The sequence below is a fragment of the Malania oleifera genome, chromosome 9 (assembly GCF_029873635.1).
Source record: "Malania oleifera isolate guangnan ecotype guangnan chromosome 9, ASM2987363v1, whole genome shotgun sequence".
Lineage (NCBI taxonomy): Eukaryota > Viridiplantae > Streptophyta > Magnoliopsida > Santalales > Ximeniaceae > Malania > Malania oleifera.
The window spans coordinates 51,723,817-51,867,995 of NC_080425.1; the positions used below are offsets into that span (position 1 = coordinate 51,723,817).

The 144,179-nt window shown below is 37.2% G+C and overlaps 1 protein-coding gene across 3 annotated transcripts; it reads right to left on the reverse strand.

The window, feature by feature from the left end:
• Nucleotides 1-15,821: 15,821 nt before the first annotated feature.
• LOC131164468 (uncharacterized protein At5g08430-like) lies at nt 15,822-118,947 on the reverse strand. 3 transcript variants are annotated; one of them, XM_058121676.1, is made up of 10 exons: nt 118,545-118,947; nt 115,003-115,082; nt 112,375-112,562; nt 110,167-111,034; nt 88,949-89,061; nt 68,070-68,129; nt 66,569-66,619; nt 39,170-39,240; nt 37,224-37,477; nt 15,822-16,805 (listed from the first exon to the last, which is right to left on the reverse strand). In XM_058121676.1, exons 1-10 carry the CDS (start codon nt 118,634-118,636, stop codon nt 16,315-16,317), a joined length of 2,268 nt encoding a protein of 755 aa, XP_057977659.1. In that variant the 5' UTR covers nt 118,637-118,947; the 3' UTR covers nt 15,822-16,314. The 3 variants fall into 3 exon arrangements, with proteins under 3 accessions (XP_057977659.1, XP_057977660.1, XP_057977661.1); XM_058121677.1 differs by having other exon boundaries at nt 15,822-16,799; nt 118,545-118,888; XM_058121678.1 differs by lacking the exons at nt 115,003-115,082; nt 118,545-118,947 and adding an exon at nt 112,692-113,051.
• Between the last annotated feature and the right edge of the window lie 25,232 nt (nt 118,948-144,179).

Sequence of the window (144,179 nt, forward strand, 5' to 3'; positions counted from 1 at the left end):
TCTTATCTTTTACCCTGGTCAAGGCTAATTTTTTAGTCATGGTTTTATGACCCGTCACTAATACGAAACTATTGGTGACTGTTTTCCTGAACCGTCACTAATAATGGCCTAGTAGTGACGGTTTTGTGAATCATGACTAATAATTTACTATTAGTGACCGGTTGAGAAACCGTGACTAATAATTCACTATTAGTGATGCCCTAAAATCATCACTAATAGTATAGAAACCATCGCTAATATTTTTCTGGGAAATTTTAGCGCCAAAAGTGGCTTCTTGCAATAGTTTAGTGACAGAATTATTAGTGACGGTTTGGAAACGGTCACTAATACCTGCATTATTAGTGACAGTTTTTTGAAATCATCACTAATAAGCGCTTTTAGTGACGGATTTCAAACAGTCACTAATAATTTTGTCACTAAAAATCAGTTTTTTTTTTTTTTTGTAGTGATACCTATGTAATAATGGTGATGGTTTTAGTACTTAGGTATGGTATTTGAGGTTTATTGTGTTTTCGCTATTTGTATTAAATTTTGATATGGAAAGGTGTACCTTGGACCCCATTGGGTTTCAGGTAGTTATAATTGTGGTATCAGAGATACGTGATAGTTGTGGTATTAGAGGTGTGTATGTTTCGATTCGTTACAATATATATATAAAATGGATGGATGGTCATCCATCCTTATTAAAAGGAATTGAATTTCATATTCAATTCAATCTGACAAATCCTCCCCTTACGTCCTGACAGGCCATCCCAGTTCAAAATTCAATTTCAATTTGAATTCTTCCTCTCCCCCCCTCCCAAGTACGTGCAAGAGCCATGCACGTCTTCTCTCCCTTAATTAATTTTGAAGGTTGAGAAATCCAATTTCTCTTCCTGCTCCTAAACTACAAAATTATTCCTCCAACTATCTATAAATAGGAATATTTGGGATCATTCATCATCCATCAACATTAGCCCCGTGTGATTGCATGAACAAATTTGGATAATGCAGTATAATTTGCATGAATAGGTTATGGAAAAATTTTATAATTTGCAGATGAAAATATACTTGAAAATTGTTAAAGACATGCTATGAATTGATTATAGACAAGTTGTAGGCTTGTTTCTCTTGCTTAACCGTAAAAACCATATATAAAAGTAATCATTTTTAGAAGTCACTGACATTAGTTTCCTTAATTTAAAATATTCTTCTAGTGCATACTGATATGGTATGCATCACTAGTGCATTGTTCTATAATTATTGCACTGCCTTTGGATTGGTATTCAATAGATATATTTTCAATCTGAGTATTTTCTTTGTTAAGTTAAAGAGAGGAATTCATATAAGATTTATTGTTTAGAGTGATTTCATGGCTCGGGGGACCTGATGAGAGACCATGTTGATCCTTTGGAAAGATATAATTTTAGCTTATTTTAATTTATTATATATATATTACAAGAGGGAGAGATAAGTTGTACACTCTAAGAGAGTATACATGTAATGACCTGCTTCCTACTTTATTTTTTAATATACTGAAATTTACATTGCTTTGATACCATTTAATTCAAACGAAATTATCAATCTAAGTAGCGAGAAACTGAATTCATACGACCAAAACCATATATATATATACTACCAGAGTGCCAGAATATTCGCAAAATACACATATAAACTATTCTAAAAAATATCCTCAACTGAAACTGGGGCTATACAAAATAATCTCCCAAAAAAATACTCACCCTAATGATAGGGCAGTATAGTAGCCCCTCTACCTACGAGGCTGATCCACTCGCCTAATTGCTCACCTGAAAAATGTTAAAATAATGGGGTGAGTCAACACTTAGTAAGACGAAATATGCTATCGCTAATGTGTGGCAAGTGAGCTACATGCTTGTAAATTCTGACTAGGAAAATACCATATCTAACAAAGCTGAGTCAAACCTATATACTTGTTGCAATATAAATCATACCTATGTTGCTTAAAATAAATTGATTTTCTCGAATATTTATTCATAATACTGCTAATATCTATAGGTATGAATACTTTTTGTAAATCTAATCATACATTTATGTAATAACTAAAAATATTCCCTAGATGGAGAACTGAAAGTCATGATTTAACCCTTTATGACAGGGTTGTGCAACCCAAAGACGGGACCGAACCTGACTGGCTGACCAGGGTAAGTCAACTGAAACTCTGACAGTCAGATCGGCCCCCTGATCCCATATCTAATGGGGAGCCTGTCCACAACATAGGTATGATCGACTTCTGAATACCACTATTATCTGAGTAGTGGTTGCACTCTGAACTGAATATAGCTATGGTACCGAACTCTGCTGACTGAATTTGGTCCATTAGGGTTTGATACTATATAGGTAACTAATATATCTAAAATACTGTTTTTACCATGATTTTCTATTAACTCTATTAACCATGATATTGAAATAAACTGTATCTATATCGTCTGTATTTTCTGAAATCAACTGTAAATCTGTATGTCATGGTACTAAAAAACTATATAATCATGGTATCATGTAAACTGAAATTACATTTCCCTGTCTGTATATTCTGAAAATATGTTCCTGAAAATATTGTAAAACATGTCTTTATACTATATTCATATTCTCATGCCACACAATAGTTTTAAACATCTTAAACATAATTTATAATCTGTATAAATACATGCTCTGAATAATCAACTGGTAAAAACATATAATTTATACGGAAATCATACTAAGGTTGTCTAGCATAACATATTTCCCTTACCTGATTCTTTCTAAAATTCTCTACTGAAACGGGTCCTACACCTGCAAAGATCCCCACTCAACACCCTGAAAATAACATTTTCCAGAATAAAATATCATTATCTTTACGTCTACTACATTTCCTACAACTGCTGAAAAGCCTAATTTTGTATAAAAGGCCCTACCCTAAATCTGGGATGAAATTCAACTCAGCCCCACCGACAATCCGCTCCGACAGACTTGGAGAGAACTTTCCCAGGGGCTTCGTGGTGACCTCAGATCATCGATCCAGCGAACGATGGAGCCGAAATCGAAGAGAGAGGAGGGAGGAATCGTAGAAGAGAGAGAGGAAAGGTTTTCGCTGAAATTTTTGCATAAAAATCCGAGTTAAGTACTATTTATATTATGGGATTCGTCGATGAGTCACGTGACCTCGTCGACAAGGTCAAGAGGCAGTCCATCAACGAACTCTCCCCTTCGTTGACGAAATTCAGAGTTGCCCAAAACATCATCCCGGTATCTTCTCGTTGACGAGGCACACCTTCGTTAACGAGCCTAGTATGCAACGTCGTCGACGAACGCGTGCCTCCTTCTGCTACTGTTTCCCATTTACCCTTTTTTTCTTTATTATTTAAATATCATTAATCTTCGGATTGTTACAATACATATTTCTTTTTTAACCATAAATGGTTGAGGACACAAAAGAGCAAATTAGTTAATTATTTTTCTTCTTTGATATATAAAAAAACGGTAAGATTATCACTGTGTGATCTACAGGTCGGGTTCAAAGCATGGAAACATTCTCTTACAAAAATATAAGGTAAGACTGCCTTTTTTTTTTTTTTTTTTAATATATAAGAAACATGGGAAGTCATTGTACTAAAGAATTAAGTATAAGAAAAATTTTAAAATTTTTTGAAATATCATGAAAAGTCTTTATACTTAGTTGCTTGATGGTGAACTGAAGGAGCCACTATAATTGTCCTCAAGATTAAACGTAAAAAATTGTTGTCCTTTTTAGTACTTAAGAACAGATGATATCTAATGATCATCTGCATACAATTCCTGTTCAAGGAAAGAAATAGTTTTTACTGTAAAGTTTTAGCAATTCAATTATTTTTTTATAATTTTTTTTAAATAATATATTTTTTCTTAAATGTAATTGGGAGATATTTGTGGTCACTTATAATAGGTTGAATGGAAAATGCTTATGTTTTGTTTTGAAAAATGTACGTGCATATATTATAATATCACCAAAAATATATATTAATTTCATATTGTAGCAATATACTACAATATAATATATTATGTTAGTGTAATATAACATTACTATAACATATATGTTATAATATACTTTGTAATTGTTATATTTATTGAATAATTTAAATATAGCATTACAAATTATTACAGCATCTATGATAATTTAATTACAACCATATTTTTATCTAAAAAAAATGGTTGAACACCTCTTTTCTTCCCTTTTAGAAAAAAAAATTTTTCTTGCATTGAGATTTTTTATTCCTAATTTATGATTTTATTTTTTAAAACTACTAAGGCTCTATTTGGTTGGTCATGGACTAAAATCAAAGGAAACAACCTCAGGTAAGGCTGTATGCGTCGTGATGACACTACCTCTACCATTACAAAACAAGGAGCTTTGTGGCCCGAGAACGCCTTTACTTGATTAACATTTAATTTTTCTAATCATATTAAAACAAAATTTTATTTTCAATACTATTTGATCTCCTTCCTATTTTTTCTTTTTCCCATTTCTCTACTCAAAAAAAATTCTTGATCCAAGTGCAGCCTTAGTGGTACTAACAAGTAATAACTAAATGTGTTTCGACTTACTTGAACGGTTGCTATTTTTAGAGGAAAACATCAATTGTGTTGTCAAAGAAAACTTTGGTGGGCATTAAATAAAATTTGTTGAGATTGATATTATTGATTGATTTTCCTTGATTGTAGGTAATTGATTAGGCAAAATTTTTGTAATTTGTCCGTAGAGAATGTGCATAAATAGGAGTCTCTGTATAGTATAATCTTTACATCGAGAAATATACAAATCTCAATTCTCCTTCTCTCTTTGTCTTCCCTTTATGAATTTCTAGACTCTGAATTTCTTCATGTTTGAGCATAATTCAAGCTTCCAATTGCAAATGCATATGACATATTTTTCATTTTATTTCGCTTAATTTTTTTTTTCAAGGACTTTGATTTTCACTTAACTAGTCACACTTCATAATGGGGGGTGGACTTTGTGAGCAACCTTACGTATTAAACCTTTCAAGAACTTTTTAACGTATATCTTACAAGATAAACAAAGTATTCTTTTGCACCTATCATGAAAAATTTGATTGCCTAACACAAATGAGACATCTTCCATAAAGTTGGTCTCATATAATAGAATAAGATTATTAATATAAACCTGCTCCCCACCGATGTTTATATATATATATACATTCATCCTCATTATTTCCTTTGAAGTCAAAGAAAGTAACAGTGTGAAACTTAAGATACCTTTGGAGGGAAGCTTGTTTAAGTTCATATATGGATTTCTTCAATCTACACACTAGTTGCTCCCTGCTCTTCAAAACCCTTTAGTTGTTCCATATAAATTTGTTTTTTTAAATATCCATTTAAAAAGGTGGTTTTTACATTCACTTGATGTGGTTTTGAATTATAATGAGCCACTAATTCTTTAAAATTATAAATGAATCTTTGTTCTAAATAGGAGAAAAAGTTTCATCATAATCAATTCCTTCATTTTGTGTGAATTATTTTGCAACCTATCTAGCTTTATATAGGTTGATTCCACCATTAGAGTTACCTATAGTTGTAAATATCCATTTGCATTGAACAAGAGTAACTCCATTGGGCAATTCTACCAAATCTCGAACTTGATTTTTATGCATAGATACCATTCATCTTTCATTACATCTATCCACTTTTCAAACTCGTTGCGTCTTATGTCTTATAAAACGTAATAGGAACATTTGAAATATCAATGCCTTATTTTTGCAAGTGAGCAATATAGTAATCCAAAATTGTAGATTTTATATTTCTTGGAATTTTTGGGTTCCATTGATTGATTAGATGTACTTTCTTTTATAGAATTAATAGTAGAAATGTCATGCAATGACATGCTCTCATTATATTGACCTCTCATTTGATCAATTATAGGAGAATCAAAGAGTAATACCAATATATCTTATTCTAAAAATTTACTCATACCTATTTCCATTAGTCTAGTGTAATGATTAGGACAATAAGATTTGTATCCCTTGGACCTTTCTGAATACCAATAAAGAAACAACTTATGGTCTTAAGATCTAATGAGTTGTAAAGTCTTGCTTCTACTCTGCAACCCTAAACATGTAAATGATTTAAACTAGGTTTCTTTTCTACCCATAATTTAGGAGCAATGGTAGGTAAAACTTTACTAGGAACCTTATTTAAAACGAGCATGCAATTCCAACAGTTTCAACACATAAAAATTTATGTAAAATAGAGTCACTAGTCGTGCACCTTATCATTTCTATTATGGTAGAATTATGCCTTTTAGCCACACCATTTTTCTAAGGTGTTCCTGACATTGTATATGGTGTTATCACATCATTTTCTTGTAGAAATTTAGTGAAGGGACAAAAAATACAACCAATTTCAATCGTACTTCCTTAATACTCACCATCTTTATCAAATCTCACTAATTTAATTTTTTTGATTTAGTTGGTTTTCAACTTCTACTTTAAATATCTTAAGAACATTTAAAGCTTCGAATATTTCTTTCAGTAAGTATATATACCTATGATGAGAGAAATCATAAATAAAGGTGATAAAACATTTTTCACCACTTATGCAAGGGGCAGTTATTGGTCCGCATTCCGAACTTTACCTGATTAGCGAGACCTAGGAGGAAGACGCTGATCCATAGGTTTGGTGCCGCACTAGGGGGTCTAAAGGGTTTGTTGGTGGCTGGAGTGTCTATGTAATCAAAAAAAAAAAAATCTGTAAAATCAAGATTTTGTAATACATTAGTTTTTACTAGCCTTTTAAGTCTTTCTTTAGAAATATAACCAAACTATACCCCAACATAGAAGAGGCTTCATTATTATGGGAACGTTTAGTGCCAATCTCATTATTCACATGCAGTGTAAGTAAGGACTAAGAAAAAGGAAGGTCAAGATTTAACCTACCCAACCAATCATATAAAACACAAGAACCAACACAAAAGCCGTTCTTTTGTAAATTAATAGTTTGATTTGCATAATAGAGAAAATAACCTTCAACATCAAGATGAGAAACATGAATTAAATTATGAGAAAAAGTAGGTACATAGAATGTGTGAGGCAAGTCTATTGTGAATTTAGAATCAAGAACAAGGTAAAAGGTTTCAACGACTATGACATTGGAAAAGGTCTCGTTCCCTATACTTATTCAGGTTTCAAGTTGTAAAAAATCCCTATATGAAATTGGAAACGCGAATTTTAGCACTAGTGTCTAACTACCAAGTATTATAAGGAACATTAGTTAAATTTCTTATTTACATAAATGAAAAGAAATTACATTTCTTTTCAAACCAATCTCTTCTTTTATGAAAATCCTTCTTAATGTGACTTTTTTTCACAAAAGTACCACAAAGTTGATGTAGCCAAGTCCTTTCCTTTAGCTAGTGGTTGCCATTTATCCCTTTTAACTTTAATAGACTTCTTTTGATTATGTCCTTGGAATACTATGTGGACCGATTTCAGTCCTTCTCTCTTTAACCTCTCTTCCTCTTGAACACAGAATGCTATAAGTTCATTAATGGTCCATTTACCTTTGCATGTGTTGTAACTTATTTTTAATGCACAATAAAGAATTTTGATATGGTCACACATAATAATAATAATAATAATAATAATAATAATAATAATAATAATAATAATAATAATAATAATAATATATAGTAACCCCTTTATTATATTTGGCTTGGGTAAAAATAGGGTGTCTATAGAGGTATTTATAGACTTCTTAAAGAAAAATTTCCTCATTTAACATGGAGTATTTAAGCAACTTTTCAAAAGATATTAAATCATAGAATTAATTTTGAAAAACTTTCCGTATAATTTGAAATTCAAGATCTCCGTAAAGTTAGTCGACTGACTCACTCGACTGGGTCAACATTTGTATTGGTTAGTCGGCTGGACAGACGACTGAGGACATTCTGTCTGCCAAAAATTTATTTCAAGAAAATGTCAATTACCTGACTGAACCACGTTCAAAATGGTCAGTCGACTGGGCAGGCAAGGATGTTAGTCGGTTGACTGATTTTAGTTCAGAAAGGTCAGTCGGTTGGATAGGTTTTCAAAATATAAATTGGGTCAGTCGGCTGACTGAACCGCATTCAAAATGGTCAGTCGGCTGGGCAGTCCTCTCTTTTCAAATATTTTTTTATTTCTGATTTTTAAAATCTAGTTTACTTGAAAAACTCAAATACAACTTTTCAAAAATATTTTCAAGGGTTTTTCAAGTACTGGTCTCTAAGTCTTTGTATCTTAACGACCTTTACACATCTAAATAGTAATAACTTAAAGTATTTACAAATATCCTTCTAAACATGATCTCCTTAATCACTAAGTCTTGCAGCCTCTTGAGGTTTAGTCTTTACTTCAAGTCCTGCTTAGCCTTTAAGCTCTTCATTTTTCGTTCATTGCTTCAATATACTGAGAAGCTTTCACTTGATTGACTTTGATTTTTAGCTTACTTCCATGATTAACCATGAGTGTCCTTTTTCTTAGACCTAAAATAAAGCCACTCAACAACACATGTTAAACCATCCTTCATTTGTTATCATTAAAATAAGATTGAAAAACCCAATTAGGCCAACAAGACACACTATTGATTCATTCCTACAAATTTAAGACTTTAATGCCACATTTTTTTTTCTTTTTCAAAATATAAAATCAACCAAAAGTAAGAAATAAATTAAATATGGGAAAAGACAATTAGATGAAAGAAAAACTGTTGGCTACATCAGTCACGATCATAACTCTACTAAACCAGAGGTTAATTATGGGTATCCACTGTAAAATTGAAGTCTTTAATCCCCTTTTATCTTGTTGAATATTATTTGAACAGTCACTTTGGTGACCACCAATTTAATAAAAAACATAATGGTTGATTATATGTGAAGATATCCTTATATGTGAAAACAACACTAAGTTTATAAAACAAACTTTAACCCTATGTCTTTGATACTACTTGTTAGAAAATTTTCATAAGAAGGATCTTTATCTAATTTTATGAATTATAACTATTGAGTTGTGGTTCATATTCAGAGGGTATCCACTTGAAGGTTATTACAAGGGAGTGAAGCCTCCGCAGTATATGGTACAGTACATTTGAGTCGGGGCAAAATGTAAATGTATCATCATATGAGTATATTTTAATGTTTTCATATAGGACTATATATACACATTGTAACTGACGAGTGAAACCCAAAGATAGTTTTTTATTTGATAGTAAAAATTAGCAGAGACTCCATGGATATAGGCACACTGCTGAACCACGTAAATCCATGTTCTTTTTTCCCCTTTTGATTTTATCTATATATTTTATATATTTTTTGTGTGTATATGCACATAATATTAGGGCACAATATAACAATAACAAAGTAAAGATATACAAATAAACCATAAGATACTATGTGTCATTTTCACCAAGATAATAATATTTGGATCTTAGTGTTTTTTTTTTTTTTTTTATCCTTTTTGATCAAATCTCAATAATGGAAATTAGTTGATTTTCTCTCCCCTTACTTTTATATTTGGTTTAATGATGAAAATTCTACTAAACTTGATTGAGCAATGGGAAGATCAAGAGCCCTTTATGTGCTATAAGTGAATCAATCCATCAAAGAGTTATAAATGTATAGATGTGTTTGCATCATCTTTTTGTGCTCCTTTGTAGAAATGGTGAGAGTTGCCCTATTAGAAAAATTTCTCAAAGACTCAAATGGAAAAATTGTTTTGACAAGGCGAGTTACTTGTTGCCTAGGTGACCCAAGAATATCAAGTAGTCACTCAAACGACAAATGTTGCCCAGTCATCTGGGATCACTTGGTAATCAAGTGACTATCCACGTAGATAAGGATGGGGCAAACATGAATTTTAACTATTATAATGAAATATATAATGTTTAAAAATGATCCTAATCTATGACTAGGTTTTTAATGATTGAAATGGACCGAATTTATGATTAGGATTTATGAATTGAATTTATGATTGATGCAGGTTTGACCCCAAAGAAATAGTTTAATTCTCCTTCGTTTTTGAGGACATCTTTTTTCATAATGCCCCTTTTGATTGAAGATGTAGCATTGATGATCTTTTAATTATTTCTCATGCTTTCTCTTTCTCAAATATTTCCAACACCTTTTCTTGTGCTTTGACCTTCTGGATTTTCTGCGGGGAGAGATATCTTCACATTCTTCTATTGGGCAGGAACATTGCTTGTTTCCTTTGCACTTGATGAGGAGGTCCTTCCTTTTGCATTCCTTGGTGATTTTCATGTCTGCTTTCTAGACTCTTCTGTACATGTCGTACTTTCTACAAAGCGCATCCAGATTCATAAGAGCACTCTGATAGAGTTTACCAAGGGAGGTGCTTTCAAGTCTTTTTCCACTCATTTGGAGTTCATGGAGGACGCACGAAGCACTTTTAGAAGATCAAAGATCCACTTGTTGTCAACCCAGATAGATCCACCAAGCAGGTATCCCCATCTGATGCAACTCTCAATTGGTAGTCAGAAAATGTCATAACTTAGAACAAAATGCTCCGGCAAATTATGGATAACTAGAGAGAGCTAACTAACAATGTCTGACCACATTGCTGGAAAACAAGGATAAAATCCTCATTCTGTTGATTATCCATGGAGAATATAGACTCGATGTCATCATCTGAATCCCAATCCGAGACCTTGTGCAACATCTGGATTAGTTTAATTCTCCTTCGTTTTTGGGGATGATGAATCCCAATCCGAGACCTTGTGCAACATCTGGATTAGTTTAATTCTCCTTCGTTTTTTGGGACATCTTTTTGCATAATGCCCCTTTTGATTGTAGATGTAGATCGATGATCTTTTAATTATTTATTGTTCTTTCTCTTTCTCAAATATTTCCAACGCCTTTCCTTGTGCTTTGACCTTTTGGATTTACTGTGGGGAGAATTATCTTCATGTTCTCCTGCTAGGTAGGAACATTACTTGTTTCCCTAGCCCTTGATGAGGAGGTCCTTCCTTTTGCATTCCTTGGTGATTTTCATGCCCGCTGTCTGGACTCTTCTGTACATGTCTTACTTTCTGCAAAGCGCATTCAGATTCATAAGAGTACTCTAATAGGGTTTACCAAGGGAGGTGCTTTCAAGTCTTTTTTCCACTTATTTGGAGTTCGCAGAGGACTTCTTCTCCTAGTGGATCGGGCAAGCTATTAAGATAAGCTTGCTTGAGGTTGATGTCATCTGGTCCGCAGAGAGTGTAATACCTTTCAGAGATGAGATTATAATGCTTCTCCAGATCCTTTCTTTTGAGTGAGCAGCATTTGATCTTCATGTACTCTTCTCTGACCTAAGTGACGTGGTCTTCCCAAGCACCACTGAATTTTTCAATGATTGTGGAGATGAAGACATCAAGGTTTGGAACCTATGCTATCTGCAGCTGTCTATAATCTCAAAGGTTGATCCACCAGATTCTTAATCTTCCAATAAATTTAGACACAACCCTTCCAATGACCTCTTTGAGTGTAATTCCCTTTTTCATTAATTCAACAGTGCACCATGCATAGAGCTCAAGGATCTTATTCCTCCATTGGCTTGGAGGTATTCCTTCTAATGAAATGGTTGGCTCATTTCCATTGTTTCTTGAACTATGCGTGGGAATGGCTGATGCAGTATTCTTTGAGAGGTTGATATTGTCATCTACTCCTTCATCGTTTGTAGGACTGTAGTATTCAGTTCTGTGGGTGGATGGCTGGATCATCATTGTAGGCTTTGGAAGTTGGATCTCTTTGTCAGAAGAATCATCATCTGTCATGATGGCAAGTGATGATTTTGGTGCTTCTTCTGGATGTAATGGATTAGCCATCTCAGTAAGGAGTTTGGAGATAGGATTATACTTTTCTAGAACCCCAATTTGTGGCTCTCAATCAGGATCACTTGATTCTCCAAATTTTAACTTGTCTTTCTTCTTCTGAGTAGTGGAAATAGTCGTTGACTCGATCCTCTGGGTTTGGACTGGCTTTTGAGTATACTGCCTATTTTTGAGATGAAGGAAAGAGTCACTTCATCTGAAAGATGCTTGCCTATCTATGTTGTTGCTGTTGGCTTTGCTTGAGAGAATAATAGGGGTACAAACTATCTTGTAAGAGATCTTTTCAATCAATTCAACATATAATGCAATAGTTTGATGCTAGAACAGGCCCAGTGCCTTTTATCTCCTTATCCTTTTATTCTTTGTCTCCTCCTATCTTTAATCTGTCCCTTCTTATCTACTTTTTCTCTCCTCTTCTAATCTAAAACCTTTCACCTACCTATTATTCTTCCTCCTATGATTTTTACGAATTCTATGATTCTATCCTTATCTTGACACCTCTGATGTTGATTAGCATAATGAGTCTACCATCTACCATCTAAATCTTATCATCCCCATCCCTTGAAAGGTACCTAATTTTTTTTATCAAACAACATGACCTTCCCTTTCTCCATCAAAAGCAAATGCACTTGTCTATGACTTTGGTCAATATATCTAATTATTTTATATTATTTTTAATGTATTTTGAGAAACCTTTATTTATCATTAAGGATACATGACTTTGATCATACACCTATATTCATGAATTATAACATATTTAATTTTAATTAGTTATCTACATACAGACACCCAACCCTTTATGTTACCATAGAAAGATCACACAGAAATTAAATTTCACGGGCTACAGCTTTGATGTCCCAGCTGAACCATTGGATTTGTAGGGCTTCTATGTTTAACCATTGGGCATAGTTTTCTTCGGTCCTTGCTACTGAGAAACTATGCCCTAACAAGCACAAATAATTTACACTCAAATAATTTCTAAAAAACACTAAGAAAGCTCAAATATCAAGGTTCCTTTAAAACTTTACATTCTTTTTTAAGAAAGTAATTTTTTTAAAAATTATTATTTTTTATGTTTAGTTATAAAAAAAGTAATAAAATAAAGAATGTATTAAAATAAAAAATTAATTTTACATATCATCAACATTTGGCTAGAAATGATTTTTATTTTATTTTATTTTATTTTATTTTTATCAAACAAAATCTTTCATTACCTAAAACAATGATAAAATACTTGAGTATCTTTGAAAAATTATTCTAATATAAGTAAAAAAAATTAAAAAATCAAATGTTACCATGTATAAAATCAAATGTTTGTTATATATTTTAAATTTTTTCATGAGTTAGGATTTCCATTTTTGTTTTGTTTTACCTTTTCAATTAATGGTCGAGTCCAACTTTTGATCTCACGGTTTGATGGTAAATCGAATTTTGAATATTGGCGGATTCAGATGCAGGTGTTCCTCGAGTTCCAGAATATCTAGGACATTGTGGATCAAGGTTACGAAGAACTGGAAGATGAAGCAGCTTTACCGATAACAAAGAAAGCGAAGTTAGTTACTTCTAGACAGAAGAATGTCAAGACCCAATCCTATATTTTTAAGGTCATCGATCTAGTGATTTTTGAGAAGGTTGCTCACGTCAAAACGACAAAGCAAGCATGAGATGCTTTGTTGAGATCATATTAGGGTGTTGAAAGAACAAAGAAGGTGTATCTACAAATCTTGCGGAGACAGTTTGAGCTTCTTCAGATGGAGAAATCATCAACAATTTCTAATTATTTTTCGTGAATATTAGCTATCGTAAATCAGATGAAAGCTAATGACAAAGAGATAAAGGATGTGCAAATTATGGAGAAAATTCTTCGGACTTGACGATTAGGTACAAGTACATATTTACCTAAATTGAGGAGTTCAAGGATTTGATCATGATGACACTAAAAGAATTGTTGGCTAACTTACTGGCACGTGTATCAATTAAATGAGAAATCACATATTAGTGTTGAAGAAGCCCTGCAGAGTCAGTTGAATATTAGCGATAAAATGGATGAACCTCGAAAGCAAGCCGAATCAAATCAAAGAAGTCAAAATTGATGTAATAGGGGTAAGAAAAATTTTGAACCAAGTTTCGGAAAAGGACAATGGAAGCGAGATAAATCCAAGGTCTAGTGCTTCAATTGTCAAAAATTAGGGCATTGTAGAAGTGAGTGTCAATTCTTGCAACATAATAATAAGATTGATTATTGAGTCAAAATTTTTGAAAATTACGAAGAACAATTAGAGACTACTTTAGTGGCATGTTTAGGGACCAAGTATGATCATATGGATAATTGGCATCTTGATATAGGCTGCAATAAGCACATGTGTGGTAATTTTTGAAAAATCATGAAATTAAGCATCAATTAACTGCTAGATACACTCCCCAACAGAAAGGTGTCGAAGAAGAAAAATAGGACTATTATGGATATGGTTTGATGCATATTGAGATCTAAAAATTTGCCTAAAATTTTTTAGGCGAAAGTAGTTTCTTGTGCTGTTTATATTTTGAACAGGAGTACGACAAGATGTGTTTATGGAAAGACCTTGCAAGAAGTCTAGGGTTGATACAAACCAAATATTCATCATTTATGAGTATTTGGTTTTGTAGGATGCTATTTGAAAGAAGCTGGATGATAGAGGTGAAAAATATATTTTTGTTAGTTATAGTACAACAAAGAAAGGTTACAAGTTGTATAATCCTGGGATGAGGAAGACATTTATGAGCCGGAATGTCACTTTTGATGAGCAGGCTACATGGGATTGGTCTCAGAAGAAGGCGAAACCACTAGTAAATATTCCTAAGGAACCGGCAGATCAATCTAAGCAGCCTTTTATTGATTCATCTTCATTAGTTAGGCCTCCTATACATACAGAGTCATTTCAACGACCTCAAAGATAGTACGTTCTGTCAGTGCGTTTGCAAGATTATGTTGTTAATGATGATATTAATTTATCTGATGAAGTTATTGTTAATTTTGCCTTATTTGCATATTTTGACCCTATTTCATATGGTGAGGCATTCCAAGAGGATCACTGGATTCAAGCAATGGATGAAGAAATTAATGCTATTAATAAAAAGCAAACTTGAAAACTTACCACACTTCCCGGAGAAAAACCCATTGGATTCAAGTGGGGTTTTAAGACATAAATACAAGTTGAATGGTGAGGTGGACTGCTAAAAAGCCGAGATTGGTAGCGAATGGATATTAGTAAAAATCAAGCATTCATTACTTTGAGGTTTTTGCACCTGTTGCTCGACTTGATACTACTCGTATGACTATTTCATTGGCTGCACAAAATTTATGGAATATTTTTCAAATGGATGTTAAATATGCTTTTCTGAATGGTTATTTGGAAGAAGAGATTTATGTTGATTAGCTTGAAGGTTATGTTTAAAAGGGCGAGGAAAATAAAATTTATAAATTGAAAAGAGCATTGTATGGATTAAAATAAGCTCCTAAAGTTTGATATACTCAAATTGATTTTTAATTTTCTTTCACATAGATTTCAGAGGTGTTCATGTGAACACACTTTATATGTGAAAATTAATTCCTAGGGTGGTGTGATCATAGTGTGTTTATATGTGGGTGATTTTATTTTTACTGGGAACTGCTCTAAGCTAATTTCAAGCTTCAGGGAGGCTATAATAAAAGATTTTGAAATAACTTATATGGGTTTAATGTTTTATTTTTTAGGTATTGAAGTTACTCAGACAAATGATGGGATATTTTTTCCTATATATATAAATATGAAGGTGATATTTAAAAAAAAAAAATCAAGATGGATAATTGCAAGTCATTATTAACTCCGGTTGAAGAAAAATTGAAGGAAAAATTGGGAGTGGTAACTGTGTGAACTAAACATATTTTAAGCAGATTGTTGGCAGTATAATATATTTAACTACAGCTAGACTAGACATTGAGTTTAATATTGGAGCGACAATGAAAAATTCCATCCAATTTTGTAATATGTTGTCATAGTCTGCAACAATATTCAAATTTCATGCTCCTAAATGTGAAAAAATCTAGAAAAACAATTAAAAAAAGTGTCCACCAACTTTTACATATAAACTTAGAAAATAGAACACAAGATGAGAAAAGCAATAGGCAAGAAGCAACAGGCAAGAAGCAATTGCAAACATAAATTATGTAATACCAGAGCTGTGCATGTTGATAAATAACCATGAGGTATATTTTGACCATGCCAATAGATGCTGTCTGAAAAAACACTGTTTTTTCCTGTGAGGAATGCTCAAGTTGAGGCTAAGATAATGACAAACACGGGACACTGGACACTGGGGCACCAAAAGTCCCTCCCCACAACCATTATGTATTTCACTTATTCTTTGTTCCAACCTGCCTGACAAACCTTAAAAAGCACGCTTATTTACTTGCATTTGCAATTCAACAAAAATATTTTGCTTCTAGCTTCTTTCTGCGAAGATCTGGCTCATAATTTTGGTCAATGAGATCGCTTTTTCTTGGCTTTCACCCATCTTCCAAACCTTAAATTTGGAGGCATAAGAACTGCAGTCAACCCAACGCTTAAGCAAGGACAATGAATAGGGGCCCTTTGTTTTACCATAGGGACCTATGCAGTACCAGATAGAGCTATGCAGGTCCTCAATTATCTGTTCTTGAATTCCAGCCTTTGGACCTTCTTTTTCATCATCACTCAATTCAATTAATGGAACGATCAATGCCTTTTCGTCCTTCACCATGAATTGTTCTGGATTAGTCGATTGCTCCTGCATCTGTTCCTCAGGAACAGAATCCTTTTCATGCTGAATCTGTTCTTCAGGAAAAGATTCAGATTGGTGCCGATTCTCCTCTAGAATTGACATGGCATAATGATGACTCTTTTCTTCTGGAATTAACACAGCATACGATTGTTGCTTTTCTTCTGCAACTGAAACTAGGCCATTGAAAACAACAAACAGCATATTGGGTTACACTTTCTATTTAGGCGAAAAAAAGAATCTTATTAACAATAAAGGCAACAATATTATTGAGAAGAATCCTCTCAAACTGAACCTGAGTTTATGGGAGAGTTATCTTTTTTGAGAATGGGGGCTTGTTTGACAATTGGCATTTTGGGTGATGGGGGTTTGGGCCACTCAAGTAAAGGAAAAAAGGGAGGGTGGATGCTTACAAAAAACAGCAACTTTTGGTATAATTGGGTCCCTGAATCCCAAAATAACTAGCATTCTTCGTTAAATTGCAAAAGGAATTATTTCAGGCTCCATTTCTCCTTATCATTTACTGACAATGCTTTATTCCAGTTTCCTTTCTTTTATTATCGTCCATGATCTATCTATAGTCCAGTTCTTAGCAAGTAGACATCTGCAGGGATGTGAATGTGTGTAGAATGGAACATAAGTATGAGTTGGCTTTTAAGTTAAGTTATTATGAGCTGGAGGGCAGATTCACACACAACATGAGTCTCTTCTAATTTAATCCAGCCAATAAAAGCAATCTAAGAGCTGAAACACTAAATCTGGGTTTATCAAATGTCCTGAAGGAACAAAACATGGAGAATTAAAACCAATCAAACTCATTTCACTAACTCAAAATAAAAAAAGAATATAATTTAGAAAAAGCTTTAACTATATCCCAAACAATGGACTACTCAACTGTCCACCATGGAAAAAATATAAGCATGTAAAACTGTACGTGACGAATGGAATATAAGAGACTTGGTATCATCAAAAAGGGGGAAGTAACGCTATAATTTGTCTTGCCTAAGGATTTTTTATTGCCAAAAATACACTTTGTCCTGGCAATAAGAAAAGATGATACAATAGTGTGTTATTCCTCTCACAGATGAACTCATGAAGGGTTTAAGGAGACAATCTTAGGATCAGATTGCCAAAAGCATTATTTTATCCAGCTGATTGTTGGCCATAAATTACACTAGGTGTAGTAAACTGTTCAGTGTCTGCCCTCTGGTAGGCAAGATATGTGATGGTGTGTGTTCAATGTCTGCCCTTTGATAAGCAACATATGTTATGGTGTGAGACTTTCGTGCCTGCAGACATAATTAGGGTCTTTATGATTATCTAGGTATTATGAATTAAATATTTTAGATTGCACTGGCTTAATTTTTAGGGATTTAATATTATTTCTTGGAGATTGTTACTTTATCAGTATTTGCAGAAGGCCTATATAAAGGCTTGAGCCTTGAGGTGAAACAATGAGAGGCAGATTTGAATTATGAGAATTAAAAGCCCTAAACTTTGAGTTTTCTTTCTTCTTGTTTTTCCCATCTATTTTCTGTTACATTCTTTTGGCTTTCTCTTAATTTGCTATCACTTTCTAGCTGATTCTCTGCTGCCAATCGGTCATGCATCAATTAAGTATTTGAGTCTCATTTCAATCCTCCATTGTTACTATCATCAAACCACCAAGTACCACTACCAGCCTAGCCATAAGAGAACCATTAGCCCAGTCTTACCAGCCACAGCTGAAACCCCAGCCTATCATATTCGTCAAACCCACAGCACCCAAACCCTAAAATAACCTAACATTGTTTTCCCTTTTTGCTGCTAGATCATCACTGCCAGGGGCCCCCAACCCTTCATATCAATCTCAAAGCTGAAAAATTTTATTAAACCAAGGAGAAGAAGCAGCAAAATGCAGAAGTAATGAACCACAGACAGAGAAAATGGAAGTGCTGCTGTGGAGTCAAAAGCAACAGTGTTACCCCTGTAAGAGGAAGCTTTGAATCTTTTATTAAAGCATAAGCATGTTCATATGTACATTCCAATATATAATACTATTACCTATCCTGAACAAGGAAACAATCCCCTTACTGAATAAAATCAAATCCCCTATATTTACCCACTTTCCTAATTTGTGTATTATTTACAATGATACTTGGGATTGGGATTTTAACACTCCCCCTCAAGTTGGATCATAAATATTAATCATTTCCAACTTGCTGATGAGATCCTGAAAGTTCTGTCGTCCCAACCCTTTGGTGAAAATATCTGCAGTTTGTTCCTTGGTAGGTACATATGTTATACAGATAATCCCATCTTCAATTTTCTCTTTGATGAAGTGTTTGTCTACTTCCACATGTTTAGTCCTGTCATGTTGAACTAGATTGAGAGAGATGCTGATAGCTGCCTTATTGTCACTATAGAGTTTGATAGGAAAGTTCACCGGAACCTGTAATTCCTCCAAGAGTTTTCGTAACCATAGTCCTTCACATATCCCTTGAGCGACTACCCTGAATTCAGCTTCAGCACTATTACGAGCCACCACGTTCTGTTTTTTGCTTCTCCAAGTTACCAGATTTCCCCAGATGAATGTACAATAACCTGTGGTGGACCTTCTATCTTCCACTGATCCTGCCCAATCTGCATCCGTAAAGATCTCTACTTTCTTGCTCTCTCATTTCTTAAAGAAAAGTCCTCTTCCCAGAGATCCCTTGAGATATCTAAGGATCTTGTACACGGCATCTAAGTGGGCTTCTTTTGGTGAATGCATGAATTGACTTACTACACTGACTGTAAATGCAATATCTGGTCTAGTATGTGATAGGTAGATTAGCTTACCAACCAATCTAGCGGAAGCTTTGAATCTTTTATTCAAGCATAAGCATGTTCATATGTACATCCCAATATATAATACTATTACCTATCTTGAACAAGGAAACAATCCCCTTACTGAATAAAATCAAATCCCCTATATTTACCCACTTTCCTAATTTGTGTATTATTTACAATGATACTTGGTATTGGGATTTTAACAACCCCCATCTTTGTCATCAAGAGAGAAGCCCAACCAAAGCACCATCATTCTTGAAGCCTTGCCAGCAATATTCGCAGCACTGCAAGCTACCAGCTGTGCATCTCAACCATCACAGTTTCGTGCACAATGCCATCTTTCATCTATGTGCTATTGAATGTGAGATCTTCCAAATCTGAAATCCATGCAAGGCCTCATCCACTCATTTCTCTTCTTTTATCCTTATTCCCTTACATAGACCAAAAAACCCAGACCATGCGCACATAAGCCCAACGCATTTTGCTATAACCAGATCACAGAGAGAGAAAATGGGAGTGCTGCTGTGGAGTCAAAAGCAACAGTGTTACCCCCATCTTTGTCATCAAGAGAGAAGCCCAACCAAAGCGCCATCATCCTTGAAGCCTTGCCAGCAATACTCACAGCACTGCAAGCTACCTGCTGTGCATCTCAACCATCACAGTTTCATGCACAGTGCCATCTTTCATCTGTGTGCTATTGAATGTGAGATCTTTCCAAATCTGAAATCCATGTAAGGCCTCATCCTCTCATTTCTCTTCTTTTATCCTTATTCCCTTACATAGACCAAAAAACCCAGACCATGCGCACATAAGCCCAACGCATTTTACCATAACCAGATCACAGAGAGAGAAAATGGGAGTGCTGCTGTGGAGTCAAAAGCAACAGTGTTACCCCCATCTTTGTCATCAAGAGAGAAGCCCAACCAAAGTGCCATCATCTTTGAAGCCTTGCCAGCAATACTCACAGCACTGCAAGCTACCTGCTGTGCATCTCCACCATCACAGTTTTGTGCACAGTGCCATCTTTCATATGTGTGCTATTGAATGTGAGATCTTTCCAAATCTGAAATCCATGTAAGGCCTCATCCTCTCATTTCTCTTCTTTTATCCTTATTCCCTTACATAGACCAAAAAACCCAGACCATGCGCACATAAGCCCAGCGCATTTTACTAATACCAGATCCATCCATATCAAACCCGAACCTAACCAGTTGACAAGCCCAACTTAGGCCACACCCAGAGAAAGGAAAAAAAAATAGAACTGTTGACTTTTTGAGTCCAATCCCTGTTTTTGATAATGACAAAGCGTAAGTCACTTATGAGTGTATTCAGTGCTTGAGCAGGTTTATATTTCTACACACACATAAGGGATAGCATAATGAAAGCTAGAAGAAACTAAAAGATTATATCGTCTGGCGGATTCCATAAGAGCAAAAGAAAAGGAAGAAGAAGACATTTATCATTTGATTTGTAATTGCATTTGAGTTGGGTCTGTAATAACTATATGGTCTGTAATATTTGCATCTCATGCATGATAAGGATTAAATGCTCAAGCTCATAGACCAGACTAACCATTAGGATACAAAACCCTTTAAAATAAAATGCAATAACTCATAGACTAAAGCGTTGACAATAAAATAAAATACATGTTGATACGCACATGATTTTTGGACTTTAATGAACTGAATTGCTTGCCTGCTTATATAAATGTTGATTGAAATGTTGTAGGTTCAACATGAAAATTGATTTTACAAGATAGCTATATCTTTCGAAAGGGGGAGAGATAAATTTTTTAATAAAGAGGAGAGATATTTAAATTCGTATTTTTTATACCTTTTTGATTGATGTCAAAAGGGGGAGAGAATATTTATTAGAGCAAAAAAAAAAAAATTTCAAGCTCAAAAGGGAGAGGATAGATATTTTCTAGAGCAAATATACTTCTAGAACATATATATTTTCTAGATTACATAGCTATATTATAAATCATGCATTATTTTAGGGAGAGCCTTGTTAGGCTTACCCCATTTTTGCTCGTGTATTTGTCATCATCAAAGGGAAAAATTGTTGACTCTATGAGTCCAATCCTGTTTTGATAATGACAAATCACCTAGTATTTTACTTGTGCATTGAGTTTTTGAACAGATTCATGACTTATCATGCACGGAGGGTAAGTATGCTATGGAAGCCACAAGGAACACAAAGTACATATTACTTGGCTCAACCCATGGAAGCCGAAGAGTAGAAGGATAAAGGCAATCTAGTTTTTCAGTTGTAAACCGCATTAGGTGTGATTGTACTTGCATATCTCATATGATATAGTTGGAAGCTCAAAATGTCATATAGATTGACCTTAGGATGCATGCTTTTCATGACATAATCATATGCATTGACCTAGGTTGGATCAAGTTGATTAACAGGCAGCTCGTCGACGATTCCCCTACTCTCGTCGACGAATGACTGAATGCCACTCGTCGTCAAACGCTTTGCTCTCATCGACGAGAAAATACCGAGAGCTCAAAAATCTCAGACAGTCCACCCGTCAATGAATCCCCGTGTTTGCATCTTTCTTTCCCTTAACTCTTTTAATTTCCACCTGCACTTAATTATCTGTTTGTTATATATGTTAAGTGATTGGGTAATTCAATTTGCTTGATAAAGTCACACATTAAATTAATAAGTTGAGAAATATTGAACTATTTGTCATCTAATTTGTGCGTGTGCGGTTGTAAGGTTTTCAAAATTAGGACTTAAGAGACCTAGATTTTTAAAATACCCAATTCACCCCCCCCCCCCTCTTGGGATTACACATAAATTCACACCAAGCAACTCGCCACTCTAGTTTGATCCCTCTGACTACGGCTATGCAGTATTCAATGAAAACCGAATTAAAGACTGAACATATATATTATAAATAAATAAATATATATACACACACACATATATGTAAATTTGAAGTGCATCACAATTTCAGTTAACCAAAATAAAATTTGGTCCGGTGAGAGTTTGGGTTTGAGTATACCCTTTAATTCATTTTAGTTCAGTTTAGTGAAAGGATATGGTTAACCAAAATTTTCCGGTGAACTCAGTTAATTCACTGAATTCACCATACTGACTGATTGCACAATCCTACACTCCTACCTTTGACCTTAGATCTAGTGTAATCTCTCCAATTCCTCCACAAATGCACCACATGCATAAGCCTTCACTAGGCAACCATCTTCACAATGTCATGGAACATGGGCAACGTTCAGTTGGTCCTTCACCTTCGTTATTACACAAAGAGTTTCTCCTAAGGATATGTGATGTAGGACAAGATACAAGACCTTAGCAAGATTCCCTCTGGAGAATAATTGGTTCAAAGGATTATTGGGTTTTTAGTTAATAGTTTATTATATGTTTAGTTTAATAAGTATATGCTGAAGTATTGAGTAAAATGGAAGACCTCATCCCAGTGATAGGTCTCTCCCTCTATCATAATATATGCCAAGCACATACTAATGAACAAAATACCCTTACTAACTCACACTTATTAAAATAAGACTAACACATAGTAATAATGCTAAATGACAAAAATGACCATTGACACTCCCCTTTAAGCTGACACAGATATCATATGCTCCTAGCTCGTTACAAGTGTTTAACACAGGCACCCCACAAGGCTTTTGTGAATAAATCAGCTAGCTGCAAATCAAATTTCACATGAGTAGTTGTAATTCTACACAAGTTCCTCCCGAACAAGGGGAAATCACCTTCAATGTGTTTTTTTCACTCATGGAAGTTCGGGTTGGAGGCAATATAAATAGTAGCTTGGTTATCACATATCAAATCCATAGGTCGAGAATGTGGAAAACCCAATTCTTCCAACATGTTTTTCAATCAAACAAGTTCATATGCGGTGTGAGCTATGGCCTTATACTCTGATTAGGACTTGACCTAGCCACCATAATTTGTTTCTTACTCTTCCAAGAAACCAAATTAACCCCAACAAAGATACAATATCCAGCTATAGATCTTTTATAGGAAGGTGACCCAGCCAGATCTACATTCGTATATCCTTGAATATAAGTGTAACCCTGATCTTGATATAAGAAACCTCTCCCCAAGTGTACCTTTAAGATATCTCAAGATGCGAATCACTGCGTCCCAATGTCTGAGAATCAAGAAACTGACTCACAACACTTGTTGCAAAAGATATACCCGGTTGAGCGATTGTGAGATAATTCAACTTTCCAACAAGTCTCCGATACCATCCTGGTTCAACCGACAAATCACCTATATTTGGCACTAACTTAACGTTAGGATCCATGGGTGTCGCATTAGAATTGGATCCTAATAGTCCAATCTTATCTAGAAGATCAAGAGTATACTTCCTCTATGATGAGATTGTTCCTATACAAGATCTCGATACTTCTATAATAAAGTACATTAATGGTCCCAAATGTTTGGTCTAAGGTTTAGTCTATAGGACATGATTTAGGCCTTGAATACTTTGATCATCATTGTCGGTAATGATAATATCATCCACATACACACTAAGGAGAATCCTATTGGATGGAGTATGACGATAAAATACAAAGTGATCTATTGCAAATTGTCAGAGTCCAAACTCAAGTACTACAGTACTAAAGTGACCAAATCTTGCTTTAGGAGATTGTTTGAAACCATATAATGATTTCTTAAGTCGACATATTAAGCATGACTCCCCTTGAGCAACAAATCCAAGTGGTTGCTCCATATAGACCTCTTGAAGATCACCATATAGGAAAGCATTCTTCACATATAATTGAGGTAGAGGCCAGTGAAAAATGGTGGTTGAGGAGGTGAAAAACGTACCAAGGCAAGTTTGGCAATCGAAGAGAATGTGTTTTAATAATCCAAACCATACACCTAAGTATATCTCTTAGCAACAAGGCGGACCTCCAAATGAGTCACCTGGATTGACTTTGACATTGTACACCCAACGACATCCAATTGCAAACTTATCAGGAGGAAGAGGTACCAAATCCCATGTATCATTAATATGTAGCTTATGCATCTGTTTAACCATTGGAATCCTCCACCCGAAATGGAAAAGAGCTTCAGAAATAGATTTTAGAAGAGCAACAAAAAACAAAGTACTAACAAATAGTAATACTAGGGTGACAAGAAATCATACCGAACAAAACTAGAGATTGGAAGTTGGGTACAAATGTGTTTACCTTTCCGAACAACTATACGAGGATCAAAATCTTGAGCAATAGGATCATTTGTTAAGGGAGCTTGAGGTGCAAAAGCAAGAGGCTTTCCTCCCATGAGTCTGTGTACACCTGCAAATTGGTATGATCCAAGTGATAAGATGAACTCAAACTAGATGAAGATGTAGGAGGATTGGACACGTATAATAGGTTAGGATATGGAAGACTAGGCAGATGAAGAGACTCATTAAGGTCAACAAAACTCTAGGACTTAGAATAATGAGGTGTAGACTCAAAAAGGGTGACATCAACAAAAACAAAAATAATTGATGTAAGGTAGGGCTATAACATCGATATCCCTTCTGAGTATATGAAGGTCCCAAAAATATGCATTTGATAGCCTGAGGATTCAACTTGTTCATTCCTAGACTTAGCTTATGGACAAAGGACACACAATTATATATATGAGGAGGAAGTGGGAACAAGCATTAGCAAAGATAACTAAAAATGGAATTTTATCACCAAGAATAAAGGATGGAATTTTATTGATGAGAGAGTTAGTAAGCATGGCATCACTCCACAAAACTTTGGAGACATTCATTTGATACAAAAGGGTACAAGTGACTTTGGAATCTATCTATTTTTTTTGCTTTACAACTCCATTTTGTTGTCAAGCGTGGGAACAAGATAACTGAAGAATCATACCAGAATTAGTCATATACATCGTGAATTGTGTATTGAAGTACTCCTTAGCATTATTACTACAAAGTATCCTAGTTGGCATATCAAATTGAGTCCTTATTTGAGAACAGAAGGCAGAAGAGATACTAAACAACTCAGAATAATATTTCATTAAAAACAATCAAGTCATCCTGAAGTAGTCATCAACAAATATAATAAAGTATCAAAACCCTAACTTTGATGTGACAAAAGTAGCGCCCCAAACATTAGAATAGACTAACATGAAAGGATTAACCACCCATTTATATAATCAGAGAGCAAAGGGAACAAGATGATGTTTTCCCAACTGACAAGACTCACTCACGATTAGACATAGAGCTCAAAGTAGGAACTAATTGTGTCAACTTGTCCAAGGATGGATGACCAACGCAACAATGACCTTGGAGTGGTGTAGCAGTGACTGTGTAAGAAAAATGAGGAGAGAGAAACTCAAAGTTGTAAACAGCCTCACATATTGTGCAAGTTGTTTTCCTTGTCTTCAAATCCAAAATAACCATATAATTAAGAAAGAAGGTCAAAGAACAATTTAGCTTACCAACAAACATGAGAATGAAAGGAGATTTAGGAATATATAAAACAAAAGAGAGATAGTGGGAGTAGGATTCACTAATCCTATCCCATTAACTATAGCAATGGACCCGTCAACAAGGGTAACTTGAGGTAGATTTTTAGAATATTGGATTTAGAGAGTAGAAAATAATTTGGATACACCTGACATATGGTCAGTGGCAACAGAGTTAATGACCCAAGGACTAGTAGGAAAGACATTGGATGACATACAAACTGTAAGGTGACTTTTCCAAGCAAACGATGCAATGTAATGAGATGCTTGTTCGGGTGCCTGATAATGCAAAAGCCTTGAATACTCATCCTTTGAGACTGTTATTGCACATTGTTGATTCAAACAAGTGACTAATGAGGGAAAATACTTCTGGGATTTGGGAACTCCAACCCAAAACACACATGGCCTCAATATAGTAGCAAATCATAAATACACAGTGAACAATATCCTCCTGGAATTCATAGACTCCATCTTAACAAACAACATTCGACAACCAAAGCAAACCACAAGCACACGATGAACAAGACAAAAACAAATCACAAACACAGAAATACCACTGTTTCAAGGCTCAATGAACTCAATAAACATTGATAAACAGCTTCGGGCATTAAAAGCAATCATTCCCGAAATGCCGCACTTGAGCAACTAAAAATGGTGATATATTTGGACAAACAAAGATGGCAAAAAACTTGGTATTATGGTGTAGGAAGAAAGACATTTGGGAGGAAATCAAAGCAAAAAGGCTGCTCAAAACACTCTCATGCACCAGTGTGGGGTCGGCACTTCCGGGTTTTGGCCGGTGTGTGAAGGCTCCTCTAGCTGTGAAATTTTGTAGGCTGGCAGACCAGCAGGTTTGGTGGCTCGCTATGTGGCTGGTTTTGCAAAATATGAAGTATTTCTAGAGTTTTGAAGAGGACAACAGTGTCTAGGAATTTTCCAGTGACTGCAGCTTTTTACAGCAAAACCTGAACCTGCTCGTGGATTTTGCTGACACTGATGATCTTTCTAGTCAGCAGGCTTGTGGGGGATTATGATGATTAGGGTTTAGTTTAGTGATGGTTATGCAATCAGGGTTTAGGTCAGATCCTGCTCTGATACCATGTTGAAATATTGAGTAAAACGAAAGACTTCATCTCAGTGATAGGTCTTTCCCTCTATTATAATATATGACAGTACATCCCAATTCTTCAAACACCACTTTTCACGAACTATCCTGCAACAACATCCATCCCATTGAAAACAGAAATCGAAATTTCATCACCATCCAAACAGCTGTGGCCCCACGATTTTGGCCTTCCAAAATCCCAGGTTTCCTATGCTTTTTGCATCACATTGCCACCATCATTACAATACTCACCCCCTTCTCTTACCTAACCTAGAGTTCATTACCAAAGGTGCCTTGCACACCCTACATTCTAGAAACCTGTGAAGAGTCTACTACAATCATCCTAGTTCTAGATTCATGAGAAATTGCTCCAACCACTATATTTGGGTTTTCTCCACAATATTTTCATCTGTAACGAAGTATTTTGATTGCGGACAAGATAATTTGTGAGCAAGCATGATAATTGATTTGAAAGGCTAGAAATTTTCTTGCTAACAAGTAACATAAAGAATCAGACCAAATTGATGCCATTTGTAAGTTGTTTATGAGGATTTGTTTTATTTGAAGATTGCTCTTAAGAATTTGATGGTGGAGCTTGTGGCTTGCAAAAATAATTTGAGGATCATTAGCAAATCATGTCAAGGGATTTTGGTGAATAGCTTACTAGAAAAATGAATGGTTTTTGTCATACTCAGGGCATAATATCAAGTCATTCCATATCTTTCTTAAGAGTGGAGAAAATGTGTGCAAAGTCATCATTGATGGAAGATGTCCTACGAACTTGGTTTCTAGAAATGGAATCACTCGTATGCAACTTTATCCAAAACCTCAGCTAGAGCTTTATTACGATATTTTGGGTTGATAACTCTACTATTAATGTTTGTGAAAGATGTTCAGTTCCTATCCAGATGGTTGATCATTTTGATAATGTTTGGTGTGGTATCATACCATAGATATTGGCCAGGTACTCCTTGGTTCTCCTAGGTTGGCTGATTAGGGTGTGACTCAAGGACATGAGAACACATATGTCTTCCACTATATTGATAAGGAGATCATCTTGAAAAGCCTGCACTACCAACCAACCAAGACAAAGAATCTGTTAGGGTTGCTCAACTTGGAGACACGACAAGCAAGGAAATGACTGTGTTTGAAGACATCCAAAGTCTTTTAGACATTCCTATAGTTGAGTTTCTCATTCTTGATGTGTTTATTGACTTTAATTCTCAATTGAAGTCTATGGTTTCTTGTAACTTGTAAATAGCAGTTGTCGAATTTGAATTTGAAGTGAATGTGAGAATTCCCCTTTCTATCTCCTCTCCTCTCTTCCCCTTCTTCTCTTCAATGGCTGCAAATTCTTGATTTTGCTCCTGCATCAAAAGTCCATATTGGATGAGCTTACTTATGATGATGTCGTAGATACAGGTCCTCACCCTTTTGATCCACAACATGAGCATCCAAATTCTTTTACTAGGAATGTTGATGGACATCACAAGCCCAGCTTGTTCAATGCATTATGCTTGCGTATGACCGTTTGTCTTATGCACATGGGATCGGTAACCATCGTGTAAATACTGGTGTAAGTTTTATTCTTTTAGTAGGATAATGCCTAAGTGAAAACGAAGAGTAGGACTCCTCAGTCATATTGATGTTTCCTTTTGCTACAGTTAGAATAGCATAGAAACCTTTCTAGGGGAGGGTGTGTGTTCATCAATCATTGAGTAATTCACTAGCTTTTGTAATTGTGTTTAGTATATTGGCCTCCCTCGCAAGACACACGTTGCCTATGAAGGAGTGATGACAAGAATTGTGTTGCTTTACATGTTTACCACCTAACTCATGTTTACATTCACGTTTGCTTACTACTTTCTATTTGAGGGATAAGACAATTACTAGCAAGGTCTTACTAATTGTTGGAAGATCTTTGTGCTATGGTAGAAGCACTATAACACAGCATGGGTGAGCTCAATGCCAAGGGGAACTTGATTGTTTATGTTCTTGGGAATTATAATTCTACAAGGGTAGAATGTAGCAAAACAAGGGTGCCAAAATATGGCAGATGCTAAGCAATTGGAGAACTTATTTAACATGGACCAATGCAGTTAGACTGATTGGAAGGATGTGAAGGTATACATGACAACTATTTACTTGATTGGAGACACGAAGTCATGGCAGCAAATCAAGTACGATGAGGTTGAGAGCTCAGTGTGCAGTCGATACTTGGATAGACTTGAAGATGGAGTTCAAGGCCCACACAAATTGTGAGATCTCAAGCACACCAACACAATAAGGGAGCATGTGAAAAAATTCTTTGCTTTGATGTTGGATATCTAGGACATGTCAAGGAAGGGCAAAATATTTTATTTACTTGAAGAATTGAAACCCTAGACAAGGGTTGAGCTTTATCAACAAAGATTCAAGACTTGCCTGTTGCACAAGATATCACAGAACATTTGATTAAGAGAGAGTTCCCTGTGCCTAAGCTAGTGGTTCGTTCGGTGAAATGGCAATTTCAAAAAGGACAAACCCAAAGTGGGGTAGCTGATACCAAGGCATCAACATAAAAGAAGCATCTTTATCTCAGGCTTTCACCACATCCAATGATAAGGGTAAGAATATGTGTTTCTTATGTTGGAGCCCTTATAGAGTCGTTGATTGACTTTACAAGTCATTACTCAATGCCTTGCAAGCTTCTATTGCAAAGAGGACACAAGGACAAGATGAGGATGAGGAGGAAATTTCAAGGATGGGTGCAATTTGGTTACTCAATGTGTTGGAGAGGCAAGCAAAAGAACCCAAGGTTGCCCAAATTAAAGGGTTAATGTTTGTGGATCTGCATATCAATGGGAATAGCACCCATGCTATGGTGGATACAAGGCTTACTTTTAACTTTGCTCACAAAGGGAAGCACATGAATCAACTTGAAGTTGAAAAAGGACCCAAGACGCATGAAATTGATTAATTCCATAGTCCAATCTACAATGTAGGTATCAAAGCAAGTGATTGAGGTCAGCGGGTAGGACATGCAACTTTCACTGTCATTCCGATGAATTATTTCCAAGTGATGGTTGTAATGGAATTCTTACAAGAGGCTAAGGCAGTCTCAATGTCTTTTTTTTCTTTTTTTTTTTGGGGTTCCCTGGCCTGTTAGGTGATATCACCCTTGCATGGTGCAAAGTTGTGGCAAAGAAAGGAGACGATGAAAGTGTGATAACAAGAATTCAATAAACATATATTGCCTATGAAAGTTTGATAATAAGAATTCAATTGCTTTATAGGTTTATCTCCTAACTCTTGCTTACTTTTTCTAACTGCTTTGGCTTACTTTGCGTTTGATGGTTGTGAATTTGCTCTTGTGGTGAACTTGTGGTTTACTTTCAATAGACTAGTTAAGCTTGTGTGCTACTGGTGCGGTACAACCTATCACACAGTGTGAAGTGTTTTGTTACTGGTAGTAACAACTTGGAAGGATTGTTAGATATCAACCATTCTCGTATAGTTTCGACCTAGGCATAGGTGTAATGATGACATTACAAAGATGGTAAAAGTCAATGTACCTTCGTACTGTAGGTTAACCCCGCCACGTTCTTAGATTAGCTACAAGAGTTGGAGTATTACTTCGAGAGGTATGGCATGACTGAGAGAGCTTCCCATAAACTTTCCTTATTTGTTAGAGGAGGCCGATCACAAAGACGTGCAATTAAAGAGGTATCATAGGACTTAGGAGAGTCATTCCCCAATATGGAATCACAGGGAACCTTTAATGGGGTTGTAGGCTCACAGCCTCCATTTGCTCCTATGGCCCCAAAGAACTATTAGAACCCTAATCCTTCAACTCCACAGGCTAATCAAAGTATCGACCAACACCCCTCCACTACTAAGGATAAAAGGTCAACTCCTATCACATCCCAACCACTTAACTTGTACATTGAGGCCTTGAGGGCCATAGCAGCCAAGCATCCTCAACTGTGCCCAAGCCCTAGAGGAAGAAGATGAGGAACTCCGCGAAAACAACAACAATTACTTTAAGACCCACATGACTTTGAGGAGGAGTGTGAGGATGAGATACTAATGCCTCTCTTAATGTAACAAGGTGCGTAGTGGCCACCCAAGCAGACTCAAATCATGGAAACGACCAAGCCAACATCTTCTATGCTAATGTTAAATTTGAAGAACAAAGTTTGTAAGCTTGTCACGAATGGGGGTACCATGGATGTAGTGCCAAAGTTGTCCTTGAAGAGATTGAAACTTAGGCCCTAGCCTCACCCTTATCCATATAGAGTTGCTTGGGTAGATAATACTTCGTTGCCATTTTCTTTTATAGTTATAATATACCTATCCAATAGGCGCATACTTTGCCGGATTTTGTGATTTCTTGCCCATGGAGGTAGCAAGTATCTCACTCAATCATCCTTGGATCTATGGGGTTAATGCCCACTTTGGGTGGGAGACACTTTCATGTTCAAACATTGCTATGGGATAGTAATCTTGCGACTTATTAAGCCTATTGATAAAACCATTGACTCTAGCAGTGGGTTTGGGAGCATGGATTTCGGACCTTATATTAGGATTTGTGTGAATTTGAACAAAACATAGTATAAAACTATATTGTGTTTTGTCCAAATCCACCCAAATCCAAATCCATGCTCCCAAACACTACCTAAAGGCACCTTCTTAGAAAAGTGTTAGATTTCAACTCATAAGAAATTTGAAAAAAAAAAAAAAGGGGGAAAGAGTCAATAGTTTTGTTAGCATTAACACCAAACAGAGAGTCTAAATTCGAGTTTAAAAGCCTCAACCTCTTGAAATTACCCAATTGTTAATTGAATTCGGACCTGTCTCGAATGTCATGTCAATCTCAGGAGAAGTCGTCGGAAGAGTTTCAAATGAAAGGTCAGTCTCAGGAAGAGGCAAAGTTGGTCGACCTCGAGTATACACAAGTCTGGGTTTGAACCAGCCAGGAAGAGATGGTGATTCATCAAAACAAGGTAGAATACTAATCTCAAGCAACGACTCAACATATGTAGGAAAGAAACATTGATTCTCAAAGAAAACAACATTACGAGATATACGAAATTTGTTAGCACAAGAATTATAGCAAACATAACCTTTGTGGGAAATACTATAACCCATAAAGGCACATTTAAAAGATTGAGCAGAGAGTTTATGACGTTCATGATGAGGTAAATGAACAAAGCAAACACATCCAAAAGTATGCAGATTAAGATTTCTAGGATGCTGATGGTACAAACAGTAATAAGGAGAATCAAAATTCAAGACCTGAGAGGGCAGTCTATTAATTAAGTAAATTGCAGTAGACAATGCCTCAACCCATAATTTATACGGGACAGAAGATTCAAGTAATAAGGTGCGGACAACATCCAATAGGTGTCGGTTCTTTTGTTCCGCCACCCCATTTTGCTGAGTATGAGGACAAGAACGCCGAGAGACAATTCCTTTGTGATGTAAGAAATCATGAAACTCGTGGGACATGTACTCTCCACCAGAATCAAACCTCAACATCTTAATACAGGTAGAAAATTGGTTCTCAATATATGTGACAAAGTTCTGAAAAACAGATAGGACCTCAGATTTGGCCCGAAGAAAATAGACCCAAGTATATCGACTGAAATCATCTATGAATGTCACAAAATATTTATATCGAGCATGAGAAATTATAGGGGAAATGCCCCACACATCACTATGCACAATATGAAAGCATTTTGCAGCACAACTACCATGAGAAGGAAACAACAGAGTCTTACTCTTACCAAGTTTGCATACAGAACAATCAAATGACAAGTGTTTAGATATATGTTCTTTATTGCCTAACAAACCAAAATTTAACATACGAGACAACACAATAGAGTTTGGATGGCCCAAACGTTTATGCCATACTTCACTCGGAGTATTAACTGTCATATAAGGCAAAGATAAACTACTAGGAATAGAAAAACGCAGTGGAAAGAGTCTGCAAAATTTAGGCCCCTTCGCGACTATCTACCCCGACACCTGATCCTACACAAGACAACCATCACAAGAAAAATGGAGGGACATCACAATTTTTCTCAACTAACTGCCCAACCTTAATAAGATTACTAGATAGTCCATGGGATGCATAAACATATTTGAATGAAAGATTGATATCTCCTATTCCATTAATAGCTAAATGACTCCCATTAGCTATATGAATTTGCAACGAACCATGATATGGACGAACATTGCACAATGCATCAGATGATTTGGTCATATGATTGGATGCTGTAGAATCAATAAGCCAAGACTTATGTGAAGTATTACCTTGAAGCTCCAAGGCAGAAAAAGCTGACATAATCATTTGCTAGACCATTTCAGAGGTAAGAATAGAGGATCCAACGGCAGACGAAGAAGCTGAGGACATCCCTAGAGCAGAAGAAGTGTTTACTGTAGCCTGATAAGTAGTAGCGTGACGATTTGGAGGCCGAGTGGGACATTCTCTGATAAAGTGGCCTTGTGTCTTACAATAGTTGCACACTTTTTTTGCACACATGATGGCAATATGACCATACACCTTGCAGCCGAAACACTGGACCTTGCGCATATCCTTACCCTTCCCTCTCCCATAGGCTGCATAGGCAACGGGATTTAGGTTAGCATCCTGCTGGAACTTACCCTGTGTGAGAAGGCGCTACTCCTTGCGAAGTAATTCTCCAAAACAAGCATCCAAAGATGGTGAAGGATCCCGGTTCATTAAATTTGAGCAGGTAGCCTCAAATTCAGGACGCAATTTCATCAAAAATTGATCTCTCTTGCTCTGCTCATGAACAGCTTGAACAACAGAGATAGATGCAACAGGTACCTTCGCATAAACCACATCAGAAAAATCTTCCTATAAATTCTAAAAACCAATATTATCCTAGTGATAAACATTCGAAAAGTACTCCCATATAGCCTTCGTAGTCTTATAAGCCCTTAAATTGAGAACAATAATAGGATCAACCGACCCTACAATCCAGGACATCACACGTGCATCTTTGACCTTCTACTTGGCCAACTCCTTAGGATCCGTAGGAGCTGGATCACTACCATCAATCTGGTCCCACAATTTATTTCCCATAACAAATAAATGAAACTGGAATTCCCAGAAGAGTAATTTTTTCCAGTAAAACGCGCCCCAAAGGAATCACTAGAAGACATGATGAAACCCAACAAAAAAATTGAATCACAAAAAAACAAAACCTGATTCATGTGTCAACAACCTTTGATGGAACCTCCAGAAACTTGAATCGGCAAAGATATGCACCAGACACTCTCCTCCATGCTCACCGCACCAACACAAAAACGCACCACAGATCAACACCACCAAAGTTTTGAAACAAACAGAATTAACCGCGCAATCCCAACCCAATAGAAACTGTCGAATAGCAGTTTAACACCCACTGAAAACCCAACAAAAATTGTTGATGGTCAGAAACTGCCGACGACCCAAAAATTTCCGCTACCCATAGAAAAGAACCGAAAAAATTAGAACAACCCTAATTGAGATAAAGATCTGATATCATGTCAATTGGATTGAATGCCTCTCTTTGTGAGGGTTCTCGTATTATATAGCAAATAGAAACATCAGTTACAAGGCTAAAAATCAGCAATTATAGCCATCTAGGAGACTAAATAAGGCAATTACAATCAGCATATTAATTACAGAATATCAACTACAATCAGCCTACCAATCATAGAATATCTACAACAATAATATAAAATCATGCCATAATTAGAGAGACTAACTATGGCACTGTATCTGACCGACAGGAAAGGGGTGAAATGAGTTTTCCTTTCTCTTTATTTTTTCCCATTTATTTTGGTTACCTTCTTCTGGTTCTCTTAGGCTCTATTTGGTGTCATTTCTATTTTTGGTCTTGTACAATAAAGAAACATATGAAAATGTGGTGTTTGTGTACATTGTCAATTTTCTATTTTTGTTGTTAGTTTTTGACTCTTTTTAAGAAAAACTACTATCTAGACTTAATGGTTTTCAGTTGTTTTGACAACCTACTGCTAAAATACTTCAATATCCACAATCAACTTTTGTGAATGAAATCATTCATTTTATGCATAATTTCTAATTAAAATTAAAATTAAAAGACTATATGAGTTTAAATATAATTAGAATAAAAAAATCCATAAATTTTAAAATAATAATAATAATAATAATAATAAATGCCATTTAAATAGTATTCTTTTACTATTTTTCAGTTTTCTTGTACAATAAGATGTTGTTCATGTAAAGTGAGTTCTGAAATATAATAAGTAAAATAACATGTAACAATTTTTTACTTTTATTATAATATTTTTTATCTGTATTCTTTTGTACCTTTTTATCATTGTAATCATATTTTTTAAGTGGAATGGGATTCAAGGAAAAAAAAAAAAAAGGCAATTCTTCACTCAAGTTTTTAACTTGTTTTAAATTTAAAAAAAAATTAACCAAATAGGTTGCTAGTTTTCGGTTTTCAATTTCTAGTTCTAGTTTTTAGTTTTTGTTTCTAGTTTCTATTTTTATAATTTTAGACTATGATACCAAATGGCCTTGGTGCAATGGCAAGTGCCTCCGCCTCGATACGAGTGGTCTCAGGTTCGAGACTTGGGGGTGGCCTCTCCAAAAATGGGGGTAAGGCTTGCCGACATCCACCTATCGCAGACCCCACTCAATGTGGGAGCCTTGTGCACTGGGTACGGCCTTTGATACCAAATGGCCTCTTAATTTTCCATCAGCTAGAACTAGCAATTGCTACTGCATCAATATGTCTAATCACTCAGCTTCAAAAATGGAGATTTTATCTTTGGAGATTCAAACATGATGTTCATTGATTAATATTTGGGAATATATAAATATTTAACCTTTTAAATCCCTTTCGACAGAACAACAACTGATGGCATGTTCATCACCATCTCTATTGCAATTTGAGCTGGCATTTCCAGAGGAAGAGTTTTCATTGGTGACGGCTCCATCCCCCATGAAAGAAAATAAATCATATAAATGAAGAGATTTGCTTTTTTATTTCAAAAATTCAAAGCGATTACTTCCACATTTTCACCTAAGCTCAATAAAAATCAAAGCATCATGGCCCATTTTAAATTATTTCACTCCTAGTTGAACAATAGGGCGATGCACAATAATTTTACTTCTAATTTAAAGCTTCAAGTTCCATGTAGTATCATCCCATTGCACTCTACATACTGTTTTAAGGCCTGTTTGGTTTTTATCTAGCTATCAATTATTAATTTTGCAGAAAGATAACCGCATAATTTCATGATAAGGTGTTTGTGGCAGTGATTACAGGTGCAGTAAATTGTTCCCATGTGAAAGCTATAAGCCTTCACTAGAAGTGGCACACATGATGCATCCATGAGTATTCACTAGAGGTTTTCCCATGATAAAAGTTTAAAAGAGAATTGGAGCTGTAGATGTGATATTATGAGTGGTAAGATATTTTAGGATAAATTATTTAAGTTTTAAAATTAAAATTATAACTCTAAAAGTAATTAAAAACAAAATTTTGAGATTGTTTCTACAGATATATTGGGCAATCAACTCTGAATTTAAGGGTTTCACACCAAAATATCTTCAAGCTTAATTGCACGGACAAAGTCAGGTAAAACATCTAAAATTATTTCAATATCGGACCTTGAACATATAATAGTTAATCCCCAAAACAGACTACGTAATGTACTTTACCTGCTTGGTTTTCCAGAGGCCTCTATTGTGTCAATCTACCTGTATGATTCCTTTTGAAACGTATACTTAGGGGGTCGGTGCAGGGCGTACTATTTCAAAGCGGACTTCCCTAGTATTTAAATATGATTTCTATATCTAATGCAATAATTAAATCGATGACAAGAACAACTGAATATTGCATAAGTTCAAAATTTAAGTCTCAAGCGAAAAACAGCCATGGCCAAAAATGTTGTTTGGGCGTAACAAGAAAAGTTCATGTGATAAAATTTTCATCTATGGACCAAGATTTGAAATTCCAGGTTCAGTATCAATCCAGGCATTTTATCAGCATGAAGATTCATTATTTTAAGAAGTTTCCAAGAAAACAGGAAGTAGCAGAATCAACCATATATTTGAAAACTTGTCAGTATGTCTCCTAATTTACAATTAACCAGCATCTTTAGAGTGATACTTGACAGATTAAAAATATAAAGAAGCAATGTAGGAAACCTGTGTTATCTTTTGAACCAATCACGAAGGTAGAACTTTCTTTGTCGTCTGAATTATTGATGGAGTTTTTTGGAATCCTCGCAAGAGCTGATTTTGTCAGGTCATCACATCCTTGTTCATCATTTTTTGGGTAGTCCTCAGAAGCAAGTTCAAGCTCTGTTACTTCTGCAATCACTTTTGGAACATCTCGTAATAATCTTAACTGTTCTGATGATGTCTGAAGCAGTTGTCTTCTTTCCATGTATTCAAATAGCGTACAACACCACGCATGTCAAGGATCACAATGCCTTTCATTGAAGTAAAATTAGCACTATTGAGGCTGCTAAATACACACACATGTAGTGCCAACAATTAGTATGCAAACAAGGTGGATGAATGCTTAAAAAAAATTATTCTTCCTCCTTTTTTTCTTCATTTTGGGCCCAGGGGAGAGTTCTTCAAAATCCTCAAATGTTATAACTTGTAAGGAGACAAGTTCAAACCAATTGAGAGTGATTCCCTTAATCTAGTAACATGCATGTGGCTGGAATGTCTTTTTATAGAAATGGAACATTATTGGGTGAGAGAGAGAGTACAGGCTAATGGAGGGCAAGCTCTTCTATTTCAAGCTTCTCCTTGTCTCCTTTTTTTTTTTTTTTTTTTCTTACCTAATCTTCATGATGTTCTATCTCTAATATTTTCATTACTCATGAGAGTATCAATTTGTAGAATATTCATTCTGGAAATTTTAATTAGAAATTGGATTTTGGATGCTTCTAGGGACTTTCTTGTAAGTCTTTTTCATTCATTTGTCTCATGCTTCAAATGCTCTTCCTTCGCTCTATTCTTTTCTTGGACTGCAAACGTCCACAGTATTAATATTGATGTTGTTTCAGAGATGGCCAAACAAAGCTCATCATTCTCCACATCTTGATCATTTGCTTCAAGATTATTATGCTTGTAATCATAATGGGGAGACTTCACATCTTCTCTTATTTTTCATTTTTGGGGAATTTGGAATTATTTGTTAAATATTTTGGGGGAAAACAGGCATTGCCCTCAATCTTTGGAAAGTTCTTGTCAACTTTGTTTTAAGGGGTTTGAAACCAAAAAAAAAAAAAAATGAGAGGAAGGCTATCTGAAAGTGTTCTATCTTTGCAGTTATCTGTTGTATTTGTCAGGAGATTCCTTTACCCTTGGCAGCTGGCTTTGTGTAGGGTGGTCTTTCTTGGTTCACTTTCATTCTCTGCCATTGACTCCTTTAGAAGAGTATCTCTGAGTAACTTGTAGTGAGATTGGAGAGCTTTGCTTCATTTGTTCTTTATGTTGCTCATTTTTATTTATTTATTTTTCTCTGTACTTCAGTTTATTTAGAGGATCCTTGTCCTCCATTTTGCATGCTTTCTTTATTGTCTTAATAATTTCTTCTTTTATAAAAAGGTAAAATTTCAACTTAAATGCTAGATTCCCATTTTACCTAAAAGCTTAAGTTGTAAGGTTGTGGGCCAACAATGTATATCTAGTCTTATTCCCCCGCATGTGCAGCCCAATAGCATGTGGAGAGATGAACAAACAATAATTAACACCCATTACATGGAATACAATAATTTTTAAACACCACATAACAAGAACAGGCCACAAGACTAGAACCCAAGACCTTCTGATAACAAGCTCCGTTAGATTACCACTTTACCTAAAAGCTTAAGATATTAGGTTGTGGGCCAACAATGTATATCAAGCCTTTAACATTATACAAGTGCTCCTTCAAACCCTTCCTATCATAGTGATGGATAATTTGAAACTTTCTAGCTGACCCCTTTTTATGCATGTGTGTAAACTTAGATCAAAAAAATATGTTCAGATGCATACTTAAAGCATAGAAACCTGCATATCAGTATGCAGGGCTTCTCTCAACATACATTACTAGTTCCAACTATATCTTCATAAATCACATCATGAAAGGATATTCTCTTCTCCATCCCTTCTCATTTGCTCGATCAATGAGGTTCTGTAAGAGAGCCAGCTCTCTCACAATCCACTGCCACAATTTTGTAAACATGGTGCAAAAGGATCAGAACAATCAAAAGCATCCAAAGAAGTAGGCAACCAACTAATAGTAAAGACATAATACAAAAGGAAGCATTCAAAAGCCATAATACAACATGGTATGTAAATTGTTAGTGCAAATATAAAAAAGTAAATTAAAATAGATATGTTCCTTATGAAATCCATAACAATCTTATTTCAATGTTAAACATTTTTGAATGCTACAGAAACAAAATTATCTTACTTTTCATGATATGTGCAAGATGCAGTGGCTAAAGAGTGAGATTTTTAAGTTTAATGGGCTGTTACTTCCAGAAGTGTCAATTTTGTAGTCTGCAGCTGACGCATGCCAATTTTGGAAAAGTGGCTACAACAATCTGTACTGCAGACCATTCAATGGATTGGAAAATAAACTAGCAGACCTTTTCCAAAAATACCTAATTTCCAGGAGAAACTCTTGGATTAAACCAGATTTAATACAGAAATCACTCCCAAATTTGGACCATCCTGCACATGCAATTGATGTATGTTGGGTTAGCCTTGAGACATTATTTTTTACCCCTTTGAAGGGCTATATCTATAACATGGTAAGGAAGAGAGGCTATGTACACAAATGAGCTATCAACTAAACCTAAAAGTTTAACTGATTAGGCTTTAGACCCCTCCATTTATGTGAGCCATTCTTCCTCCTCACATTTATCTGATATAGATCAATTTACAAGTGAAATACTCAAAAAGATCCCCCTCACTCGTGAGTTTTTAGCCCTCTCCTTGAGCAGAAGCTATCTTAACCATCAGAGCGAGTACAATTTTTTAACAGTAGCTGAAGTGGAACTTAGATTTGGGTCGCATTCCAAGTGCCTTCTGAATTAAACCCATCTCTCATGTCTTGACTCCATTCACATCCACCTATCCAATCTAGATGATCCTTGGTAGCCTCAGCCACACACTTAGTCCTCCAACTATTGGCATTTCTAGAAGAATTAACTCTTATGCCTCCATAACTATTAACTTTGATACCACTTTGTTGTACCATGTAGTGTATTGTGGATGTGCCATATATATACCCGAATAATTAAGCAAATTGACCAAAAAATTAAGCCATTAGGTATTGGCCCATCAATGTATATTAGCCACTCTTCCACCTTAATTTCATCCTATGTGAAACAACTCACAGGTGTAACTCTCAACAAATTATGGACAAATTTACTAGACATGTCCAAAATAAGGTTTCACAGTGCATGCATGTAATGTGCACATGATATTTTCATGATTTATGAAACTAAAGGTGGAGTAAAATCTAAGATGGAATTATGGACAGAAGCTTTAGAATCTAGAGGTTTCAAGTAGAAACAAAAGGGAATATTTGAAATGAATTTACAGTCCTTCAAGGAGGAACAATGAAAAAAATATTAAACTTCGTAAAAGATTCCTATTATGAGTAGATTTCAACACCTTAGATCTATTACATATACTGAAGAAGTTGAAGATGATGTGATACATAGCGTAAAATAGGTTCATTAAAATGGAGAAGTGCTTCAAGCATGTTGTATAATCATAGAATACCTTTTAAAAATAAATTGAAAATTCTATAGAAATACTACAAGACCAACAATGCTCTACAAATCAAAATTTTGGCCCACTAAAGAAAAAGCGCATTGAAAAAGGAAAGGTTGCAAAAATGAGAAGGCTAAGTTAGGCGGGCAACTTAACTATAGAAGATAAAGGAATGAGAGTACGTGTGTAGTAAGCTAGGCATAGCACCTATAGAAGATAATATAACGGAAAGGCATAGAAGATGGTTTGGGCACTTGCAAAGTATACCAGATAGTATCTAGTAAGGGTTTACATTAAAGAGCATGGTCTTAAATTTCCACGAAATTGTTGAAATTTCCGATTTTTGTCAAATTTCGCTAAAATTTCGAGATTTCCGTCTTGCATAATTTCTGTCAAAATCTCAACGAATCATCTGAAATTTATCGAAATCTCGAAATTTTAGCGAAACATGTTGAAATTTTAACTATACAATGAAATTTTGTAGGAATTCAAATGAGAGATTTAAGAGTGAAGTGAAATTTCTCTCTTAATTTATTTTATTTATTTTATCGTAACAAAAGATTATTACAAGTGCTTTTGAAATTATATGAAAAATTAAACTTACAATAACATTTTATTTAACCCTTCATGTCTAAATTATCATTATTTGTATAATAAATAATATTTAAATTATTCATGAATTTAATTTTTATTAACTGAATATGTTTAATGTACATTATCTTACAAATATGTTTGATACACATACTACTATTTTGCAACTTTTCCACCTCATACAAAAGATAGATGTATTTAATTTGTAATATATTAGTACTAAACTTATATTATTATGTTTGTTAACCATTTCTAAACTTTCACAAAGAATTCCATGCTTTACTACTAATTTTGTTATTTTTTCAAATCAAAATCGAAATTGACATCAAAATTGAAATTTTCATCGAAATTTCTGTTCTTTTGGAGCTTCGAAATTTGAGTCAAAATCAAAATTTAAGACCTTGGTTAAGAGACACAAGGAGGGAGAGGGATGACCTCGAAGAACATGGGCTGAGACAATAAAAAAATTTGACAACAATTCTACTTTCTAAGGATATTACCATAGAGTATGCAAAATGGAAGAAGAGGATTCATATACCTGAAACAACTTGGGTAACAAAAGCAGATCTCTGTGTGCCAGAATGGGGAATTCTGAGCTCCTGAAGTATGAATGCTAGAAGCATTCCAAATCACGCATGAATAAACATAGGGATGCTAACTCTGCTTCCTAAAATCTACAATAGAAAATTCTCTAGGGAGAGATAATACATGTGAGATTGACATACTCCTAGATCTCAATCGTTCTCATAAGTATTAATAGTAATACTCATTCTAGCAATCTGAGGTCCTACAGAATTTCGTAGCAATATGCATTTTCCTAAATCCATTTCTCCTTTAGTGATGCAGAACAGCAAAGAGAAATTGAATAAGTGATGCAGAATACTGCCAAGAGAGAGAGAAATTGGAAAAGAAACAAAGGAGATTAGACGGAAGAAAAAGGAGGAAGAAGGAAGAAGAGAAGAGGAAGGAGATACAATGTGGGGAAAAGCAAATGTTCACTGCTCAATTCAAATTCACAAAAAACTACCTCTTACATGGCTTTCACAGTCTATTATAAGAAAGTCTAAATCACAAGAAATTACATATAAATCCTAAAATGAAAGAAATTATGATTAAACCCCCTAAAAAGACATCTACTACAAATGATCCCCTCAAATACACATAGGCCTACCACAAATACTCTTAAAACATTTGGGTTTAGGACCCAACAATCCATTGACTCTATAATTTGAAATTGGGCTCCAAATTGGATCAAAGTGATCCATCCAAATACCAACTTTCCATCCTACATCATCTTGTCTTTAATAGGCCTTAACTGAATGAGATGTTCAAACTTACCTAGACCCGTCAAACAAATCTCGACATACTTAGTTCATTTGACAGCCTTAGACCACTGCATGTAGTTACTTCAATTCAACTTCTCAATTGTAATTCATGTTAATGAAGAGGTAACTAAATTTTTGAGTCATGGTCTCCGTACAAAGAAAAATTAATTATCAACAATGAATGAAAAATTACCAATGCACCAAAAGCCCAATTATTACCAAAAAGGAAGCCTAAGAATCAATGAACATTCAAAAAGGTAGAGACTTATTGCTCTTACCTGCCATGTGTTTTCAAAACCCAAATATGAGCAAACAAGAAAGCATGGATCTCAATTTTCGCACACAATAACGTGGAAAATGGCCTATTAGCATTGTTTATAGAGACAGCCAAACCGTAACCTATCAACTTGGGACAAAACGACACCTGATGGAGCCTCATGCACCATGTCGTATTAAAGCTATTGGCCAATAATCAAGAGCGCGTGAGGCAGTGGCCAACAAAAAATATTACCAGGGCGAGCAGATTAACAAGTTTTAAGGAGGCCTACAACATTGTGCTAGGGAGATAATGACTTTATATGTACTCTCCAAGGATTTATATTGACTATCAAACTACTTGTATTGATGTCTGTATTGTTGTTCTCTTAAATTGAATAAACAAGTAGTTTTTTTCATTGATGTATCTAATTATGATGGATTGTGATCTACTTTGCTGCTATGAATGCTTTTTGTATGAATGCCTATTGCCTATGTGAACTATGGTTGTCTATAATTATACTTTCGTGGCTACCACATGGTTTAAGAGACTTATGTGATGCTTGTGCCTGAAGGCTTGAACATGTAATCATTGGCTAACTCAATTGAGGAGAGCTCTCAACGAGTGTCATGCGGCCCTTATTAAAGTCCATATTTGTGGGTCCGTGATAGTGGGTATCAAATTACGGTGTGCTGGCACCATGAGTGGTAAAACTTAAAAGTCCGCAAAGACAAAAAGACAGAACGCATTGAAGGGTTTAAGGAAAGAGTGACAGAACTGGAAACATTGGAGACGAAGTTCTTAGAACTCCAAGGGTTTGTGGTTAAATTGACAAAAGATAAAGACGTGCCAATAGAGCTTGAGGCCACTAGAGAAACACTAAAGAAATCCTCTATAATGCATCCAAAGTCAAGGAAAGAATTGTGGAACTAAAGAAATACATTCCATGTATAAAATCTCTATAGGAGATGCCAATTGAGCTTGAAGCCTTCCAGAGGAACATCGAGCAATTGGAAGCCTTTGAGAATAGGCTAAAACAAACTAAGGGCGCATTGCCATTTTTAACATCCCAGGGGGAAGAGCCAATAGGGCTTGAGGCCTCCCTCCGAGAACCATGGTCTTAAATTTTCACGAAATTGTCGAAATTTCCGTCGAAATTTTTGATTTCCATCACCTTCGAAATCGAAATGGCAATCGATTTCCGTCTTGCATATTTTCCGTCGAAATCTCAACGATTCATCCGAAATTTATCGAAACCTTGAAATTTTAGCAAAATTGGTCGAAATTTATCGAAACCTCAAGAGTGAAGTGAAATTTCTCTTTTAATTTATTTTATTGAAACAAAAGGTTATCACAAGTGCTTTTGAAATTATATAAAGAAATAAACTTATAGTAATATTTTATTTAACCATTCATGTCTAAATTATCAATATTTGTATAATAGATAATATTTAAATGATTTATGAATTTCATTTGCATTAACTGAATATGTTTAATGTACATTATCTTACAGACATGTTTGATACACATACTATTTTACAATTTTTCCACCTCATACAAAACATAGATGTATTGAATTTGTAATATATTAGTCTTAAAACTTATATTTTTATGTTTGTTAACCATTTCTAAAGTTTCACTCCATGCTTTACTACTAGTTTCCGTTATTTTTTCAAATTGAAATCGAAATCGACATCGAAATCGAAATTTCCATCGAAATTTCCGTACTTTTGGAGCTTCAAAATTTGAGTCGAAATCGAAATTTAAGACCTTGCTGAGAACTAACTAATAATTTTTTTACTTGCTTGCAGAAAATGTCAAGGATTCCATTAGTGCCTTTAAGGAAGATTTGAAGGAAATTAGCTAGTTCCAGAACACAATGGACCAATTCCAGAACAACTTGCAAGAGATGAGTGCCAACTTGAATGTGGTGGTACAAATGTCCCGAAAACCAACATACTATTAAAGGATCTTGAATAAAAGTACTAGAACCCAAATGTTACAATGGTGCCCAAGATGCCAAGGAATTAGACAAACTTCGTTTTGACCCAGAACACTACTTTAAGTGTTCGCGAATCGAACTAGAGGAGGACAGAGTGAACATTGCTACGGTATACCTTTCCAACGGCGCAAAGTTGTGGTGGAGAACCAAATGTGATATCATTCAAAACAATCGGTGCATCATTAATACTTGGGAGGGATTGAAACAAGATTGGCACAATTTTACCACAAAAATATGGAGTACATTGCGTGTTGCAATGTGTATGACCTACAATAAACAGGCTCGATAAGGGGGTTAATATGGGAGCTCATGGCCTTAATGCTCAACACCAAAGATATGTTGAATCTGATAAACTATTTCATTTCCTTCGAGGACTCAAGACATGACCAAAGAATAAGCTACGAAGGTAAGGGGTTTGCAACCTCCCCTCCACCCTCACAGAGGCCGAGCAGCTAGATGATTTCTCAGAAAGTTCTCTGAAGAGTAAAAACCCAACTTTTTCCAATAATGAATGCCCAACAAGGTGAATAAACCTACAAGTAAGGGAAGTGATAAAGGACCAAAAAATTTTGGAAGAGACAGAAGACCCTCAACAACTAGAGAGTCAAGGAGCAAATATATAGCAAGGGGGGAGAACCAACCACCAATTTCTTATTTTCTCTGCATGGGACCTCATCAGGTAGCAAAATATCCTGAACGAAAGGCACTATATGCCTTGAAAGCCTTTGAGAGGGAACAGAAACCCCTAAAACACACCGAGGGTAAAAGCAGGATATTGTGGGGGTCTTAAGGTTTCTGGGAGCATTGGAACATCAAGTAAATACCAACAAATCCTAGGAAAAGGGCCTAATGTATTTGGATCTATTACTAAATGGAAAGAATACCAAGGCCATGATCAAGTGATCAACACAAGCGCCACTCACAACTTTATCACCAATATAAATGCTCAACGGTTGAAAACTATAAGTTGATAAGGACTCAATAAAATTGAAGGTGGTGAATTCAGAAGCTTTGTCCACTATAGGAGTCGCCTGTTAAGGTTGCTTGTCAGATGGGTCTATGGTCGAGAACAATAGACTTCATAGTGCCACCCTGTAACGATTTTGATGTGGTTAGAGGGATACTTATGGAACTTAACACTGACCAAAAAAATTAGGTTTCTATTGGATACAACACAATTTTGTTTTAATTCTATGAAATCTTCTACAACTAATAAAAGTCCTTTTGAGATTATGATAGGTCAACAGCCAACTCTCCCAGACACCCTTGACGCCACATACAACGAAAATTGCCCGACAGTGAACTAGTTTACAAAGAACTAGATGCAGAACATAGAAGTGACTCAACCTCAACTTGAAAAAACCTCAAAGCACATGAAGAAATAGGCGGACAAAGGGTGACGACCACAACAATTTGAAGTTGGGGATTGGGTGCTCGTAAATGTGCCACTAGAAACATTTCAGTTCCTTTGCGGCAAGGAAAAAAAGACTCTTACAATGGTATGAAGGCCCAATCAAAGTGATAGAGAAAGTCGGACATGCATTTTATCAACTTGAACAACCAGAGTGGATGAAGATTCATGGGCGACCAGTCTTGCAAAGTTTCACGTGAGCAACTTAAAACCATTCCATGTTGATGAAGAAGATCCAAGCCAATAGAAGTCAAGGCGATGAACCATTTCCAGAAAGAAGACTACAACTAGAGATGTTGAAGAGATCCTTGTAGACAAACTTGTCTATGAAGAAGATGCCAGCAACAACGATACCTGGTTAAATGGACAAGGTTGGGAGAAGAAGAGAATAGTGGTTAGTGGGAAGAAAACAAAAGACCTCCAACATGTCTTCCAGAAGATTCAAGATTTTCTGAACTCCAAGTAGCGATACCAAAATCAGAGGACTGGAGACTTCTTACAACAAGTTGAAAAGGACGTCGATAAAATGAGTGGGAGAGGATGTTACGGAGTGACAATGTAATGGGGTAATACGGGGGTGGGGGGTGGGGGGGGGGGGGAGATATTGACTTTATATGTACTCTCCAAGGATTTATATTGACTATCAAAATACTTGTGTTGATGCTTGTATTGTTGTTCTTTTAATTGAATAAAACAAGTAGTCATTTTCATAGTTGTATTTCATTATAATAGATTGATTTGTACTTTACTGATCTATGAATGCCCCTTGCCTATGTGAACTATGATTGTCTATAATGATATTTTCATGAATATCATGTGGTTAAAGAGACTTATGTGATACTCGTGTCTGCATGCTTGAATTTGTAATCATTGGCTGACTCGGTTGGGGGATAGCTCTAGACGAGTGCCACACGGCCCTAACACATTGCTTTTTCAAAAAACAAGCTGAGATTGCCAAACCATACTAGCGATTGTTAGTTAAGATTCTAGATACGAGATGCAGTCCTAGGACAAAGGAGAGGCATATGGGCAATGGACAAAGGGTTTTGGTTCAATGGTGAGACTCAATGGTGTGATGACCATACTCTTTAAGCCATGGTAAATTTAAATTTGATAGATATTCATGGATTTTACTTTGTTTCTGTATTGAACAATTCATGCTAACCATTTATTCATTAAGTTATGTTAATTGATATTGGAGATTTCATTCAATATATTAAAGGTATAAGGGGCTTAGAAAGGAAATTATTAGGGTCATACTAAAACACAAATAATATAAGAATTAGGGCAAATTAGGGGAACAAAAACAAAGCAGTGGCATGCTGAAACCAGGTGAAACACCTGACAGCACTTCAGACCAGCAGCAGTCACCTGGCACCATCACCAGACCAGCAGCAGACACCTAACACATAGGTGGCAGCACCACAGGACCCTTGTTGCTTCCAGCTGCTGCTGTCCTGCCATGTTTCCAGCCTAGGAAGGGACATTTAGCAGGCAGCTGGCAGCAAGTAACTACTGTCTTAACCCATTCCAGCAATGCAGAGCAGCAACAACACACAAAATATCGTAAATTCCTGCTGTAAACCCTAGTTCTAGAGAGAGGAAAAGAGAGAAAAGTCTGCAAAAAAGTCAGGAAAAATCAGGAGAAAATACAGGAAACTTAAAAAAAAAAAATTGGAGAAGCTGAAAATCAAGGTAGGTGTTCTTAATTTTCATTTATTCAATTAGGTATTTTGGGCATTCAAAGGGAAAAGGGATGGAATCTTGCATCAAATTGAAAACTAATAAGAAAGGAATTTAAGCTTCTTGTTTCTAATTACTAGATATGGCTGCATGTATGTTCTCCTGGAGTTTTATAGCTGCAAATTTTGTTTTAATTGGGAAATTTACATATGATGGGTACTAACCTTGTAAGGAAAATAGATAATTTGATATGGCATAGCTTGTGTTTGTGCATCTATTGGATTGCTATTATGTGAAATAGCTGGCACTTTATGTGTTGTTTGTGTCTGCAAGATTGTCATATTTGAGCAAGTTCTCCTTTGGGTGAAAGACCCTAAACCTCCGGGGGGGTATTTCCCTTTAAGCAGTGGTTGGCCAAGCTGGAATTTCCCACTTGTTTGAGACATGGTCTTAAATTTCCAAGAAATTGTCAAAATTTCTGTCAAAATTTCTGATTTCCGTCACCCTTGAAATTGAAATGGCAGTCGATTTATGTTAAGGAAATTGCCAAGACCAAGGCAAATTCACCGGAAGCAAACAAATGCAGGAAATCATGTTTGGAATTGGTCAAAACAACTCAAAAGGAATACTCACCAGACACGGGCTGATTTGTAGTGGATTCATATTTCATTTAAGCAATTTGTCTGTAAATCTATGTATATAAATACCCCCTTACAATGCATTGTAAAATATACCAAGAAATACAAGATATACATTCCTCTTCCTCTCTTCTTCGCTTCTTCTCTTCCTCTATGTTATTTCACATTCTGAATTTTTACATATCAGAGTGTGAAATTTCTTTGGGATAAATTCTTTTCTCTTCTCAATTCCTCTCTGTTCTTGCTCAAAAAAATAAGAGTTTTTCTCCTTTCGATTGACCATCAACGTGACTGTCACACGCTGATTGGCATTCATTTTACCCTTCATATATTGGGGTTGCTTCTTTTCTTTCTGTAAGTCGAAGTAGAGGTGTTGTCCTAAACACCTCTACCCAGAAATTTTTCTCTCTCGGTCCTTTTTTCAAACAGGTGAAATACACCATCTGAAATTCACTGTTCGGTGCTATTGAAGAAGAAGATCACGTGACCAACCTGTGATTCTCAAAAAAAAAAAGACTCCTCTGATTCCTCCTTCCCAATGGTTTCCAATGTTGAAAGCACACAAAGTTCTCCACATTTTGATGATCCAAGTCATGCCTTGTATCTCCACAATTTTGAAAATCTGGGTGTTACTTTGGTCTCTCATCCATTGACCGAAACCAATTACACCACGTGGATTCAAACCATGCTCCTTGCACTCAGCTCCAAAAACAAGATCGGCTTCATTGATGGCACCATTCCCAAGCCTTCAAAATCCTCAACTACAGAATACCGCCAGTGGTTACGCTGTAACAATATGGTAAAAGCAAGGTTGATTAATTCTCTTTCAAAGGATATTTCTGCCAGTTTTATTTTTTGTGATCTTGCTCGAGATATTGGGACCGATTTGAAGGACTGCTTCTCACAAGTCAATGGCCCTCGAGTGTATCACCTTGAACAAGAAATTCACAACCTTGTCCAAGGCAATAGATCGATAGCCACCAACTTTACTAAGCTAAAGTTCTTATGGGATGAACTTGCATCACTTCAATCTCATCTATTCGAAGGAGATATAGTTCAATATCAACAGTACTAGCGAACCATGAAGTTCCTCATGGGCCTTAATGAATCGTATGGTGCCATCCGTGCTCAGATCTTGTTGATAGATCCCCTTCCCACACTACAGCTTGGTCCTTCAAGAGGAGGTGGAACATTCAACTTCCTCCACTCATTGACGGCGTTGCATTAGCTGCCAAAGGTATCCTTTCCACTCCAAAAGATGGTAGGCCTTTTCGTAAGACCAAACCAAAATGCACTCACTATCACAAAGAAGGCCACACTATTGATCGCTGCTACTACATCCATGGGTTCCCACCTGGCTCCCGCAAGATTGGATCTAGTCCCAAACCAAGTGCTCACCAAGTCTCTTTCGCTAACAACCAACCATCCACCAGCAATTTCCCTTTCACCAGCAATCAATGCCAACAACTTCTAGCCATGCTCAACCATTCCACTCAAACACCTTCTAAGGCACACCATGTAGGTAATGGTGAGTCATCCTTATCAAGTATACCATCTTGTCTTTCTCCTGAAACTCTTTGGATTCTAGACAGTGGAGTCACAGACCATATGGTGTGTTCTCCCGCTGATTTAACCTGCTTTATCCATGTGCATGGTCGTACCGTACGACTACCAAATGGATCCAATGCTACGGTAACCCACATTGGATCCGTTGTTTTTTCTCCCTCTCTCATTTTAAAAATGTCTTGTGTCCTTTTATTCCACTTCAATCTTATATCCGTTCGCGTGTTATGTCAAACTCCTAATTCTCTAATCATTTTTTCTACTCATATGTGCCTAATTCCAGACCTACGCTCGATGAAGATGATTGAACTAGGAACTGAGCAGGATTGCTTGTATTACTTTACAAAAAAAAATCCTGCGTGTTGTCAAGTGGCTACATCAAATTCCCAAGTTTGGCATCACCAACTCGACCATTTATTCAATAAAATTATGTCTTTACTTTCTAATAATGTTTCTGGCATTTGTTCAAATTTAGAACCATGTTTTATTTTCCCATTGGCTAAACAAACTCACCTCTAATTTCCTTCCAATTCAATTTCTTCTCCTGCGCCTTTCCATTTAATACATGTGGATTTTTTTTTTAGGGGGGGGGGGGGGGGAACCGTATTCCATCTCTCACTGGGGCTCAATTTTTTCTAACCATTGTAGACGACTACACTAGATGTACCTAAGGATATTTAATGCGTCATAAATCAGATACCCGTTTTCTACTCCAATCTTTCATTCGACTCATTGAAAATCAATTTTCAACCACTGTAAAGATTATCCTTAGTGATAATGGGCCAGAATTTGATATTTCCTCCTATTTAGAAAAGGGAATCATTCATCAACCTAGTTGCATCTCTACTCCCCAACAAAATAGAGTAGTGGGACGTAAACATCGTCACCTTTTGAATGTTTCTCGTGCCCTTCTATTTCAAGCCAACATGCCTAAACATTTTTGGGGTAATGCTCTCCTCACAGCATCTTACTTGATAAATAGAACACCTACTCCTATTTTGGGTGGAAAATCTCCTTATGAAAAGTTATACAATACTCCACCTAAATACAATCACCTTCGAGTCTTTGGATGTCTCTGTTATGCCTCCACCCACTTCCACCACCCTTCAAAATTCGATCCTCGAGCCATCCGCTGTGTCTTCCTTGGATATCCATACGAACAAAAAGGTTATCAACTTTATGATCATACAACTCATAACACCTTTGTGTTTCGTGATGTGGTATTCTACGAGGATCAATTTCCATTTAGCCAAACTATTTCTGAGTCGCCCGCTCATGTATTACCTCATCCCATTGACTCTCCAGATCTTCTCTCTAAACCTTCCACCCAAACTCCTCCTTCTCCTATACTTGACTCTACCCATTCTCCCACTCCAACCATCCCAATTCGGCGATGCACACGCCCCATACAACCCCTGCCAACTTGCGGGATTTCCATTCCCAACAAGCACTCCCGTCTCAGCCTGCTCCATCCTCTGACTCGGCATCAGTCCACTCCTCAAGTATTATTTATCCCCTCTCACATTTCCTTTCTTATGATTTTATTTCCCCTGCACACCGTGCCTTCACCACTACCATATCCCTTGCACAAAAGCCCAAGTCCTTCATAAAGGCCATACAGGATCCTTAGTTGTGTGATGCTATGCGTGCTAAGATTGATGCTTTGGAAGCCAACCATACTTGGAGTTTGACTCCTCTTCCACTCAATAAGAAACCCATTGGTTGCAAATGGGTGTACAAAATCAAACACAACCCAGATGGTGTTGTGGAACGTTACAAGGCTTGTCTTGTTACCAAAGGTTACAATCAAAAAGAAGGTATCAACTACTCTAAAACCTTTGCTCCTATTGCCAAAATGGCTACTGCTATCCCCTCTAACATTTCCTTTCTTATGATTATATTTCCCCTGCACACCGTGCCTTCACGACTACCATATCCCTTGCACAAGAGCCCAAGTCCTTCATAAAGGCCATGCAAAATCCTCAGTGGCGTGATGCTATGCGTGCTAAGATTGATGCTTTGGAAGCCAACCATACTTGGACTTCGACACCTCTTCCACCCAATAAGAAACCCATTGGTTGCAAATGGGTGTACAAAATCAAACACAACCCAGATGGTTTTTTGGAACGTTACAAGGATCGTCTTGTTGCCAAAGGCTACAATCAGAAAGAAGGTATCGACTACTTAGAAACCTTTGCTCTCCTATTGCCAAATGGGTTATTGTTCAGACGGTTCTCACCCTTGCTGCTACACAAAATTGGCATCTTCATCAACTCAATGTCAATAATGTCTTCCTGCATGGTGACCTTGATGAAGACGTCTACATGCACCTTCTTCCTGGTTTCGGACAAAAGGGAGAGACCAAAATCTGCAAACTCAACAAGTCCTTATATGGCCTCAAACAAGCATCAAGGCAATGGTATGCCAAGATTTCTTCAACCCTCATTAGTGTCGGATATAAACAGTCTAAAGCATATTATTCTATGTTCGTCCGATTCCACGAAAACAATTTTACCATCGTCTTGGTATATGTAGACGACATCATCTTGGCAAGAAACAACTTGGAACAAATTGATGCACTCAAGAAATACTTGTGAGAATGTTTCAAACTCAATGACCTTGGTACTTTGTAATACTTTTTGGGGATAGAAGTGGCTCACTCAAAAACTAGCATCTCTTTATCACAAAGGAAGTACGCCTTGGAGATACTTGAGGAAACTGGATTTCTAGGTGCTAAACCTAGAAACCTACCCATGGAACCAAATATGGCTCTTAGTGAGATTGATGGAGAACTACTCTCATATCCATCTTCATATCGACGATTGGTTGGGAAACTCATACATTTGACTATCACAAAGCCACTAAGGCATACGCAGTACACATACTGAGTCAATTCATGGACAAACCTCAAACATCTCATTTGGATGTAGCACATCGAGTCTTACGATACCTCAAACAATCACCTAGCCAAGGAATTGTTCTATCAACTTCCAGTGATATTCAAATACATGCATTTTGTGATGCGGACTAGGCTCAATGTAGAGATATTCCGCGATCTATTATTGGGTATTGCATCCTCCTTAAAAATTGCCAATCTTTTGGAAGACCAAAAGGCAAAAAACAATTTCACGATCCTCGGCTGAAGCAGAGTACTGATCTATGGCATCAACTTGTTGTGAAGTCACTTGGTTAAAGCAACTTCTGACGGATCTCAAGATAGCACATCCACAACCAGTCAAGCTATATTGTGACAACAAAGCAGCTATTCATATTGCATCAAACCCAGTATTTCATTAATGAACAAAGCATATAGAGATCGATTGTCATATCATTCGAGAGAAATTCCAAACTCAAGTTATTCAGACTGTCCACATACCCACAAGTCAACAACCCACAGATCTATTTATCAAAGCACTTGGACCAACACAATTCTGCCTCTTACTCAACAAATTGGGTGTCATTAATATCCACTCCAACTTGGGGGGGAGTGTTAAGGAAATTGCCCAGACAAAGGCAAATTCGGCGGAAGCAAATAAATGCAAGAAATCATGCTTGGAATTGGTCAAAACAACTCAAAAGGAATACTCACAAGACACAGGCTGATTTGTAGTGATTCAAATTTGATTTAAGCAATTTTTCTGTAAATCTGTGTATAAATACACCCATACAGTGCACTGTAAAATATACCGAGAAATACAAGATATACATTTTTCTTCCTCTCTTCTTCTCTTCCTCTATGTTATTTCACATTCTGAATTTTTCCGTCTTGCATAATTTTCATAGAAATTTCAACGAATCATCCGAAATTTATTGAAAATCTCAAAATTTTAGCGAAACTTGTCAAAATTTTAACTACACGATGAAATTTCGTCAGAATTCAAATGATAAATTTAGGAGTGAAGTGAAATTTCTATCTTAATTTATTTGATTGAAACAAAAGATTATTACGAGTGCTTTTGAAGGTATATGAAAAAATAAACTTACAATAACATTTTTTTTAACCATTCATGTCTAAATTATTATTATTTGTATTATAAATAATATTTAAATGATTTATGAATTTCATTTGTATTAACTGAATATGTTTAATGTACACTATCTTACAAATATGTTTGATAGATTTACTATTTTACAACTTTTCCACCTCATACAAAACATAGATGTATTTAATTCGTAATATATTAGTCCTAAAACTTATATTATTATGTTTGTTAACGATTTCTAAAGTTTCACAAAGAAGTCCATGCTTTACTACTAATTTCTGTTATTTTTTCAAATCGAAATCGAAATTGACATCGAAATCAAATTTTCCGTCGAAATTTCCATACTTTTGGAGCTTCGAAATTTGTGTCGAAATCAAAATCTAAGACCTTGGTTTGAGATAAAAATTGTAGGTGTTAAAACAGCACTATTATGTTGAAAAAAAGTTGAAATGTGTGTTATTTGAATGTTTTGTGATGGTAATTTTAAATGAAGAGATTGCTTAGAATAAAGAGTGCATTCATGCATATAACTTAGAACTAAGAGTGTTCATGCACAATATGATTATGTGTGCATATAAGAAATCATATCTTAGGATACTGAAGTCCTTATTTGGATAAGGGGGAATTAAAAACGTCTACTAAGCTCATGGTTGCTCACCCTACTCCTTAACAATTTTTTCAGGTTCAATTGGATCGAAGGAAAGCCCCACAATTTGACATGTACTAAAGGTTGGTAGGAAGATGCTAGAGATATAAGCACGTACTTTGTAGATAATAAGCACGTACTTTGTTGGTGTATATTTATTTAGGCTAAAAAGTATGAAAAACGTCGTATGTAAAATAAAACCCAATGTAAAGAGCTTGCCAATGAAAGTAAAACTTTTTTTGTTGCTTCATGAAATATATATATCTCGTGTTTTAATAAATGCCCACTCCTAATTGGCTTCTTACTTCTTACTTGCATTCAAAACAAATTCTTCCCTAGAACTGGTGCCTCCATTGGATTTGAATGGAGTTATAGCCAACCATGTGCCAAAAATAGGGACTTGACATTAGGTTTCAGATCTTTGCTCTTCACCATGTTGAAGAATTCTTAATAATCAAAGAACCTATAGAATCATTAGGTCTTTGAGTGTATTTATAATTGTCGTATTTCTAGATTAGGAAATTCTATTTTTTGAATAAAATCTAAAATTACTATTTCAAATTCTAGTAGTTTCAGTTTCTTGTTTTCTAGCCTAGAGATCAGTTGATTTTATGGTGATTTGATTTGATGATTTTGTGGTGATTTGATTTGCTGATTTTGTGACCTTCCTAATTTGGTGGCCTTCCTCTACTATTTATCTTGTAATCATGTCTCTTGAAATTAAATAAGAATGGGTATTCTTCTTCTAAAATCTCCTTCACCGTATTTGAGCCTCATGCTCTCTTTCTATTTTGTTCTTTCTTCTAATGATGTCGTATAAGTCGGCGATGACCGACGCCCAAAGAAATCTTACCAGCTCTTCTGGTACTTCCGAAACCATTCCGCCCAATCCCACTATTCCTCCCAAGTCTGTATCTGCTGATTACTATTCCCAGAATTCAGCCCTTTATCTCACGGTTATAAAACTCAATGAGCATAAGAAATCATGGTGCGAGCATTGCAAAAAACCATGGCATACAAAGGAGACGTGTTGGAAGCTTCATGGTAAACTAGCAAATTGGAAGCCAAAATCCAAACGTGACAGTCACACCTACCAAGCCACTGCTGAAGAGACTCGGGAGCCTTCTACCAACTCGGATGCAGTCCCTCTTACCAAGGAGCAATTAGAGCACCTGTACAAATTGTTTCAATCTCCAAAACTGTCCTTAACTCCGTCTTGTTCTTTGGTACAGAATGGTAACTCTCTTGCTACTGCATTTTTAGGTGTTACTCCTTATTTTGTTCATTCTTGGATAATTGATTCTGGCGCAACTGATCATATGACTGGTTGCTCCAAATTGTTCTCATCCTATAGTCTGTGTGCAAGCAATAAAAAGGTCAAAATTGCAGATGGTTCACTCTCAATAATTGTCGAGAAAGGAACTATCAAACTCACTTCATTGTTAACTCTCCATGATGTGATCCACATTCCAAATTTGTCTTGCAATTTGTTGTCCATCAGTAAAATTACCTCTGATCATCAATGTCAAGCTAATTTCTACTCTTCTTATTGTGAGTTTCAAGAATTGACCACGGGAGGATGATTGGCAATGCTACGGAAAAAGATGGACTCTATTATTTTGACGATGGACCTAACTCGAGCAGACAATGTCAAAGTACTTGCTTAAATTTTGTTTTTGTTTTCAAAGATAATGATATCATGTTATGGCATTATAGGTTAGGCCATCCTAGTTTTCAATATTTAAAATACTTGTTTCCCAATTTATTTCGGAATAAAAGTCCATCTTCTTTTCGATGTGAAGTTTGTCAGTTTGCTAAACATCATCATGCATTCTTTTCCACCCAACCCTACAAACCAACTAACACCATTTACTGTGATTCATAGTGATATCAAGGGCCCATGTAGAACATCTACGTATTCTAGGAAAAAATGGTTTGTGACCTTTATTGATGATCATACGAGATTAAGTTGGGTTTATTTGATAAAGGAAAATTTTGAAGTGGAAACAATTTTCAAAAAATTTTACACCATGGAACAAACACAATTTCAAAAAAATATTCAAATATTGCGGAGTGATAATGGTCGAGAATATTTCAAAAACATTTTGGGCCAAATTTTTCTTGAAAAAGGAATTGTTCATCAAAGCTCTTGTGTTGACACTCCGCAAAAAAATTGTTTGGCTGAAAGAAAAAAAACAAACACTTATTGGAAGTAGCTCGGGCATTGCTTTTTACCAATCAGGTTCCTAAATATCTTTGGGTTGAAGTCATTCATACTGCTACATATCTCATAAATAGAACGCCTAATAAGGTTTTAAGATTTGAAACACCTTTTGATGTTTCTAATAAGTTTTATCCAACAAATCGGCTGTCCCCTTCTTTACCACTAAAGATATTTCGTTATACCACTTTTGTTCATATTCATAGTCATAATCGAGGAAAACTTGAACCCCGAGCCACAAAATGTGTGTTTGTTGGTCATGCTCCCACTCAAAAAGGGTATAAATGTTTTGAACCCATTTCCAAAAAAAATGTGTGTTACCATGGATATTATTTTCTTTGAATTACATCCCTATTTTACACCTCATCTTCAAGGGGGGAACCAAAACAAAGATTCAGCTGCATTTCATGATTTTTATTTTCCAAACTTAAAGACTCACAAAATGATCCTTCTCCAACTTTGATTATTCGACCTAAAAACCCAAGCTTTATTATACCAGGAGAAAGTGAGTCGAGTTTTTTTGACACTGAAAAGGCATGCCTTCCTACAGTGCCATCTCATGATGTTCATGATCCTATAATGACTAACAAAGGAGAAATAGGAAAAAAAAACACCACAACGTTGGTACCATTTGACATTGTCTACTCGCGACAGAGGACAACTCAAAACAAAGGGTCTTCCAATCCTTTACACTATCTAGAATCCGTAAACCCTCCAGGTAATGTCCTCACCGAGCCTTTACCTCATGTTCAGTCCATTTCATCTTCGAGTTCTGAGTCCTCTAGTTTTGAACTCAAGTATGGTTCCAATCCTGAGTTCGATGATTCTAAACTTCCCATTCCTGTCCGGAAGGGTGTGAGGTCCTGCACCCAACCATTGTCCAATTATGTGTCATATGAAAATATCTCACCTATTTATCGTGCTTTTACCTCACAAGTGTCTTGTATGGAGATTCCCAATACTGTGCATGATGCTCTGAAAGTTCCTAAGTTGAAGGAGGCTGTCTTCGAGGAGATGAAAGCTCTTGAAAAAAATGGCACATGGGAGTTAGTTGATCTACCAAGAAGAAAGACAACTGTAGGGTGCAAATGGGTGTTTACAGTCAAGTATAAATCTAATGCTTCTCTAGAACAGTATAAAACTCGATTGGTAGCCAAGGGATTCACTCAGACCTTGGCATTGATTACGTGGAGACATTCGCCCCAGTCGCAAAGCTAAACTCTGTACTTTTGTCACTTACAGCTAAACGTGACTAGCCTCTGCAACAATTGGACGTAAAAAATGTATTTCTTAATGGAGACCTTGAAGAAGAAGTATACATGGATGCACCTCTAGGATTTGGTGAAAAGTTTGGCACAAAGGTGTGCAAACTGAAGAAGTCCTTATATGGGTTAAAACAATCACCAAGAGCTTGGTTTGAGAAATTCACTCAGTTTGTTAAAAGTCAGGGGAATACTCAAGGACAAGGTGATCATACGATGTTTATAAGACATTCACATGATGGGAAGATAGTGATACTGATTGTGTATGTAGACGATATAATTCTCATTGGAGATGACGTACTTGAGATGAACCGATTGAAGACTTCCCTCTCATCAACATTTGAGATCAAGGACTTAGGATCTCTAAGGAATTTCCTTGGAATGGAGGTTGCTTGGTTGAAGAAACGGATTGTTGTCTCCCAATGGAAGTATGTCCTTGACCTCCTTAAGGAGACTGGGATGAGTGGTTATAGGCCAGCAGACACTCCAAAAGATCCCAATCAGAAACTTGGAGATGACAAGGAAGTTGATCTAGCGAATACAACTTGGTATCAAAAGTTGGTGGGAAAGTTAATTTACCTATCACATACACGGCCCGATATTGCTTTTGCTGTGAGTTTGGTAAGCCAGTTTATGCATTCACCCTACGAGAAACATCTTGAAGCAGTTTATCGAATTCTCATATAATTGAAAAGTACACCAGGCAAGGGTTTACTCTTCCAGAAGACCACACAGCAGAACATAGAGGCATGCACTGATGCAAATTCGACAGGCTCAGTTATTGACAGAAGATCCACATCAGGATACTGTACTTATGTTTGGGGAAATATGGTCACATGGTGAAGCAAGAAACAGAATGTGGTTGCAAGGAGCAATGCCGAAGCAGAATACAGGGCTATGGCTAACGTAGTTTGTGAGACGTTGTGGCTGAAGAGAATTCTTGAAGAGCTGCGGATGCCAGTGAACATGACAATGAAGTTGTATTGTGACAACAAGGCCGCCATAAGTATTGCTCAAAATCTAGTACAACATGATTGCACAAAGCATGTAGAGATTGACAAACACTTCATAAAAGAGAAGATTGACAGTGGTGCTGTTTGCATGCCTTTTATTCGTACTACTCAACCAATAGCCGATATCTTCACCAAAGGACTTTTCAGACCAAGTTTTGAGCTCTTTGTAAGCAAGTTGGGCATGATAGATATCAAAGCTCCAACTTGAGGGGGTGTCGGATTTCTAGATTAGGAAATTCTATTTTTTGAATAAAATCTGAAATTAGTATTTCAGATTCTAGTAGTTTCAATTTCCTGCTTTCTAGCCTAGAGATCTGCTGATTTTGTGGTGATTTGCTTTGCTGATTTTGGGGCCTTCCTTATTTGGTGGACTTCCTCTTCTATTTATCTTGTAATCGTGTCACTTGAAATTAAATAAGAATGGTTATTCTTCTTCTGAAAAATCCTTCAATAATATATCTCAATATACACAAAAAGAACAATAGTATTATCAACACGTAGTGACATGTAACACTTGCGATCCAGTGCTTCACAAGTGGGCTAAACGCATTGAGGTTCAATGATTGCAGAGTTGATCTTTTGGACCTTTCAGTTCATAGATGTGAATCTTGGACCAATGAATGGGGATATTCCTAAAACTCACAAAGAAACAATCATTTTAATCTTCTGGAGATCAAGCAGCAAAATCCCACAAAAGAATCCAAAAGAATAGAACTGGAATCGTTGAAAAGATGTTTTAATTTGTTCGCCCTTACATCAATTAATAAAAAGTTTATTCTGAAATTGAGCTTTTTCTATTTGATATGAAGATATCGTTATTGTTAGATAGAACAAAACAAGAGAAAGAGCTTTCAAGAAACTCGATAACAACAAGGATTCCTACTGTATTTATAATATCCCCATAAATAAAGTCAATAATGCCCTTCAAATGCACAATAACATTTTAACACTCACATAAGCTGGACCAAACATGTCGCAGCTCATATGCTCCAAGCTTGTCACAAATGAACTCAAGCCAGGCAGCACCCAAGGACTTAGTAAACAAGTCAGCAGGTTGGTACTCAAACTTCACATAAGGGGTTTTTATAAGCTTCTGGAAAAGCTTTTACAAACAACAAGAAGCCTTAAGTACCACTTGTTGGGGTCAGCTACATGAATCCTTTTCCACCAATTCATCCAATCAGGAGTAATTTTATAAAGAACTGACAAAATTTTCTTAAATAAAAAGTGATAATCAACTTCAATCTTTGTTTTCTAATGAAAAACTGGATCTGAAACAGGAGTGGCTTCTTGAATATCACACATCAACTCGATAGGTTGGGAAGGCAGAAATCCAAGTTCTTTCAGCATATTCTTTAACCAAATCATTTCACAAGTAATATGAGCCATAGCTCGTAGACAAATTTTGCACTGGAACTTCCAACTACATTTGTTTCTTAGTCCTACAAGATACCAAGATCCACCAACAATTACAGTGGATCTTCTATAAAAAAGGAGACCTTAAATCAACTTGTATCCATATACAAGAGTATGACCATGATCCTAGCCTAAAGGACTGTGACTGGTCGCCTTTTAGGTATATCCAAATGGGGATAGCATCCTATTGAGGCAGTGAATAGTTCAGGGAGAGTCCAGGAATTGATTAACAACAATGTTTGCACAAGAAATATTTGGCCCGGTGCTCATAAGATAATTCAACTTCCCAACTAGTCTTCGTTATCGTCTAGTTTTAGCCAACAATTCGCCCACTTCAACATCAATTCACGGTTAAGATCCATAAGAGTGTGAAGAGGTTTAAACACTACAACCCTATCTCTCCCATCAGATAAAGAACATATGCCCTCTATGACAAAAAGGTTTTCAAACGAGATCTAGCCACCTTAATTTCTAAGTACTACCTTAATGGCCCCAATCTTTAATTTGGACTTTATCCCCCATAATTGATTCAGATGTTGTATGTTGAATATCATCCACATTAACAATCAGTAAAATTTTACCAACATTAGAATAACAATATAGTACAAATTGATCTACCTCACATCTTCAAAGGCCAAAATCAATCACAACTTCACTTGATCTCCCAAACTATATTCTAGGAGACTATTTTAACTATGAAAATACTTATTCATACGTCACACCAACCTTGCCTCCCCTTGAGAAGCCAACTCTGGATGTTAAGCCATGTAAACCTCCTAAACATCACAATTTGAGCAAGCATTCTTAACATCTAGCTGTGTAAGGCAATGAAATGGCAGCAAGAGAGATAATAAATGCATGGGGGCAATTTTGGCTGTTGGTGAGAATGTGCTAGAAGAATCTAAGTCATATGTCTGATTGTAGCCTTTAGCCGCTTATTTAGCCTTCAACATGCTAACAAAACCATACTGGTTTACCTTCACAATACATACCTAAAGAAAAAATAGCAATAAACAAATAACTAGAAAGCTTCAAAGCTCACAAGTATCATTGGCCAGAAATGCATTCTCATCTTCTCCAATTGCACCTCTCAACCAACGTGTGATAAAACTTCATTGACAGACCTTCGAATAGAGATGGATGACAATGAGGTAACAAATTAATAGTATCAAGTAGATAAAGAATCAAAAAGACACAAAGTTTGAGATAGGATGCTAGGTAAAAGTGTGATTACCTTTTCCAACAGGAATAGGGAAGTCTTATGCCACAAAAGACATGTGCAAACAAGGGAACTGAGGGCGCAACATGTAAATGTTGACATTTGCGAATCAAAAATATCCAAATGATGAAAGGAGCTAAGAAAAGGTGAAGAGTCAAAGAACAAAGGGGAGGCAAAGACAGTAACACAGAAGAAACCACTTTACCATCAACCAAGAATCACCAACACAACACAAGGGCAATGGCTCACTACTCAAGCCCAAAACAAGAATGACCAAAGACTCATGAAAACCTATCCATGGACAAGATAACATGATAATGATCTAATAACATGGTATATGGATTAGATAATCAAATGCGATGCTGCTCAAAGTCAAACCCCTCGCTAACAACCCTCGCTACTTCCTTTGTCATCTTCTTTTATTGACAACAATGGAGGTTATCTTCTCAAGTTTTGTCCTAAATTGGAGGCCCTATTCAACTTCACATCCCCTCTTGCTCGAGCAATCATCTTATTCTCCTCATGTCGCGAGCCCTAATTCGAATCCCCTTCCAATCTTTCTCCTAGACGAACTTTATTCTTCTTCTTCTCTTCTTCTCAACCTTTCCCTCGTTGTCATTAGTCACACTCTGGGCCTTCCTCTCTGACTTTTTACTTGACCTTTCTGTACTTTTTGGTGCCTGCTACCTTCCCACTAGTTGACTTTATGATTGGACAAGCTCCTCTTGTTTGAAGCTGGCCTCTGGCTATTCACTAGAAGGCCTTTTTCTCTCATGGACCTTTCACTTCTCGTAGGCTTGGTTCTATTTGTTTACGGTCTTCCTAGACAAGATGTTGAGGGATGAGGAGCAAACTATGGTGGTCGAAAGGAAATCCTTTGACCTAGACTTAGAAGGGAGAAGTTATGATTTCCTTAAAATCACGAAATACCATAGGCGAAGAAGGATCTCTACCTCCATAAAGATGGAAGAATTCATATGGTTCCTTGAATCATGGGAGGAATTCTGAGCTTTGAAAAAAGCCATGCCCCAGGCAATGTCTTGGTTTCATCAAACAAGGAACAAGGATAAAACCCTCACTTTGTAGCTAAACTCAAACAGGTTTGGGAACTACCTTGCCCTTATGAAGACGAACAATGGTGGTTAGAGAACCCTTGCATTTCCAAAGGGGTTTGAATCTAATGGAGGGTGAGGATCTCCTCCTTGGTAGCTAAGTTGGGCTACTGTCTTTTTCCTCCCACAAAGAAAGGTTCAACATCTTTGGTCGTTCAGCAGGTGGAGTAGAAGCCTACCGCCTCCCTCATGGATATGAATCCAATCCTCGTGGATCAACCCCCTTGTGCCCTTGCCCTCATTCTAGTAAGCCTGAGTCAATTACTGAGTGGAGGCGAAGACGAGTAATCTCACGCAATGCTTCGTAAGTGTTATGGGGTAGAAGAGTAGTGCAAAAGACAGATTTTGGATTTCCCTAAGCAGGACCAAAGCCTTTGTCTCATTTGAGGATGCCGAAGTGGGCCTTAACTTGGGCCTTGGAACTACAAATACAAGGATTTTTATTGGTTTTCGAATCTGACTGGACTACTCAAAGCCCAAACCTAACTCTTTTTCTCCCTTTAAGGTACATGATGGTGTCCTTCTAAAACTTCCAAAATGTTAGTCTTCTTTGCAAAGGCTGTCACCCTATAGGACCTCCCCTCATGGGCAGCTACAACTCAAGAGGAGACTGTCTTGGAGTAAGAACGCCCTAATTCTCAAACTGATATTGAAAAACTAGCATTTGTTCTAGCCCATAGAACTAGCTATGACACTTTGCATGTCAATCCCAACTTTGAGGAATTGATTGATAGGCCCAATTTTGATAATCTGAATGAATTGGACTCAGATAGCACCCACTTCAAAGAATTAGGTATCTTTTTGGGTTCTTTGAAAATTGAAATTGGTAAGAAAAACCATAGGTGTGTCTTTCAAAGGTTTTGGGGATAGAGCCTTATAATTGTTTGAGGATATTGAAAGAAAAAGAAGAGAGGAGATGGAAGTAATCATAACAAATCATCAAGCGGTATTAAAAAGTTGAATACCAATAGGGAATTAAAGCGCTTGGAATGCACACTGAACTATGAAAAAACATGAGGATGCTAAGAAATGGCAAAGGCAAGTAGTAGCTGGAACCCTTGTGTTAAATCATGTTGAGGAAAATCATTTCCTAGAACGTGAGGGGTCTTAACAACAAATCCAAGAGGAGTGTAATTAAGTCCTTTCTTAAATATTGGAGGGGTCATGTGGTGTGCTTGCAAGAAACTAAGGTGGTTATAGTGGAGTAGCCCTTGATCAATGACTTAGGGGCCGAGATGATTGTGATTGGATATCCCTTGGAGCAGTAGGCAGCTTAAAGAGTATTTTAGTTTGTGGAAGCTTAGTGTTGTGGAATTGTTGGGCCACTCCATCAACTCCTTCTCAACCTCTTGTTTGTTCAAAAGCATGAACTATAGCTTTCAATGGATTTTCATAGGGATTTACGGCCCAAGTGAAGGACCCTCCAAGTCTCTTTTTTCGAATGATCTCTTTGAGATTAGGACTAGATGGGATGCTCCTTGGATCATTGGAGGTGATTTCAATGTGATTATGCATCCACATAGAAGAAGTGGGGGCAGCCTTTTGGAATTTGGTTCTATTCTATCCTTGACTGGATAGCAGTGAGTTATGGGAAATTCAGTTGGAGGGAACATGTACGCTTGGAAAGGCATCAGGGCCACCGAGGAGAAGCTAAAGGCTTTGAACCTCATCCCTCTCACCATCTTTTGGTGTGCTTAAAAAGAAAGGAATAAGAGAGCCTTCAAAGATTCAAGTACTCCGCTTTAGACTTGCAAAGACCAATGGATTGCTACTGTCTCTAGCTGGCTTAGTGGGAAAATTTTTAATGATCATAATGTAATCCTTGATGTTTGCAACAGTCTACAGAGTGGTTGATGTTTTTTACCATGGGTTGGCATCCCCTTGATGCCGTGCTAATATAATTTTCTATTTACTGATAAAAAAATTGGTATATGGATTAAATCTAAGCAGATTCGACAAACTAGATTTAAAAAGAATCTTAATGGAGCCTTATGCGCTGACGTGTTCATCTGAATCATTGAATGGCAATTGGCGCAAAAGGGTGCATGGGCTGGCAAACAATGATGGATTCCTGTGGTCTGACTAATGGATGAGTTGTGATGGCGTCTACAGTTTCAATTTTGGATACAGAGAAAAGAATATCATATTAGCATCAAGAATGGTTTTTAAGTGATACTGGAAGGTAAAGGCTTTAGGCTCAATATTGGGGCTTAGGTTTGTGATGGAGATGGAAAATCAAAAGAGCAAAAAAGTGGTCTGGGGACATCTTGAGAGTGACGACTTCTAGGGTTTTAGATCTTATGTTGGTGCTTTGATAACACGCTAAGCAGCCACAATACGTAAAGTCTTAAGCTATCAAATTGTGCCCAACCATGTACCTCAAGCTGTCCAATATTGTTAAGCAATTACTAACATTGAAAGCTTATTCTCTAAAGGGGGAGGACCAACGATAAGTATCAAACTTTTCAGCATTACACCTCACATGAAACCCTATTTTGTACATGAAGAAGCAAATAGATGAATTTGAAGGGTGCAACAAACACAAACAAAACGAAGTGCACTATAACGAACATGTGAGGGAAGCACAAATAACAAGACTTCAACCCAGACCTACTAGAACTGGAGCTCTGGTACCATGTTGGAGAGAAAATAGAACAGATAGAAGGGGGGGATTCTGGAACTAGAGAACCTACCAACAATTAAGTCTCCCACTATGCTTAAAATATATCCCATACAAATAAAAATTAATATTGCCACCTTAAGCATGGTACTCAATAACTATGAACAAAAATAACATAATTTTAATAGGCACCAAATCTTAAGGTAGGCTTGCTATAGATGATTTGCTAAGACTTGATATGCATACAAAATGTTGAGCTTAGGTCCTTCAGGCCAACACCAAGGCCGTACCCAATGCACAAGGCTCCCACTTTGAGTGGGGTCTGGGAGAGGTGGATGTCGGCAAGCCTTACCCCCATTTTTGGAGAGGCCGCTCCCAAATCTCAAACCCGAAACCACCCGTACTAAGGATGAGGCACTTGCCATCGCACCAAGGCACAGCCTCTCAGGCCAACACCAAGACTTTAAGAAAATAGATAAATTAACAAGGTGGTAAACACATGTGGTTGTCAGAGTCATTTCATGACATCTACAATGTTCATTTTCCTCTTTTCTTATTATTTTTAAAAAAAAAATCAATTAGACATGTACAAGATTTATGTAAGTGAAGGATTCCGATTTTTGTTATGTTATGAACTCATGAACCATGCATTATTTCTCTAGATGTTTATGACTAGTAAATAATTTGTCGCGTAGCCTCTAAATGATTACAACATATAAATCAATAGCGAGATTAACAAAACAATAGAGAACATAAAATTATTTTCAGACACATTACACCATACAAAATCAGGAACACCTACATGTTTTGTGATATCCTCATGCAAGCTTTGGGCTTTTTGTTGAAGCTCTACCTGTCAAAAGAGCAAGTCTAGTTAAAATGTTGAAATGAATTGTTTCTCCTGTTATTAAAACTATACAAGGATTACTTGATCAATCAAATTGAAACCAATCATACTTCAAAAATAAGTGAAACCACGCTATTCATTCCTTGCTCCATCCCCACCCTCTTTTTATTGGGAAAAAGAAAATACTATATTACATGTTTCTGTTGAAAAATATCTTTGGAAAATGTTGTGTTATTAAATAAACACTGCTATATAATTAACCACCTTTAGATATTAAACAAAAAGAGATCATGAGTGTTAGGCATCAATTCAATTCCATACGACCATGACTTTCCATTGACACTTTTTTAAGTAATTAATGAGTTGAATTATGATGGAATAGTTTGACAGTGAAATCTCCCCACTTACATTGTTGTATGTTTGATCATTTATGAACTACAGTCCATTTTCTATCTAAAGCAAAAGTCTTCCATTATTTCAGTCCTATGGATTGCCACTCCATTCAATAGGACGAAACTATACCTCCTTCGCATGACTCCCCTTACAGAAACCAGTGCAGGGCATTGGCTTTTTTTCCCCTTTTTTTGGGTTATTATTACAACATAAATTCCTTCTGAGGATAGTTGTTCAGAATCCACTAAATAAAATCATCACATTTGTTATTGCAGAAAAATTGGTCCATTATTCAAGAATGCAAGACTCCAATCACCCAGTAAATTTAGACCAACAAGTTATATTGTATAACCTAATAAATTACAATATTATAATAAGTTATGCATTTGTACAAAAGGCCCACCTTTTGCGCCTTTCTAGTCGAGGCTCGAGCATTTTGGGTGTGTGATTATCAAGTTAAATTTGGTTAGAAAATCTTAATTCCATGTTTATATAAAGGATGTAATATGAGTTGATTTCTAAAGCTCTTGAACCTTAACGTTTCCAAAACAATTGAGATAAGAGAATTGCATCTTAGATCTTGAAAATAATTTGAACTTTGTAATGTTTTGGCCATCTCTTGCCATGATTAACATAATGAATTCAAGTTAGCAATTTTTAAGACATTGATTTAAATTAATTGAAGATACAAACTATAGTTTCAGCTTGGTTTTATATTGGTTATCATCACGTTCACAACATTGACTTACAATTTTTCTGATGTCATTATTTAACAAGCCTTTCCTATTGATCATGTATTTTTATGTTCCATGACTGGCCTACTAGTTAGTCTGATTGACTTATTAACCCAGTTTTGTATCATCTCGGTCACTTGACCAGAACAATAGGCACACCAAATTTCAAAGATCAGACACTCTAGTCGAACAGATGCCTTTAAAAAAACATGGTTGATGATAGAGGGTAAAGATAATAAGTCTAAAATACAGGATCAATTAATAACTTGGTACTATTATAGAATTTTTCACTGTTTCAGAGAAGACACTAAATTGTATGAGAAACTCACAACAGTAGGCCTTCTAAGTAATCCATCTTTTACTTTTTGATGTAAATGCTTGCCTTCTTCCTGCAAATAATGTGATACTATTAAATAAGCAATGATGCATTGAGATAATACAACCTATGAGATATAATTGTTTAAACAACCAATAAGTATAATACACAGAGCCTAGCAAAAAAAAAGTATTAATATGCTGAAATAATTTTATGCAGCAAAAAATAATGATGAATTCATAAAAAATCAGGAAAAGCAATAATATTAGAACAGAATCATATATTGTCTTTCAAAAACAGAATGGTAATACTTTGTCATATGGGTAAAATAACCCATCAATGAAATAATGCCACCTAAGCCTCCCATGGTCTCCAATAACTAAATCCATCAGCTCTATAATTAAGAGAGTGAGGAAGTGGTCAAAACCCCATGATCTAGGGCAAGTTTGTTAATTACTCTACAAACAACAAATCACCATGGCATTATACTCGATTTAAAGCCCTCCATGGCTCAAAGGTAAAGGGCCCTCTCTAGAATTCTCAAGAACTTTATATATTTCACATTAAGGGGGCCCGTTTCAAGCATTGAAGAGGTCCCCTGGACTCCATTTCAGGCCTCCCAAGCATTTTTTTTTTTTTGGTTGCAGGTGTACCAGGTGGATGCCGAACAACCATTGGTTCAAGGATCAAGATCTGACCCACAGAAATTTTTGGAACAACAGTTTGGCCCCGTCCATAGCGACAATTCACTACCCAACTTCCCAAAATTAATCCAACTTCCCAAAAATTAATGTTAAAAAGAATACCATCTGCACTAATCCAACTTCCCAAAATTAATGTTAAAAGTGTCTCCATGAGCAAGGACCCTTGCTGAAGTGCGACACGGCAATGGTCAAATCCATGAATGTGAGATACCTCCACGTGAAAGAACCCCATGCACATGTTCCACAAGTAAAAGTGTACAAAAAGTACCAAAAAAATGAAAACTAAACTGAAACTGAATTGTTTAACATTTCATTTTTGGTTTTTGGTTTTGCTTTTCATTTTATAAAAAATAGTTTTTGGTTTCGGTTTTACAAAATGATTGAACCCAAAAAATCAAATAACCGATTAATAAATTCTTATAATTGTATTTTTATGTATTATATTAGTTTATTATATTCTTGAAATTCAATAAATATATATTTAAATTAATAATTTTTAGAAATTAAATGAATGTATATGCTCTTGCATACCTCTTTTCTAGGAGTGGCAAGTCGCAATTATGGAGTACAAGGAATGGGAGGGGTAGCGATTTTATATAGGAATAGGAGGCTCCCGCTTCTTTCTAGTTTTTTATATAGGACAAAGGATGGTGGAAGTGTGAAGCTGCCAGCTGCTTTTGTGTTGGGACTTGGGACCTCTAATCCCACATCAACCAAAAGGAGAAACTGATAAGACATCTCCTCTTATAAATTCCCACCGACTCCCTCACCCTCCTCCCAGCACTGAGCCGGAGAGCCTATGGTCTAAAGAGCATGCGCCGCAATTTAAGGGTTAGCCAATTATCATTTGATTATCATTTCTAGCAATTAAGCTTTAGCCCATTAACAATTGAGATGACCCATTTTAAGGGTTCGAATAAGATTTGGGCTTTGGGATGACCCAATATCATTTGTAGCAATAAGGGTTGGCTGTCGCTTAGCAGTCCAAGCATTTATTCAGGAAAAAAAAAAAAAAAACAAACCGATTAATATAGGTCTGCTGTTTTCAATAAACTGTCGGTGCTCAGTTCGATTTTGGTTCAAGAATTTTAGAATTGCTATGCTTGGTTCAGTTATCAGTTTTGGTCAAAACTAAATCGAATAAATCCATTTAAAACCCTATCCATGAGCATTGATTCCTTGCTTGAGAGTGAATGACCACAGTTAGATCCACGATCACGAGGTTCCTTGACGAAGATCCCATGCATGGTCATTGTCTTGACGTAGAACTTGAATGGAGGCAAAACCAAATTTTTGCACCAAAAAAAATCATCAGATCTTGCTAACAAACCATTTCATTGAAATACAGAGTTTGGCTGACCCATGTACAGCTTGAGTAGAGTGACCTCCCATGCACGCATTGCCTCAACTTGAACTCAAACATCTGAAACTGGTTGTTGCCACGAGAAAGCATCCAGCAAAAGATTGGGTTTCTGAATCGAAACAACAGAATCTGCATATGCCATTTGATTGATTGGGAGAACCGGCGTGAGCTCATAAAAGCCCCAACCACTTGAAAGCTCGGTCAACAGTCCCATCACAGAAAGCTGGACTGAGAGAACCCGCTTGAAGCCAGTCAAAGCCATGAATGCTTAACTTGAGCAATACCCATGGGCAGCAACCCTGAAATGGAGGAAAAAATACATTGAGCTGGAAACATATACTTCTTTCACTCGAGGCAAAAAAAATCGCCTGAGTTTCAGAAGTAGGGGAAGGGAGGCTACATATATGGGTTAAAGTAACCCCCAATGAAACAATGCCAACTAAGCCTCCCATGATCTCAACAAAGCATGTGATTTCCATAGCTAGAGAGTGGGGAACCAGGAAAACCCCATGATCTTGGGGTGGTTTCTCAACTTCCCCACAAACAAGAAACCACCATGCCATGATCCTCTATGTAAAGGCCTCCATGGCCCAAAGGTAGACATTTAAACAAAAACGGGTGTGTACAAGCCAAGGTGGGTTGAGTCAAAATGAATTGGGTCATTAGTGACCCACTTACCTACTTATGACCCTACCCATTTACACATGCTCAACCTCTTAACCATTTAATTTTAAAGCATGCAAAGCTAATTGCTAGATACCAGATGAAACTTGCAGTTTCAAACATTACCATCGCCACATTTCCCTCCAACCTTAAGGTTTATTTTGTTGCGCGATTGAAAAATATCTGAATTATAGTAGTAATTACGTAATTACATATTGTAGTTTTAAATGATAGGTATAGTCAATATAATAACTACGTAACTATATAGCTGTGTACATATCTAAACCATACCTATATAACTACATACATATTTAAACCGAAACAATTATATAATTGCACATATGCATATTAATTAGCTTGGATAACCGAACCAAACCAATTATGTATATACATAATTACATAATTACGTACATATTTAATCCAAACTATCTATAATTACAAAAAAAAAACAAAAATTGTACATTGATTTCTGAATTATAGTATTAATTACGTAATTGCATAATTATATATTTTAGGTTATAATGATAGATGTATTCAATATTATAATTACTTAAATACATAATTACACCCATATCTACTGAACCAATCACAAAATTGAACACGTGAACGTTGATTGGTTCATATAAATGGAACCAAACCAATTAAGTACATGCATAATTGTATACTTATGTACATACTCGGATTGAATTGTCCATAATTACAAAATTATTTACACATATTTTCGAATTATAATATTAATTGCATAATCATATAGCATAATTTCAAATGACATGTATAACCAATGCTATAAATTATAAGAACATAAATACATAATTACAAACATATATAAACCAACTACATACATGCATGCATATTAATTAGTTTGCATAACTAACCAAACCAATTACGTACATACATATTGCATAATTATGTACATATTCAACTTGAATAGTTCATAATTACAAAATTATGTCAATAGCTTTCCAAATTATAGCATTATTTACACAATTATGTAGTTTAATTTCAAATAGTAGGTGTAGTCATTACTATAATTACATATCTGCATAATTATGGACATATCTCAATCAAACCAAACACCAATCATGTAAGTACAAGCATCTATATTAATAGGTTTGGATAACCAAATCAAAACCAACTATGTACATACATAATTAAGTAATTACGTTCATATTTGAATTGAACTATCCATAATTTTAAAATTATATACATATATTTTCGAATTATAGTATTAATGACGTAATTATGTAGTTTAAATTACAAACATATCTAAATGGAACCAATCACATAATAACTATATATATGCATGCATATTAATTGGTTTGGATAAACAAACCAAACCACATAGATAATTGCATAATTACTTATTTATTCAAATTGAATTGTCTATAATTACAAAATTATATGCATTTCTGAATTATAGTATTGATTACGTAATACGCAGTTTAGCTTCAAATAATATTTGCAGTCAATACTATTATTACATACCTACATTTACGGACATGTCTAAATGGAACCAATTATGTAATTATGTACATGCATGTATATTAATTGGTTTGTATAGCCAAACCAAACCAATTAGCGTATATATTTGAATTGTTCATAATTACAAAATTATGTACATAGATTTCCCAATCATAGTATTAATTACGTACTTATGTAGTTTATTTCAAATAATAGGATGCAGTTAATACCATAATTACATACATATATAACCACAAACATACCTAAATCAAAACAATCATGTAATTACGTAAATGCATGCATATTAATTGGATACCCTAATCAAACCAATTGCATACATGCATAATTGCACAGTTATGTATATATTTAAATTGAATTGTTTATAATTAAAAAAATGAATAAAATACAATTTTATTAAAGCAATAAACAAAGTACAAAATAGAGGACAAGGAGTCCTCCCTCTAGATAAAAGATACAAAAAACTGAAAACTACTAAAGGAACTAGGAACAACATCACAAGTATCAATTACAAGAGCATTGCCCTCCAATCTCTCATTAGGTCGGATAGCAACAATTGCCTGAAAAAATCGAAGAGTGCACCCAAAAGGATGCAAAGAAAATCGCTCTATACCAAAGCAACCATGGATAGATTGAGTGTCATTTAAAAATCCTAGCATTCCTCTCAATCCACAAGGTCCAAAGGATGGCGAAGACTGCAAACCAAAGAGCTCTTCCATTTTTATTATTTCCAAAACCCAGAATTTGACTAATAATACATATCCAACCTTTGTTAGGCACAAGAGCTTTATGGGGCCTTCTTCTCTAAAGCAAATCCTATACGTTAATCCTTTCCAAGATCATGGTCCAACCAAAGGCTCAAATCTTTGTAGAGAGCTTAGCCCACCAAAAAAATTTGCTTTAAGGAAAACAGTCGGGGAGGGAGGTTTGAAAAGGTGAGTTAGAAAGGAATGAGAAGTGAATGTACCCAAGGAATCACCCTCCCACACACCACACTCTTCCTCCCTCATGAATGGTAGGAACATGATAGATCAATAAAGAACAAAGGTTAGTGAGCTCTTTGACTTCTCTTTCACTAAGATTCCTAAAGAAATGGAAATCTCAAGAAGGAACCCCCTCAAAAGAAATGAAGGAGCTGATGGGAGCATTATGAAGCAATAAGAGCTTGAATAAACAAGGAAAATTTTTAACTCCAACAAAGACTCCCCACCCACACATCCTCCCAAAAGTGAGCTTTTTTGCCCTTACTCACTTTAAACAAGAGGAAAGAATAGAAAAAGTACCTAGGACACACGTGAGAGGTAATGACATTGCCTTTTGTCTCCACCTGTTCCATTTGATCCCATACTTACTCAATCACCTTATGACATAGGAAGTCAATGCCCAAAGCGCCCTTATATTTTAAGTCTCCTAACCACATCCTAGTTAACTAAATGGTCTCTCCTACCCTCCCTAGAACCTGACCAAAGGAAATCACACATCAACCTCTAGCAATTTAGCTACCTTCAAGGGAGTCCTAAACAAGGAGAGATTAAATAGTTCGAAGCTTGGGTTTTCTCCAAAGAGGAAGACAAAGAAAGGATGGGGCCCTCAAGGGAATCACAACTCTCTATAAAAATGAAATTCTGAAGAACTCTGACCCCATATTGATGCCTACTACCCACTCTTGCACATGTTAATCTTAAGTCCTAAGATTTGGTAAAAAAACTTCAACAACAAAATGACCTTTTGAAATTTAGCAGAATTGTCCTCAAGGAGTAGGGTGTCATTAGCAAACTGGAGGTGAGAATCTTCACTTCCTCCCTTCCTACATGCAAAGCATTAACTCCCCTACCCTAAACATGGAAAAGCATATTACCAAGGGTGTCACCATAAGGTGAACAAGAATAGAGAGAGTGGACCCCTTTATCTACGACCCTAAAACGCTCTCTAAGTTGACCATTGACGATGATAGACATGAGTAAAGCTAAGACATCCCTTGATCCACTTTCTCCATTGGTCCCTAAAGCTTTTTCTACCTAACACCTATCTTAAAAGCCCCAGTTGACCCTATCGTAGGCTTTCTTAAAATCCACTTTAAAGAGACTCCTCTTCCTACCCCTCCTCCTTACATCCTTAGCCACCATTACTGCATCAGGGATTTTCTTATCATGGATGAATGTGAACTGTGCAGGCTAGTTCGCAAGACAAGTCTAAGTTTGTTGGTTATCAGTGACTCTCCCACCCCACCCCACCCCCACAAAAAAAACATCTGACTCCCTAATCAAATCTTTACTTCTTTTACCATTTGCTAGCCTACAAAAGAATGAAGAGTTACAATCACCATCTTTAACCCATTTGAATTTGGTCTTCTGCCTCCAACTCCTTAATTCCTAGAAGATCACCTCTCCTAGCTCATTCTTCAAGGAAACTCTTCTTATCTCCTCACTATCCAATCCTCCTCCTTCCTATCCAAAGAAGCCAAGTCATCCATAAGGCTAGATTGTCTAATTCTAACATCGCAAACACCTCCTTATTCCAAGCTTCCAGCTTCTACTTCAAAAACTCCAACTTTCTCATGAATCTAAAACCTCCCCAACCCCTTCCCATTTCAACTCATCAAGAATCCCTTGCCAAGGACCTAAAAGTCACAAGGTCCAACCACATGCTCAAACCTAAAAGGCGTAAGCCCTCACAACACTTTAATAGATTCCATCAAAATAGGAAAATAGTCAAACATAGTCCTAGGGAGAGTACTTTTAGTAAGGTTCGGAAACTCATCTCCCACTCACTGCAAAATAAGAATCCATCCAATCTACAAGCCACCACACTAACCCCTCCTATAGACCAAGTAAACGAAGCATTCCCCAAACGCAAATCTCTTAAACTGCAATCCATGATAAAAGAGTCAAAGTTCTGTATACTAGTGGTAACTATACCCCCACCCCCTTTTCTTCTCTCTAGGAAATCTCATTGCATTAAAATGACCACCTACAATCCATCTAGAACACAAGAAACCATGAACAAAGTAAATCTCTTCCCAAACAAAAACTTCTAAAATTTGGTCTAGAAGGCCCATACATTCAGGTAACCTACCACTGACCCCTCCCTACTTCAAATAACACTGGGTAAAAAAAAAAAAAAAAAAAAAAGCCCCACTAGTTTATCCACTTAGGAAATATACTGAGAGTCCCACATGACAAGGATACCACCTGAGGCACCACGCAAAGGCAAAAAATCCCAATCCCTACAACGGCCATCCCAATTTCCTGCAGATGCTATCGGTAAGGAGTCCTTCATAGTCTAACGAAATAGGGCTGAAATCCTCTTCTTCATCCTCCGAATCATCTTACTTAAATAGGACAATATGTTTGCCCTTGTTCTAATCAGAGCCTCCCATTCCCATACAAGACCTAATCCTTCTACAAGTTGCCAAGAGTTTCAAAACATCCTCTTTCAAGCTAACTCTGATCGAGGTCGAAGGAGAACTTTCTCCCCTCCCTTGACAAGGTATGTCCAACAGAGTTGGTCTTTTGAGCATCACAAAGAGGCGTCTTAGATTGGCCTTGCGCAAGTGCTTCCTTGTAGGACTAAAACACTTCAAAATGGGTGCCAATTTCTACTCCCTTAGGTTCAATGTTATTGTCCAAAGGTGGCCCATTCCTTGAACTTCTTTCCCATTCAAATTTGAATTTCTTCCTAGTGTACAAAAAACAAGCCCCGTGCGTCTCCTCTAACCTTTCAGTATACACAAAACAGGGTTTCTTTTCATCTTAGGCGGTTTCAGCCAAAAAATACAAATTTTCTAGTGGTTAAATTTGTGGTCTTGCTAATGTTGGTAAACCCATAGTCTAGGCATCTCAATCTATGGTCTCTAGGTTGTTCTTCTTTGCCTTTGAACAATCCTTTTGTTGCTTCCCAAAAATCTTTCCAGCAGGAAGCCTCCTCGCCATCTGAAATGCAAACTAAACCCAGCACCTCTTTGTGAGGTATTTTCTCCAATGAGATGAATCTCTGAAAGCATTTTCCCTTAGTCAAAGCAGCACATATAGTTATGAGCTCTGCGAATTCTTTCCCAATGGTGTGGAGTCTTTGTCAAGAGGAACAAGTGAAGTTCCTGCAACAGCTATCTTCAATCGTCTTCAAAAATGGAGTTTGAAAACTAGCGTCTTCCGATTCTTCTGACGATTTTCCAATCACCCCCTTTTCTCTTCTAAGGAAAATATTTTTTTTAGATATTGTCCACGTGTGCCAGAGATGAGCAGAGGGAAGGTTCAGAAAGAGTAAATGCATTCATTAGCGGCAGATACAAGAATTACAGCTTTTTTTTTTTTTTTTTGGGGGGGGGGGGGGGGGGGGGGGGGGGGGGGGCAAGGTATTAAATAAATAATTTGTTGATAATGTTTTACTACAATATTATCTTAATTTGTAGAATAACCCCGCATCTCGGAGTATGAATTTTGGGACTTCAATTTGGATTTGTGTGGATTTCGACAAAACATAGTATAAAATTGCATTGAGTTTCTACAAAATCAATACAAATTCAAATCCAAATCCCAAAATCCATGTTCACAAACACTAACTAATAGTATTTAATATGCAAATAAAAGTACGATAAAAAATAAAAGTATCTTTAACAGCAATTTAGCCTTTTTTTATAATAAATAAAATTTATTAAGAAAGAGATTGAAAAATCTTATCAAGGATACTAAATCCTCAAAAAAAGAGAAAAAAAAAACAAAATAAAACTCAGAAAAATAAAAAAAAAATAAAGGCAAAAAAAGAAACTAAAAATATCAACCTAGAAATCCCCTCTTTAATCCCTTTCGATCATAGCTCACTGAACACTTTGAATTGCTAGTTCCCTTTGACCTTTCTTCACCTTTGATTTTCCCCATCAAGCCTTGTTGAACAGAAATGGAAACGGGGCCTTGATGAGCCCTTGATGAGCTGTAAAAAGACAGCCTTGATGAGCTGTGGAGAGCCAGCTTTGATGTGCTGGAGTGTTGGTGCTAATACCAGTTCATCTCATTGAAATACCTCATTAACCCTCATTACCATCTTCCATTTATGTCAATCCCCATCCATCTATTTAAATGGAGGTGTGTGTGCGTGAAATGATATGCGAGTGTGAGTGTAATTGAGTTAAGGTGAGAGAGAGAGAGAGAGGGGTGTGAGAAAAATTGAGTTGAGTTGAGAGGAGTGCAGAAGCCGCCTCCTCCTCCTCTTGTATTTTCTCCCAGTCTTAGTGAAGTTCAGTGTGCTCCGTGGACGTAGGTTAGTTTAGACTGAACCACGTTAAATCTTGGTGTTTATTTTGCTTGTTTATTTTTGGTGTTCATTTTTCTTGTTTATTTTTTGCTTGTGGTGTGATTGTTGCTTCTAGATCCCCAAAAATTGATATGAGCAAAACAGCCAAATCGGAGCAAAACCGCCAGATCAGAGCCTCTGCACAGTATCTCAAAATCAAGTTTTGAGCACACCAGCATGTTCCTCTCGACGAGACGAAACCAATGGTGCAAACCGGAGCTCGAACAGAGGTCTCATTAGCCCACATGCGCCCACACGTGCTTCCAAGAGTCCGCAGCATCTTCACGCGCCCTCACCCACCCTTAGGCACCGATCAGCTTACGACATGCGCTGCAGTCGTGACGTCAGCATCCCGTCGGCTCCTTGTCAGCGTATGTGTCAGCGCCTCGTCCGCAGCTACGTCAGCACCTCATCAGCGTACATGTCAACGCTTCGTCAACACCACATGTCATCCAGTCAGCTGCCACGTCAGCAAGTTGGACACACCATAACACGTCAGCAGTTGAAACCCACTTTGCCATGTCATCATCTAGGCCCCACTTGCCACATCAGCAACCACGTTAGCAATAACAGCATCAGCATATTCCGTTAAAAAGGAGTATATTCTGTTAAGTGTAACGGAGTTTGACCAAAAAGTTTGACCAGGCTTTTCAGAGCCATTTTAGGTTCGTTTTTCAAACAAGTTGAACCATTTCTAAGGTTTTCAGCCATTCCAGATCCTACCGTGCTATCTGTTTGAGCTGGTTCCATCTCTAGATAGGCAAATCGAGATGTCAAACGAAAAGAGCTCAATGATTGAGATGTTTGACGGCACCAATTTTGGTTTCTGGAAGATACAGATCAAGAACTACTGGTTTGGTAAGGAATTGCACTTACCATTGAAGGGAAAGCCAAAATCCATGAAGGAGGATGAGTGGGAGTTGCTTGATCGGAAAGCTTTTGGAGCTATCAGGATGACGCTGGCAAATTCTATTGCCTTCAACATCAAGCACATGATGACCACCAAATCACTTATGGATGCGCTTTCCAACATGTACGAGCAGCCATCGGCGGCCAACAAGGTACACTTAATGAAAAAGTTATTTACCATGCACATGCCCGCAGGTGAAAGTTTTAGCAAACATCTAAACAATTTCAACAAGCTGTCAGATCAACTCGCCTCAATTGAAATCACGTTTGACAATGAAATCTATGTCTTACTAATTCTTAGTCAGTTTCTTAAGAGTTGAAAAGATATTGTTACTACAATCAGTAGCTTCGCAGGAAAATCAAAGCTGAATTATGACAAGGTCATTAGCATGATTTTGACCGAAGAGATCAAGATGCAGTCAAACAATGCTTCCACTTCAAGTTCAGCCTTATACGTGGAAAGCCAGGGGAAAGATTCATGAACGATCAAACAATTGCGGCAGATCTAGGACTAGGCGGTCCAGATCTAGAAATCCCAGAGGTTCCCAGGGCATAAAAAACATTGAGTGTTGGAACTGTGGAAAGATCGGGCATTACAGAAATAAGTGCAAAGGTCCAAGGGAAGAATATGAGACAAAGACAAAAGCAAATGTCACTTTAGAAAGAGGTGATATATTGATATGCTCTTTGGAGAGCAAGAAGGAGTCTTGGGTCTTAGACTCTAGAGTCTCATTTCATGCCACTTGTAGTAGAAATTGCCTAAAGGAGTATACACCAGGTGACTTCGATAAGGTATACCTTGACAATGATCAACCCTGCGACATAGCCAGCAAAAGAATTGTGAAGATCAAGATGAACGAGTACGTATGGAAGCTAAAGGATGTCAGATATATTCCAGACCAGAGAGAGAACTTGATCTCAGTTGGACAACTAGTAGATAAGGGATACACCACAACATTCATTGGCGATGAATTGAAGATTTCAAAGGGTGCACTGATGATTGCACGAGGTAAGAAAAGTGGAACACTTTGTGACCTCTAATACCTGCATGTCTATTTCAGTTGCTAGAGGAAATGACGATAGCAACATTTGGCACCAACGACTCGGTCACATAAGCGAGAAGGGACTCAAAGTAATGCACTCGAAGGGAAAATTGAGTGATCTACGGTCAGTAGAGATATATGTGAGGATTGCACACTCAGGAAACAGAACAGGGTCAGTTTCCAAACATATACTTGTACCCCAAAGAAGGAGAGACTTGAACTAGTCCATTCAGATGTATGGAGACTGACGACCATCTCATTCACAGGCAGAAGGAATTACTTCGTGACATTTATTGATGATCATTCCCGGAAGGTATGGGTTTACTTTCTGAAATATAAATCAGTTGTCTTTGATGCTTTCAAGATTTGGAAAGCAATGGTTGAAAATGAAATTAGTTTAAAAATCAAGAAACTGAGAACCGAAAATTGTGGAGAGTATGAAGACACCAGGTTCAAGAAATTCTACTATGAGCACGGTATCAGGATGGAAAGAACTGTGCCAGATACGCCCCAACACAACGGTGTAGCTGAGCGGATGAACCGATCGCTGACTAAAAGAGCCAGAAGCATGCATATGCAGTCAAACTTACCAAAGCAATTCTAGGCAAAAGCAGTCAACACAGCAGCATATTTGATTAATAGGAGTCCATCAGTACCATTGGACCACAGACTACCAGAAAAAGTATGGAGCGGACAAGAGGTGAGACTTTCACATTTGAAAGTTTTTGGTTCTATTGCATATGTGCATGTTAGTGATCATGTCAGAAACAAGCTTGATCCAAAGTCCCGGAAATGCATCTTCGTTGGCTACAGTGAAGATGAGTATTGGTATTGCATTTGGAGTCATGAAAACAAGAAGGTAATCAGAAGTAGAGATGTGATCTTCAATGAAAAAGTGATGTACAAAGACAAACACACAACAAAACCCACGGAACCAATTCAGAATGAAACAAACTATGTAGACTTGGATGATGTCGTAGAAGGTGTTGGGACACAACAAAAAAACACCGAGAATCCTCAGGCGGAGGAGACACAATAGCAAAATGCCGAGAATCCTCAGGAAAAGGAACTTGTGGAGCAGATCGTCACACCACCGCCTCCTACTCCAGCTCCGAAGCTTAGGAGATCTTCTTGGCCCCATGTACCAAATAAGAGGTATATGAATTATTTACTTCTTACAGATGGAGGAGAACCTGAATGTTATGATGAAGCATGTCAGGCAGGAGATTCGAGCAAGTAGGAGCTTGCAATGGACAAGATGAAGTCCCTCACCTCCAACAAAACGTGGAAACTAGCTAAGTTGCCCAAATGTAAGAACGCTCTTCAGAACAAGTGGATGTACAAGTTCAAGGAGGAGCATAATGGCTCCAAGAGGTACAAAGCCTGGTTGGTAGTCAAAGGCTTCGAGCAAAAATTTGACAACTTTGTGCGCAGGAAAGATTTTCATAACTACAATGCCGACCACTGTTGCTACTTCAAGGATTATGAGTCTAGCTATATAATTCTATTGCTATATGTCAATGACATGCTAGTTGTAGGACCAGATATAGAAGAGATCAGAAAACTAAAGCAGCAATTGTCACAGGAGTTTGACATGAAGGACTTGGGTTCAGCAAAGCAGATGCTTGGGATGCGAATCTCCAGAGATAAGCAATAAGGAACACTGCAGTTATCTCAGTCGGAGTATATTTTTTATGTTTTACGGAGATTCAACAGAATCAGCGCTAGAGCAGAAAATACACGATTAGCCAGTCACTTCTGTCTCTCCAAGGATCAGGCTCCCCAGACAGATGAAGAGAAGGATTTCATGGCTAAGGTACCTTACGCCTCAGCCATTGAAAGTCTCATGTATGCCATGGTTTGTACCAGACCAGACATTGGTCAAGCAGTGGGAGCTGTCAGCAAGTTCATGTCAAATCCAGGGAAGACTCACTAGGAAGCAATGAAGTGGATCTTGAGATACCTACATAGTACTATTGCTAAGTGTCTATGTTTTAGCAAAGGAGACTTGAAAATTCAAGGGTATGTTGATGCCGATTTTGCTGGTGAAATTGATCGCCGCAAAAACATCACCAGATATATGTTCACTATTGGCACAATAGCTATTAGATAGATGTCATAGATACAAAAGATTGTTGTCCTATCCACGTACTCAGCAGTGATAGAAGCCAGCAAAGAAATGATTTGGCTTCAAGGTTTGTTGACAAATTTTGGAATAAAGCAGGTGAGAAATGTTTTGCACAGCAACAATCAGAGTGTGATACATCTTGCAAAGAACTCTGCATTTCATTCCATAACCAAATACATTGGACTACGTTATCACTTCGTCAGATCTCTATTAGAGGACGGAGTGCTGACACTTGAAAAAATCCAAGGTAGCAAGAATCCAGCAGATATGTTGACAAAGGTGGTGACTACAGAGAAGTTGAACTTGTGCTCAACTTCAGTTGGTCTTCATGCTTGAAGACATATTTGAGCACATCATTTACCTATATATTGGTTGAGATGGTGTCTCTGTCTCCAGGTAGGAGATTGTTGAGCTAAAATGGAAACAAAACCTTGATAAGCCCTTGATAAGCTGCAGAAAGACAGCCTTGATGAGCTGTGAGAGCCAACTTTGATGTGCTGGAGTGTCGGTGCTAATCCCAGCTCATCTCATTAAAATACCTCATTAAACTCATTACCATCTTCCATTTATGTCAATCCTCATCCATCTATATAAATGGAGGTGTGTGTGTGTGTGTGAAATGATATGTGAGTGTGAGTGTAATTGAGTTGAAGGTGAGAAAGAGAGAAAGAGGTGTGAGAAAAAGTGAGTTGAGTTGAGTGGAGTGCAGGAGCCTCCTCCTCCTCTTGTATTTTCGCCCAGTCTTAGTGAAGTTTGATGTGCTCTGTGGACGTAGGTCAGTTTGGACCAAACCACATTAATTCTTGGTGTTCATTTTGCTTGTTTATTTTTGCTTGTGGTGTGATTGTTGCTTCTAAATCCCCAACAAGCCTAACTTCATTTCCTTCTTGATTAGACAAGTTAAGCCCCAAATCATCCAACAAACACTAAGTTTCAATGTCTTTCCTAGATATTTCTTGGACTAGAATAGGTAGAATTCCATCCTTAACCTTTTGTTCAACTTTTTTAACCTCATCGTCAAACATATTAAATCCCTCTAAGCCTTCTAAAGGAGGAGGTGACACATAAGATAAATACCCTAGGCGATAGATAGAAGAATCAAAGGAATACAAATAGTCATCCCGAATATGATCCAAAAGTAAACTTTTTTTTTTTGCATTCAAAATCACTACTCCATACACTATCTTCATCTATAACATCTCCTCATCTCTTACACTATCCTCATCTATAACATCTCCTCATCTCTTACTATCCTTGCACCATTTGACCTTCTCACCAATTGGTTCCTCCATAATACTTAGAACACCTTTGGAATTTCTCTTAATAATTTGATGTGTTTTCTCACCTGACAAATCTCTCATATCTCCATTAAGTTTCCTCCCATTAACACCAATTTGCTCTTCCTTATGATAGGCGTAAACCTTTCCACTTTTCAAATTATCCGAACTAACTCCCGTATCATCAAGATTTCCAATCGACCCAAACATGAAGTCCTAGTTTTCAAACTCGCAAAAATTAAGATTCTTAGAGTCAAAATCCCCCCTTTCATCCCTGAAGCTTTCCTTATTATCATTCTTCTCCTGCCAAGGAGAAGCACCTTGATTTCCTACTTCCACTACCTGATCTTTGATGTTACCAAAACATCCCGCTTGATGGGGGCCAAGAATATTGTTTGGAGGGGAGCACAACTTAGGATTATCATTTTGTGCCTCATTAAAAGATGACCGCTGATCATCTTGCTTCTACTCTAAAAAACTCTTACCTCTCGTAGCATCCCCATGTTTGGGCTAAAGGACTTCCTTTTGGTTTGGGAGGATAAGGACTTATGGGCTTGCTCATGTAATTAACCCGTCTGCATTTTATCACTGCCCAAGCCCAATGTTTCATCATAAGGCATAATGACAACTATATGTCACTTACCCAATCACCCTACATTTGGGAGTATGGATTTCAAGGTTTGAATTTGTATTTGAATTTGTGTGGATTTAGAAATGCAATACAAAATTGTATTCAATTTATTCCAAACCCACACACAAATCCAAGTTCAAACTCTGAAATCCATATTCTCATACACTACCTTAAGGTTCTAAGGCTAAGGATATAATTCACAATTTCACATCATTATATGAAAAAGAAAAACTATGAATAATCGATCTACCACAAATTCACAATGGATAGTAGTACATCATGTCTACATGTTTTCAAATTATAAATAAACATGCATATTATTATATATATACTATAATGTAATAACATTATGTGCAAGAAGTAAAAATAAAATAACAAAAGGGGGGTTGCTCATGGAAGGTGGGGGTCAATGGCAGCAACTTCACTAAGGGTTAAAAACAAAGTTTGTTGGAAACTTGTGCGGAGGCTGCCCCTCCAGCCTCATCCCCCTCCCTACATCGGCCACTGCATTTTGTGTATGAAACGAAGGTTCAATTAAGGGGATCTATGCTAGAGGAGAGTTAGTGAAGGATCTTGGGTAAGATTTAGGGTCACTATGAGTCGGTGAAAGGGCAAAGGGAAACAAGGGGAGGAGACGAAGGATTTTGAGTGAGAATTAGGGTTTTTGCGAGTACCTAGGAGACAAGTGAAGGTTTTTTACAAATAGGCGAGAGGACAAAGGGAAACGAGTGGAAAAGGGGAGGTTTGTGTGGATAACCTTGGAGAAGTTTAGTTCAGAGATTGAGGAGTGAGCTGTCATGGTCGCAAGCTTGGTGGAGGGAGGCGGACGAAGTCAAAGAAGAGAACCATCGCAAGAGTAGTGTGTTTGATTTCATTGGTGTTAGAGCAGCGTCGATTGATACAAATGTATATTATCATCAAGAAACATCAAATTGAAATCACATTATGTTTCCTTAGAATTGTTATTTATATATCACTTCAAAAAAGTTGATGTTCAATGATAATATAAACGAGAGCTTACTATAATTAATTGTAGTATAAATTACGTAATTGTGTAGTTTAATTTCAAATAATAGGTGTAGTCAACACTATAATTACATAACACCACAATTACGGACATATCTGAATCAAACCAATTATATACATGCATATTAATTGGTTTAGATAGCAAATCAAACCAATTGTATAGATAAATAATTATATAATAATATAAATATTCAAATCAAACTATCCACAATTAAGTAATTACGTACAAAAAAATCAAAATTATAATATTAATTATGTAATTATAGTATAGTTTTAAATGAATTTCATTGAATTGATTAACATTATGCTTAACTAAGTTTGAAATTTAAATGGGCTGATGAGTTAAGTGGGTACACCTATTTTCACCCATTTAATTTTTGGGTCTAAATGCGTCACACATTTATGATCCACAAAATTATACAGATGTACCCAACCCATTCATTTAGGGTGGATATGGTGGATTAATGGGTATGGGTCATAATTGCCATCACTACACAAAGGTATGGTGCACTTTGCAATGAAGTCAACCTGAGACTTGACAGCCTGTCACATGATTTTGAAACTCAGACCAGACCCTCTATTCTAAGTTTCAAACCAGGTTCACATAGGGTAGAGAACTGGATTTAAAGTGACTTGGGATCAAAAAAGCCAAAACCAGGCAACTAAACCTATGATGGACCTGGATAGGTTGACTTGGAATCTTTAACAAAAAAATGTGGAGAGGAGCTGCTGAGAGGATTCAAACCCCAACCTGGAGATACATGGAGAGGAGGCTTACCGGTCACCCGTCCAAGAGTTTAATATTCTAATTGAGGGAGTAACAAATATACACCGCATACACTGCATATAAACAAAACCCAATAAACACATATGAACTACTCAACCCCAATAACTCGTCTATTCTTAAATAATTTCTCATTGAATAAAATATTTTTTCCTCACAACAATTTAATATTTGTATATATGCTAATAATTATAATAAGTTTCAAGAATCCTTTAGAATTAATCAAGAAAATAAAACAAAAAACTTTCCTAGGAGCCAACATTAGTTATTTTTTGTTCTAATTAATTAATAGGAAATTATAATCAGCATCTTTGTTATTGTTACTACTTAGTGTAGTTATTTACTATTCCTGCTGTGTTAGTAATGATGAGTTAGTGCATGATTTAGTTAGGTCAACTGCATTCCCTATTAGATCCACATCCAGAAAAGAAATCACCAGGGAAGTCATCACCAAAAATCTTCTCGCTTTGCTGTTTAGCTTACAGTTTTCGTGCTGAAGCTTTCTGAGTTAAGACAACATCACCTCTCATTGGGCCTCCAAAAATGATGTTGATGATGCTCATTAAGTTTTGGCAGTCCAGGCTCCAACTCTCCTCCACTTATTGCCCTGCATGTCATGCAACCATGAATCTTCCATGTGTCTCTTTCTGGATTAGGGACTCAATGGCTTTCTTCTAGGGTGGCAGTTCTCCGTATCATGGTCATCATCCCCATGAAATGAGCAAGCTTTTTTCAAGTGTTGTCAGTCCTCCATCTCACAGTCATTATCTCCATGAGTGGCCAATCTCAGACTGACCCAAACATTCCTATATGGGCTCCAGCAGGCAGAGTCCTCAATCTGCATGCCCCTAGATGTGTTCAAGGAAGTATAGTTCTCAAATATTTTCTGGGGTTAACGGGAACTGCATCTCTGGTCCTTTGGTGTCCTTCTACTTTTCCTTTGAAGGCTTAGATGGCCTCTTCCATCCTATGACTCCTGTCCTTCCTTTTCTTGTCTTTCTTCTGCATTTGTATTCCTCTGGGATTGCGTTGACTCCTCTACATTGTTGCACATCTCTATATGCTGCAAGTACTAAAGCAGTGACTTTGGGAGCTTCCAGAAATTCTCGGAAAGGGAGAACTGAAGCTAGAAGCCTTAGCCCTTTAGCCCATACTTTAGGACTGTGCCTACTACATTGTGGCCCAAGTTTGCTTCTGCATTGAAGCATTTTACATACTCCCAGACAACTCTCCAAGCTCTTGCTTTTTCTATATAAGATTGATGGAGATCTTGTGAGACCTCCTTCCACTGATAAGGAAGCTAACAAAAAGAAAACTAAACTATTTAAAAGGAATTGAAAGAGCCTCATTTAGAGCACCAACTTCAAGCTGATTTATTCAGCATTGCTATAGATGCTCCGCACATAATAGTATCTGAGGCCTCATGAAGAACCATCTGGGCTTTGAATGCCTCCAAAGGATCTACTTGGCCTGCCATCCCATGAGTCTATGACTCAATTCAGGGCACTTCGCCTAAACGATTTTCTTTATAAATGAAGGCTTGTTCTGACCCAAATCATCCTCCATGGCAATTTCTTCATCAGATCCCAGAACAGCATGGATTTTTCTGAGGATTGATTTGTTTGCAAGAACTTTACTTCTATCAAGACAAAAGCACATCTATGTTCTAAGCTAGATTCCTGATTTCTTTCTACATCACATTGAAAGGCTTAACAGGAATAGTAGCACATCATGATTAATCTTGAGTGCGATTTGACGGTGGGCTCGCCCAAGCACAAAAAGGCTGAGCTGTGATCTTCCTCCTCATGAAGCTAAGCATTGTGATTAAGAGTTTTTCTGTGGCAGGAGCATGAAGGAACTATTTTTGTTCCTTCCCACATATGGTAGCAATCTCTTGACGCAAATTCGGGTGTTGATATCTGAACTTGTGTGTGCTTGAGTGCTGATGACTGCAAAACGAAGGCTGAAAGAGTGACCCAAGGAAATGGCTACAAAAGAATTCATCAACCCTTAACTCATAGTTCTTAGGAAGGGGAAGGTAGACAAGGTGATGATGTGCTACTCTCTTAGGAAGACCTTATGAGCAATAAATGCATGTTCCTGGTGATATAGTCATGAGTTAGCAGGGCAGATCATGGAGGTTGGGGGAATTGAGTTTGGCCTCGCAGGCCAGACAAATTCCCATGTTGAAAATGTGCCTCTCCTGCATTTCTGGACATGGGCAGAGCTATCCCCCAAGTCTTATTGGTCTGTGTGGCCTTCTCTTCCAGACTGACCAGGATATCTCATAAGAATAATAATAATAATATTAATAATAATAGATTCTATTGAGATAAACATGATAATATGATTTAGTCTTTGATTGTGCTGGCTGCTAACACCAGCAGTTGTAGTGTACCCTTCTATTACGAAGTGCAGCCCCATGATACAGCTGACACCAAGTAGATTTCTAGGTCTAACATGTGATAATAAGAGTTGAACAAGAAAGAAATAGAGAAAACAAGAGAATTAGATGGATGTGAGAGCAATATGGTTCTCTCCCTACTATTAGAAGGACTTACTAAAAAATTAGAATTTTGATCCTGGGAAAAGAGAGAATGCACTCATGGCATAAAACAACATAGCCCATCAACACTGTACAAGATCATTCTTTTTTTTCCCCTTTTTTTGATAGAATGCAAATGATAATTGCTACAAAACAAACATGCCCAAATTTAACAAATCCAAGCATTCAATTTCTTTTTTTAAAACAATAACTAACTGTTGTTTCTAAACAAATTCAACACATTCTATTACAAACTTCAAAATGTTTTACTCCATACCAGGTACACAAATGCACAAGATCTGTTATTTGATTGCATCACAGAATATCTAGTGCCATACTTTGGATAAATTCAACAGAGACTGGAAATTTACAATGAAATCTTAAGGTCGAATTATATCAACAACTAGGCCGAATTACATCTGTTAGATTACCAATTTACCTTGAAGCTTAAGCTGTTAGGTTGTGGGTGAACAATGTATATCAAGCTTTAACACTTCCCCCGCACATGCAGCCCGACAGCACATGGAAAGATAACCACATGATAGATAACGCCCACTAGGGAATACAATATTTTTTTTATTTAAATGCAGGCAATGAGACTAGAACCCAGGACCTCCTGGTAACCAGCACTGACCACTTTACCTAAAATCTTAAGCTGTTACAATGTATATCAAGCTTTAACAACATCAAATGTTCAATAAGAGCAAATTATACATAGAAATAATATAGGAATAATAATAATCTCACAACAAACTTCTAAGTATTTGCTTAGATATTTTCCAAAAAGAGAGAACTTCATACAGTTTCATCAACTCAAAAAAATAATGATTAAATTAGAGGATATCTAGCAAGTTTATCTCTGCCATACTTCAGATTACAATAAAATTTTAAGGTTAAATTATGTCAACAACTAGGCTGAATTATATCAAATGTTCAATAAGATCATATTATGCTTAGAAATAATACAGGAATAATAATGATCTGACAACAAACTTCTATCTATTTGCTTCAATATTTTCAAAAAGGCAAAACTTATGTGTAATTACATCACCTCAGAGAAGTCACTGTCAGATAGCATACAAATGTGAACATCATTTGGGACATTGGTAACTTGAAGGAGAATTTCTGCATTGAGGTCATCAACTTTGGGATTTTTCTTTACACCTGAGAGTGTGCAAACTCACAATGAATGGCCAAATATTAACCACCAAGAGGAAACATCTAAAGAAGAAAAAGAAATTGCTTTTTGTGGAAATAATCTTAACCAGAGATCAATGAAAATACAGCCCAAGATCAGTGCAAATTTGAAAGTGGAAGTAAATTAAAAGATTGTAGGAGTAAAGACACTAGGACTCCACACAATGGATACCAGAAAATATCTACTGCTTAAACTGGCATTTCCCAGCACAATCAGATTTTTTTTATAATGGCAAAAGAAAATATGGCAAAATTGTATAAATATAGAAAATCTTGAAAAATAAAAAGAAGTGAGAAAAAATGCAAAAAATACTATTAGTGATGCTAAACATAGAGGTTATGATACTTTATATACTAAACTAGATACAAAAGAAAGAGAAAAAGACATTTATAAACTTGCTAGAGCTAGAGAAAGAAAACGCAAAGGTTTAGGTGATGTAAAATGTATAAAAGACAAGAATAATAATGTCTTAATCAGAGAAGAAGACAAAAAAAGAGAGGTGACATAGATACTTTGATAAGTTGTTTAAGGAAAACCAAAATGAAAGATTGAACTTGGAAGTGACAAATGAGTAGAAGTCTAAAAATAGGAGTTTATTCGCAAAATTTGAGTCCTTGAAGTTAAGAAGGCATTAAAAAAGATGAAAAGTGGAAAATCTATAAGACTAGATAAAATACCAATTGAAGTTTGGATGTGTTTGGGGTATAAAGGAATTATTTGGTTAACTAATCTATTCAACACAATTATAAAAACCAAGAAAATGCCAAAAGAATGGAGAAAAAGTACGTTAGTACCTTTGTACAAAAAACAAAGGCGGTATTCAAAACTATAATAACTATCATGGAATTAAGATTATAAGTCATATGATGAAATTATGGGAAAGTATAATTGAACGTTAAATAAGATTAGTGACTAGCGCTAGGACTATAGGAGGAGAAACTAGATATTTTTTAATCACAATAGGTGTACATCAAGGTTTTACTTTGAGTCCTTATCTTTTTACATTAGTAATTGATGAACTAGCTAGGAATATCCAAAATGAGATCCCTTGGTGTATGATGATATCATGTTGATTGATGATAGTAGGGTTGGAGTGGAATCTAAGCTAGAACTTTGGAGAGCCACATTAGAGTCTAAAGGGTTTAGGATAAGTAGGAATAAGAAAGAATATATGAAATGTAAATATGTAATTTCAATAATGTAAGGAGTAGCAATAGAGAAAAGATTAAACTTGTAAATCAAGAGATTAATAGCACTAATAGATCTGGATATCTTGGATCTATTATGCCAGTTGAAGGGGAAATTAAAGATGCAGTACATAGAATTAAAAGAGGTTGGGTAAAATGAAGGAGTGCATTAGGTGTGTTGTGTGATCATAGAATACCCTTAAAATTAAAAGGAAAGTTTTATAAGACGGCTACAGGTCCAGCTATGCCCAGCTATGCTTTATGGTTCAGAATGTTGAACTAAGAAACAACATATACAAAAAATAAAAGTTGATGAGAAGCGAATGTTAAGGTGGATGAGTGGTTTAACATTAAAAGATAAAGTAAGAAATGAACATATATGTAATAATTTAAACATAGCACCGGTTGAAAACAAGATAAGGTAAGGGCGGCTTAGATGGTTTGGGCATTGAAAATCAAGCCTAGTAGAACACCTGTGAGGAGGAGTGAGTTAGTTATTGTTTCTGACATAAAAAGAGGTAGGGATACGCCTAAAATAACTTGGAATGAGGTAGTGAGGAAGGATTTATTAGCTAATCTAATAGAGGAAAACACTCTTGATTGGGTGAATTGGCGGAAAAGGATTCATATAGCCAACCCCACCTAGTTGGACTTAAGGCTTGTTATTGTTGTTGTTGTTGTTGTTGTATAGCAAAAGAAGATTTCATTAATAGCAGGAGGATTTACACGAGGGAGAATGAGACATCTCCCAAGAAAGGCCTAGAACAATCCCGAAAAAAACTACGGCTAAAAAATAAAAAAGAAGAGAAGATCAACAAGCCAATAAGTTCCTCCAAACTCTTTGTAACTCCTAGAAACCAATTCCTATGAAAAATCCCAAACCAACACACCATAGTGAGGATAAATACTTTTATCACAAACCAGTGCCCAATTTAATTTCTTCCCTATCAATATCCATGCATTGCGCTCCAACCATAACTACCATACAATTGCAAGTATTCCACACTTCCATAGAACTGCCTTTACTTCCTTCTTACCGAGCGTGCAAAGGAAATAGCTAACAATTCTCCCATTGAAGATGGACATACCCAGCTTTCTTACAAAATACCAAAAAACTTATTCCAAATCCTCCAAGAAAATTCACAGTGCAAAAGAAGATGAGAAGCTGTCTCAAAGTAACTTCCTCTTTGCTGATATTTGCTGAAATTCCTTGCTTTGCTGAAATTCCTTGCTGCCCTCTAGTCTAAAATATCGCCAAAACTCCTAACTGACTCTATGTTCTTGCTGAAATTCTAATCGATATACATTGCTTTGCTCCTACATTTGTTGACCCACAGTCCAGACAGCACATTCTTGGACCCTCCCTACAGTTAGATCTTGTATTTTGTTTGTGATCTTTTAAAACCTTAACAATATCAAAAAACCTCAACCATCCCCTGCCTCTTTCCCTTCTAGCAATCTAGCATGCAAATAAGCCGCATTACATCTTTGTTTGTAATTTTTTCTAGAGATAAGAATCACCAAATTTGTTGGCTCTCAACCAAAGCATGGTAAAGATGTTTGATGTTCTAAAAGATTTGATCCAAGGATCCTATGTCTTTTAAATAGGAAAACCTATAATTGCTCGGAAAGCCAACTCCTTTCCTCTCTTGTCAGGAAGGTATGAAAGGTTTGTTTCGCATTCTTTTTCGAATTTTTTAGAAAATCCTCACTATCCATGAACGAGAACCACTTCTTACCTAACAAACGATTGATCTCTCCAATTCAGACAATATCTCTTCCACACGAAGAAGACTCAAATTTTCTGGTTGTGAAGGATCTTCGCTTACTGAAACATATCACCAGTCAGAGTTCAGGGTTTCCTTCAACTGCTCATAAGTCTAGCCAGTTGATACAAAGTGGTGCAAGATGGTTGGCAGATGCTATGTATGTTGTCATTGCAGTTGTTAGTGGGGGTCGAATGAAACTCTGATGACCAAAGAAGAGTTTTCATGATAAACTTCAGAGAATTGGCTGGTGTTTGGCAAGATGGTCGGTAGATGTTGTCGCTAGTTATCAAAACATGATCTGACGACCAAGGAGAAGTAGCAATAAGAGAAATGAGTGGCTGGTGACAGCATTTTGGTGGTTGAAGAGGATTTTTGGTGGATAGGGAAAAAATATGGTTCTGATACTGTGGATAGGAGAGAAATAGGGTTCGGTTTCTGGGTTAGGGCTTCAACGAAGAGGAGTTTTAGGTAATGAGGTTTAGGGAGAAGGTTAGAGAAAAGGCTCACCATGCTTACTCTCTTGAAGACAAGAGACGTCAAGAGAAAGAAATTATGACTTTGTCATTCAAGATTTGAAGGGCTCCATGTCATGTACGACAATGTTCTCCCTTGGCAGTCATGTGAGTATTCGAACTGAAGAAGCAAGGATCTTCCTTCGACAAGTCAGCAACTCCACTGTTCGTCATAGCATCGACAAAGCAGGAGAAACCTAGCCGCTTGCACCGAAAGGGTGAGAACTCCAACTTATCCCCGTGCCCTCTCCATCTTTCTCTCTGAAACTCGTCGCTATTTCTCTCCCTATAGAATTTCTACGTTTTATAGATTTTATTTTCACATGATTACCTTCCATTCCTTGTCCATGCCAAATTGTCCTAATAAAGGGGAGAAATTAGAACCTTAGATCTTATGTTGTCTTCCCAAAAACCATTCTTCACTCTTCAACAAGTATAGCATTTTACCATTGAGAAAAAAGTGAAACACTCATCAACTAGGATGGTACTCATGTTTCATTGTATTGTTAGGATTCAAAAGCTAGTTTTTTTTTTTTTAGTATATTCAATTATTATCTTTTTCAAGTTAATTATTTTTTTTTGTTTTTAATTTGAAAAAGAATACCCATGAAATTTTTTTTTTTAAATTGTTCACAAACATAAAAAGTTTGGTTTTTATTTATTTTTCGTGATCCCTTCCCTTGAACAACTTAAAGTTCATTTTTTATTTAATATTTCTTGACTCATTCCTTTACTTTTCAATTGTTTAGAGAAAGCATACACATGAAATATTTTTTTTTATTGCCTAAATTTAAATGCATTTTGTTATTTTGCTTCATGTGCATTTATCAATGTGTGCATATCATTTAGAATTGGTTTTGGAAATTTGTATTGAATCTTACAATTCAATTCGATTCTCGAATCCAAAAATTGGAATTTCGATTCACGATTCAAATCAATTTGACAAATATGGGCTTAACAACAAATCTAGAAGGAGTCTAATCAAGTATTTTCTTAAAGATTAGAAAGGCGATATTGGTTGCCTATAGGAAATCAAAGTGGAGACATTGGATCAGATCTTGGTAAGAGATCATTGGGATCAAGAGTCTTGTGGTTGGATCTCCCTTGGTGCCAGATAGTCCAAGGGGTATTCTTATTTTGTGGAATCTTAAGCGTTGTTGAGTTGCAAGATCATTCCATTAACCCTTACTCAGTATCATGTTTGTTCAAAAATATAAACAGCAACTTTTGGCTTCTTTCAGGGTTTAAAGCCTAGGTAAAGGACCCTTTTGATTTCTTTTCTAGGTCGAGCTTGGAAATCAGAAGCCAGCGGGATGTGCCTTCAATTATTGGAGGAGATTTCAACATGGTGATGTACCCTCAAGAAAGAAGTGGGAGAGTTTTTGGACTTCATCACTTTGAATGCTCTCACTAATCTTTTACTCGTGTGGCACTTTCACTTGGTCCAGCTCTAGAGATCCACCGTCATTCTCAAGGATTGACAATCTTAATTCCTTCAAATTGGGAACTCAGTCCCCCAAAACTACTCAAAGCCTCCTTCCTTTGCCCATCTCAAACCACTTTCTTATTTTCATTGACACAAGAGGAGTTAAATAAGGGCCAACCCCTTTTTGCTTTGAGAACAAATGGCCTCCTTCCTAGGCCCATCTTGGACCACTTTCTTATTTTCATTGACACAAGAGGAGTTAAATAAGGGCCAACCCCTTTTTGCTTTGAGAACAAATGGTTAAAGCATGATGGCTTCAAGGACCACATTAAACGCTGGTGGTCTACACTTCAACAAGTGAAAGCTAGCTTTGTGCTAGCATCAAAACTAAATGGGTTGAAAGAAAAGCTAAAGTGTGGAACAAAAGCACCTTTGGAATTATCTAAGCAACAAAGAGCTATTCTTAAAAATTCAAGGATCTTGATGAGCAGGAGCTAGGTCAAGGCCTTAATGCTGAAGGGAGGGCTAAAAGAAGGTCACTCAGGAAAGAATTAACCAAGGTTATTAGCCTTGAAGAGATTTCTTGGAGACAAAAATCTAGAGCCTTATGGCTCAAGGAGGGTGATCCAAATGCTAGATTCTTCCATGGACGACGAATGCTCGTTGCAAACTAAATACCATTTCCAACATTGACATTGGGGAGAACACTTTAACAAAGGAAAAGGAAATCAAAAAGAGCATTTGTGATTTCTATAAAGTCTTTAGCTCTAAATTCAAAGACTAGAGACCTGTGGTGGATGGTATAAATTTTAGATCTCTCAGCTCTTCCATCGTGGGGTGGCTCGAGAGACCCTTTGAAGAAGTAGAAATCCTTCAAGCCGTTAGAGATTACAGTGAGGACAAAGCATTTGGCCCAGATGGTTTTTCTTTGTCTTTCTTTTAGTCAAATTTGGGAGTTCTCAAGCAAGAATTTATAAACACTTTTGAGGAATTCTTTAATTCAAGAAGATTTGTAAGCAACATTAATGCCACTTTTTTAACCTTGATTCTAAAGAAGACCAAGACTGTCAATCTCAAGCATTTTTCATCCAATCAGATTGGATCAACAATAAGGTTGCTCCTTTATAACTGATTGGTCATGGGTTCAAGTCCAAGGAAACAACCTCTTTGCATAAAAGCAAGGGTGAGGTTGCATAGACTATGACAACCCTCCCCCTACCCTCACAAAGTGAGAAGCCATGTAGCCCAGTGTCACGAGCTAAGCTTGTTCAGGGCATTATGCTTGCCTGTGACTGCTTGTCTCATGTGCTTAGGATGGGTTTCCATCATGTAAATACTAGTGTATAGTTATTTTTCAGTATTTATTTCATTGTATGCCAACTAAGGCAGTATGACTCCTCGGTCACTTTGATGTTTCCTAGTGCCAGAGTGAGAATTACTTAGGAAACTCTTTAGGGGAGGGTGAGTGTTCATCAGTCATTGTAAAACTCACTAGCCATTGTCAACGTGTTTAGCCTACTTGCTTCCCTTGCTAAACACACAATGTCAACGGAGGTGTTGTTAATGAATTACGTTTGCTTCAATGTTTACTGCTTGCTTGCCACAGCTTTTATGAATTGATTACTGTTTCCGCTGCTATTTGAATGAATGTTAATGAAAGCGTTTCGTGGATGAATGTTGGTAAACGATAGGTTGGCTAGTTAAGCAAGAGTGCTTTAGCTGGCGCCGCACAGACCTTCACAAAGGTGTGAAAATAGTCGTCCCGTGACACTTGGTATCAAAACCAAGGCACAGTTGCTACGAGAATTCAGTTACCTTCGTTGTGGGATTTGGAAAGCTTTGGTGAGTGACCACGGCACCAAACAATGTTGAGAGAATCAGTGCACTGGAAGCACAAGTTGAAGAAACAACCAACAATATGGCCAATGAGATGGCCCAACTGAGGGGACTTGTTGATGAAGTGATGGGATCACAACAGCATCAAGCAAGTTTGACAATGAAATGTGAGAGGACTTTCACCACACTGTGGAAGCTTTGCAGGCCCGGATGGCTAATCTGGATGCAAAGGTGAATCTGATGGTTATTGCTATGGGGAACTCCAACACTTCGGGAGTTAGCAAGACTAAGGTACCAGAACCCAAGACGTATGGGGGTGCCCGTGATGCCAAGGAGTTAGAGAACTTCTTGTTTGATATGGAACAGTATTTTCACACTGTGAGGATGACCTCTATACAAGTGAAAGTGGATACTGCCAAGTATCCAAGTACAATGACATTGAAAATGAACGTTGTGTAGTGGATAGTTGGGCAGACTTGAAGAGAGAGCTCAAGCACAAGGCTAACTTGGTGAAGAGGATCCATGAACAAGCATGGCAGCACATTGAAAAGAAGAATCGACAACATTCATCTCAAGCCAATAAGGGATGCAAGTTCGTTACTTTTGAACCGGGAGATTGGGTATGGGTGCATATAAGAAAAGAGAGGTTTCCTGCTAAAAGGAAAACAAAGCTACACCCGAGGGGTGATGGATCTTTTCAAGTGCTAGAAAATATCAACGACAATGCATACAAGTTGGATCTACCGGGTGAGTATAAGGTCAATGCAACTTTCAACGTTTCTGATTTAGCCTCTTTTGATGTAGGTGATGATTCAAGGACGAATCCTTTTAAGGAGAGGAGGAATGACATGAACCAACAAGCTCCAATTGCACAGGATGATCGGCACATGCCAAGTGGACCCATCACAAGAGCTAGAGCCAAGAAGGTCAAGGAGGCTACACAGGACTAATTGAGAAGTTGCTTGAGCAAGAGTCAATGAGGGCCATGAACACTAAAAAAAAAAGGACTTTCTTGAAGAGCCTAAGATGATAAATTGTCTAAAGACATGTGAAGTATGGAACCTTAAGCCAATAGAGGCTATTTGGGGAATTTTTATTGTTTTAATTAAAGTATGGGCTAAATAGTGGGCCAATTGTGTCAATTAAGCATGGCATGTGACTTGTACATGTTTCATTAAATGACATGGCACATGGCATGTGACTTGCACATGTTTCATCAAATGACATGGCATGCTTAAGGTTAAGTGAGACTATTTTATTGACCAGATTGATGTCATAGCCTATTTTTATTGGCCGAGTTGATGTCATGAGTTTCTTTTATTTTCTATGGTAGCCAACTCTGCTGTATTGAAAAAAGGAATAGTTTTGGCTGAATACAATTCCAAATGAGGTTTATATCTCTTCAAGTTCTTCATTGAACTTTCACTGAACTTCGCAAAGGTGCTACCTTTGTGGCGTTCATCCATTAATTTGATATTCTTGGTTTGTGCTTCACATCAAGCAATAGGTCAAGGATCCACTACTATGTCGAATCTTATTTTGAGTTTCGGGTTTTGATAAATCTGATTTGGGGTCTCCGGACATTCATTCTTGGGGTTCTGCATCATTTCATCAGTTTTATGGCAAGGAATAAAATGTGTCATTTTAGAAAATCTATCAACCACCACAAATATAGAGTCCATACCCCCTTTGGACCTAGGCAAACCTAATATGAAATCCATTGAAATGTCTACCCAAGGTTCACTAGGTACAAGCAAAGGAGTATAAAGGTCATAAGGTAAGACCTTAGACTTAGCTTGTTTACATGAAATGCATCTAGAACACACTCTCTATACAACTCTACGCATATGTGGCCAAAAGAAGTGTTCATGCAGAATATCTAAAGTCTTTTGTACCCCAAAATGTCCCATCAAACCCCCGCTATGTGACTCTCGCACAAGAAATTCTCTTAAGGAGCAATTAGGCACACAAAGTCTATTTTCCCTAAACAAATATCCATCATGCCTATAGAATTTATGAAACACAACTTTATCACATGCCTTATACACATTAGTTAAATCAGAATCTTTAGCATATAAATCCTTTACGTACCCAAAACCCAATAGCTTAGTGCTAAGGGTAGTAATTAAGGCATACCTGGGAGAAAGCACATCAACCACGACATTCTCTTTCCCCTGCTTGTACTGAATGATATATGGGAAGGTTTCGATGAACTCTACCCATTTGGCGTGACAACGATTTAGCTTACCTTGCTCCTTCAAATGCTTTAATGATTCATGATCAAAGTGGATCACAAATTCTTTAGGCCACAAGTAGTGTTGCCACATCTCCAATGCCCTCACCAAGGCATACAGTTCTTTATCATAAGTGGAGTAGTTCAATGCTGCCCCATTGAGCTTTTCACTAAAATATGCAATGGGATGCTCATCTTGCATCAAAACTGCTCCAATACCAATCCCGGAGGCATCACATTCAATGTCAAAAGTTTTAGTGAAATCAAGTAAAAGTAACAATGGAGCAAAACATAACCTATCTTTAAGCATTTTAAAGGCATGTTCTTGTGCATTGCCCTATTTAAACCCTACATTCTTTTTTATCACTTCAGTTAAAGGTGTAGCAATGGTGCTAAAATCTCTCACAAACCTCCTATGAAAACTAGTCAACCCATGAAAACTATGTACATCAGTTACAAATTTAGGTGTTGGCAAATCTTTTATTGCTTTCACCTTTTCCTCCTCCACTTCTACACCCTTAGCACTCACCATATAACACAAGAAAATAACCTTTTCCATGCAAAAATTACATTTCTTTAGGTTAACAAACAATTTTTCTTTTCTAAAAACATCCAGTACACTTTTCAAATGATCCAAGTGATCATCAAGATTCTTGTTGTACGCTAGGATGTCGTCAAAGTAGATAACAACAAATCTGCCTATAAATGCACGCAATACATGATTCATCAAGCGCATGAAAGTACTAGGTGTTTTGGTGAGACCAAATGGCATAACCATCCATTCATACAAACTATACTTCATCTTAAATGCAGTTTTCCATTCATCACCCGGTTTCATTCTTATTTGATGGTAGCCACTTTTTAAATCAATTTTAGAAAAGATGCAAGAGTCATGCAGTTCATCTAACATGTCATCTAGTCTAGAGATAGGATAGCGATACTTTATAGTGATTTTATTGATGGCTCTACAGTCCACGCATATCCTCCATGATCCATCTTTCTTCGAAACCAATAGCACAGGTACCGCACACGGACTCATGCTCTCCCTCACATGCCCCTTAGCTAGCAGCTCCTCAACTTGTCTTTGAAGTTCCTTAGTCTCCTCGGGGCTACTCCTATAGGCCGGACGGTTGGGAATCGTAGCCCTGGGGATGAAGTCAATCTGATGCTTAATTCCTTTAATCAGTGGCAAACCATTGGGCACGTCTACAAGAAAGACATCCTCATATTCCTACAGCAAAGAAACTACAGTACTAGGCAAGGAAGAGGTGAGTTCGTTAGTGCTCAAATATGCCTCCTTATACATGAGTACAACTAGAAGTCTTTGTGCATAAAAAGCTTTCTTACACTCTTTTTCTTTTGCATACAAACTCACTTTTTCCTCTCTCGCTATTTTTCCCTCATTTTTACCACTCTCTTTTCTTCTAATTTTAGCTCCTCTCTTGCCCTCATTTTCTCTCCTCTCTTTTTTTTCAACACTCTCTGCCTCTCCTTTTGTTTTATTCTCAGCCTCTCTTTCGTTTTTCTCATCATTTGCTCTTTTCAATCTCACTTGATCTTCATACACTTACTTAGGAGTCAATGGTACAAGGGTTACACTCCTCCCATCTTTTATAAAGAAATACCTATTCTTAAACCCATCATGAGTGACACGTCAATCATATTGCCACAGCCTGCCCAACAAGATGTGACTCGCATGCATAAGGACCACATCACATAGAATCTCATCAGAATATTTTCCAACTGAAAATACAATCAGCACTTTCTTATTCACCCTAACCTCCCCACACTCATTCAACCATCAAAGTTTGTAAGGCCTAGGATGCTTTATGTATTGCAACTCCAACTTCTCTACTAATGTGATACTAGCTACGTTAGTGCAGCTCCCTCCATCGATGATCATGCTACGCACCTTATCATGGATGTAACATCGAGTATGAAATATATTCTCACGCTGCTCCTCATTTTCATCTTTCACGACATCCATGTTTAAAGCTCTCATAGTTACTAGTGCCTCGCCATGGACAGCATACTCAACATCACTAGACTCTTCTAGTGAAGGCATGAACTCATGATCACTCTCTTCATCATCGGTCTCAATAGTACCATCATCTCTCATAATCATTGCTCTTTTATTCGAGCATTGTGATTCAATATGGCCAATCCCCAAACACCTAAAACACTTGGTATTTCTGTACCTACTAGGTTAAGAAGAAGTTGTACCTTTTTCATGGCTGCCCACTTTGTCTTTGCCTTTATCCTTCTCTTCCTTGGATTTGGAAACAACCCTTTCTTCTTTTGATTTCCCCCAATTCGGTTTCCATGTAGAATGGAAAGCTGAAGTTGTTGTAGCATGCTTGTTTCCACCCTTGTGTTTGAGTTCTCTCCACTTTCATTGTCATATGCACCATGTCCTCTAACTCCACATAGTGCTACAGCTCCACTATGTTAGTAATTTCTCGGTTCAACCCACATAAGAATCGTGCCATTGTAGCCACTCTATCTTCCTCAATATTTGCCCGAATCATAGCCATCTCCATCTCCTTGTGGTAGTCCTCCACACTTTTGGTTCCTTGGGTAAGGCTTTGAAGACATTGGTGTAAGTCTCGGTAGTAGTGGTTTGGTACAAATCGCTCCCTCATCACCACCTTCATTTCAACCCACGTCTCAATAGGCCTTTCCATGTTTGTACGCCTACTAAGAAGAATTTGATCCCACCATACCAATGCATAGTCCATGAACTCCACAGCTGCCAATTTCACCTTCTTTTCTTCGGAGTAGTTATGACACTCAAAAATGAGCTCAACCTTCCTCTCCCATTCAAGGTATACATCCAGGTTATTTTTCCCTTGAAAAGGAGGGATCTTCATTTTGATGCTTCCAATGTTTCTATCAATGTTATCTCGACCCCTTGGCTCCCATCGAGGTTGCCGCTCTTGCCTAGCACCTCGATAAGCAAATCTTCCCATACCGTCATGTTCAACATCACTTGCTTCATTGCTACCTATATCATGTTCAAATTCAGCAATCGGAGGAGTATGTGACCTTCGCCGCCTTTCATTGGATTGCCCTCCTCTCAGTGCATCAATTGCAGCATCTTGTCTATCCAATCTATCTCTGAACTCCCCAAAAACTGTATTGAGTCTTTCATACTACTGTTGAATGGCTTGCAAGGTGAAGAATGAGTCTTGTGGAGGGTTCTCATTCTCGCTACCCTTGCTGGAAGTTTCAATGCCAACCACCTTTCTACTCATGATTTCAAACCTGCAAAAAGGATATTAAAGAGAAAAAAAATTCCTCACTCACTCCCTTATGTGTTTACCCTCAAACAATGAAACGCTCGTGTTTTGACACAATTTTTTTTTTTTTTTTGGCTTTTTCCCTCTAATATGTTCACACACTCGTGCCTCTTACCACTTAGGATTTCTCTTTTAGTTCTTTAATGAACTAATCCCAAACAAACCAATAGTTCAACCAAATGCAGCAATTGAATCGATGAATTAGAAACAAGATATCAATGAAAATAACAATAGAACAACTAAATCAAGACACAAAATAAAGAAGGAAAGAAAAAAGAAGTCAAGAAAACAATAATGACGCAAATGAAATAAGAAGAAATTCAATGGAACAAAATAACCAACTCAACCAAGGATATATTCAAACACAAATCAAAATAATAAATCATATAGATTTTAGAATGGACTTAGATAAAGTCAAAGGAGAATCCAAGTTAAGTGTAGCCACAAATTGCACAAACCTTCAAGCTGCTGCCTCCTCTTTTTTTTTTTTTTTTTTTTGAATGCAAAATACTATCTTTTATCTTTGTTTCTTTCTTTCTTTTTTTTTTTTTTTTGAATGCACAAAATGGCTCTTTTTTTTTCTTTTTTTCTTTTTTTTTGTGCTCTAATCGGCCTTGATGTGTTTCTTGCAATTTCCAGCAACAAAAGATTCAATCTTGATGATGGATGATGTTAAAGAAGAGATAAAAAATTTAAGAAACAAGAAAACAAGATAGGTAGATCGGATGATAGAAGAATATGAAATAAGGATAAATGATAATAAGACAAAAGAATTTTCAAAAGAAAACAAGAAAAATAAGATAGATAGAACCTGATTTGAACCAAGGCTCTAATACCAAATGATGCGGAACCCCAAGAATGAACGTCTGGAGAACCCAAATCAGATTTATCAAAACCCCAAACCCAAGATAAGATTCGACATGTTAGTGGATCCTTGACCTATTGCTTGACGTAAAGCACAAACCAAGAATATCAAATTAATGGATGAACGTCACAAAGATAGCACCTTTGATAAGTTCAGTGAAAGTTCAATGAAGAACTTGAATAGAAATAAACCTCACTTGGAATTGTATTCAGCCAAAAATATTCCTTTTTTCAATACAACAGAGAGTTGGCTACTTATCGAAAATAAAAGAAACCTATGACATCAGCCCGGCCAATAAAAATAGGCTATGACATCAATCTGACCAATAAAATAGTCCTACATAACCTTACGCACGCATGTCATTTGATGAAACATGTGCAAGTCACATGCCATGTGCCATGTCATTTAATGAAACATGTGCAAGTCACATGCAATGCTTAATTGACACAATGGTCCACTATTTAGCCCATACTTTAATTAAAACAATAAGAATTCCCCAAACAACCCCTATTGGCTTAAGGTTCCAACTTCACACGTCTTTAGACGATTTACCATCTTAGGCTCTTCAAGAAAGTCCTTTTCTTTAGTGCCCATGGCCCTCATTGACTCTTGCTCAAGCAACTTCTCAATTAGTCCTGCATAGCCTCCTTGACCTTCTTGGCTCTAGCTCTTGTGATGGGTCCGCTTGGCATGGGCAAATCATCCTATGCAATCGGAGCTTGTTGGTTCATATCAGCTCAAGGCCCAATTCTTTATTGAGAATGTTAGTACAATGCTAGAAAAAAGCTGAGAGACCTCAAGCATACTGGGTCAATCAGGGAATACGTAAAACAATTTTCTGCTTTGATGTTGGATATCAAGGACATGTTGGAGAAGGACAAGTTGTTCTATTTTCTAAAGGGGACGAAACCGTGGGCAAGAACTAAACTTCATAAACAAAGAGTTCAAGACTTGTTTACCGCACAAGCTGCTATAGAACGCTTGACTGACTACGCTGGCGATAACCCTACTTCGTCCAAAGGGTCTGGCAGAGAAGGGAACAGTGGAAAGTCTTTCAAGAAAGGCAAACCCAAGAGTGGGGGAGCTGACTATAAAGCATCAACCTCAAAGGAAGTTTCGTTGTCTCGAGAGTTCAACACACCCAAGGGAAAGGGTAAACTAGAGTGTTACTTGTGTCGAGGTCCTCATAGAGTTTTTGAGTGCCCTCACAAAGCAACACTTAATGCTTTACAGGTTTCCATTGCAAAACAGGCAGTGGAAAGCAATAGGGAAGAGGATGAGACCCCGAGGATGGGTGCAATGCGGCAGGTGAGCGCATTGGAAAAGCAGGCTAAAGCACCGAAAGTTACACGAGCCAAAGGGCTAATGTTTGTGGACTTGAGAATCAATGGGAAGAATACCTGCGCCATGGTGGATATCGGGGCTACCCATAATTTTGTTTCACAACTGGAAGCATGGAGACTCAACTTATCCTTAGAGAATGATACAAGAAGCATGAAAGCAGTTAATTCTGTAGCCCAGCCTACTCTGGGAGTAGTCAAGCAAGTTACTGTGAAGCTTGGGCAATGGGAAGGTCATGTGAATTTCACAGCAGTACCATTGGATGACATTCCAGTCATTTTGGGAATGGAGTTCCTCAGGGGGACAAAGGCAGTGCTGATGCCTTCCGCTGGTTCCCTACGTCTGATGGGAGATCACTCATGTATGGTGCAAGTTGTTGCAACAAAAGGAGACGATGGGAAGTTCCTTTCAGTCATGCAACTCAAGAAGGGTTTGAGAAAGGGAGAGCAGACATATCTAGCCACAGTGGTGGTATATGAAGAAGTAGGCCAAGAGCTGGTGCCTACGACCATCCAAGCGGTGTTAGATGAGTACAATAAGGTGATGCCGGATAATTTGCCTCACAAATTGCCTCCACTACGGGGTGTGGAGCATGAGATCGAGTTGTTTCCAGGAGTGAAACCACCTGCAAAAGGATCATATCGGATGGCACCTCCAAAGCTAGCAGAATTGAGGAAGCAACTTGATGAGTTATTGGAAGTGGGATATGTTCGCCCTTCCAAAGCACCAATTGGAGCACCGGTGCTGTTCCAGAAGAAACATGATGGGAGCTTGTGGATGTGTGTAGACTATTGCGCACTCAACAAGGTGACAATGCGCAACAAGTATCCTATTCTATTGATTGCTAATTTGTTGGATCAGTCGAGTCATGTCAAGTACTTCACTAAACTTGACTTAAGGTCAGGCTACTATCAGGTGAGGATTGCTGATGGGGATGAGCCGAAGACTACTTGTGTGACACGGTATAGGGCATACAAATTCTTGGTGATGCCATTCAGGTTGACGAAATCACCTGCAACATTCTGTACCTTGATGAACCAGGTTTTTTGGGAGTACCTTGACAATTTTGTCATGGTGTACCAGGATGATATTGTTGTCTACAATTCCACTCTGGAGGAACATAAAGAGCATTTACGAAAGGTGTTCGACAGGTTGAAGGGGAATAGCCTGTATGTGAAGAAAGAGAAGTGCTCTTTCGCCCAGCAGAGCATCAAATTCCTTGGTTAAGTAATTGAACAATGTCATATCTAGATGGATATGGAAAAGGTAAGGGCCACTCAAGAATGGAAGATCCCAACAACAATGAGGGAGTTGCGTTCCTTTCTTGGCCTTGCCAACTACTACAGGAAGTTCGTAGAGAGGAATTCACAGAGAACAGCTCCTATGACAGAACTACTGAAGAAGGGTCATGGGTGGAACTAGACAGAGAAGTGCTAGGGAGCCTTTGATGACTTGAAGGATGCCATGATGAGAGATCCGGTACTTGCTCCTCTGGATGTCATGAAACCCTTCGAGGTACAGATAGATGCATCAGACTTCGCCCTTGGGGGAGTCTTGTTACAGGAGGAACACCCTATTGCGTACGAGAGCCATAAGCTTAGTGAAGCAGAGCGAAAGTACACAGCTCAAAAGAAGGAGATGCTAGCGGTGATACATTGTCTCCTCATGTGGAAGCATTACTTACTTGGGTCAACGTATGTGGTGAAAACAGATAACTCAGGTGTTAGCAATTTCTTCACACAACCAAAGTTGACACCCAAGCAGGGCTGATTGCAGGAATTCTTGGCAGAATTTGATTTTTCCTTTGAGCACAAGGTGGGGCGATTAAACCATGTCGCAGATGCACTGAGTAGGAAGGCTGAGCTGGCGGCCTTGCAGATGGTAGCACACTTGACTGTGAGTGCTATTACCACAATGATGCGGGAGCGCATCAAGGAGAACTTAGCCAAAGATCCAGTTGTGCAAAACTTAATGAAGCTTACTAAAGAAGGGAAGGCACGACAGTTCTCAATGGAAGATGGATTGCTGATGACCCATGGTAATCGGCTCTTTATGCCATGAGCTGGTGATCTGAGGAAGACATTGTTGAAAGAATGTCATGATACCATGTGGGCTGGACATCCAGGATGGCAGCACACTTCGGCCTTACTGAAGCAGGAGTACTATTGGCCGCACATGCGTGATGATGTGGTTGATTATAGCCAAACTTGTCTCACTTGGCAACAAGACAAGGTGGAGTGGAGGAAAATTGCAGGGCTGTTAGAGCCCCTACTAGTACCATCCAAACCGTGGGAAAGTGTCTCACTAGACTTCATCACCAACCTGCCCAAAGTGGGAGATGCAAGGTCTATACTTGTTATTATAGACAAGTTTTCGAAGAATGGTACGTTCATAACTACACCAAAGTACTGTTCAGCAGAGGAGACGGCACAATTGTTTTTCAAGAATATTGTGAAAGATTGGGGTGTTCCCCAAGACATTGTTAGTGACCGAAACTCAAGATTCACTGGCAAATTCTGGACAGAACTTTTCAGAATCCTCGGGTCGTAACTTGAAATCTCTTCGAGTTATCACCCATAGACAGAGGGACAGACGGAGAGATTCAATGGGCTACTGGAAGAGTACTTGCACCATTTCGTCAACGCCAACAAGAAGAATTGAGTGCAACCACTTGATGTGGCTTAGTTATGTTTCAATGCGCAAAAGAGCTCAACCACCAACAAGAGCCCTTTTGATCTTGTTACAGGCCATCAGTCGTTGTTACCTCACACAGTGGATGAGCCGTACACAGGAAAGAGTCCCAGGGCGTACATCTTCACCAGAGAATGGAGATAGAATGCTGAGATTCCCCAAGCCTACCTGGAGAAAGCTTCTAAGCTGAGCAAATCAGGGGAGAAGACCGCAGCACTTTAACATAGGTGACTTGGTTCTTGTTAAGCTCAATCCTAAACATGTCAAGTCACTACGAGGACAAGATAAAAGACTACTTCGAAAATATGAAGGACCAATCCCCATCTTGACCAAAGTTGGGAAGGTCTCCTACAGAATTGACCCTCCGACTTGGATGAAAGTGCATCATGTGTTTCACGTCAACTGCCTTAAGCCGTACAATGCCAACACCGAAGATCCAAGCAGAAGTGAGTACAGTTCAACCTGACAGACATGAAGTTGAAGAGATCCTTGCAGATAGAGAGTTCATATCCTCAAGGAAGAAGGGGCAAGAGTTCTTAGTGAAGTGGAAAGGCCTTGATGATAAAGAAATCAGCTGGGTTTCTGCGGAAGATATGCAACTGTTTGTGGACAAAGTTGAAGTGTACCAAGCGTCAAAGTCTACAAGGAAGTCGACCCATAAGTGGGGGAGTGTCACGAGCTAAGCTCATTCAAGGCATTATGCTTGCCTGTGACCGCTTGTCTCGTGTGCTTGGGATGGGTTTCCATCATGTAAATACTAGTGTAGGGTTATTTTTTAGTATTTATTTCATTGTATGCCAAATAAGGCACTATGACTCCTCAGTTACTTTGATGTTTTCTAGTGCCAGAGTGAGAATTGCTTAGAAAGCTCTTTAGGGGAGGGTGAGTGTTCATCAGTCATTGTAAAACTCACTATAGCTATTGTCAACGTGTTTAGCCTACTTGCCTCCCTTGCTAAACACACAATGTCAACGGAGGTGTTGTTAATTAATTACGTTTGCTTCAATGTTTACTACTTGCTTGTCACGGCTTTCATGAATTGATTACTATTTCCGTTGCTATTTGAATGAATGTTAATGAAAGTGTTTCGTGGATGAATGTTGGTAAACGATAGGCTAGCTAGTTAAGCAAGAGTGCTTTAGCTAGCGCTGCACGGACCTTCACAAAGGTGTGAAAATAGTCGACCCATGACACCCAGGAACGCCAACTTGGTGGGAAGCATTTATAAGATCCTTGCCAAAGTTCTCACTACGAGGATCAAAAGAGCCATTCTAGAAGTCATCAGGCAATTCTAGCATGCCTTTGTGGCTAGAAGACAGATCCTGGATGCTACCTTCATTGCTAATGAATTGTGCATTCCTATCGAAAGGAAGGAAAAAGTGGTGTGGCATGCAAGCTCGACATGTAGAAAACCTTTGACCATGTCAACTAGAATTTTCTTCCATACCTTCTAAGGAAAATGGGCTTTGGGGAGTGTTTGGTGCAGGTGGATCACCCAACGCACCAATAATCCAAGCTTCTTAGTGCTCATTGATGGCTGTCCATCTGATTTCTTTCGCTCCTCTAGAGGTTTGAGACAAGGGGATCCCTTATTTCCCTCCTTGTGCATCATGGTGATGGAGGTCTTGAGTCTAATGCTGAAGAAAGCCACCAAAGGAGGGCTCCCTAACAATCTCAGATGGGCAAGAATGGAAGGTCCATGGAAGTGTCACATCTTTTGTTCGCAGATGATACCATCATTTTCTATGAAGGTGACCCCCTCCACATTCTCAATCTTCAATGCATTTTGGCAAGGTTTGAGGTTGTCTCGGACTTGAAAGTAAATCTTGAAAAAAGTGAACTTATTCCAACTGATGAGAGCACAAGAGGACCTTTCCTTGCTGGTCTTCTAGGATGAAAGATGGGAACTTTCCCCATCACTTGTCTTGGGCTCCCTCTTGGAGACTAAAGATTTTGCAGACTCATGCTTATTGAAAGCACCTTGACAAACCTTCCCATCTATTTCATGTTACTCTTTCCTTTGTTGGCTTTAGTTGTCAAGAGACTTGAAGGAATTCAGAGGAGATTATTATGGAGGAGCGTGGGGGCAGAATTCAAATTCCCCTCGTTAAATGGGGCATAGTCTAACAACCTATTTGCTTGAGAGGCTTGGGGCCAAAGTCCCTTCTCACTTTCAATAAAGCACTTCTTGGGAAATGGTTGTGGAGATTCATGAAAGAGAAAGACCACCTTTGGGTGGGAATCATTTTGCTTCAAAATACGGGTTAGAGCATAATGAATTGACTACTCAGACTGGAAGAAAACCAGATGATGTAATCAGGAAAGGCTGGGATGACTGCTTCCATTTATAAGATTTAAGATTTCAACTGGGGAATGAAGACCACATTTAATTTTGGCATGATGTCTAGCATGATCGAGAGGCTCTAAGTGTTTCATTTCCTGCCATCTAGAACTTGGCTTGTGACAAGGAAGCTCGCATCAGTCAGCACCTTCAAATTTCGGATCAGGGGATCTTCTGGAGCATTCCAATTTTAAGAAACGTGGCAGATTGGGTACTCCACTATCTCATTTATTTTTCCAGCAATCTCTACAATTGCCAACACCAAAACACTCCCAATCAACCAGCATGGATCTTTAGAGTCAGATCCTTCTACAAGAAACTCTCATCAATGGAATCAAATCAGCAGCAGTCCCCCTTGGACTCACATTTGAAACAAAATAAAAAATAAAAATGTCACTCCAAAGGTAGCTTTCCTTGCTTGGGAGGCAACACATGGAAAGATCTTAACCCTGGACAACCTACAGAAAAGGGGGCTGATCATTACCAACTAGTGTTTCCTACACATTGTTGATGCGGAATCAGTTGAGCATATCCTCCTTCATTGCCCTTGACCACGCAGACCTTTGGAATATGGCCTTAATCATGATCGGATAAAGGTGGGCCACTGCCAGATTGATGGGAGGGGAGCTCTGGGCATGGAAAGGGATCTGGGCAACCAAGGAGAAGAGAAAGGCTCTCTCTCATCCCTCTTGTAATTTTCTGGTGTTGTTGGAAAAGAAGGAACAGAAGAGTGTTCAAAAATTCAATTATGCTGCTTCAGATTAGCAAAAAGCAGTGGATTACCAAAGTTTCCAGCTGGCATAGTAGGATTGTAGTGAATGAACATAGTGTCATTTTAGATTTCTGCAACATCTCACAAGAGGGTCAGACTCTATGTACTCTGGGTTGGCATCCCCTGGAGGCCCTTTTAATAAATTCTTTCACTGACCAAAAATACAAAAACCAAAAAGCAAAAACAGTCTGGATGGGCTTAATACCAATGGTTTGTTGCAGGTGAGGAGGCCTTATAAGGCTTTCAGTCTGGATGTTTGTAATTTGTGTTTGGAGGCGAGTGAAACAAGTGACCACTCGTTTCTCCATTGTCAGGTGCTAAGTAGCTTTGGGCTTATCTATTCTCAACTTTTGATGAGGCATTGGTCTTGCCATGGACAATTGATACTTTCTTGTTGGTGCAGAGGCTCTGCAGAGGAGTAAGAGAAGGATAATCTTATGGAGATGTGCTGGCTTTGCCCTTTTTTGGACCTTGTGGGTTGAAAGGGACAAAAGAATTTTTTATTGAACAACTCTTTTATATCTATAATTGGATAGAGTTATTTCCTTGCTTCTATTCAGCTCACTCTTTGGTTTCTTTTGGGGGAAGTGAGGGGCTTTATTGTGACTGTTTGTAAGAGACAAGGCCCTCGCTAGCAACAATAATCTAGTCCTTCGTGAATATATTGCAACAGCTCGTTTGCTCAAATAGAACCTAAGAAAAGCCAATGGGCACTAAGACTATATGTATCTCCAATATGATGAAAGAAATGTTCTGCTCATTAATTATTCAAATTTAAAAATCAATAGACTTTAATTACCTGTAACTTGCACTAACTGATGAGAATTCCTTTGCATGTAGTCATTAGGGTCTGACTTGACTCTGACAAAGGTTCCCATGACTTTGCCTTCAAAAGTATCAGGCTGCTTCAACAGCTCCTCGACCAAACTTCTCTTCAAATAGACAAGCTTAATATTTTGGGCAACTAAAGATGCAAAACAGCTTTTTGAGGTTTCTAAAACAACTTTATTGTTCCATGATTTTTTGTCTGCGTTTGAGTTTCTATGCCTTCCATGAGCCACCAAGAAATTCTCCTTGTCCAGTGAGCCATATACCACCTCTTCCTCCTCTGATTCCTCAAGATTCTCAGCAAAATGGGCTTCCAGAAGGTCATATATTCTATTCTTCTTCACCACCTTCCTACCTAAAACTGAATGTAGTCTCGCATCACAAATAACCTTTTTCTTTTCTGGGTGGAAAAGCTTGTTTTCATGAATATACGAATTAATGATAGAAGTCACATCATATTGTGATAATTTGGAGCTTGCATCTTTGCCAATGGATTCTAGAAATTCTATAAGAGGTCTTGATCCCCATCCAATGAACTCATTCTTTACCTTCTTATTCATTACCTGTACCCGCCCCTTGCATATTTTCCTTTTGTGGGCAGGCTTGTGTTCCGCAATATCATCCTTATCATCATAATCAGATACCATCAGCATATTTTCTTCTTCATCACCATCATTCTCATCTAAATCAGCACAAGATATGAAGCTCTGATTCTTCTTCAATAGCGCATCTGCAGAACGAAGATTAGTTACAGTTAAGCCCTCTTTTTCCTTGATAATATCCCAATATTCCATGAAGAGGAACTCCACCGTATCTCGATCTTTGAAATCTATTTTTCCCTGCAAAGCAACAATCGTGCACCCAGTGAGAGGCAAATGATGAGAGTGTACAAATTTTAGTGGGTCAAGTTAGAAAAAATAACCACAACCACCCCCCAAGAAAAGCCTCCAAAAGAAGAATGGTAAAAATTTTTGTGTGGAAAAAAATTGCATAAATAATGAAGTAAAACTCCTTAATTATCCTTGGAACTCAATGTCAAAACAACTCTCTCTCTCTCTTTCTCTCTCTCTCTCTCTCTCTCTCTCTCTCCCACACACGCAAAACAACAACAAAAACAACAACAATAATTTAAGAGCATGTAAACCAGTGACTGATGCCCTTCCAACCTCTTAGAGTTGATGATGAAAACTTGAAAAAAAAAAATCCTTAAAAATCATGCCCTAGAACTTGAGTTCAAGTTACACCATAATTTACATCTTATAATCCCTTCACACTGGAGCCAATGTCAAAAGCTAGCATTGAGACTAAAAGGTACACAAAAGATGTTAAATATCAGGAGAATTAATAAACTGAAGGTATGTGGTATTTCACCTACTAGACAAATGAAATAGGTTGACTTAGAGGCATCCAATAACTCTACATCCTTAATTATTTGTTAGATAAAACTCATACTCCCACGCAGATAAACTCTCCTTACAAAGAGTCGATGTTTTCTCTCAAATTTTCATCAGTATCTTTTTAGTCTTTTTTTCCTGTGTTGTTGAGGGCATGATTTCTCCTCTTTTATGTATCTGTTTCTAAGATAAATTTCTTCATTTATCAAAAAAGAAAAAGAGGCGGCCTGGTTGACCTTACAGGAAGCCAGGAAGTAGCAAATGGGTAAGGGCACATGCTCAATATGTTTAACTATAACACGAAAAAACAATGAGAGTCCTTTTTGCCATAATTACAACAAGATTATTTTCTATTTATGACATTTCTAAAATTGCACTCTTCAATCAGATTTGATGATTTCTTTTCTTTTTCTTGTTAGTATTTTTTCCAGTGTCAAAGAAGGATGACTTATCCTATTTTTTGTATCTCTTCCATCTCATTTCATAGATTTCTTCTTTTATCAAAATAAATGAGTCAAACCAAACGGCCTAATGATGCATGCTGATCAATATTTTAAACTATAATATGAAATCAAAATAAGATTCCCTTCGCCATAATTACTACAAGGCTATTTTCTATTTTTTCAGACATTCTAAAAATTGCTCTTCGTAAATTAATCAATCCAATAAAGTTGAATAACCAAATACTATTCAGAAAACTGACTCATACTGGAAAATTGAAGAAGTACAGAATACAATTAGTTTTTGGGTCACATTTCACAGGACTAATTAGATAGTGTACATACCCCATCAGAGTCAACATCCTTCTCTTCTTCTACAAGCAGTGCAAGCTTTAAACAGTTCACACAGAATCCTTTATCTCTCCTAACATGTGCAAACTCAGCATCACCGATGCAGCGTCCACATATACTTCTCGGACAGCAATAACAATAAAATTTTGAGGCTTTCCCGCAAATGAAGCAAGAATGCCACTCTGAAACATAAACCATTACAAGCTCTTAAACATAACGCCAACATTTTGCAAGCATAGAACACCGAAAAAATAAACAACACATTGTGGTTGGAATAAAGCCTTCTAACAAGCGAAGATATGAAAGAGGACCTTTTGCAGTTTTGGCACTACCTCCACATAATGTGGGACTTTCTGACCTTTACGCTTCTGTAGGAGTTAACAAATTATGTGGCTAGATAAGATGATCCATAGCTGAACAGGCGATTCTAAACTTTCCTCTAGAAACACTCTAAAACACCCTTATATGTCTTCATTTTTTTTAGGGTTTGAGGGGGGGAACTGTAGGGTTGGGATATTGGTTTTCTGCTTCGGTGTTCTTTCCTTATTTTGCTTTCGTAACGCTCTAATGTGCCTTTATATGCCTTTCTTCGCTTTTTTCAAGGAGTGGGAAGGTGGGAGCTCTAGGGTTAGGGTATTAGTTTTTTGTTTTGTTGTTCTTGCTTCATTTTGCTTTCGCAACACTCTTATATGCCCCTTATATGTCTTCATAGTTCTCCTTTCTATTTCTTACCATTATTTCCTCACTATAATAAAGACGTTTTCCCCTATGTATAAGAAAAGGAAGAAAAAATATAATTCAGCATACAAGTCAAGTTAGGGAGGGGGAGGGAGATATGGTAAGCATGGTGCAGCACGACATGTTAATTATGTTTCTTTAAACAGAAGTATAACAACGTCCAATGACCTTTTAAAGGTAACATGAAACTAATGACATGCTTTTTAGGGAAAAAAATAATTCAGCACATAAACCAAATTATGAAAAAAAAAAAAAAAGATATAGTAAGCATACCACAGTAAAACATGTTAATCAAGTTTCCTTAAGCATAAGTATAATTAAGTTCGATGACCTTTAAAGGTAACAAGAAACTAATTACATGCTTAATATTGGTTTTCCGGTTAAAGATAATCCACCAAGTTCAATTAGAAACTGACATCTAGCCATAGTCTTAATTTCCCACAAAATTGTCGAAATTTACGCTTTCCTTCACCCTCGAAATTGAAATGGCATTCAATCTACATTTTACAAAATTTCCCTCAAAATTTCAACAAGTTGTCCAAAATTTATCAATATCTCAAAATTTTAGCAAAACTTGCAAAAATTGAACTATAGAATGAAATTTCCTTGGAATTCAAATGTTAGATTTAACGGCAAAGTGAAATTTCTCTCTTAATTTATCTATTTTTTATTGAAACCAAACATTATTACAAGGGCTATTAAAATTATATGAAAAATTAAACATAGATATTAGAAACAACATTTTATTTAACCATTTATTCTAAATTATTTTTGTTTGCATAATAAATAATGTTTAAATCATTTATGAATTTCATTTATATCAATGTTTTAAAAGGCGAAGGCGTAAGGCAACACATTTTAACCCTTAAGAGGGGAGGCGCAAGCCTTAAGGCGTTAAGGCATAAGAATTTTGAGAATTTTATTTTTAGATAAAAATATGTAAATAAATTATATATTTTTTTGAAATAAATAAAAAATTAAGAAAATAACAAATATAATGTTAAAAAAAATAGATATACATTGCAAACTAGTTGTTGGCCTGCTAACTTGAATTCATGACATAAATCATGACAAGAGATAGCTATAATATTACGAAGTTCAAATTACTTTCATGATTTAAGATACAACTCTCAATTATTTCGAAAGGTTGAGGTTCAAGAGTTTTAGAAATCAACGTATATTATGACATTCCTTTTATATAAACACGTAGTTAAAATTTTCTAACCAATTCTAACTTGAGAATCACACATCCAAAATGCATAAGCCTTAACTAAAAAGGCACAAAAGGCATGCCTCCTGTACAAATGCGTAAGCCTCAACTAGTAATGTGTTAGCCTTTTTGGAATCTAGTATTTTAGATTGAGGCTGAAGGCATTTTAGGCATGCCTTGCCTTGAGGCAAGTCTCAATTGAGCCTTTTAAAACACTAATTTATATTAACTAAATATGTTTAATAAAAATATTTTATTGCAGCTACTGTACCTCATACACAATAAACCTGTCATTGATGTATTTAATTTATAATATATTAGTTCTAAGACTTGCATTATTATGTCTATTAATCATTTCAAAAGTCTCATGAAAGAATTCTCCATTTTACTAATAATTTCCATAATTTTTAAATTGACATGAAATTGAAATTGAAATTTCCGCACTATTGAAGCTTCAAAATTTTAGCTGAAATCAAAATTTAAGACCTTGCACCCGACAATTGGCTTACATCCCCAAGGAACCGATGGTCCATAACTGATCACCACTTATGTCAGTGCATGCTACATGTACAATCACCAACTTTTAAGGTAGACATTGAACTAAAAAAGATGCAAACATATGCACAAAAAATAGTCACCAAAGATATATACAAAGATATATGCGAGTGGCCTACCACACTTCCAATGCCCCTTGCCCTCTAGAAAAGACTCCTCCCTTCCCACGCATGAAGGATGATAAGCCTTCAAACAATCCCTGAAAGCAATAAATTAATGTAGACAAGTACTGTACTAGTTGTTAATGACGGAAAAAAATATTTAGTCCATACAGAACTCCATATGCGAAACACACCAGGAAATTATCAGAATAAGAAACTTGACCAAAATTCACACTCTGATTTGGAGCTGAGGAATTAGAGTTGCTCTTTGATGCATTCATGTGCTAGAATCAAACTAGAATCTACCGAGAGAAAAAATGACATCTATCAAAATAATTTTTGGAGTAGATCTCACTGCCGAAAGATCTATAATGGTTCAAAAATTAACTCACAAATTCCTGTTGGGAATAAGATACTTCCACTTTGCGGATAATGAATTCAACCGTAATGCAATTTCCCTCATACTTAATGCAACTGAAATGCAATTCAAAATTCAATCCAGTTTTAACTTCCAGTTTTCATAACCCAAATGAACTGCATGGGAGATATTTATAGATCAATTCAAAATGATCCATGTCCTGAAATTACTTGCTGATGAGAAATACAATCCATTGAATGGGCATTTAAGTACACGATGTGCATTTAACAGGTTAGTCCTACCTTCATGGAAATTGATAAAATAGAAAGTATCACTGTTTGAATGGCCTATATGCTTGAAATTAACTTGTTTATGAGCCTCGTTCCTCATAGGAAATAAGTCAGTGTCTGACCGTTCCAAAGGCCCACATAAACACCTCTAAGCGCTGGGCCACATGGTAAAGGGTTGGGAAAAGAGCAGGCAACCCTATATTCAAAACTTACAAGCCAGAGGGACAAAAGGGCAAAACACACCCAATGTATACAAGAAATTTGAAAACCAACTTATACAAGGAAATCTGAGCTGATCAAAAAATTGAAGGAAACTATTCCAAAAAAAGCTACACCAGTAAGTTGAGAGATGCAGTTTTTATATTTTTTTAAGAATCTTTAAAAGTGTAGTATCCTTTTTATATACCATGCATAAGTGGACAACTTCATTAATTTGGTTTTCAAGAGAAAAATATTGTCTTTTAATTAAAAAAAAAAAAAAAACAGAAAAAAAGTACAATTATCACAATTGAATTCCACAGTACCTTTAGCTTGATATAATTTAGCATGCCAATATATGACAATGTGTTTTGGGCCCGCAAACCACAGGGCTGAAGTTTTTTGTACCCGTTTCTTATGGATCAAGATTTTCTCAGAATTAGGGGTTTAGGAATAAGCCTTATACATAGAACAATTAGCCTAGCTGCTTTACCATAGATAGGAAAGGAATTTGAAACTTTAATCCATCTCAAGTTCTCAACAGCAAAAATGTCAACAAAATTTTTCTAGACAAAAATCTAAGAATGAGTTAGTATCATCTCATGTTTGCAATGCCTAAGGAAACCATGCTTCTAAAAAGTTTATCTCATATTGTATCACAATTATTCTTGGCAGCAACTACCAAACCAATGGGATAAGAGTTAGCTCCGCAGCTGGTCCACAAGCAAGGTAAGCAGATCCATTAGCAGCTGATTCCAGACAGAGAAACACCTTATGGAGTAATATCTTACTCATATTGGAGATGCTAATGGAGTTGGAATCAAAGCGAGCTTCCTTTTATTTTTCATCAAATTATTGATAATTTATTTATTACATTCACCTTTTTTGAAATCTCAACGAGAGAGAGGTGGTCAATTTGACTATGTTGAGAGTGTTGGATTCTTTCCCCCCCTCGCCCCCAAGTGAGAGATGACTCAAGGATTTGAGTAGGGGACTCTTCCAGTTCTTTCTCCACTAAATCCTTTTTCTCTCAACTTATGAAATGAAATCCCCCAGTTCTTGTTCTTTGTCCTCCAATAATTTCATCTGGATGCAAAATTCTTTAAAAATGAGCTTTCATGTGGACCAAACAACTTAATACCAATGACTTGTTGCAGACAAAGAGATCCTACAAGGCTCTTAGTCCAAATATGTGCTTCATGCGCTCTGAACTAATGACCATTTCTTTCTACACTGTCAGGTGGCTAAGGCGCCTTTAGGTCCTTTTATTTTCAGTCTTTGCCAAGCCCGCGACGCTCCCACGAACAGTTGATATCTTCTCAAAGGTGCATTGCCAGGAGAAGTAACACCCCCCCCCCCCCGGCGGAGGTCTTTGAGATAGAGTGGTTTTCCTCGCTTCCTTTTGGATATTTTTGGCAATTATAATTGTATGACAGAGGACTGGAGGGGAGCATTGCTGTAATTTCATTTGTTATTTTGTTCTTTTTGTTTTAGGAGGATCTCTTATCCTCTGCCCCTTCTAAATTCTTCTCCTTCATGTTAATGAATTTCTTTTTCCATCAAAAAAGCATATTACTCCTAAGAAAACATTGCTCCATAATTTTTTTGACAAAGGACCAAGCTATCGAACGTAAGCAAGAGAGCCAGTCTTTAGAAAATATAACAAGAAGGCACCAAGCAGCTATCTGCAAGAAATGTATGTGAGCATCCAAGGAAAAAAAATTACTTCTCAAAAGGGCAAAATAAAAAATAACAGGGAAAGGCAGCTACTAGTTTTTCAGCCAAGTGGGACTTAAAAGTTGCAACAATGTCTTCAAACATCAAAAAGCAACTTCCATTTAAATTTATGGTTTTGTTCAAAAATTTTTATTAAAGTATTCTATTACAGTTTAAACTTCTAAATTTTTTTTGAAAAAAATATAAGAAACCCAAGTTTCTACATCCAGTCATCCCAATCAGATATGGTAAATAGGATGGAAATGAGTCAATACAAACACATTGTTACAGCAAACCCATTAAAAATTAAGATAGACAAGCAATAAAAATTTACTTTTTTACACATCTAATTCTGACGGATGGAATAAATACTAAATTCTAGTATATATAAATACATGTACATTATATCATACCAAATAATTTTTTATAAACTGCATTGAATATTATACTATTTGGAAAAGAAAGTGAGCTACAAAGAACAAGCACCCATAAATCACAAAACATCCATATCAAATGGAGCCTTTGTCCACTTTCAGAGAAACATCCATGATTTACAGTGAGCCTTTCAGGTTGCATTATCCATTCACATGCATTAACTGAAAGGCAGAGTACATGCACAAACAATGGATGAGGAAGAAAGGGGAAAAAAAAAAAGAAAAAAAAAAAACTAGAAACCCAAATGAAGAAACGATTGGAAATGAGAGTTGCTCGATGAGTTGATAAACCAGTGAAAACAGATCACTGTAGGAAGTCAATTCTTGGGCACATCCTTACTCTAGGGCGCCGTGTAAAGACGAAACTGCCCTTCAACACAAGGAAAACACAAGGTCAACATTGTCTCTACACAAAAAAAAAAAAAAAAGGTGCCATTGTTATTTGTTCGTTAAAACATGGAATTCCCAAAACGCTCAACACTGTTCACCATTTTCACAAGCTCCCCACACACACACACACACACATCCATGCTTAAAAGAAGCTCGGAGTAGTCTCTCACTCACTTGTAGTCGCAGATTCTGATGGATCCTCCATCTTTGCAGTGAAAGCAGAAATCCTCCGCAACCTCTTCCTTGTTTATCCTTCTCTTCTTCATCGGTGACGATTTCTTTCTGTGTTTTTTGGATTCTCAAGGAGCCCAGAAGGTGGCGCGAGAGAGAGAGATCACAGCTCCGGATTCGAGAAGGCCAACCTCTGCATTGCTAAACAATGGCGATCATCAGAAGACAGTATTGCTTCTTGCAGATTCAACTCACTGCTGACAGATGTCCAAGAAATTGGATTTTTCTGGCTCTTTAATTCTGCTTTCTTTAATTATTAATAATTGCTGATTAATAATATGAAATTTTATTTAAAATTTTCTCATTAACCCTACGCTATTCAAGCTCCGATCATATGAGTATTAGCAAACACACATATCGAGAGAGGGAGATATCAATGGCAACTTAATTTTGGAAATTAAATGAAAACAACTATTTATTTGTGTATTAAATTATACCAATCTTTCCATCCCAGTTTTAACAAATTTAAGTAAGCTTGGCATTAAAGAAATTCTATATTTAAATATTAGCGAGGGTCTCAACATTTGAAGATTTTAAATTTTATATTTGTATTTGTATAAATTTAGATAAATTTCATATTATTTAGTATTACATTTTATAAAATATAATTTTTTTTTACTAAAAATTATTAATGGAAAGTAGCTGAACAAAAAATTGTATTGTATTATATATATTATATTGAATATTTTAGAAAATTTCCAATCACTTTTTCAGTTTTAAGGTATGTAAATAAAAATCTAACATGGCGTGTGTGTGTGTAATAGTACATAAATATAAATAAAAGATACAGGAAATATAAACTAATAATGTAGGTTAACTTTATAATGAAAAAGCACTAAGAAAGAAAATGATGGAAAGTAGTTAGTTGGGATCCATTTGAAAAAAAATATATTTTAGTGAAATTCATTTATATTGGGATTTTAAAAAAAATTCATAAAAGTGAGAAATGAGTTTAAAAAAATAAAAAAATTAATAGGATAGAGATGACAAAATAAATTTAAAAAATTAGTGGGGCTTGTGTTGGGTCCCTTCCTACTAAGAGAGAGAGAGAGAGAGAGGACAAAAAAAAAGTTGAATGCAAAAAACAAGATAGTAGGGCCCACATGGGCCTTGCTTGTGTCGGCTAACATAAACAGAGGACAAAAAAAGTTTGATGTGAAAATAAAAATAGTAGAGACCAAAAAAGGAGTCTTAACCCAACATGTAAACACTAGGTTTGTTTGTGCTTCAAAATTCATATATAGTATAAATTATTTATTTATTGTTTAACAAATTAATTTATTTATTAACAATGGTTATAATAATTATTATTTCAATTATTGTTCACTACTATAATTACTAATAATATTTAAAATTTAAATTACAAATAATAATTGTTATTGGTTACCAAAATTATTAATTTAATTAACAAACAAAGTGTTTTGATGCATATAAGGCACTCTTGGGAATTAATATCACTCCTTAAATATGACATTTTTAGGAAATCAAATAATAATAATAACAATGATGATGATGATGATGATGATGATGGTGATGGTGGTGGTGGTGGTGATGATGGTAAAGACAAAGATAGTGATGATAATATCCTATGTAATGATATTTGATCGCATTGACAAATAAAAAATAAATTAGTAAATTTAATTATTATTAACTTTAAATATTAATTTAATTATTATTACAAGTTAAAAAATTAAATTATTAATCCGTCGAGAAGTTTCAAAACACTAATCAATTTTCAATATATTAATTATTTTATTTATTATTTCACAAAAATTAATTTGTTATAAAACATTAATTCAATTAATAATAGCAGTTAAAATTTGAATTGAAAATTAAAGTATAAAAAAATTAACTCAATTATTAATGATTACTGAAATTATTAATAGGAAGTAGATAAGCACTTTTAGCACTACATATTACTCCTTTAAAATAAAATTTTCAAAAAATTAAAAAATATATATATTAACATATGATAACATCAGTAAATAAAATTTAGATAAAAAATTACTAGCTGTAAAAATATTAATTTGATTATTATAGAGTTTACAAAAATTAAATCAAAAATTTAAAGGAAAGCTTTAAGATACTAAACATTTTATCAACATATGAATATGTTCCATCTTTAATTTAATTATACATGTTGATTGAAAATATGAATATTGACATCATATTAGAGGTAAAGTGTAATTAATCACATTAAATAAGATTTTTATTCAACTTGAAAAATTGTATGGATATTACTAATGCTTTTAAAATTGGATTCTTATGTTATATATAGAGGTAGATTGTGGAGACCCATATAATAATAATAATAATAATAATAATAATAATAATAATAATAATAATAATAATAATAAGGAGAATCTGGTTTGGTATAGGACCAAACCATCGATGGTTTGGTGGAGCTCAGGAAAATCATCAGCAATTTTATATTACTGAGGGTCATTAAATGTAAAAACGCGGTAAAAATGGTTTGATTAAGAACCAAACCGTCGACAGTTTCAGGAAAATCTTCGACGATTTTGTTTAGGGTAGCAGCCTATAAATAGACCTTAACTCTTTTTTTTTTGGAAAATTTCTCTCTCTCTCTCTCTCTCTCTCTCTCTCTCTCTCTCTCTCTCTCTCTCTCTCTCTCTCTCTTCAATTTCTCTCCAAAACTCAACCAAATTGATAAATAAACACCATTTTTGAGTTCTACTTCCAATCCTCAGCATTTTAACCGAAGTGGATTCGTTGTTTGGACATTGTAGGCACCACGCCAGAAATAAGATAAGGGGACTAATTATGTCCGCTTATTTTTGAAATTTAATCGATTAAAACTGAGATTATGAGTATAGAAATGTTGTATATGATTTCTCTAAATGATTTAAGCATATGGAAATTGATTATTATATATGTATTTGGGAAAAACCAAGTGAGTAGGGTAATCATCTCATTTTTCCTGAAAAATATATATTATGGGTTAAAGTAAAATTGTAGAGATGATCATACCCTCATTTTCAGCAAAATATATTTTTCCCGGATAGTTTATCAAATTATGATTTAGCCATTTAAATTGTGTGGCATGAGAATAAATGATTATAATTGTAGAAATAAATTGGTTGGAATCTTTTGTGATATTATACTGAGAAATTGTGATTTTATGTAGAAATGTGATTTTATATTGAGTTATGATTATATGCAAAGTTCAAATTTTATACTGAGTAGTAATTACACATAGAAATGTAAATTTATATTGAGTTATAAAAATGATGGTTTAATACTGAGTTATGGATATGATAGTTTGATACAATCTCATGAATGATTGGAAATTATGGACATATAGATGTTTATTAAAGTAATTGCAGAGAAAGGCAAAGGGGGACGGCGAAATGAAACGCCTCGATTCTCAGGATTTTAGCTCGAGAGCTTGCTGAATTGGGGGATAGCGATACGAAACGCCTCAATCTCAGCGAGTGCTTGATATGAATTACTGAATTAGGGGACAACGATACGAAATGCCTTAATCTTAGCGAGTGCTTGATATGAATTGCTGAATTAGGGGACAGCGATACGAAACGCCTTAATCTTAGCGAGTAGTTGATATGTACGTATCATGTAATTTGTAGATTATTTTTATGAATGGGGCTTTTGAGCCAAATTATGAACTGAAAAGAAATATTTGTTATGCAATTATATAGGTGTGAGTATAGTTTATAAAAGCTATTTCATTTAAAGTTAATTAATGGATGTATTATGCTTATACTAAAATTCTTTTGCCATACACTGATAATAATTTATTTCGTCTTACTGAAACGTGTCTCACCCCAATAAATATTTCAAAATTTCAGGATTGTTAGGAAAGCAAGCCTAGGAGCTCAGGCTTGAGGTGTAGATATTATAGATAGGGTAAGTACTGATATGAATCGGCGTACATAGGTGTTTTTTTGTAATTTTTGGGTTATAGTTCTGGCTTGATAAATAGTATAGTAATGGTTGGAAGGTAGTATTCTAGTATGTATAATTTGGAAAGGTCTATTTTTGCTTCCACAGATAGTGGATGGATACAAAAGTAATATTTGAAATATTATGAATATATGTTTTATGATTATTATGAAAAATAGGGGGGAAAATGGGTATAAAAAATATCATGTGATGATGTTATTATTATTATTATTATTATTATTATTATTATTATTATTATATCAAAGCATATTTTGGGGGCATTAAAATTGTGGTATTAAAACTTAGGTTGCTAAGTTCTACGGACTATAGTGGATAATACTACCAGAGTATAGGAATGAATGGTGATGGGAGTAAAAATGGGATAGGCTATGTGTTGTATGGTGGATTAGGTAGAGGATGCCTAGCAAAGTGGAATATCCTAAGTAAATTGAAATTTTGGGTTTTGTCTTGCACCTTGGAGGCAAAAATTTTGTGATGGTCTTCTGTAATTTTCCTGAGGTGACGATTTCAGGAAAATTATGGCATACCATTAACAGTTCTGTTTTTTTAGCAATAAAAAATTGAACCTAAAATTGGGAATTTGGCGGTTACATTGATTATTTGTGCGAGTAAAGTCCACAAAGGAGAGTTTAAATGTTTTAGTATGAGGATATAGTGTGTTTTATAGTTTCTTAGTTAATCGTGTTACGACATGGGGATTCTAAAATTAGTTCTCCTATCTTTTTTAGGATGGGCTCCAGAGATAAGAATGTGGATGCCGGGGAAAGTAACAGTTTGGGGGCTTCCGACGAGGATGATATTGATACTTCTACTGTGCTGCTAGGTTTAGTCTGGCAGGTTATGGCAAAGATTAGGCACGATTCTAGGGGGCAAAATTGGCCACCTACAGTGTAGAAACCCAAACCCAGAAAATAAAGGAAATAAATAAGCAAAGAATAAGGGAAAAATAAAAAAGGGGCAAACAGAAGGATTTTTCGATGAAGCCCCCGATTTTGTCGACAAAGGTTCTCCTATGGTTTGGCGACGAAGTTCAGAGCGTCGTCGACGAAGAGATCCCGAACGACTGAAATTTTAGGTTTAAGAGTTCATCGACGAAGTCCTTCTTTCGTCAATGAATGCCCTTCAGTAATTCGTCGATGAAGGCGCCAATTCGTCAACGAAGTTGGCCGAGTCAACGACCTATAAATAGATATTTTAGTTGCTTAAGAGTTAAGAAATCAAAATTTCTCTTTTTGTCTCTCTCTCATCAGCGCCTCACTCTCTCTCTCTCTCTCTCTCTCTCTCTCTCTCTCTCTCTTCGATTTCTTCGTTGTTCGTTGCCCGAATCGATGATTAGAAGTTACCACAAGGATTAGGAGGGAAATTTCTGTAAGTCTAGCAGAGTAGATTCTTGAACGGGGTCTTTTCAGGTACCACTCCAAAACCAGGGTAAGTAGGTATTTTGGAGTTTTATTGGTGGTTTGAGTATTGAGGGCTCTTAGGAGTGTTTATGACAAGTATAGTGGGTTGGGAGATTACTCGGAAATGCTTTTCAGGGGTTTGAACGCCTTTGAACATCGTAGGGTGTGGTTTAAGGGTGTCAGAAGGCTTTCCTGTAAGCTTGGTAAGGGGATTAAGTTAAGTTAGAAGTTTTATTAAAGTTGAACCTAATAAAATGCTATGTATGTATATTTATCTTTTCAGTTGTTATTTCAAAAACCAACTGTTCAAATGGTCTTTTCAAACTTAAGATATATGTTATGGTATTTTCAGTAAAAAAAAATGAACAATGGAAACTATAGTTTGACGTTATAAATAGGATATATGGTACATGGGAAATTGTGTGGCAGATGGATAAACTTGGTTGTGAAATACTGGAATTGCTGTGAAAATGCAAGAAATTTCATGTGATGGGCCGAGTTTTATGTGATGGCCGCAAGGGCCAAGTTTTATGTGATACCCACAAGGGCCGAGTTCTATATGATGGTCGCGAGGGCCAAGTTTTACATTATAACAGGTTTTATATGAAATGAGTTGAAATACAGTTTTTATTACTTAAATTGCATGATATTTTTTAAGAACCGTGAGGACCAACTATGTTATGGGCACGGTACCGTTGCTAGAATTTCAGTATTAGACCATGTGCGCCCACACTGTTCGCAAGGAGGTGTAGGGTGATCTCAGTCGATTAGCCTTAATAGAGGGGGTACCTTCCCTATAAGATCGGACTACCAGGATGTGGTAGGGCAATCGGACCCACAAGCAAGTTGTAGATGCCTGCGTAATCGGAGTTAGATGCAGATGTATGAATTGACTTTTTTTGGGTTGATATCCCCCAGGTCTTAGTCTAGCCTTCGGGCAGCACAACTCATGCCATAGGGGAAGTAAATGTTCCAGGGAGTGTCTTTTATGCATATTTGTAGATTTATGTAAATGATATTATTTATTTATTGAATTGTTTATACTAGGGAAACGAGATGAATATTTTTAACAATATAAAGTGAGTACAATGTATAAATGTTATTTTCAGTAAAATGAAGAATGAAAGTTTTCTGTAAACATTGAAAGCATGCTGACCACACACTGATGTTAACTTAATTTTTCCTTACTGAGAGATGTCTCACCCCATACACAAATGATCTTTTCAAGACCATCTCGAGGTTGAGGTTAGCAAACTCCAGGGTGGGTTGATAGCCAGTTAGATTTTTGTGAGTGTCAGTTGGAACTCTCTTGTATTTAAGTTGGGTTTGAAGCCCTGAGTATGTAATATGGGTGTATATATTGAGTCAGTTCTGGTATCGTACTATGGTTTGTATTATGAATTTCTGAGGGATGTTGATGTAAATTAGTAGCATAGAACTCTAGTAATGCATTATGGAGATTATGATATTTATTTCCGCTGCTATTATATTTGATTATGGTATCAGGTACACAGACGTCACTAAAGTGGCACCCTGGGCCCACGTGGCGGGTCGGGGCTCTACAGGTGGTATTAGAGCCTAGGTTTGTTAGGTTCTGCAGACTTTGAAAGTTGATAATTACCAAAGTATAGGTTGAGATCAGTTAAGGAAAGGAACGGGTAGGTTAGGTTGGGTTTTAGCTTGGAAGCTTAGAGATGGTGATCTTTTGACACTCTTCTGTGTTTTTCCTAGAGTGGTGATTTCAGGAAAACCATGGTAAATCCATCAATGATTTCGATCTGGAGTTTGAAAATTTAGGTTGGAGGAGTATGTGCGTAGTGTCAGCGTTATGATTAGGGGCTGGTACTTTGGTAGTTTTGTAGTAGATGTGTATTAATGATTCCTTTAACTACAAATTCGTATGTTTTAATTATTAGTCATTCCATACCTGCATCAACTATGATAAATGTGGAATTTCTAAGTCGATTTCTATCCTATCTTTAGAATGGATCTTAGGGGAAAGAAGGTCATGGCTAGAGGGGTGTTGACCTTATAGGTCATGCCCCCGGTTTTGATTATGACAAATACTCATTATATATCTAATGGGTGTTTGAGATTATGTGTAGGAACCAAAATTGTCAAGATCAAGACGCACATAGAGCAAGTGAAGATTAAAGACCTAACTACTTTGTGTTGTAATATATAATTCATTCATGTAGTTGGTTTGTAATAGTAATTAGGGTCTTTGGTTTGTAATAAGCACACACACATCACATGCATGGTATAATACGTAAGTTCAAACCAAGTATAACTAAAATGACCTTAGAGTTTACCCTTCAGTCGACGGAAGGTCGACTGACATTGAATTTTTTCGATGTCTTCAAAAGGACCTAGAAATAACCCTAGGACACTCACCCTTGCATTTATTTGTGATAGGCACTTGAATAGGGTGTTTATGAATCAAAACGGGACCGAAATGCACACTTTGTGCTCCTTCGGTCAGGCGACCTAGGCAGTTCATTCTGCCTCAATCGACCGAACCTCCTAGGAGTTAAACATTTGACTATCCGATCGACCGAGCCAAAATTGCATACCAGCTACCTTGTCGACTGAGAGGCTCAGTTCATTTTCCTCTAGTCGATTGAACCGCGCAAATTAAAAAATTCGCCTTCCCCTGGTCAACCGACCGAAGAGTTCAAAAATGGCTCGGTCGACTGAACCATAAGAACTTCGGTCGACCGAAATGGTTTTTGGTCGACCGGACCTCTCGGGTTGCCTTGATTTTTTAGCGTGGTTAAAATATTTTAAATAGGGTTAAATTTGGTAAAATGTCATTAAACTTTCTTAATAATTCCCAATAGGTCCCCAACGATTATATTTCATGGGGTGTCTATATATACCCCTTCATTTGGGATTATTAGGAAGAGATTAGTAGATTTGATTAGGGAAAATTCTCCGAAAATCCACAAACTTATAATACTCATTTTCATACTAAAAACACTCATACTTACCTTTTCCTATTGCTTATACTCTTTGTAAGTTGATTGAGTGCTTATTCTCAAAGGTTTGCTCTCCTTGTTCATTTGATTGAAATGATTTTCTTGAGAGCTAAACCTAAGTGTTCTTAGGGGGCTTCGTTCATAATCCTATCCTAAGAAGACTTGCTTAAGCTTTTGAGTGTTGCATTTGTGTTGCAATATCTTAGGAAGCTTGTATTTGTCTTTAGGTTGCAAAATCATTTTCAAAACATACTCATATATCTTGTGTGATTTATATTTGACATACTTGTGAGGAGATATTTGTGTTTATGATATTAATCTTTGTGCAATAGTTATTCACTCACATATTACTTGTTAAATACAAAGATTACACATCTTTTGCAAACCAAGCATATACATTTTCTAATATTCACATGATTGAGATATCCTGCTGATTGATATCCCTAAGGCTTGCTTGACATCTTTGTGTGAACACGATTGATTGAATATCTTAAGAAACAAAGATTGCTTGTTGACACTTTCACGCACTCAATACACAGATAGCAAATATTTTGAGAGTTAAAATATTAGACCACACTGAGCTTACATATTAAATCATCTTGTGGTGTATGTAACTGAGCGCATCCGGCTACATATCTGCTTTGCACAAAAGCACAATCACTGTACCGATATTATTTGATTGCAAATACTGTTGTATTTCCGGGCACGGGCCTAAAAAGGGAGACTATCCCTTTGAAATAGTCTCGTACTAGCTTAGACCCGGTTAGGAAAGCTAGGTGCGCTATCCCGGTAAGGCGTGTAGGTTGAGGTCAGCCCCGCTAATTGACCTGGTTAAGGTTGAGGTCAGCCCTGTGGTAACTGACCTGGTTGTAATCGGTGCCGCTTCACCCTTAAGTGAGCTATTAGTGGAATCTTCGGGCTTGCGAGCTAGAGCGGGGACATAGGCACAGTTGGTCGAACCTCGATAACATATCGTGTGTTTGTTTATATTTCCACATTTTATATTTACCGCACGTGTATGTTATTATGTAAATGATGTGCTTGATTTAAATTTCTGTATATTATATTTATCGGCATATTTGGAACTGCATAGAAAGACCCTAGGTTGTAATATTCTGCTAACATCTAGTTCAACCTAGGAGAAAAGTCTAAAATTCCAATTCACCCTCCCCCCCCCCCCCTCTTGGGAATACACCAATTCTAACAAGGGGATAATCATGTGAATACCTCTAACGAAGATGATGTCAATGCCTCAGTGGAGTTGCGCAATATAGCACGTCAGGCTAGGAAGGAAGCTAAGAGGGATTTCTGAAAGCAGGATCAACGATTGGCTAATAAAGGCTGCACGTTTCAGCAGTTTACCCAGGCAAATCTACTTGCGTTTTCAGGAGGAGCAGACCCAATTGTAGCTGAAAATTGGGTTTAGGAGATGAGGGTATGTATCTATTTCTTGGATCCAGTTCAAAGAAGTTCTTTTTAGCAGATACTTCCTTGTTGCCACCAGAGAGGCGAAGGCAGAGGAATTTCTTCATCTGACCCAGGGGCCTATAATTGTGCAGTAGTATATGGTTAAGTTTGTAGAGCTGTCCCGTTTTGATTCGCATATGGTCTCAGATGAGCCTAAGAAGGCTTGAGTGTTCGAGAAAGGACTCAGGCAGGGTATACGTGCTCAGGTAGTGGCGTTATTGAAGTAGAGTTTTACTGAGCTAGTGGATAGGGTCATGGCAGTCGGGGCTAGTATTTAAGAGGGAGAAAGAGTAGCGAACCAAAATAAAAGGCCTTTGCCTTAGGTTTTCCAGTCTGGTGCCAGCTAGAGTTCATGGAGGTGGCCTGGTAATTTTATGGGTCAACAATAGGAGATGGGGTCTCGATACTTTCAGGGGAGTTCTCAGCATTTTACCTATCCTAAGTGCTATAAAAGGCATTGGGCGAGTGTAGGATTGGGACAGCTGTCTGTTATCAGTGTGGTAGGGCAGGACACTAGGTGCGAAATTGCCATGTGATTTTGAATTTCGCACCTCCATAACATCAGCATGGGAGAGGAACTCAGGAACCCCAAGGTAGTCACCAGAGGGGCACCACCCAGGCACGGGTGTATTCCATGACTTCAAGTGACGTCAAGCACACGGGAGATGTAGTTATAGGTAATATTTATCTGCTTTCAAATAAAGTTGTTTTGCTCTTTAATTCAAGTGCAACACACTTTTTCGTGTCTCGGGGGTTTATTAAACTGTGCGGGGTAGAAACGCAGCCATTAGATGTCGTGTTGGGTGTGGCCATGCCGACAGGGTCAGTGGTAGTGTGTAACAAGGTAACTAGAGACTACCAAATAGAGATTCAGGGGAGAAACCTGCCTACTAGTCTAATTGTCTTCGATATGCATGGATTCAACATTATTCTGGGGATAGATTGGCTAGCATCCAGCTATGCAAGCATTGACTATCACAGAAAGAAGGTAATGTTCAGATCACAAAGGGAGCAGAAATATAAATTTGTCGAGTCGTATGTGTGCTCGACACCACAGATCCTTTCAGTGATTCAGCTAAAGAGGTTGCTTCGAGATGGTTGCCAAGGGTATCTTGCTTTTATAAAAGAAGCACAGAAGGAGGAACTGAAGTTGGAGGATATCCCAATGATAAGGGAATTCTCAAACGTCTTTCCAGAGGACTTACCGGGATTGCCACCGGATCTTGAGGTGGAATTTGCCATTGAGTTGACTCCAGGGATTACCCCAATTTCCAAGGCTCTATACCGAATGGCTCCGGCTAAACTAAAGGAGCTAAAGGAGCAGCTACAGGAACTTCTTGATAAGGGGGTCATCAGATTGAGCGTATCACCTTGGGGAGCACTGGTGTTATTCATAAAGAAGAAGGATGGGTTGATGAGGATGTGCATTGACTATAAGGAGATTAATAAGGTGACAGTGAAGAATAAATACCCATTACCTCATATTTTCGACTTGTTTGACCAAGTGAAGGGCACTCAGGTTTTCTTTAAGATTGATCTGCAATATAGGTATCATCAGTTAAAAGTGAAAGCAGAGGATGTATTGAAGATAGCTTTCCAAACCCAGTATGGCCATTACGAATTTTTGGTTATGCCATTTGGTTTGACGAATGTTATTGCAACATTCATGGATTTGATGAATAGGGTGTTCCACGAGTACTTAGATCAGTTCATGGTAGTTTTCATCGATGACATCCTAGTTTAGTCAAGGAGTCCTGCAGAGCATGAAGCTCATTTGAGGCTGATACTTCAGGTACTTAGAGAGAAGAGATTATTTGCTAAATTCATGAAATGTGAGTTTTGGCTGAAACAAATTGCATTTCTAAGACATTTAATATCTAGGGAAGGAATCTCAGTAGACCCAAGCAAAATAGAGGCAGTAGTTGATTGGGCGAGACCAAAGAACGTGCATGAGATTGGAAGTTTCTTGAGTCTAGCAGGGTACTACCGTAGATTCATTAAGGGTTTCTCCAGGTTGCCTGGTGCTTTAACACAACTTACAAGAAAGAATAGTAAATTTGAGTGGCCTAGTGAGTGTGAGCATTCGAGAATTGAAGCAACGACTAGTCACAAACCCAGTGTTGACCATTGCATCAAGGGATGGTGGTTTTGTAATTTATAGTGACGCATCTCTGAAGGGACTTGGGTGTGTCTTGATGCATCAGGGAAAGGTTATTAAGTATGTTTTTTTTCCAACTTAAGGAATATGAGAAGAATTATCCCACGCATGACTTGGAACTAGCTGCGGTAGTGTATGCGTTGAAGATCTGGAGGCACTACTTATATGGTGAAAAGTATGAAATCTTTACTACCATAAAAGCCTTAAATACTTTTTCACCCAGAAGGAATTGAACATGAGGCAATGCAGGTGGCTTCAGCTGATTAAGGACTATGACCGTACCATTAGGTACCACCTAGAAAAAGCTAATGTGGTAGCTGATGCATTGAATCGGAAGTCAGTGAATGCGTCAGTTTCAGCAGTTGGGGTTCAGCATGAGATTGGGATGGACTTGGAAAGGTTGGGTATGGAATTAGGGGAATAAAATCATCAGACATTCATTGCTAGCCTAGTAGTGCAACCGACCTTACGGGAAAGGATCATATCAGCTCAGATGATAGATGTAGAGCTGGCAGAGATTATGAGTGGAACACAGATGGGTTGGATACAAATTTCAATGTCTCTGGTGATGGGATGTGGAGGTTTCACACTAGGATGTGCGTGCCTAATGACGTAGATATTAAAAAGACAATTGTGGAGGAGGCGCATCACTATCTCTATATTGTTCATTATAGAAGTATGAAGATGTATAGAGATCTGTGAGAATCGTTCTGGTGGAGTAACATAAAGAGGAAAATTTCCAATTTCGTGGAACAATGTCTGACATGACAGCAGATGAAAGCAGAGCACTAGAGGCCAACGGGACCACTTCAACCACTGGATATTCCCAAATGGAAGTGAGAGCATATCTCAATGGACTTTATATCAGGAATGCCTTCGGCGGTGCATGGTCAGAATGCTATCTAGGTTATTGTGGATCAGCTAGCAAAGACTACACACTTCATTCCAAATAGAGTCAGTTATTCTATGGATAGGTTGGCAGAGCTTTATGTGTAGGAAATTGTACGACTTCATGGCGTCTCGGTTTCCATTATTTCAAATCAAGACCCATGATTCGCTTCTCGGTTTTGGAAGAGTTTGCAGGATGCCTTGGGATCTCAACTCACATTTAGTACCACATTTCACCCATAGACGGATGGACAGTCTGAGAGGAAAATTCAGATTCTAGAGGATATGCTGTGGGAATGTGTACTGGATTTTTGGGATAGTTGGATTCGGTATCTACCGCTCGTTGAGTTTGCATATAATAATAGTTATCGGCCTAGTATCGATATGGCACCATATGAGGCTTTGTATGGTCGCTGGTGTAACGACCCGACCCTTTATATGGACCCAGGTGTCACTCACTCAAACAAAATACCTATACCTATTTAAGATACATAGACAACCTGCCCTAAACAGGGACATACGAGTGTAACTCATACATAATTGTAATGTAAATGTTGCATAAAAACATAAACATTCATTAGGATTTCTAATAGACATATACCAGAGTTTACTGTTATATCCTCAAATACATTTATACAAACTTGGAACATATCCTAATAATACAACCCCAAAAGAGGTATTCCAACTAAGTTCAATGTACACATAAACCACTTACGTATGCTACAACCCAAAAAACAATCTTCCCAGTCCCTTTAGCTACTAGGACCAACGTGTTGATGGACTTGAAAACAAAGGTTGTATACTAGGGTGAGACACCTCTCAGTAAGGAAGAAAGTGTTACAACAATGTGTGACTGTATATATGCACATTTTCATACGAACTCATATGTTTGAAACATTTGTTTATAGTACTGTAACATATAACATTTATCTGCACATCAAGTATGTAAATCATGCATATGATTATTAGAACACCTCCATCTTGATATGACAATTTGCCTGTTTACTCTGTGGCATGGGTTGTGCACTGATTGTCTCTAACAGTGTCCTATTCGTGCAGACAAAGCCGAGCATCTTTTATGGTCCGACCACACCCTGGTTTATTTTTACTAGTAGCTTACTAACTCCTTGAAGGTCGACCATCTAACGTACCCATACTGATTTCTCATGTATGGTTGCACTGTACTACCAACATTAGTACCTAGCCCTAGGAATTTATTTCAACCCCCAAACTGGAGTATCTTTCAACCCTTTTTTTTTTTGAAGTTTCTTTCAACTTCTTTTGGTCACAAGCTGTGGTTCCAGTATCATATATACAATTCATAGCAAAATATAGTAACCAGTGCAATTCCAGTATTTTTCACAAATTCAGATAATCACATTGGGTTCAAACCGGTGCCTATCCACTCAGTTTACCCCTTTTTGTTTACTGATATAGCTCGGTGTATCACCGACCTCTGTTTTCCACATACTCAGTATAACAAATTGGAACTCCGTTCCCATAATCTATATCAATAGTATAGAAAATTCATACATTTCAACATATATCACACGAGTTTATATCACACGAGTTTAGTCCAAAAATTCGCTAAATGATATAAATCTAGTAAACATCATTTAAAAATAAAAGTAAAGTATTCAAGCATCTCCTATTACAATATAAATGCAAATAAGTGATTTTCCTAAGATTCAGAGATCATACGCCAAACTTCCCATTTTTACCAAAAATCTTAAAATCATAAAATCGACATTTCTACTAGGTAGAATTTAGAAAATAAGCAGTTAAATCATACATAATAATAAAAACTAGCTTTTTAGTGGTTTAGTTTTCCAAAAATGTTGTTGTAATCAATTTCCCCTTACCTTAAACTCGAAATGAAACTTCGTACAAAATCGATCCAAACCGACCACCCAGGATCTTGGAAACCTAAAACCATAGAATATAACCTTACTATAATTTCGACTACTATCCAACTATCCAATCAAAATTGAAATCAGATCCTTACCTCGATTTTTGGAAAAACCCAAAAATCTCCGAAACTACGATCCGATCCTCTAAAATTATAGAGTTTCCTCTTCTGATCCACACAGTACCCTATGTTTTTTGAAACGAACGACGAAGATTCTTAGAGAGAGAGAAAAATTTCGTTGGTAAAGAGAGAGAGATAGAGAGAGAGAGTTTGGAAGCAAACTTAGCTTCTAAGCAACTAAAATGGATATTTATAGGGCCTTTGACCAAGTCCAACTCGTCAACAAGGTGGTGTCTTCGTCGTTGAATCTGTCACATAGCTCGTCGATGAAGCCATCCCATCATCGTCGAGCCCAAGTTTCGAGTATTTATTTGACCCGCTCAGTATTTGCTCATCGATGAGGCTCTGAATTTTGTCGATGAGGCCCTAAAGGATTTTGTCGACGAGGCCCTAAAGGATTTCGTTGACGAACATGACTCCTTCATCAACGAACCCAGCTTATTGCAGTTTGGGTCTCTACAATCTCCCCTCCTTATAAGAATTTCATCCTCGAAATTTACTAACAATTGCTCAACATAAACTTTTCTTATAATTCCGCTTTACAAAGAGTCGACCGTCACCTACAAAGTGACTTTGGCCCAATTTCATTATATATCCTCACATATGGCGGAGGAATACTGTGGTTACAAAAAGTTATTTCGAAAAATTACATCTATAAACAAGGCTCTACCAAAGATCATACCATTCAATCAATACCATCTACACTATTATATACCTACATACTATCAAATAACTGTGGGTACTTCTGGCGTATTTCAGATTCTAATTCCCATGAAGCTTCTTCCACTGCATGGTTACGCCATAATACCTTTACGAGAGGTATTCCTTAGTTCGTAACTGCTGCACCTTCCGATCCAATATCTGCACTGGTACTTCCTCATACGATAAGGCATCCCTGATCTTTAGAGGTTCATAACTCAGTATGTGTGATGGATCTGGTACGTACTTCCTCAGTACAAACACGTGAAATACATCATGGACTCTGGATAATGCGGGAGGTAGAGCCACTCGATAAGTAACCAAACCTATCCTTTCAAGAATCTCAAAAGGCCCGATATACCGAGGACTTAGCTTCCCCTTCTTCCCGAACCTCGTCACCCCTTTCATTGAAGTGATCCTCAGGAATACCATATCTCCTACTTTAAATTCCAACTCTCGTCGACAAGTATCAGCATAACTTTTCTGTCGACTTTGAGCTACTTTGATTCTTTCCCTGATTAGTTTGACCTTTGTAGAGGTTTGTTGGATAAGTTCTAGACCCTGTATCTGCCGCTCTCCTACCTAATCCCAATACAACGGAGATCGACACCAATGACCATACAAAGCCTCATAAGGTGTCATCTCTATGCTCGCCTGGTAACTATTGTTATATGCAAACTCAATGAGCGGTAGATATTGTATCCAACTATCACCAAAATCTAGTACACAAGCCCACAACATATCCTCTAACGTCCAAATAGTCCTCTCTGACTATCCATCCGTCTGTGGGTGAAAAGACATACTGAACGTTAGTTGCGATCCCAAGGCATCCTGTAAACTCTTCCAAAAATAGGATGTAAAACGCGGATCCCGATCTGAAACAATAGAAATAAGGACACCATGAAGTCATACCACCTCCTGCACATAAAGTTCTGCCAGTCTATTCAAAGAGTAGCTGACTCTGATTGGAATGAAATGTGCAGTTTTTGTCAGCCGATTCACTATAACCCAAATAGCATTCTGCCCATGTACCACCGCAGGTAGACTCGTCACAAAATCCATCGAGACGTGTTCCCACTTCCACTCAGGGATGTCAAGTGGCTGAAGTGGTCTTACTGTCCTCTAATGTTCTGCTTTGATCCTCTGACATGTCAAGCATTGCTCTACGAAATGGGCGATCTCTCTTTTCATGTTGAACCACCAGAAAGATTCCCTCAAATTCCGATACATTTTCGTACTACGAAGATGTACAGTGTAAAGTGAATGATGTGCCTCCTCTAGAATGACCCGTTTAATCATGGCATCATTCGGTACACAAATCCTGCTGCGAAATCTCAATATCCCATTGCAAGAGACACAAAAATCCGGCTTCAACCCCTTCTGAATTCCTTCCGTAACCTCAACCAACTCGGGATCCTCCTTCTGCGCCACACGGATCCTCTCCTACAAGGTTGGCTGTACCACCAAGCTAGCAAAGACAGCCTGATGGTTTCCTTGTACCACCTCCAAACTCAACCTTTCAAGGTCCATACAAATCTGATGCTGAACCTCCACTGCCGAAATAGACGCATCCACAGACTTCCGACTCAAAGCATCGGTTACCACGTTAGCTTTTCCTAGGTGATAGTTAATAACACAGTTGTAGTCTTTAATCAACTTAAGCCATCTATGCTATCTCATGTTGAGCTCCTTCTAAGTGAAAAATTATTCAAGACTTTTATGGTCAGTAAAAATCTCACACCTTTCACTGTACAAGTAGTGCCTCCAAATTTTCAGTGCAAACACTACCGCTGCTAATTCCAAATCATGCGTCGGGTAGTTCTTCTCGTATTCTTTGAGTTGACGAGAAGCGTAAGCAACTACTTTGCCCTGTTGCATTAGAACACAACCAAGACCCTTTTTCGAAGCATCACTATAAATAAAAAAACCACCCTCATTGGATGGAAGAGTCAGTACTGGAGTCGTGACCAGTCTCCATTTCAGCTCCTGGAAACTCAGCTCGCACTCATCCGTCCAATCATACCTCACATTTTTCCGCGTGAGTTTCGTCAAAGGACCTGCTAAACTAGAGAACCCTTCTACAAACCGACGTTAGTAACCTGCAAGACCCAGAAAACTACTGACCTCTTGAACACTCTTCGGTCTCGTCCAGTCCACTACCGCTTCTATCTTACTCGGGTCCACTAATATACCTTCTTTACATACTACGTGCCCCAGAAATGTAATCTGTTCCAACCAGAACTAGCACTTCTTTAGCTTAGCATACAACCTCTTATCCCTAAGCATTTGCAATACTAGTTTCAAATGAACTTCATGCTTTGTAGCACTCCTAGAATACACTAGGATATCATCAATAAATACCATGATGAAATGGTCTAGATATTCATGAAAGACCCTGTTCATCAAATCCATAAAAGCTGTAGGTGCATTAGTCAAACCAAAAGGCATAACCATAAATTCAAAATGGCCATACTGGGTTCGAAATGTAGTTTTCGAGATGTCCTCTGCTTTCACCTTCAGTTGGTGATACCCAAACTGTAGGTCAATCTTGGAGAAGACCTGCATGCCCTGGAGTTGATCAAACAAATCGTCAATCCTGGGTAGCGCATATTTATTGTTTATTGTCACCTTATTCAGTTCTCGGTAGTCGATGCACATCCTCATCGACTTATCCTTCTTCTTCACAAATAACACTGGTGCTCCCCAAGGAGAAACACTAGGCCGAATGTACCCCTTGTCAAGCAGCTCCTGAAGCTATTCTTTCAAGTATCTTAGCTCAGTTGGAGCCATACAATACGAAGCTTTCGATATAGGCGCCGTACCTGGAGCTAACTCAATAGCAAATTCCACTTCATGATTTGGAGGTAAACCTGGCAAGTCCTCTAGAAATACATCAGGGAACTTGCGTACTACAACAATCATCTCCAATTCCCGTTCTTCTGCTGGCGTGTCTTTCATAAATGCCAGATACCCTTGGCACCCTTTAAGGAGTAGCCTTATAACTTGCATAGTAGAAAGGATCTGTGGTGTAGAACGCACACACGATCCAAGGAACCGAAATTCCTACTTTCCTGGCAGTTTGAACAATACTTCCCTCCTATGGCAATCGATACTAGCATAACTGGCTGACAACCAGTTCATCCCAAAGATGATATCAAATCCAAACATGCCATACACCACAAGGTCAACTGGTAGCATCCTTCCCTGAATTTCAACCAGAAAGTCGTGGACTATACTGCTACACCCGACCGCAGACCCAGACGGTGTAGCTACTATCAGTTCATAATTTAACAATTGCACCTCAAGTCCACATAGTTTAACAAATCCAAGGGAAATAAAAGAATGCGTTGCTTCAGAATCAAATAATACTACAGCTTTATGAGAAAGCATGTAAATGATACTTGTGATAACATCGCCAACGTTCTTAGCGTCAGCTGGAGTCAGAGAATATACCCTCACCTGGGCCGTCCCCCCTTGCTGACCACCACGCTGTGCCTGAGTATTACCCCTTTATGGCTACTGTGAGGTTCCACTATTCCTCTGCATCTGATAGTCTCTCATCTGATGTCCTTGCTTTCTACACCACATACAGGCCCTCGTAGACAACCAACATTACCTATGGTGTGTCTTACCACATAAAGAGCAACGTTGAACATGTGCAGTATTCTGGGACGTACCACCACTGTTCTTCTTCCACTTACCCTGTCCTGCCCCAAACGAAGAATTAGGAGGCACTGGCCTCTTCTTCGTGACCTGAACCTCTACATCCTTAAGCAAACACTCCTCTGCCATGGTAGCTTTGTCAACCAACGTAGCAAAGTCTTGTAACTGCAGAATCGTCATCTGCCTACGGATCTCCTTCCTCAGACCCCTCTGAAACTTCCAGGCCTTCTTCACTTCATCCAGTATCACGAATGGAGCGAATTAGGATAGCTCCTAGAATTTGGCAACGTATTGCTACACTGTCAACGATTCTTAAGTCAGATTCATGAATTCCTCCATCTTCGCATTTCTAACTGTGGCCGGAAAATAACGTTCAAATAAGAGCTCTTTGAACCGAGCCCACGTCAATGCTACGGGTATTGGTCGGAGTTCCTCCATCTTCTTTACAGACCCCCACCATCTTTCAGCCTCTCCTGCCAACTTGAACATGGCAAAGGTGACCTTCTGATTCTCCGTGCAGTTCAAGACATCCAGGATCTTCTCGATCTCTTGGATCCAATTCTTACCGTGAACTGAATCTGCACTTCCAACAAAAGCCGAAGGCTTCAATTTGGTGAACTGATTGATGGAGCAACCCATCTTAGTGGTAGAATAGTCCTGTCCTCTATTCGTTCACACTACCTTAGCCATAAGCTGCTATGCGAAATCATGCAATACACTAGTGGAGTCACTGCCAGCCTTAGGGCCGACACCCTCACTACTACTGCCTCCCACGTTCGCAGTAATATCCCTAGATTCCATCCTAAAAGCAATTACCAGATTCCATTAGATCAGTAATAGCCTACCCATCAACTACTACTATCACAATATAAGGTCAATTCTCTAAGTTCATCTTCTTAACATTAATGTACTCCATAAATTTGACACCCTTATTCTAGTTAAGTTCCACTCTTCCACTTGGAAACAAAATCGTCAATGGATTGCCGTGATTTTCTTGAACCTTTCGATTGATCTAGAAAAACACAGAAGTCTATCAATGGATTTACGTCTCCAGGTATACAAAGCAAAACTCAAAGTCTTATCCATGTCCTATACTCTAGTATATTCTAGACTATCAAAACTAGCAAATCCTAAGTTCTGCACAAATCCTTAACTAGGCAGCATGAATCAAATCATACTTCCGACTAGTTATGGGCTCTAATACCAACTGTAACGACCTGACCCTTTATACGGACCCAGGTGTCACTCACTCATACAAAATACTTGTACCTATTCAAGATACACAGACAACCCGCCCTAAATAAGGACATACGGATGTAACTCATACATAACAGTAATGTAAATGTTGCGGAAAAACATAAACATTCATCAGGATTTCTAATAGACATATACCACAGTTTACTGTTATATCCTCAAATACATTTATACAGACTTGGAACATATCCTAATAATACAACCCCAAAAGAGGTATTCCAGCTAAGTTCAATATACACATAAACCACTTACGTATGCTACAAGACAAAATACAATCTTTCCAGTCCCTTTAGCTACTAGGACGGACGTGCTGATGGACCTGAAAACACAGGTTGTATAATAGGGTGAGACACCTCTCAACAAGGAAGAAAGTGTTACAACAGTGTGTGACTGCATATATGCACATTTTTATACAAACTTATACGTTTGAAACATTTTTTTATAGTACTGTAACATATAACATTTATCTGCACATCAAGTATTTAAATCATGCATATGATTATTAGAACACCTCTAGCTTGATATGACAATTTTCTTGTTTACCCCGTGGCACGGGTTGTGCACTGATTGCCTCTAACAGTGTCCTGTTCGTGCAGACAAAGCACCTTTTATGATCCGACAACCCCTGGTTTATTTTTGCCAGCAACTTGCTAACTCCTCATAGGTCGACCATCTAACATACCCATACTGATTTCTCATGTATGGTTGCACTATACTGCCAACATCGTTACCTAGCCCTAGGAGCTTATTTCAACCCCCGAACTGGAGTATCTTTCAACCCCTTTTTCTGAAGTTTTTTTCAACGTCTTTTGGTCACAAGCTGTGGTTCCAATATCATATATACAATTTATAGCAAAATATAGTAACCTGTGCAATTCCTTTTTTTTTTTCACAAATTCAGATAATCACATTGGGTTCAAACCGGTGCCTATCCACTCAGTTTACCCCTTTTTGTTTACTGATACAGTTCAGTGTATCACCGGCCTCTATTTTCCAGATACTCAGTATAACAAATTGGAACTTCATTCCCATAATCTATATCAACAGTATAGATTCATACATTTCCATTCAACATACACAGTATAACAAATTGGAACTCTGTTCCCATAATCTGTGTCAATAGTATAGAAAATTCATACATTTTAACATATATCACACGAGTTTAGTCCAAAAATACGCTAAATGATATAAGTCAAGTAAACATCATTTAAAAAGAAAAGTAAAGCATTCAAGCATCTCCTATTACAATATAAATGCAAATAAGTGATTTTCATAAGATTTGGAGATCATATGCCAAAATCCTCGTTTTTTACCAAAAACTGTAAAATCATAAAATCTACATTTTTACTTAGTAGAATTTAACAAATAAGTAGTTAAATCATACATAATAATAAAAACTAACTTTTTAGCGGTTTAGTTTTCCCAAAATGCTATTGTAATCAATTTCCCCTTGCCTTAAACTCAAAACGAAACTTTGTAGAAAACCGATCCAAACCGACAACCCGGGATTTTGGAAACCTAAAACCACAAAATATAACCTTACTATAATTTCAACTACTATCCAAATATCCAATCAAAGCTGCAATCAGATCCTTACCTCAATTTTTGGAAAAACCTAAAAATCTCCAAAACTACGATCTGATCCACTAAAATTGTAGAGTTTCCTCTTCTGATCCACGAAGTACCCTCTGTTTTTGGAAACAGACAACGAACGACAAAGATTCTTAGAGAAAGAGAAAAATTTTGTTGGTAAAGAGAGAGGGAGAGAGAGTTTGGAAGCAAACTTAACTTCTAAACAACTAAAATGGATATTTATAGGGCCTTTGACCAAGTCCAACTCATGGACGAGGCGGCGTCTTTGTCAATGAATCCGTCACATAGCTCATCGACGAAGTCATCCCTTCATTGCCGAGCCCAAGTTCGGGGTATTTCTCTGACCCGCTCGGTATTTGCTCATCAATAAGGCTCTGAATTTTGTCGACGAGGACCTAAAGGATTTCATCAACGAACATGACTCCTTCGTCGACAAACCCAACTTATTGCAGTTTGGTCTCTACAATTTCGTCGACGAACTCAACTTATTGCAGTTTGGGTCTTTACAACTGGTGTCGATCTCCGTTGTACTGAGATGAGGTAGGCGAGCGGTAGGTTTTGGGGTTGGAGTTAGTTGAGCAAACCTCTGCAAAGGTCGAGCTTATCTGGGAGATGATTAAAGTAGCACAGAGTTGGCAGAAGAGTTATGTTGATACTCGCCGACGGGAGTTAGTATTCGAGATCGGTGATATGATATTTTTGAGGATTGCTCTGATAAAGGGGGTGATGAGGTTCGGGTAGAAAGGCAAGTTGAGCCCTCGGTACATTGGACCATTTGAGATCCTATAAAGGATTGGTCCAGTTGCCTATTGAGTGGTGTTAACCCCAGCGTTATCTAGGGTTCATAATATTTTCCATGTATTAGTTCTTAGGAAGTACGTATCCGACCCTTCGCATGTGGTAAGTTATAAGCCTTTGAAGATAAGGGATGCTCTGGCATACGAGGAGATACTAGTTCATATTCTGGATCGGAAAATTCAAGAACTGCGTACCAAGGATATACTGTTAATAAAGGTGTTGTGGTGCAATCATACAGTGGAGGAGGTTTCTTGGGAGTTAGAGTCAAAAATATGTCAAAAATACCCACAAATTTTCTGTGAGGATCAGTGGTAGTAGACCAGTGCAGTTGCTCAAGTAAGTATTGGTTTTAATTGTAGGTCAGGTAAGGTAGGTTGATTAGTTTGTTAGTTGTTTATAATTTTGTATATGAATGGTCATTGGGAGAGTTTTGTATGAATATTGTAATCTCCCAAGACAATATTTGTAACCATGGTATTCCTCCGCCATAAGTGAGGGTACTTAATAAATTTGGGACGGGGCCGCTATATGGGTGGCTGCCGACTCTTCGGTAGAGATGGATAGTGAGATAAGGATATGGTAGAATTCAGTTAAAAAAATTTCAACGATGAAATTTTTATAAAGGAGGGAGATTGTAGAAACCCAAACCTAGAAAATAAAGGAAATAAATAAGAAAAGAAGAAGGGAAAAATACAAAAGGGGCAAACAGAAGGATTCATCGATGAAGCCCCTGATTTCATCGATGAAGGTTCTCTTGTGGTTTGATGATGAAGTTTAGAGCATCATCTACAAAGAGATCCCGAACGACCGAAATTTTGGGTTTAAAAGTTCTTTGACGAAGTCCTTCTTTCATCAACGAATGCCCTTTAGTAATTCGTCAACGAAGGTGCTAGTTTGTCGAAAAAATTGGCCAAGTCAATGACCTATAAATAGATATTTTTGTTGCTTAAGAGTTAAGAAATCAAAATTTCTCTTTTTCTCTCTCTAACCAATGCCTCACTCTCTCTCTCTCTCTTCAGTTTCTTCGTCGTTCGTCACCCGAATTGACTATCGAAAGTTACCACAAGGATCAAGGGGAAATTCTCTACAAGTCTAGCGGAGTAGATTCTAGAACAAGGGTCTTTTGAGGCACTACTTCAAAACCAGGGTAAGTAAGTATTTTTGAAGTTTTATTGTTGTTTTGAAGTATTGGAGGCTTAGGGAGTGTTTTATGAAAAGTATTATGTGGATGGGGATGATTAATTTTGGGAAAATGTATTTCATGGTTTTTGAACTTCGAACACCATAAGGCATGGTTTAAGGGTGTGAGAAGGCTTTCCTATAAGCCAAGTAAGGGGATTAAGTTAAGTTAGAAGTTTTATTAAAGTTGAACCTAATAAAATGCTAAATATGTATATTTATGTCTTCAGATGTTATTTCGAAAACTAACAATTCAAATGGTCTTTTCAAACCTAGGATATATGTTATAGTATTTTTAGTAAGAAAATGAATGGTGGAAAATATAGTTTGACGTTATAGATAGGATATACGGTATATATGAAATTGTGTGGCAGATGGATAAAATTGGTTGTGAAATATTGAAATGTTTGTGAAATACTGGAACTATCGTGAAAATGCAGTAAATTTCATTTGATGCCACAAAGGCCGAGTTCAATGTGATGGCCGCAAGGACCGAGTTCTATATGATGGCCACAAGGACCAAGTTCTATATGATGGCCACGAGGGCCGAGCTTTATATTATAATAGGTTTTATATGAAATGAGTTGAAATACAACTTTTATTACTTAAATTGCATGATATGCTTTAGGAGCCCTAAGGACCAGTTATGTTATGGGCATACTGCCGTTGCTAGAGTTCAAATATTAGACCATGTGCGCCCACATTGTTCGCGAGGAGGTGTAGGGTGGTCTCAACTGATTAGCCTTAGTAGAGGGGGTACCTTCCCTAGAAGACCGGACTTCCAGGATGTGGTCAGGCAATCAGACCCGCAAGCAAGTTGCAGATGCCTGCGTAGTCGGAGTTAGATGCAGACATATGAATTGAGTTTTTTTGGTAATGCATTATGGAGACTATGATATTTATTTCCACTGCTATTATATTTGATTATGGTGTTAGGTATATAGACGTCACTAAAGTGGCACCCCGGGCCTACGTGGTGGGTTGGGGCGCTACATGTAGACTAGGGATGCACTATCGAACAATTTACCCGCATGAATCCCCCCAACTTTTGCGAGAGGAACTGATCCATTTCAGGCTGAGAAATGTGTTCAGGACATAGAGGAACTACTAGTAGTCCTGCGTAGCACAGTGGAACAGAATGTTCAGTAAGCTACTTTTAAATTGGTCAGGGAGGCCAAACGATGGAGGAGATCAGTAAAGTTTCTTAAGGCGCAAAGACCAGGACCCACGACTGTGACTTGGAACCATTTTTGTAACGACCTGCTTAATTTCCATATAATCTTATATTTTTTTTTCCTTTAAAAACCATTATAGCCTATCCAGCAGATCATAATCAACCTATCATGTGTAGCAGGGATATAACAGACACACAAAACGGAAGCCTAAGCAGCAGGAAACATAAAATCATAATATCATAAACACGAAACCATCCATCACAATACCAGAGTTATTACATCCATTACATTTATATACACATCCCAAAACGAAAGTCCTAGGGACATTTCCCATAAAATCCAACCATCTCCC

Excerpts from the sequence above, each read along its gene's own strand:
- LOC131164468 (XM_058121676.1), bottom strand. The coding sequence starts at position 118,636 with ATGAAGAAGAGAAGGATAAACAAGGAAGAGGTTGCGGAGGATTTCTGC. Across the intron at positions 112,563-115,002 it reads CAAGGGGCATTGGAAGTGTG|AGTGGCATTCTTGCTTCATT; the intron begins GTAGGCCACTCG and ends TTTATGTTTCAG. Across the intron at positions 68,130-88,948 it reads CTGACAGTGACTTCTCTGAG|GAAGAAGGCAAGCATTTACA; the intron begins GTGATGTAATTA and ends CATTATTTGCAG.